The 114,192-nt window shown below is 48.1% G+C and overlaps 1 protein-coding gene across 1 annotated transcript; it reads right to left on the bottom strand.

The window, feature by feature from the left end:
• Positions 1–8,350: 8,350 nt before the first annotated feature.
• Positions 8,351–93,692, bottom strand: Galnt16 (polypeptide N-acetylgalactosaminyltransferase 16). The gene is made up of 15 exons (XM_052185557.1): positions 93,384–93,692; positions 40,500–40,657; positions 34,969–35,067; positions 34,341–34,408; positions 33,555–33,620; positions 30,404–30,525; positions 28,322–28,409; positions 26,037–26,121; positions 25,606–25,709; positions 22,265–22,391; positions 21,056–21,148; positions 19,750–19,833; positions 14,716–14,857; positions 13,981–14,106; positions 8,351–10,486 (listed from the first exon to the last, which is right to left on the bottom strand). Exons 1-15 carry the CDS (start codon positions 93,558–93,560, stop codon positions 10,349–10,351), a joined length of 1,677 nt encoding a protein of 558 aa, XP_052041517.1. The 5' UTR covers positions 93,561–93,692; the 3' UTR covers positions 8,351–10,348.
• Positions 93,693–114,192: the final 20,500 nt, after the last annotated feature.

The raw sequence follows: 114,192 nt of genomic DNA on the forward strand, positions 1-114,192 counted from the left end.
TAGGATATCTTGGATTCCAGGCCCAGTCCTTTCCTAGCTGTGTGACCTTGAGTGTCGCAAACACTGTCTCTGAGTCTGGATTTCATTACAAATGGAGATGAGCTCCGGGTCCAGCCCATTGAGTAGCTGTAGAACTGGATAAACTAACACTAAGAGCAACCAGAGAGGGTCCTGGGCATCCAAACGCAGGCTCTTTCTACCACCCGCCCATCCCTTTCTTTGCCTCTTCTCTCTCCTGTGCACTCCTGGGAGGGAAAATCTGGGTCAATGTGAGGAGCTGCTTAAGTGAGAGGAATATTGACGAGAAAAACTTAGGAATTATAGCCTTCGGGGAAGCAGTAACACTTCACTTAAAAATTGCTTGAGCGAATTTGACTATGGACATTTGCAATTTGTATGCAAATAAATGAGACTCCTCTGTCCTGAGCTGAGACATAGCCCTGGGCAAAAGCTTGCAGAAGGCCCCTGCTTGGGTAGAAACCTCTATGAGCTTCCCTCCAAGGCCAGTTTAAAGGAAAGTCTTCCCTACCGCCTCAGCAGCCTTAGCCCTTTGCGGAGTTCATTAGTATGTCAGACAGCTAACTAGCTAGGCCGTTCTCACGAGGGCTTTCCACCTCTTCTCTGTCCTGTGATTCACACACTCACACTCATTGTCTGTTTAATCAGGTACTGATTGAGCATTAACCTGCAAGAGCTGAGCCTCCTGCTCTTGAGGAAAAAGAATTTGCACCGGGTCAAACCTCACCTGATTTCATGAAAGGCCAAGTCAATAGACAAATTAGAAGAGGAAGCAGAGAACAAACCCGCATGTGTCCCCAAACCCTGGCCCACAGACTCAGAGGAGAAATGGAGTTTTATTGTCTGCATACCCATTCATTCATTCATTCATTCATTCATCCAGCAAATATTTATTGGGTACTTACTGTGTGCCCGGCACCATACTAGGTGCTGTGGATACATCTGTCTTCACGGAGTTTGTAATTCAATGGAAATAAAAAACAAACACACAAAACACCTGCAGGCAGCTCTAATAAAACCTTGATCCAAGATGAAAGGGTAGACATCCAGGGAGCTCCCTCTCCCCCACAGGCCCCTCAGCTCCATGACTAGGAACAGAGAATATGAACCCCATGAAGAACCTTCTACACATTTATTTTTGAGGAAAGGCCTCACTATGTAACCCTGGTTAGCCTGGAACGCATTAGGTAGACCAGGTTGGCTTCAAACTTGTGGACAATCTATCCTGTCTCTGCCTCCTAAGTGCTAGGATTACAGAGGATTACAGATATATTCCACCACGCCCAACCAATACACAACATCTTTCTAGAAGGATCCATTCTGTCTTACATAGGACCTCATTCATTCATTCATTCATTCATCCATTCATTCATAAATATTTATTTTTGATAGGTTTCATGTCAAATTCTGGTGGTCCAGGTATGAATGAGACAAACTTCCACTTCTAAGAACCATGTTTACCTTTGGGTACCAGGCCCCCCTTTTCTGCATTTACTTCGTCACTTTTTTTTAACATACTTACTGTGCAATGTGATGGACGTCATGGTGACTTTGTGAACCTGCATATTTTTTCCCTCTTCCTTTTTCCCACTTGCTCTGGCCCAACTCGCTCCAGCCCAAATGTTTTCTATTTGTTTCTCATTATGGGTGGTTGTGAGCCACCATGTGGTTGCTGGGGATTTGAAGTCATGACCTCCGGAAGAGCAGTTGGTGCTCTTAACTGCTGAGCTATCTTACCATCCCTTAATTCACTTTTAAATGTCACCTAATCTCATAATATCTCCAAGAATCTCTGGCAGAGGCCCTGGCTGGGATCACAGCCTCTCTTCTTTGACCAGGTTCCTGGGGACACAAGCATATGAGGCAGGGGGTGTAGAGAGCTCTGCTCTGAAGACCCCTAAATGAAAACACCCTTCCTGTCTTTTCCTCTTCCTCCTGGCCTCCATATTTTGAGGATATTCAAGACCTGGTTAGAATAGAAGTCCACTGACCAACTTATTTCTCTTGCTTCCCAAAGAGAAAAGCAATAGTCTAAAAAAGCTTTCTTAGATTAGCCATGGTCAGCTCGGGCTGAAGTGGATACCAAGTCCCACATCTTCTTTCTATTCCTGGTGAACCTCCCTCCTCTTGAGCTACTGTGCCTGGGTTTCAAGGCCTTACCCTAATGTATGGGGAAGGTCCTAGGCAGCTAGAAAGTCCACACTTTGTGGGTAAGCAGCTCTGCCACACCCCAGGCACTGTCTTTCTGGTGTAGCAGGCCTACAAGGCATTGCCCCACTTTATCTGCCCCAATGCCACGCTCATTTTGGAGCATGTGTGAAAATACTGAGATTAAAAACCACCAAATAGGGGGCTGGAGAGATGGCTCAGTGGTTAAGAGCACTGACTGCTCTTGCAGAGATCCTGAGTTCAATTCCCAGCAACTACATGGTGGCTCACAACCATCTGTAATGGGAGCTGATGCCCTCTTCTGGTGTGTCTGAAGGACAGCAATAGTGTACTCATAGACATAAAACCAAATGGCTAGGCCAGAGCTGGAGTAATTGTTCACTTCTACTTGGCTGGACTTCCCCAAGATCCAATCTGGTGGTCCCACATTAAAGCAGCCAGGAAATACCTAGGATGGACACATTCGGGTGTAATCAAGTGAAAGTACGTGTAGTTACCTGATGGGAATGCGGAGCCCAGTTGCCTGATGGGAATGCAGAGCCCAGTAGATGGTGGGATGAGGGACACCAGGCCAGCCTGAGTGTACACAAGTTTTGTGTGGGTTTCAGTGTCCCCAACATGTGGGCAACAGCACAAAAGTTCCAGAGTTGATGTGAACTCAGAACCAAGGCATGAAAAGCAATCAATCAGGGCAGTGAAAAGTGAGTTTTAGGATGAGGTTTGTAGCCCAGGCTAGCCTTGAACTTAAAAGGCACCTCCTGCCTTAACCTCCTATCATAATTTTAAACATCTTAAAATTTTAATTTATTTTTGTTTATATGCATAGGTATGAGGTCAGAGGACAATTTGGAGAAATTGGTTCTTTCCTTCCCATCGTTCAGGTCAGCAGGTTTGAAGGCAAGTACCTTTATATTAATCTATCTTGACATCCCAGATTTCATGATTTGAGCACTGAATCTACCTTCTGTGAACTGGGTAACCATTAACAAATTTAACGATTTTATTTATTTTTATTTTTATGTGTTTATTAGTGTTTTGCCTGCATCTATAACTGTTCACCACATATATGTTGTATCTGTGGAGGCCAGAAGAGGGCATCAGATCCTCTGGAACTGGAGTCACAGATGGCTGTGAGCTAGCACATGGGAACTGAGACCCAAACCCAGGTCCTCTACAACAGTAGCCAATGCTCTTAATCACAGAGCCATGCCTCCAGCCCACACTGGGTAATCTTGAGCAAGTGTTGTTAACATCTCTTGAAGCCCTTTCCTACTTTGGATGGTGTGACCTCAAAGAGTTGTAGAAAGGACCGAGAAAGTTAAAATGTGTGTCTCTCAGTGTACGTCCAGAAAACGGCAGGACGGCTCTGCAGGCAGGGGTGGGGGAGCCACAGAAAGGATCCGCCTTGTAACCTACAGATGTTGGTTCTGTGGCTCTGATTCCTTGATTAATGGATCTTTGGGATGGAGGCTTCTCTAGAAGGAAGGCAGCCATTTGTGGCTGATGCTGGTTAAGAGACTCATAAATTACAGAATGAAATGCTGGCATGAGGTAGCTCAATGGCAGTCCTCAGCTGGACCTCACACCCACCCTGCTTCAGAGGGATTCATCACTGCCTAAGCCCTGTGGCAGGCACCCTGCTTAGCCTATGTAAGGCCATACCACAAGGCTCTGAGCCTTCTGCCCCAGGATGTGGCCCATAACTTCTAGTCAGGATATCGGAACACATCTGGGTCATCAAACCAGCTGTCTCAAAAGTGAGTAGGCAAGCTGGGTACTGAGGCTCCAGCCTGTAATGCCAGCACTTGGAAAGTGGCGCTAGTGGGAGCAGTTCAAGGTCATCCTTGACTACATGCAAGTTGAAGTCTAGTTATAGCCACCTAGGCTACATGACATCTTACCAAAACAAACAAATCAAAATCAAAACATATACGCATGCCTTAAGTTCTTGATGGGGCAGCCAGCATGGTGGCAACATGCCTTTAATCCCGGTACTGGAGGCAGAGAAGCAGAGAGGCAGCGGAGAGGCAGGTGAGGAAACAGAAGCTGATGCAGAGGTCATGGAGGGATGTTACTTACTGACCTGTTTGAGTTCAAGTCCTGACTCCCTTTGATGATGAACAGCAATGTGGAAGTGTAAGCTGAATAAGTCCTTTCCTCCCTAATTTGCTTCTTGGTCATGATGTTTGTACAGGAAATAGAAACCCTGACTAAGGCAAGTTTGTACCAGGGACTGGGGCATTGCTGTGATAGACCTGACCATGCTTTTGATTGGAAGAATGTGGATTTAGGGACTTTAGATTTGGAAAGCAATAGAATGCTTTAAGTGGGGCTTAATAGGCTGTTCTAGTAGGAATGTGGAAGACTTTGTTACTGAGTATGATTTGAACTGTGCAGACCTGGCCCAAAAGGTTTCAGGGGAGAATTTCAGAATGTAGCCTAGAGGCTGTTTGGGGGGTATTTTAGTGAAGAATGTGGCTGCTTGTTGCCCTTGTCTGAAGAGTCAACCTGAGTTGAAGGTAAAGAGATTTATATTAATTGCATTGACAAATGAAGTCTCAAAAAAGCCCAGCAAAGACTTTATTCTCTGATTAAGTCTCATGAAGAGCCTTTTGAACAAGCATAGCAAACTTAGAAAGGAAAAATATAAAATATATGGTTCAAGAATTAAAGGGGCACCAGGAAGTGAAATGGAACTGAATCCTATGTTCTAGAAGATAACAGATTAAGGGATTTGGGGGAAAGATCCTACTCAGCTAAATTTAGATCCAGGCAGGGTGGTACACACTTTTAATCCCAAAAGATAAAGCCAAACAGATCTCTTGAGTTCATGACCAACCTGGAACAAAGCAGGTTCTAGGTAAAGAAAAGCTTAAATCCAGGCATGATGGTACATGCCTTTAATCCCAGCATGACAGGAGACAGAGCCATGCAGCTCTCTGAGTTCAAGGTCAATCTACAGAGCAAATACCAGGAAAGCCAAGCTTAGGCGGAGAGGGAGTTGGAAAATAGGAAAGTGGTGATAATGTAATAGAACAAGGGGGCTATGTTCCAGCCCCAGCAAGAAGCAGAACTTGGCATCTTTGGCCACGTGGCTCTGGCTTTAGAGTGAAAAATAGAAGCGACTACTGGGGCAATTGATGCTGGTTAGCTGGAGCTAAGAAAGTAGCGGTGATTAAGAAGGGACCAGCATCATTGAGGTGAAATCTGGAAAGCATTTTTCGAGAGCACAAAGAAGCTGTATTCCAGAGATAGCCATGTACCTCATGCTGGAGCTGTACATGGTAATGTGCAAGAGTCACCCAGGTGGTACTGGTGTTAAAAGGCCTGAAGGTGTCATGAACTGCAGCAGAGGCTTGGCATTGTGAGAGATCGTGGAAAGCCATTGGTGAAGGTGCAGCCTCAATTGTAGTTGTCAGCCCAGGACTGAAGGGATCATGCAAAGGATTTGAAGCTTGGCACCATGAAGAGAGCCTAAGAGAGGCTATTGCAGAACCCTAGTTGAAGCAGAAGACTCCAGTGCATTGGAGATGCCAGTACCATGGGATGATCACCAAGAATAGCAGTAGCAGTGGAGTGGATCAACCTGAGCTTAGAGTGCTACCTGGAGAAGTGATGCCAGCCCTTTGGAAGGGTCCAGAAGATCATGTGTAGATCCCAGACATTGAAACAAGAAGCTGTAACATTGAAGTTGCCTTGGGGACCCCAAGATTTTTGAGATGCCAGAGCCATAGGATATATCCTGAGGAATGCTGCTAATGGAGTGGAAACAGTCCAGGAAAAGAAGTTTATTGTAGTCAACAAAGATGAAAAAGGAGTTGGAGATCTGAAAAGTGCTTTGACATCAGACATGGAGATGCAGAGTTTGGAATTTGCCCAGCTGGCTTCCTGTTTTGATTTGGGGATTTCAGTTAAGAGATTGGATGGATCTCCGAAGAGACCTTTAACTTTGGACTTTTGACATTATTGATACTGCTATAGATTGTATGGACTTTGGAAGTTGGAATAAATGTACTTTTTAAATTATGCTATGGCTAGGTGTGGCCCCCATAGACCCATGTGAACAACCGTATGGGGGCCAAAGAGTGGAATGTGATGGTTTGAATATGCTTGTAGGGAGTGGCACTATTAGAAGGTGTGGCCCTGTTGGAGCTGGTGTTTCACTTTGGATATGGGCTTTAAGACCCTCATCCTAGTTGCCTGGAAGTCAGTATTCTGCTAGCAACCTTCAGATGAAGATATAGAACTCTCAGCTCTGCCTGTACCATACCTGCCTGGATGCTGCCATGTCCCTGCCTTGATGATACTGAACTTAACCTCTGAACCTGTAAGCCTGTCCCAATTACATGTTGTCCTTTATAAGACTTGCCTTGGTCATGGTGTTTGTTCACAGCAGTAAAACCCAAACTAAGACAGTCTTTATTGAAAGATAAGGCAGGCTTGGTTTTAGGATGGCTTGAGGGAATAGGAGAGACCCAGAGAGCAAGGAGAAATCAAGTGTTTCTTGGGCTCCTAGATGACTCAGTTCCATTCTCTCCTCCAGGAGTCATGGAGTCTCTCAGGCCTCCTTAAAGAAAAAGAGAAAGCAAAACAAAAGCCAGCCCTGATCACTATGTCAGGTCCGACTTCTGTAGCTTTCTTTTAGATCCTTCTGTGGGAATCGCCTGGTCTGAGTCACCCCCATGCTGTGCATATAGCAGAAGATGTCCAGGCTACCCACAAGGTGACCACTGAACCCAACCTGGCTTCCTCTAGATCTACCCAGCCCAAGGTAGGCATCACCTAAGATGGTACCTGAAGTTGTCAGGAATCATAGTTTTCAGAAGGATTGCGCATCTCATTGGTTCATACCACTCAACAAAAAGACTTGGTATAGAGCAGGGATGTGTGTGTGTGTGTATGTGTGTGTGTGTGTGTGTGTACTTTTTACTGACTACTCCAGCAGTAGCCACTGGCCAGGAGAACACATCCCCTGCCTGATGACCAGGCCTTAACTGAGCTGTTGACAGGGAGGTCCTCTTTCTGTGAGAGAAGCTGCCTGGGGCCCCTCCTTCCTGAAAGAGTGGTGACTCAGACCAGCCCAGGGAACAAACACCAGACAAGAGTTAGGTGTGGTCATAGGGACATTGTGAACCCTAGCCTTTCCAGGTTTCCTTTCCTGGTCCCTGGTGGGGGAGAACCACACCCCAGCCCGAGCTTTGGAAGAGTCCTGAGGCTTCCTGAAGGGCAGTGGAGCTGTCTGGATTTCTCACAAGTATAAATGGGGAGCAGAAGGAAGAGCCTTGGTGTAAATCACAAGTAAGGGGAGGGTGGGAAGGAGGGGGAGGTTTACAGGTCTGGAGGGAGTATTTGCATTCCATTAACAAACCAGCCAGTAAAAACAGCCAGACAAAATGAAGAAAACTGAAGCCACACTCCAGGACCCAGGTACTGCTTTCTGTTGGACAAGCAAGAGGCTGACCCTAGCAAACATTGCTCCTGTGTCCCCAGCCCTTGACTGTCCTGCAGACGCATGTGTACAATGGGGGAGTGCCTTGCTAGCAATGCTCTAGCCTGCCTACAGCAGTTTGTATGCACACCAAGTCAGGACTTATTTTTATCTGGGTAGGTTCAACTTCTGATCAGAGAAGTGGTGGAGTTTGTCTATTGGTTTCCATGGAAACTGTTAGGTAGAGCATCTGCTGCCCGATCAAGCAAGCCTAGGCGGGACTCTTCTAAAATGATCTTGCTGTTTTTACCCAGGAACCATCATGCCTGAATGAATGCTTTCTTGTGTACAGAGCAAGGGGAAAGGCAGGACTGAGGGACTAGAATGGCTCCCAGGGAAGAAGAAAGAATTGTTTAAAGGCAAGCACGGTGGGATGGCCATATCTATTCTGAGCAGCCCTTGAATTTCTGTTTCTAAGCAGCAACAGGGCCTGTGTGATTAAGCAAGGAACTTGGGCTCAGTCTGACACTGCTTCCTGAGGCCCAGCATGCTCTAGTAGCAAGGCCACTTGTTGGCTCTCTACAGAACAGCTGTCCTCCAAGATACAGGAGAGGATTCACCCTTGAGCATGCCCAGTTTCATTCACTTGTACAGGATGGAGACCTGACTCTCAGGCAGTGGAAGCTAGTTGAATGCTTGCAAGGTCCGAAATAAAGGCACCAGCATATGTGGACATGTAAGAAGTGGTTTTATTCCAGGTGTGTTTCATAAAGACAGTGTCCTCCAGGACAGCTTAGTGGCACATGCTTTGGTCAAGAAGAAAAGCAAAAACAGAGTTGGACTGAGTCCCCGTGCGGGACAGCTGCCAAGTGCTGAGGCGGGTCTGACCACAGAAATTGGGGAGAGGCCCCCCATCAAGGCTCTCTGAGTAGCTGTCCTTACATTCACAGAGAGAAACCTAGGTTCCTAGCCCCAAAGCCCACGTTGGAACAGGTCCCAAGCCTCTAGAAAAAAGCCTCCACCTTAGCCCCAATTCTGTCCTGGACTGTGGCAGGACTCTTCCCAGAGGATCACAGGATCGGAGGCCAGGTCTATAAATAGCAGTGTATATATAAGACATTGTAACTGGATGGGCGAAGCGTAGTCACCAAGGTGAGGGGCCCCTGTGCTGAACCCAGGGGTACAGACATATTTGGCACAGAACAGCTGAGAGGATGCTGGTGAGAGCCAGAGATGCAAGGAAACTGCTGGAGGACCTTCCAGAGTAGGTACTACAAACCCGGTACTTGGTTTCTAACACCTGATGATGTACAGGCTGGGACCAGCAGAGAGCGAAATGGGGTGGGGGGGGCAGAGACCCAGATAGCTGGTAGTGCTAATCCAGAGCAAAGGATCAGATGCTTTGGAAACCACGAAGCAGGGAAAATCCAGGCTCCATCCCTGCCTATGTGATTGCATATGTATATACACATGCAATATACTAGAGATTTCTCGACCTTCTGGAGTGTGTTGATTCCCTGTGAATATCTGGCTCACTGGTTTTATGAAAGGCTGGGTACTCCTGGAATAAGACTGGCTTCATAGGTGGGCTTGCTTTGGGATGGAGGCCCCAAGAATTCTGGGGTCTTTTACCCAAGATTATACTGTGTAAGCCAATGATGAGAAGGTCAGGATTCCAGGATGGTACCAACCTATAGTCTCCATGTTCTCAGTGTCAGGAGAGGAGAGCGCAGGCTATTCTGTACACAGATAGGAGCCACTAGCCAGCTTCGCAGTCCCACTACAACCACTGGCCCTTGGCAAAGAGCCTTAGCATGACATTTTGACATGGGTGGCTTGGTCTCTACTGTGTAGAAATGGTTACACTCCAGAAAGTGGGTCCAGTTCTGACTGCTACCTTACCCCATGATGCTATGCTTACAGAGGCAAAGACCTCTGAAAAAGTAGGAGTCCAAAACAGTTAGCGAAGATGAGGGTATTTTAGGGTGAAGATGAGGTCTTGGCCTGACATATGGTTAAGCGGAAGTAGAGTCTACTTAATAAATTATACCCCAGATCCCTCTCCAGCTTCTTAATAAGAATGTGGTCACCTAGAGGGGCTGCAGGCATATGTCGGGCTTGGGGCCTAGGGCTGGCAAAGCAGGAACAGGGTGATGTCATGGAAAGAGACTTTGGTTTTCTGGAACCTCACAGTTGGCTGCTGTTCACGTTCTTCTGTGACTCCATCCTCTGCTCCCAGGATGCATCCCTCCCTCACCCACCCACTGGACTGAGCCTCTCAACCCTTCCTCTTCTCTAGCTGCCATGTGATTTTCTTCGGCCTTTTCACACATGATGCCACCTGTCCTCTTGTGTTGACTTCAGGCTAGCCCTGTGACCCAGCTTGGCCCTTCTGTAGGTTTCTGTCCTTGTCCCCCTTAGGCAACAAGGGCAAGGCCCACACACCGCTGTCTGGAGCTCCAGAAGGGCCAAGGGAGAAGATAAAGGGCCAGGAGCAGCTGCCACGACCAACCATCTCCTCTCCCAGGGCAAGACTGGGGTGGCACAGAGGGCATGTAGCCTGCCCCCGCACCCTGCCTGAACTAGCTTTGGAGAAATGCGTGGTAGGGGTGTGTACTGATGATCCAGTCGAAATGTGAGGAGATGGGAAATAGCCCGCCTGACACTCCCCCACCCTAACCCCCTCCAGCCCCCGAGTCTCATGCAGAAGGTCCAGGAGGCTGGGGGCTACCATCATGTGTGTGGCAGCAGCTGCCACTGCTGGGCCTGGGCATCTGTCTGACATTTGCTTGTCACCAGCTGGGCAGGCTTTGTCTCCAGGCAGAGGCCGCTGACCGAATGCTGGATGAAAGATCCTTTCCTTCTCCATTTCTGGGTGGAAGGGAGAGGGGTAAGGAAGAAGAAAATGATTAAAAGTTAACAATATATGAGCTGGGGGGTGGAGCTCTGTGGTACAGTGCTGACTCAACAGGCGTGAGGCTGCACTCCACGCCCAGCACAGGGCTGAAAGTAGTTTGTACCTTCATTTCATGAGTGTGCACACAAAACCACATATGCCTATAACACACAGCATTTATTTATTTGTGTGTGTGTGTATGTGTGCATTTCCTACACATGTGTGTGAGCATGTGCCTTCATGGAGACCAAGAGGTTGATGTCACTGACTTCCTGTATCACTCTATACTATTTTTTGATACAGGGTCTCACTGAACATGGAGTTCATCAATTCAGCAAGCCCGGCTGGCCAGCGTGCTGTGGGGATCCTGCTATGTCCTGCTCCCCGGTGCTGAGATCACAGGCTGTGCCTGGCCTCTTAAGTGGGTTCTGGGAGGACCTTGTGATTATACAGCAGGCGCTTTAATAGCGGTGTGGTTGTCTCCCCAGCCCTCACTGCCCTTCATTGAAAACAGACTGTGTCCCCTCTCTGGGTGTTCACTTGTGTGGTATGGGACAAAGTTACTGTGTAGATCAAAGGAAGTAACACTCCCATGGGCTGTGTCCAACCTGGAGGTGTGTTTTATTTGACCCAAGAGGCACTATTTTAAAACCCATCTTAGCTGTCACCTAAAACACCTGCATCTCCAGTTTTTCTTTGGACACTAGGTTCAGTTTCTATCAGATGGCTGGGCTGAGGCTCCCCCTGCTCCCTGCTTTAGGCAGGACCCCATCCTCCGGCTCCTGGACTTTTCTCCCTTAGCAGATCCCCAACCCTGCAGGCACCGAGTTAGTGACCCGTGGCCTACGGGACTCTTTTCTTTATAAGAACAAAGCTTTCTTCTTCCTGCAACCCTACATGCCTGGCCTGGCCTGCAATCATGAGTCCCAGTACCTACACCCTCAAGTGGGAAGTGGCCACCACCTTTACAGTCGTGCAGTGGGGTGGGGGTGGGAGACTGGGGTCTTCTTATGTTGGAGTCACAAAGGGGATCCTAGAATTTTCTTCTCCCAAGCTTGACAAGGTAAGGGGAAGTCTGTTTCCTTAGAACATTTCAGAAAGGCCTGGATAGAGGATGGTGTGTTCTGTGGGATATGGAGAAGAGATGTAAGGCAGAGGCCAGGGTTTGGAGAAGACTGAACAGTCGCAGACATCAATGTTCTGGTCCTTGCCTACGTCTCTTCCCTGCAGCCATAGCCCTTTTCTTATCATCCTATGAGGTGACCGAGCTCACGACCATGAGACTGGAGCCCGCAGAGCTCTGAGGGAGACTGTGTTCTCACTGTGCAGCTAAGGGACAGAGATGAGCTGCACTCAACTGTAAAGCTAGTGTTATTTAGAATTTGGCTTAGTTTCCACAGGCACACCTGCATCTCCAGTTTCTATCTGGACACCAGACTGCTCTTTCAGCCTCTCACATTTGACTCCATTGGCTAAACTTCCAACAAAACATTAAGCTGGAAATGCTATAGCGCCTTCTCTTGCAGGAGAAGGAGAAGGGCTTTCCCTGGCCTGTGTGGCTCAGGCTTGGCGCTTCCTTGGCATGGAGAAGCAATGAGCAAACAAAAGCCCACTGGTGGAACTCTTACTTCCACCAGAACTTCTAGGCAGTCTTTCTCACCAGCTCTTCCAGCCACTCAACCCTGATGCCGTGCAGACATCACGGTCCACCCTGAGGCCGTGCAGACATCACACATGTCCAGGTGCTCTCCTATTCCCAGGCTCAGCATCTGCATCCTCTGGCAGTGCAGCAGCCCATTATTGTATGAGTGAGAAACCTGGGGAATGGCTGGACTAGAACACGCTGACTCCATTGTACCCTGTCTAAGTCTCAGGAGCCTCAAAGACACGTGGTCTGGGCTGGAATCAAGGCCAATTAGAGTCCAGGAGGGAAAGCTCAGAATCTGGAACGGACTGACAGTGGGAGCTGCCATCTGTCCTCCATGGTGGTGAGAGGTGTGGCACCCAGAGTGCTGGGGTAAGTAGGGGGGGGGAGATGATTAGCTGGGCTTGTAGGAACATAACACTTGTAGCCTGTGAATACGTGGATCCTGGGGAATCAGGTTGGCAGGGTTGGTAGCAAGGGTCTCTCGGGTCCACAGGTGCTTTTATATAAATAGTTGCTATTTATTTGGATGGGTTGTCTGGGAAGATGGCAGGAAGCTCTGACTTCAACATAGAGGTGTTTGTGGGCACAAGGCTTTCCTCTCAGGAAGGGGTTGAGGCTCCAGTTGAAGGGCAGACTGTGCCAGCCCTGCTGCAGGACAGAGCAGAGGTCAAGCTACATCTCCTAGGCTGAAAGCTAGCAGGAGTGGCCAGTAGGCCCAGCAAGCAGGTTATAGTATGCTTCACACACACACACACACACACACACACACACACACACACACACACACACACACGTTCTCATATACAAAGGCTGGAAGGAGAGAACCTGATTGTTCTTCCAGAACAGAATAACAAACTGCCACTCATCCCTAAAGAAAGAATTGACCCAAACAAACAGCAGAGGTGTGCGTGGAAGCCTGTAGGCCCAGGCTGAGCCAGGCCCCTCCTCGCCCTTTGCAGGACTGTGAGCAGGCTGTGTTACCAGCAGGGTGGAGAAGGGCTGCAGTGGCTTGGACCTTGGATCCCATGCTCTCGAGAGCAAGGAGCCCCTTTAATCAGGAAGAGCACAGCAGCAAAGAGAGGGGCCCCACGACTCTGGCAATCTAGTACTTAGTGCTCTGTCACTGGTTGCTGTGTGCTATGGGCGAGTGACAACATTTCTCAGAGCATTAATTTTTCCTTCCACAAGTAACCCTGAACTGTTTCCTAGGACACATCTGAGGGTAGTCATGTGAGCTTGCAAATCACTGTCTCTGGACCTCAGATTCCCAGTGAGACAGCAGTCAAGAAATCCTTACTAAGTTCTGGCTTAAGTCTGTGGGCTCAGGAGTCACACTGAGCCTGGGTTTAAATCCTAGCTGCTTCTACTTTTTCCAGCAGTGGGAGCTGATAGCCCGTGTCAAGGAAGCCTTGGTTCACTCACTGCACAACAGAGCTAGTTGAGAACTATCTTGCCAGGTGGCTGGAGGAGGAGGCTAAAGGATGATTGTGGATGTGAGTGGGCTAGCACAGTCTGGGCATCAGAGCTAGCTCTTACTTAAGCTTTGTAGTTGTCACCAAAGGCTGGACACGCAGCATTAGCAAGACAAATGGCTCCTGCCCCCAGACTGGCAGCACTAATGTTAAACAAACACTTAGCTGCAGCCTCTGCTCATGAGTGAAATGATAGGCTGGGCCTAGATGACGCCAGAGGGGCCTCAGATTCTCATTCGAGAGGCTTATCTGCAAGCCCATGCCTCAAGCTGGGACTCCCCTGTCAGGGCAAAACTGCTCACTGTCCCTTGGGGCTGCTGGCCATCTGTGCCTGGCGGTGGAGACTTACCTGCTTGCCTTCTTTAGGGTTACACGCTTGCAGTATTACTGGGGACCCAGGGGAAGACATTAAGGTGGAGGTGGCAGCCAGACATTTCCCCTGCTGCTGGATAAGGTGATCACTAAATAGCCATGCCTGAAAGACAGGGAGAGGACAGCTCTGGGTGGACAGATATGGGTACACAGGTGATCAGGCAAAGAGACCGACCCAGGACTTTTTATTTTTCAAACTTTTTTACAAATAATGGTAGAAGCTAAAGGAGAGAATTCATTGTACAGTTTCTATATTGCTTTATGTTAGAAAAGATTCACAGTCAAATATTAAGATGAGGAAACTCAGCTGGAGCTTACCAGAGGGGAGTTAAAGAGGCCCCAAGGGATGCTGGGGAGGTAAAAGAAGGAAGTAGTATAGGGCCTGGCTGGGTCCATGATGGGGTCTCCACAACCTGCTCTAGAGTTACTGCAGGTGTGGCACTCACGCATTAGCTATATATGCAGAGTCCTTGAGACCTGAAGCCCATCACACACATCCAAACTGTACCCCAGCATAAGACTGGGCAGCATTTCTTCCTTTAGAAGAGGAAGTGAGGGACCCAGGGCTGAAAAGGAATGGGCAATCATCAGGAGCAAAATGTGGGGAGCCCTGGGAAGGATATTTATGGACAGTGCAGAAAGAAGGGACAAAAATGAAGAGAGAGAAGCCCTATCCCCACTCCCGGCCCTTCGAGAGCCCTATGCAGCTTACCTGGGCTGGGGGAGGGCTCTTGGCGGACCCTCTGCATATCCCCATTCCAAGAAGGAGATCACCAGCTGTGTTCTGGCCTTGGGATTCTAAGCAGTTGACTCCTTGCTTAATGACACCCGGGAGCACTTCCTTCACGGGGACACTGAGGAGAAAGGTAATGTCAGGCTGCTTCTCTCTCTCCTCTTGCTTACCCACCCCTTCCTCCAGAGGGCAGCCACAGTCACTGAGGTCTCTAGGACTGGCGGTCTGAGGAGATGGTGGGGAGTAGGGTAGGGGGAGCAGGGTTGTAAGAGGCAGGAACAGCCTTAGTTCCAGCTCCTGTTCTTATGGAAGACCTGAGACACAGGACACCCTGGAGAGACACTCAGGCCTAATTCATAGAAGTGGACACCTGGGAGTTTAAAGGTGTTTCAACAGCTGATCTCAAAATACCAGCAAAGGGATGATTTTGGAGCAGCTAACTGAAAAATGTATAACCATGCAAATATGTTCATTCTCACTGTGATTAAAGAACATGTTAGAGAATAATCATTATTTGTTTCCCTTATCTCTCTCTCTCTCTCTCTCTCTCTCTCTCTCTCTCTCTCTCTCTCTCTCTCTCTTTCTCTCTCTCTCTGTGTGTGTGTGTGTGTATGTGTTTTAAATAATACCCAGTGTTGGCAACACCTATGAGATTTACTCTACCAGTGAGCTCAACTTTGGGAGAGAACAGTATGGAATTAAGTACCAGAGCCCTTAAAGTATGCATGTCTTTGATGGGGAAAAAAATGCCAGTTTAAGGAATTTAATGACAATAAGCTGGCTGTGTTAAAAGATATTCATATCAGGATGACTGATATGGAAAGCACTGGGAATTTCTGCTTACTCAGCAGCTGGCATGGGTGACATACATGCACAGGCTAGAAACCCTACACCCATTACAAATGACTGTTAGACAAAACCTGGAAACACTCAGCCTGCTGCTGAGGGAGGCTTCAAGGTACCACATTATTAAGATATCTCATGTGCCAGTAGAATGCTTAAGCACATGCTCACATGAGCACACACACAGTGATAACCTCTTGGCAGTAAACCTAGGCAGGCTACCATCTGCAGCTGACACAGGCTCGCATGCCTGGTTTGGGGAGGCCTGTGAATTATGCATCCATCACAAACTATGAGGGAACCAGGAGTACTCAATACCTAACCCTGGGCCTGATGCTCCCTGTCCCCCAATGCCTCCGTTCGAGAGAACCTGGGCTGTGGAAGGAGACATGTCTGCCATTCCTTGATGTGGACAGCCTTGCAGGATCTCAGTCAAAGCAGGTCTTCCCCAGGCTGTTCAAGAGAGCGTGGGACCCCAATTCTGATTTGCTCCGAGGGAGGCTCAGAGAGCTCCCTTCACTCCCCCTCACACACCCTGGTGGTGGCACCCACCACCTAGATGTCCCTTCAGAACCAGACTTATTGTAGAGGTCCGAACAGAGATTGCAACTACAGGTCCTGTGCTGAATGTGGCCATCAGACACATTCCATCTGATCTGCAGAGAGGTTACTGCTGCTTTTAATCAGTTGGCATTTTAAAAATGAGGGGCTGGCAGGATGGCTCAGTAGGTAATGGCACTTGCTGTTAAGCCTGACAACTTGAGTTCAATCCCGGGGACTCATGTGATATAAGGAGAGAACTGACTTCTATGATTTGTCCACATGAGCATCCGAGTCCCTGCCAACATTAAATAAATACATTAATTAAAATAGTTTTTAAAGGCCTAAGATGGCTCTGTTGATAAAGTGTCTACCATGCAAGCAATAAAAGACCTGAGTTCAGGTCCCAGCACCCATGTAGAACCAGGTATGGTCACTTGTATGTGTAATTTGGAGAGTGGGCAGAGACAGGCAGCTTCTCACTCTGCTAGCCAGCCAGTCTAGTCAACTGGTGAACCCCAAGTTCAGTTAGAGACCCTGTCTCAAGAGAGATGGTGGATCATAACAGTAGAAAACATGCAGCTCTGGCTTTTTGCTTCCATCCAAATGAGTACACGCTTCTGAATGTACACACACACATGCACGCACATACATGTGCTCACATAAACACTTAAAGTAAAACCTTTAAGGTCATAGGGCAAAGCCTGAGTCCAGCATCTCTGGGATCAGGCCCTCTGAGGCAGGGGATCCAGGAACACTCACCCTCTGTCCTGAGGGGCAGCTGCACGCCTTACCATTCGCCCCATTGCTTGTTTTGCTTTCTTTGCCTCTATGACCCCTGGAAGGAGGTGAGTGTGCAGCTCCTGTAGGAAAAGCTTCACAGTCCCTGAGGGCTGGTTTCCCTCTCTGCACGAACCCAAGCTGCCTTCTGAGACTTTGAGAATTGTGCTCCAGGGGAATGCTTCAAGCGGCACAGGGTTATTCTGACTCCCCCCTATGCTCTCCCTGCCAGCTCATCAGCTGCCAGAGGTCAGGGGGCCACTGGCCCTGTGGAGGATCTGCCCAGTGATGCTCGTGGAAGGAACTGTGTTGGGCATCAATGTCAAGAGCAGAGGCAGCTCCGATGTGTCCCTGTGACAGCAGTTCTGGACGGCCCAGATGGCAATCCCCAGCATGTTCCTCGGTTGCCTGGCAGAGTAAACCAAGCTGTCCTGTTTGTGTGTGCTCCTGTGTGTATGCCCCTGCTTCCCCATGACTCTCCTCTAAGCAGGGCTATTGTTAGACCTCATGATGCCTTCATAGAAATAGAGGTAGCATCCATTGCTCTAGTTGCCCTACCCCACCCACTAGAAAGTTGTTACTGCATACTAATTTGGTTAGAATGCTTCCTGCCATCTGCTTGAAGTTATTGTAATGAGTCTACCATGGCCACTATGTGACTTGCACCCTATAATGGCGCGATGCAGTCTGCATTGCTGTTTGGGACAGTCCTAATAAAAATGATGAATTACCAGGCTAGCTGAAGCTAGGCCCGGTCTCAGAGCAGCGCTGTGGCAGGATTGCAGGCTGGCCTAGCAAAGTGGAAGCTCTTTTAGCCTTCTTAGACTTTGCGGTGACCACCCGAGTCCTGTGGGCAGTTGACAGATCCTCCATGTGGAGGGGCATTGACATGAATCTGACCTCCCCCCGCCCCTCCCCCTTTGACCTGGAGCTGAGCCAGTTAGATAGGAAGAAGCCACAGTACCAACAGCAGGAGCCACATTCTCCTGATTTGACAAGGCACACTTACCATGCTGCCCTATCTTGGGTTAGAACACTTCTTTGTAAGGAAGGGGTGGAGGTCTGAGGTGTGAAGAGGAGGGACCTAGTTCCATCTCCTAAGAATCCCACAGGCTCCTCAGCTCCTCTAGCTGGCCCAGTGTCCAAAATGCCATCCAAATGTAGAAAACTTGACAGTGGCTAAGACACGGCTACTCTCAATTCCTTGGCATCTCAGATGTGCCACATGAGCAAGTATGGGCTCCTTGCCCTTGGGGAAGTGACACACCCACTGCATTCTCGTGAATCAATGCCCTGCACCTCAGTTAGGGGCCAGAGGGACTGAAGCTACTTGTTGCCAGCTTGCTCCCAAGGAGGGTGGTGAAGTTTGGTTGTTGTTCAGGAATTTCTTAGAAATCCCCCCAGCAGTCTGTTTGGGTTTGCTGCTTTTCAGGCAGGCTGTGTTTGGAACTTTGAGTTATATTATCTGGGTTCAGCATCTAGCTGTTTTCCAGGACTTGGCTGCAACCTAACAATGGGAACTTTCCAGGCATTGGATATGCCCTGGGAGAACAGAGGTTCCCCCTCCTTGCAGAACTTGTAGGCAGTGAGGGTGGAGCATCTCAGAGAGCCACACCCTTGGAAAGCAACAGTGGGAGGAGTGGCTCCCCTGCTGCCTGATCTCCGGGAAGGAGGCTAACCCCACACACTCCCAAGTCTTGCTCACTAGAGTTTTATTAGTTCAAAACTGTTCATTTTAAAAGAAGTTTACACCGGACAGTGGTGGTGCACGCCTTTAATCCCAGCACTTGGGAGGCAGAGATAGGTATATTTCTGAGTTCGAGGCCAGCCTGGTCTACAGATTGAGTTCTAGGACAACCAGGGCACATAGAGAAACCCTGTCTCGAAAAAAAAAAAACATAAATAAATAAATAAATAAATAAATACTGTTTACTCGGTGTCTATTTTGTGACAGGCACTGTTACAGGGAGCAGAGGAGAGCCTTGGACATAATGGGCAATGGTTTCTTGACTTCTGCCTCAGGGAGCTTCTCGGCAAGTGCAGGAGATGACATCAAATTAACTAAGCTAGTGTGTGTGTGTGTGTGTGTGTGTGTGTGTGTGTGTGTGTGTGATGCTGATGTGAGTTTCAGAGGAAATGCCAGGGAAGAATGCCACTGTCAATTTAGTGTTTAGACAAAGTGTCCCCTAGGAGGGGACAAATGAGTCAAAATCTAAAGAAGGTGAGGAAATGAGCCATGTGACCAAGATACCACCTACACCAAAAAGATTTAGAATCAGGAAGAAGGGACCTGGATGCCCCTCCCGCATCACAGTCATGGTCCCGTTTTTTCCTCTCTCAGTCCCCTTCAGAGCACATGGCCCACACAGCCACAAGCCTATTTGCATTTTTACTTCCTCTTCGATAGAACAAACATTTCCCTGCGCATTTTTGGTCTCTGCGATTACATACTAATGGATGCATAATATTTGTTTAAATGGATGTATCCACTGGGCCGGCCTAAGCGGAAGCTGCATTTCATTTTCCGCTGCAGGGTCTGCGGTCAATAGCTCTGTGCTCGGATGACTTTATCTCCTCAGGATGAGTTTCCAGCAAAGAGAGAACAGGGTCAGAGGTGAGGAAACAGAGCAGAGTGGCCTCAGCTGCATAATGCAGTATTGTCTTCCTTTGGAGACAATATCCATTTCTAGTCGGGGAGGCCGTCTGGTAAAAATGCAGCCACATCACGCCTGACTGATAACTCTCAGTAATGCCTCCTCTCAGAGGGAAGATGAACACTGGCAGCTGGGGGATCCAGACTCAGGGCATGGCAGGTCACTGGTCCCCACCCTGGAAGGGGGCTGCACTCACGTGAGCTCAGGATAGACGTTCTCCAGGTACCAGCGGAAGGACTTACAGTCCATCTTCTTCCTCTGCTCGATCCGTGTGGCCACACTGAAGGGAAAGACAAAGCCAGGACAAGGCCATGGTGTGGGGAGGTGGGCCCCAGGGGACTACAGAGGGAGACTGAGTCCACATCTGACCTCAACACTCAGTTCTCCTGTATCTCCTCTGTCTTCTTCTCGGTTCCTCCCTGAGCTCACAGGACCACACTTCACCTTTAGACTCTTACTCCTGGAGACTCCGTTAGCCTGGACAAACTGTCCTCATCTTTTGCAGAGGACTTCATCAACTTCCAGTTTAGGAGACAGGGTCTAATGGGAAGGGCAAGCTGTGGACATCTCTCAGGCTGATGTGCTGTTGGGACAGGCGCTTAAATCTCACCCTCCTCAGCTGTCATCTGGGGACCTCCATAGCCTATCTGAATAAACCAGGCCTCAGCTGCTCACCTTGGGTTTTTGTGGAGATCAGAAGGGGACATGGGGACACGGAGGGCTTAGATGAGAGCAGGGCCTCAGGAAATATTAAGTACTTAGTGACTCATCTTTTTCATTTTAAGGATTGAAATAAATAAATAAGTGGGATGATTCATTTGTAACTGATCACTAACAATGCTTTCAAACTACAAACGTAACAGAGATCAGCACACCTTCCATCCCACAGACACACAGGTGGGTGCGCATTTACACACACACACACACACACACACACACACACACACAGGAATAATCCTCATAAAACAATACTTTCCACAGATTGCAGTTAACCCTGATTCTCTAGTCTGCCTGGCACAAAATTCATCTGTTGTTTCCATCTTATTTTCTTCTTTAATGCTGACGATGATTCACTAAATTGATTTCATAATCCATCTGCATTTTCAAAAACACTTAACTAGACAGTGATCATCTCAGGCCATGACTGGAAAATAGGCTGACTGATGACAGGTTTGGATGGGTATGGAGGCAAACCTGCATTGTCCCCTGCAGACAACTCTGTCATAACTACCACCTCAGACGAAGTTCTTCCTGAGGCTGCAGCTTTGAATGGGCTACACTGAACTTTCACTGGGAAACTTCTCTTATCTGTCTCCACAAAGTATGTAGGACCAGGGTCTTCTCCATGAGTCACTCTCCCTCCCAGAGCCCAGAGGAGCCAGAAGAGCCAGGACTCGGTTACTAGGAGACTGAGAGGCTGTCCAGTGTGCGTCTACCTTGTACTTGCCCAGCTGTGCAAACATGGGTGTAGGGAGACAGACAGGGGAGTCGGAGAGACTCACCTGCCAAAGGCCTTGCCGATGGCTGAGGGCCGGGCCTCATAATAGTATTGTTTGTACTCATCCATCCATACCTCCGCTGTCCGCTTTGTATTCCTAAGAGCAGAGAAAGGACAAAACCAAGTCATCAGACAGGGGACAGTCAAGGTCGGTCGGTGTGAGTTCTTACAGCTTTTAAATGTGTTTGCCACTGAGCTCAAACCGCAGACCTCTTTTCCTTTTATTGAGATTTGGACTCCATAAGCTCCCCGGGCTGGTCTTGAACTCACTCTGCAGACCTCGAAGGCCTTGAAACTTCAATCCTCCTGCTTTAGCCTTTGAAGTAGCTGGGACTACAGACCTGTACTATCAGGCCTGGCTGTTGGCCGATTAACAATAAGACAAAGAAGATGAGCTGCATCCATGCAGTAGAGAACAAGAGTTCCAGCTTCACATGCAAAAATAATACTGGCTCGGGGTAAACTGAATCGGTATGGTCTGTCCAGAGGGTGATCTGTCAGGACCCATGACAGGCTCTCCACTCAAAGGAATCTGTTCTATTGAAAAACCTGTTATGTGGACAAAAGGGCCACATGCAAGAATAGTTGCTTAACAAAACACTGGCAGCGGAATAAATGGCCTTCGGTGGGAAAATATTTCTATGCAACAGAGAGTGAGACAGCCTTGGTAAAAAAAACCATGGCTAGTGATGCTGATGGGGACAGGCGGCTGTGATACAGGGCCAGAGAACCACACTGCTGGAAGAGCACATGACAAAGACACCTGCCGAGGCAAACATATGGGTCTCTACACACAAACTACACAGGAGAATTTATCCAAAGTCTAACACGATAGACCATCAACCTACTAAGAGCAGATAGTTCTATGTAAATGCTTTAATGCGGTAGCTGCTTCTGAAAAGACGAGTAGGCAAATGGGAAAGAATGAAGACGGCTTTGCCTTTCTTCTTGAATACCATGAAGAGTTATGATCATAAATATGTTATGTACATATCACCTGGGGCAATGCTCCAAGTTCATCCTCCACCCTCAGAAATACCCAGAGTGTCAGACCTGGCACGGCAAATGGAGAAACTGAGCCTGAGATACAGGTTTGCAACCCAAAGACACAGCCATGGTGAGTAATTAGCAGGGGTGGAGGGTGGGGGGTGGGGGATGTCTAGAGTGAGGGGAATCCCATGCTTCCTCCATGGTGTCTCCCAGCAGGGCCTACCTGATATAGGTGAGGGCATTGCCCTCTGGAAAGTTGTAGGGATGCCGCTTCCTGAAAACATGGCCCACTCGGCTGCAGGGCACAATCTCCAAGCTGCCACCACACATCCATACCCTGAAGGAGAGTTCTGCAGGAAATGACAGTGTCAGAAGAAGAGGGATCCCTCCAGGTGAGGGTGGGAAGGAGGGAAAGGGGATAGCTTTCTTTCTCTTTGGTGTCTCCTTGAAAGTACATGCTGGGGTGTGAGCTCTTGTGATAGATAAAATGGGGTGTTTCCTTGCATAAGCTCACCCCAAGCACACATACATACATGTGCATATACATCACACACACACACACCTCGTACCTATATACCACTGCTATGTTTTGTATGTTAGTGAGGTCACCTTATCTCACTTAGCCCATATGGTCTTGTTTTGTCTGGTCTGGTACTTGCTATGCAGCCTATAGTGCAAGCTGGCTTTAAAGTCTCAGTAATCCTTCTGCTTCAGCACAGGTGCTTGGATTACCACATGTGTCACTTTCTTTTGTTTTATTTGAGATGGGGGTCTATGTTGCTCAAGCTGGTTTTGAACTCCTGAACTCAAGTAATCTTCCTGCCTCAGCCTTCCCAGTACTGAAATAAAAGGTACACGCCATTGATCCCAGTTCTGAGTTTTGTTTGTTTTGTTTTAAGCTTTCCAAGATCACTGAGCTACAAAGTTGCAACATTGCAATACAAAATTCATACTTTGTCTAGCTAGCTGCACGCGCATGCCAGAGGTTAGAGTCAGGAGTCTTCCCCCCATTTGTTTTCCAACTTACTGAGGCAGGGGTTCTAGCTGACATAGCTACTCTGGCTAGCCAGCTGATCCTGGGGATCCCATCTGCATGCTTCAAAGACTGAAATGACATGTGGGTCACCACAACCACTTGGTTTTGGTGATTTGCACTCTGTGTGGCACAGATGTGTGGCAAGACCTTTGAGCACTCCCTAGCCCGAGCTACACCTGAGTGCCATTCTTTAGTTCATTTGGCAAATGTTAACTGAGCATCTCTTATGTGTTGTGCACTGTTCTAGATTCTTGTTGGGGAGGACAAAATTCATAAAAGTGGGAAACAAAACCTACAAGTCAGCGAGGTTATGTGAAGAACATGTAGCGTATGGCAGAGTGATAAACACAAGGGAGAGATGCAGAGGCTGAGAGGAACCGTGGGACTGGGGGTGTGGGCTAAATTTTTAATTAGGATCACTAAAGAGGTTTTCTTTTATTATTTTATTTTGTATGTGTATGGGTGTTTTGTCTGCATGTATGTCTGTGTGCCAGCCTGACGCTAGAAGAGGCTAGAAGATAGTGTCAGATCCCCTGGAGCTGGAGTTACTGACAGTTGTGAGCTGCCATGGGGGTGCTGGGAATCAAACCCTAGTCCTCTGGAAGAGTAGTCAGTGAGTGCTCTTAACCACTGAGCCATCTCTCTAGGCCTTGACTTGAAAATTTTTTCAACTGAAAAGGTGACACTAGAGCAAAGAGCTGAAACTAGCAAAGTTCTGAACCAGGTCATGAAACTCTAAAGGGAAGGATTTTTCCAGAGGGGCACAAGCCCAGAGGATCAGGCATAGCCTGTGAGTTCTGGACAACCAAGGCCTCCTGAGTGAGGCAGGGCCTGGGAAATGGGAGAAGAGTGGAATGCATACAGAAGGGAGGAACCCAGGAGCCAGCTATAGAGCTCTGGTTGTCGCCGTGAAGGACATGACAGTCCTCGCAGAGTTTGAGCAGAGGAAGAAACTCTAAGGTGACCTTCAAGGTTTGGGCATCTACCAGCCCCACTCCTGGTGGTCTCCTGTTTGTGGACATCTCAGGGGACACAGGAGCGTGGTTCAGTTTGGGTGGCTCCTGTCTTTCAACAAAGGAATAAAATAAAAAGCTCAAAGCCATCAGAGACAGGAGTCTCAGGGCTCAAAATTGGCCCAGCATCTGACCCTCTGAGGGCTGCAGCCAGCTGAGACACTTCTTTGAATTTCCTCTGAGGATCGGAAGCCTGGCCAGAACCTCTTTCAGCTCTGCCTTTCAAGTTCCCTAGCCCAGGAGCCCTTGCCTCAGGCAGAGTTTGAAGTGAACTATTTGATCATTCACTGGATTCTCTGTCAGTTCCAAGCCTGTTTAAAAAAAGAGAGAGAAAGAGAGAAATGTCTGCATGCAGGAAGGTTAGGCCCTTTTCAGCCTGCTGGGCCTGCCTCAGCTTCACAGTAAAACTATTTTGCCAAAGCTGCCTTCAGGCTGAGACCAGGACACAAACCAGGTCACTGGGATTCCAGACACAAGACATAGGGTGTTGCTTCAAGGGTCACAGTGCCTCAGCTCCCAGCATTTACTCCTGTGAGCGCTGCCTATACACTCTGAGAGTGATTTGAGGGGAGAAAATCCTGTGCCTGTTTCTGCCAGGCTAGTTAGCCCCTTTGTGCGTCTGTTTTCCCAGTGCAGCAGGAGAGGACAAGGTCATGCCTTAACACCTCGCACAGGCCTTGCGAATACCTCACGGCCCCTCAGGGGCTCTGCTGCGAACAACTGTCACACATGGCCCTTTCTTACTGAACTCAGGAAGACTGCACCATTACCTGTGACCTAAAGTCACTTGGGTAGGAAACCACCAGCCCTACCCACTACTCCAGAAACCTGGTCAGGAGGAAAAGGAGACTGTGAAGGGAGCTTTGAGAGAAAGACCAGACAACTCCCCTTGCTCCCAAGTACTCTGCGATAGCTCTCTGCCCCACACCCCCTGGTTTCTCTGGGAGGCTCCTGTTTAGACTGCTGGAGCCCTAATGCTTCCCTCTGTTGGCATCCAGGTGCAGCCAGCAGGAGGCAGCAGCAGATAGAGATTGGTGAGGGGCAACACCTCCACACCCCATGAGAACACAGTGCCTGCCAAGGGGTGCTTGTTTGCCATCTTTCAGACCTGCGAATGGCTGGCTACAGTTCCCTGTGGCCACAACGCCACCCAGGACTGTGCTGGTTAGTCTTCATATCTGGTCCACATTGTATATGAATCCTTAGTGAACACCCAGGCAGAGAGTTGCATGTGTGTGTGTGTGTGTGTGTGTGTGTGTGTGTGTGTGTATCTGACCTGCTATACACAGTCTCATGCCTATTTTACCAGAACCCCGGGAAGCAGGGTTCTTTCCTTGTTTTGCTGTTTCTTTTGTTTTTTCCAAGGGAACAAACTGCGGTTACCCGAGTTCACTGCTTCTCCCAGTGACCCGGACCAGATACGCAGAAGCCTGGGTTCCACATGAAGTGGCTCCACTGCTTCGTCTGCACTTCAGTATTGTTTTTGTGTTTTCACTATTACATTGACTGACTCACCAAAATTCTCTCCTCCCCAAATGTCCATCTGGGCATCATACTTTCCCAAGTGGTTAAACCAGGACTTGTCAATCACGAAGATTCCTCCAGCTATCACAGGTGTCCTGGGGATACAGAGAAGGAAGGTGAAACTGTGAAATGGGGAAACAGGAGCCTCTCTTCAGGCTCCAAGTCCCTTCCTGCAGAGTCGCTGAGGCAGGAGGCCTGGCCAGCTGTCAGGACCTCACAACGGTTCCTATGGTCACAGTCTTCTCTATTCTTATAGGCATGTCTGAGGGCTCAGACAGAGTCAGCACCCAAATGGATGCCCTTGAGGGCCCTAATGATGATACACCCTCTAAAGAGCCTCCCAGGTTCCTGACCCAGGAAGGAAGGTTACCCCGAGAGGACACACGCACGCACGCACGCACGCACGCACGCCGCAGGCTGACCTGATGGGTTTCGTGGGATCTGTCCGGGTCATCTTCTGCTCCAGCGGGATCTGCTCCCACTTGAAATGCAGACTCCAGTCGAATCCTACAGGCAAAGCAGAGTGAGAGTCGGCTCAGGGACAGCCCCCTGAGGGCTTCGGACTTTCTTCCCCACCCTTTAGTTTCTTCTGACCAGAGTGGGGTCGCAGAAGTCATTGTTCCATTACCCACGCGGAACCATGTGCCTACCTCACATGCTGCCAGCCTACCGAGAAGATAAATGCTACAAGGAATATTTTGTAAAGTGCTAAAAAGCAAAAAACCAAGGAGAGGTATCTATATTATAGGGAGGTTAGTGGGCAAGGCTGGCACGCAGGTTGCTTTTCGAACAGGGATCCGAATGAAGACTACGATCCATATGAACATGTGGGAAAGGGGATTCCAGACATGGGCAGCAGCAAGTGGGTGCTGGTTTGAACGAGAATGGCTTCCATAGGCTTATCCTATCTGAACACTTGGTCCCCAGATGAAACTGTTCTGGGAGGATTAGGAGCTGTGGCCTTGTTGGAGGAAGTGTACTCCTAGGGGTGGGCTTCAAGGTTTTAAAAGCCCATGGCAGGCCCAGATTGCCCTCTCTGCCTCTTGCTTTTTGGAACATCTGTAATCTCTCAGCTACTGCTCCAGCACCACGTGTGCCTGTCTGCCGCCACGCTTCCCACTGTGAAGGCTATGGACCCATCCTCTGGAACCAGGAGCCCCCCAGTTAAATGCTTCCATTCATACGTTGCCTTGGTCATGGTGCTTTGTCACAGCAATAGGAACGTAACTAAGACAAAGTACAAAGGCCCTGAGGTGACTTCTCAGAGGGGAAATGGCTGGCTTCTCTTAGGATCTTACCCAGATTCAAGGTCTAACTCCTGGTTAGGTCCACTTAGTGTGTAACCAAACCCTAGAGAAAACCCATCCCCCATGCCCACTCGCTCCCAGTAACAGACTCTCTAGAGCAGCAATATCCAACAGAAATTTCTGTATGACAGATAAGTTTTATATCTATACGGCTCAGTGGGGTCACCAAAACCTTGTGTGGCTGCCAAAACCTAATATGGGTTAAGCACTTGAAATGTAGCCAGGACAACTAAGGAATTTAATTGTAAATCTTATTTAATATTCATTAATTTAAAGAGCCACACGTGGCTACTGTCATCTGAATTAGGCAGCTCAATGCCAGGACCCTCGGTTGTCAAAAAGGACAATAAAAGCAAGCCACCAACTCAAGCCACGTATGCTATCTAAAAGAGTCCCAAAGAGACTAGGGCAGTGGTACTCAACCTTCCTCATGCTGTGACCCTTTAATACAGTTCCTCATATTGTGGTGACCCTTCCCTGATCATAATATTATTTTGTTGCCACTTCATAACTGTAACTTTGCTGTTGTTACAAATTATAAGGTAAACATCTGATATTCAGGATTCTGATATGCTCAACCCACAGGTTGAGATGCGCTGGGACAGAGCAGTAGCTCAGCAGTTATGAGCATCTGAGGCTCGTCAGAGGAGCCGGGTTCCATTTCCAGCATGCTTGTGGTGGTTCATGACCATCTGTAACTCCAGTTTCAAGGGATCGGATGCCCTCTTCTGACCTCTGTGGACATTGCATGCACATGGTATATATACATACATGTAAAATATAAATAAATGAATTAATATTTAAAAAAAACAGCCCAGGAGTTACATGAAAACAACAACATGAAGTTATTTGAATAAAGCAGTCTTAATATAGTCTATCCAAGACATTTCCACATGCAATCAATACAAGCCACCAATGAGATGGTTTATATTTGTCCACACTAGAATCCTAACCACTGCTGTGGGTTTTATATACTTAACTCCCATAGCAAACCTGACTAGATGCTTTTCAAGGCTCAGTAGCAAATGTGGTGAGTGGCTGCTGTTAACGGCCTCTGGCGTGTGTAATAAGAACTCAGGAGAGGCCACAGGCTCCTGTTCTTCCTGTCCAGGCAACTTCTTCTCTCCAGAAGACTTCCCCTAGGCCTTTGGCCAAGTTCCCTGGACCAGCAGCACGGGGAGGAGTGTGCCCATGAGGAGGGGCAGGGATGACTGATGAGCTGGCCCCACCTCTGACTGTGCGTGAAGCACTTACAACCCAAGGCTCTCCTTCTGCCTCCCCATCTTCTCCTAGGAAGGATTGGCAGAGTGAATCTGGGAGAGCACTTGAACCAGGGCTTTCTCCTGCTTTTGCCTGCCTCTCTTCAAGCCTAGAGGCCCTTCCCGAGGAGCAGGACCCACCTCCTCGAAGATCTGCAGATGCCGCAAGGTAGGCAAAATTGTCCAGGCTGATGACGTCGATGATGGGGCTCACCACACGGGTGTGGTCCTAGAAGGGTAGGATGGGAAGCTGTGAGGTCAGGGGCTTCTATACAAAGAGACCCAGCTGCCTGCTCTGCAGAGGGACCTCTGGAACACGCGCACAGGACCCCAGGTTCCTGGAAGACTCTAGGCTGGACTAGATCACCACACATACCCATCTCCAGACACGGCACTACTCTTCCCTCTCTTCCTCTGATGTCATGTTGAGCTTCCTGGGAGCTCTCCTGCTCTGTGGTACCCTCCCTCTCTGACTGCTGCAGGAAGCCCTCCTCTCACCATCATGGTCTAGAGCATTCTGGGACAGCGACTCAGCCACTGCGCAGGCTGGCTCTCCTGCTGCAGCTCTGAGCTGTTCTGCGCTCTGCTAGCCATCTCTCTATCTTCTAGAGTTGAGTCTCCTCAGAAGGGCATCAACAGGGCAGGGCCGGGGACTCCAGGCTTTAAAATCAGTCACTTTCCAGAACACAAATCCAATTTCAAAACATCGGGGTATAATACAAACCTTCTTGATTTCTAGCGTGGGTGTAAGTTATGTTATACACCCCAGGAAAGCCTAACCACAGTTAGGTAGGCCCTTTTCACACTCCATCAAGGGGTGTAGCCTCTTTCCCTCACCTTCAACTGGGAAGCAACTGTACCTTTCCTGTGCTCCCTAGGGAACCAGCCTCTCCCTGTTCACAGACTCTTTCATTGAGATGGAATTCATATGCTACAAAATTGATAATTTGTATTTAAAATACAGAGAACCTCTGTGTTCACACAGTAGACTAACCACTATCATCTAATTTCTGAACACTTTATTACCCCTTCCTCAAAAAACCAAAAACCAAAAATAAACCCTAACCTACTTTTTATTTTTATGGATTTTTCTAGCTTTGGCCCTACCCTACAGATGGGATCACATAATGTACAGCCTTCTTGACTTTCTTTCTTTCATCTCACAGGTTTTCAAAGGCGATATACATTGTAACTAATATCAATACTTTGTTTTCCTGGCTGGATAATAATTTACTATATGGATCTACCACAGCCTTTTGGCTACTTTAGCAATGGCCCTGAACACATGTGTAGCTTTTGGGTGGAAATATTTCTTACTGTTATTTCCAGAGGGTTTATATCTAGCAGGGGAACTGCTGGGTCACATGGGTAGTTTTATTCCAACTTTTGGGAACTTTCCAGACTGTCCTCCAAAGTCTCTGCTTCGTCTCCCACTACACCAGCAATATGTGAGGGTTCCCACCTGCGTGCGTCCCTGACAACACTTGTCATTGTCCGTTTGATTTTGGCCATCCTCCTAGGTATGAGGTGCGATCACATATCCCAAATGATGAATCCATGAACTACTTTTATTTGTGTGTGACCATTTGTAAGTCTTCTTTAAACAAATGCTCATTCAAATCCATTGTCTGTTTTAAAACTTGGGGACTGGTTTTCTTCTCTTTCTGTGTCTTCCCTTCCTCCTCTTCCTTTTCCCTCTTCTTCCTGTCGTCCTTTCACTATGTAATCCAGGCTAGTCTGAACTCAGGCATTATCCTGCTGATGAATGCTGGGGTTATAGGCAGACACACCACACCCAGGCGGGGCCACTGGGTTCGGTTGTAATGACCTCATCCTTTTCTGTCAGTCATCCTGATGACTGACACATGGCAGGAGCCTCCTGCTGCCTCCTCCCCTTTCTTGGAGAATTCCAGTCTGCCCTGCTTCCATCAAGTTTTCCAGCCTGACCGCAAACTCCCCCAGCCCAGGATCCTGTGCACCCATCACAGTGTGAGCTTCCTGGCTCATCAAACTCCTGTACAATGTGATTCTCATGCCCCAGTGGGAACAAACGTGACAATCACACTCATGTCTCAGGAGAGACAGCTGGATGGGTGGGGTCTCTTAGGGGAAACAGACCCCGAGGCCTCCTGCAATGCCAGCGCAGCTCTGCAGATAGCGAAGGCTGCAAGCGAGCACTGAGGGCATCTCCTGAAGGGGTCCGGCTCCCACAGACGGGCTCACCTCCATCACCCGCTGCAGCATTGGCTGCAGCCACTCCACGTTCACCTCACAGTGACTATCCAGAAAAGTGAGAACTGTGGCTCCGGCCACATCTGCCCCACGGACCCGGGACCGGATCAATCCTGCAAAGGGAAAAGAAGGGGCTGAGCCACCACCCTATCAGTGTCCCCCCCCCCCAAAGTCCCAGGGTCCTCACAGCTTCAGGAGATGAAGATGCTCACAGACTTGGTGGTTTTACATCTGTGAGCTACTGTGGCTAGCCTCCTCTTTGCACCTCCGCGTCTTTCCTCCTCCCTGTCTCCCTCACCTTCACGGTCACCCAGGGCCATTCAATGCTCTAGATGCAGATGGCCTGTCAAGCTGACTGAGTGACAGACCAGATGACAGACCTAACCCTTTGTGAACCTTCATGGTTCTCTCCAGCTGTGTAGCTAGATGTAACATGGAGAGAATCGTCGTGACTGAGCAGGGCTGCAGTTCGTAGGCCAGCCACTCACTCGCCTTGAGCGCATTGTTTAATCTCTCTGAGCTTCACTCGGTTTCCTCCCTTCCTTCCTCCCTTCCTTCCTTCCTCCCTCCCTCCCTTCCTTTCTTCTTTTTCCCCTCTTTCTCCCTCCCTCTTTTCCTTCCTTCTTTCTACAGTCCTGGGGATCAGACACAGGGTCTTCTTTTTTTTTTTTTTTTTTTGCATTTGGTTTTTTGAGACAGGGTTTCTCTGTGTAGCCCTGGCTGTCCTGGAACTCACTCTGTAGACCAGGCTGACCTTGAACTCAGAAATCTGCCTGCTTCTGCCTCCCAGAGTGCTGGGACTACAGGTGTGAGCCACCACCACCTGGCTAGACACAGGGTCTTATACATGCTAGATAAACACTCTTCCACTGACCTATATTCTCATCCCTAAGCCTCAGTTTCTTTCATACTTATAAGATTAGAAGCCACCATAACCCAATCTGTCACATCAAACAGTAGAGCAAGGAGGGAGGGAGCCTGGTACCAGAAGGTGCACATGCCCTATGTCCCCTATCTTCATTTCCGAGTGGTTTCATTAACTGCTCACTAACTGGCTTTGCTGTTGGCCATTCTGCTGAGGGCTGGTGGCAGGGAGCTGTCTGTCAGGATAGCAGAGGCCAGAGCAACCACACACATCCTGTGAGCTGTGGGAAGGGAAGGGCCCCATGCTGAGACCTCTGGATATAGGTCACTTTCTGGAGACACGTTCCTGGCCACACCCCTGCTCATCCCTCTGCCTCTAACTGTTCAGCAGTCCAAAAGTCCTAAGTCTTACCTTTCTTCTTAAAGGAATAGAGAACACATGTGACCATAAATTTTTATCCACTGTTGGCAAACCCTAGGACAACATAATCCCAAGCCTGAGAGCCTCTACTGTATAGTGGCTGGACAGACATTTCTCTTCAGCCTCTTCCATGACAGTCTGAAGATTTCACTCACTGATATCCTTATGGCTTAAATGGCCTTTCTTATATAATATCCATCACATGTTTCTCTCTAAAAGCTTCGTGGCTCCCTGGTATCTGCCTTATCAAGTCTAAGAATGTTCTGTCTTTTAAGGTCTGCTTTCACCTCAGGCCACCCAGTGTACTGCCCCTGCTGGCTGGGCCTGGATTCTCATAGGAAGGAGAACACACACACACACACACACACACACACACACACATACACACACACACACAGAGACAGAGACAGAGACAGAGACAGAGAGACAGAGATAGAGAGACAGAGACAGAGAGAGACAGAGAGAAAGAGAGAGAAAGACACTGAGACAGAGACAGACAGAGACTGAGACAGAGACAGGCAGAGAGACACACACACACAGAGAGACAGAGACAAAGACAGAGACTGAAACAGAGACAGACACACACACATACACAGAGAGAGAGACAGACAGACAGACAGACAGACAGAGAGAAAGAGAAAGACAGAGACTGAGACAGAGACAGATCGAGAGAGATAGACAGAGACTGAGACAGAGACAGAGACAGAGACAGGCAGAGAGACACACAGAGAGAGACAGACAGAGAGAAAGAGAAAGACAGAGACTGAGACAGAGACAGATAGAGAGACAGACAGAGACTGAGACAGAGACAGAGACAGGCAGAGAGACACAGAGAGAGAGACAGACAGAGAGAAAGAGAAAGACAGAGACTGAGACAGAGACAGACAGACAGACACACACACACATACAGAGAGAGACAGAGACAGAGAGAAAGAGAAAGACAGAGACTGAGACAGAGACAGAGAGAGACACACAGAGAGAGACAGAGAGAAAGAGAAAGACAGAGACTGAGACTGAAACAGACAGACAGACAGACACACACATACACACACACACACACACACACAGAGAGAGAGAGAGAGAGAGAGAGAGAGACTGGTCTTTGAGTGTGTCTCCCAGGCTGGAATCCTGGCTCCTCCATTCACTACTCTGGAAAATTGCAGAACCCTTTGACACCTCGGCTCTCTCTGTGCAGGATGGGAACAATGGCTGTCATGCCTAAGGATGCGGATGTCAGCAGAGCCAATGTCTGCCACAGCCCTCCAGGGAGAGGAGCTGCTAGCACCACTGTCGACCTGCCAACTCCCACCTTTGACTGCAGTGTGCATGGCCTGTCACACCCTCCCTTGCTCTCCATCACCTGCATCTTGAGATGCCTGCTACTCCTCTCTATGCTGAGGCCTATTTCTCCCCCCATTGAAGCCCACTCTGCCACAGAAGTCCCTTCTGCTCACCCTACTCCCTGTCCTCCATCACCACACTATTCACAGAAGCATGACTGCAGTGAGGGTCATTCTGACCCCCTGGGAACATATTAAGCATTCCTAGGACAGGAACTGTGCTTGGGACTTCACTTGTGTCCTGCAGGCTGGACACCACCCTGTGCTATCACTGATGCGCCAACACACTTCTTGATTAGTCATACCTTTCTCCCTCCCTCCCATTTCCTCGGTGCTTTCCGTCACAAGACTCTTGGTTTGCCCTTATAGCAACCCTATAAGGCAGAAGGGTGCCAGCACAGTCCCATGTCTCAGAAGAGAGAAGCAAGGCAGACCAAACAGAGGTCTTAGGATAATACAGTGCCCATCATAGGAGTCGGGAGGGAGAAGACCGCCATGGCACAGACACAGTGCTCACCTTCCCGTTTGTCATTGCGAAGGCACTTGACCTTGGGGATCCTGGTCAGAAGCAAACAGTCTTCAGCTGAGGGCAGAGGGGAGGAAGGTAAGCTCATTTAGATATGGGCATTGGATCACACTAGCTGTCATGGCTGAAGGATAGCCCTGTCCCCACTCCTGGGCCAGGTGAGGCCCATTAGTGTCTATGAACCCAGGGGCACCAGAGAGCACCTGGTGTATTGAAAGGGGCTCTTTTATGTCAGTTGTGTGTGTGTGTGTGTGTGTGTGTCTGTCTGTCTGTCTGAGTACACTTGCTCATGTGTGTAGGCATGCAGGCCAGAGGTCAACTTCAGGTGTCTTTCTGTTTATTCTTTACCTCTTTGCCTTATTTTCCGAGACAGGCTCTCTATCTCTCTGACCTTGGAGTTCATAGTTTTGGTTAGACTGTGAGGCACCCACCCCCTCCCCTCCCCTCCCTGAGCGCTGGCTGACCAGCGCACACTCTGGCACTTGGTTTCTTACACGCGTGCTGCACATCTAAGCTCAGTGCTCCATGCTTGCACAGCAAGCACCTTCTCTACCTCCCTTGCTTCAGTTTGTCTGTTCGTTTGCTTTCATTTTTGTTTTTTAATGTCATCTCTTGCCCTTTGTTGGGCTCTAGGATGGGGAATCACCCTAGAAAAGACCAATGATTCCCTGTTTGACAGAGGTCCGTGTGTGAGAACCAGGGTGGCAGCAGAGAGCTCATCTCAGCAGCTGGGGAAGCAGCCAGGATGGGGCACAGGAAGGGAAGATGGATACTTACGATCTGAACTGAAGTCATCCACTAAGATGATCTCCTGGATCAAGCTGGCAGGAGTTCGGTTCAGAACACTGGAGCAGCAGTGGGCACAGAAAATGGGCTGCAGTCAGCCTTTCTGACACATCCTTGTAAAAGCCTCTCTCACCACAGAGGCTCCCGCCCATCCCACGACTGGGAGAGGGCCTGTCTTTCTCTGGGATCTGATCACTCCAAACACTGTCACTGGGCACTCCTTCCTGAGTCCCACTTGCATCTAAGTGTACTGAGGATGTAAGATGTGTGCAGGAGGGGACTGTCTCTCTGATGGTTAGCAGGCACCTGCTGTGTTGATACCCACCTCTTTAAGGCCTCGTGTCTATCCCTGCCTCCCTCCACTCAGAGCCTGCTGTATGTCTGCCTTCTTGGATTTGACCTTGGGTTTGACTTCTTGGGTCTCCCAAAAGATTTACCAGGTCTAGCTTCTTGGAAGGACAAGACTTAGCCTCCCAGTACTTGCTGGTTCCCAGTACTTGATAGTGTCTGCACACTATCCCTGGCAACAAGGTCCTGTCTAGTCAGAAACTCCACAGGCCACCAGAGACCTCATGGGACAGAACCACTGAGATGCCAGCCCCTAAGGGTGAGGGCTTACCTTTTCACTGTGCGCAGGAGTGTGGAGCGAGCCTCGTTGTGGAAGGTGATGATGACGCTGGTGGCTGGCAGGTCCGAGGAATAGGACAAGGATGGGCAACTGAGGGGCAGACAGGGGGTCAGAGGTGAGAGGAGTCAAAGGCGAACAGCGTTGGCATGCCTAGGCTGCTCAGTGCTTTTCTATGCCCACTTTGCTGTGCCCTGGGACAGCTCTGTAAGGCAGAAGATGTTCTCGAAGCTAGGACAGAGCCTGCTTCCCACAACATGATGTTCTATCCCACAAGGGCCCAGCACCCACTTGCTGCCTGGCCTGGGGTCCAGGAAGGAAACTGCAGATTGAGAAGTCGTCCTAAGCCTGGGGTTCTTTGCCAAAGACCTAAAGTACCACCGTATACATGCAGTAACTTTTGGGAAGGTTTGGGGTCTATGTCTAGGCTCCAGGATCCGGCCAGGAGACAAACTGAAAGGCTGCTGCTGATGGGGCAGACCATGGTGGGGGAGAAAGAAATCCACCTCCCTTTTGCCTTCTCACATCCTGATGCTTTTTCCTCCCTGTCTCCCAGCTCTGGTAGGATCTGGCCAGAAATTCCTCCCACTCTGCCTGCAGGGTGGGGGTGGAGGGACTCCCTCCCACTCTATAGCACTAACAGCCCTGTAAGAGCTATCAGGCAGGGGCAAGCCTGCAGGACAACAGCTTCCTAGAAGACACAGAAGGCAGTGAGTGCCATTCTGCTCCCTCCTCTGCAGCCCCGGGCTCCCCCACCATGGCTTTGGACCCTGACTCCCTCTCCTCTCAGCAAGAGGAATTAAAACCTTCATTCCCACAGGCCTTCCTGCCTGTCTATGGCTTCTGTGAATGCATTCATTCCTGACTCCAAACCCCTGCAAGGCAGCCGCCTCCGCCGGTTTTCCTTAGCGATGTTCTTTATTACAATCACTCCACACTACTCCAGCAATGACTATTTTTTTCATTACAGCGTTCACCCCACTGACAGCAGCTCACAGTGTGAATTCCCAGGCCCACATCTTGCCCCGCAGAGAGGCCAGGTCAGCCAGGCAGGGAGTCCCACTGCTCCTGTGAGACCCTAGAGAGAAATCTTAAGAAGCTTTAAAATACAATCTCTTTCTTGAGAGGGCTGTGGGGGAGGGGTTCTCTTCTGCTCCCACAAGCCAGGCTGTCCAAGTGCCTGCTCCCAAGGGGGACACAGATCTACAGAGCCCCAGTTCTTTGTCCTTGTCCCCAGATGTCATGTCTAAGGAGAGAAGCTAGGTAATAATGCTTTTCTCCCCTTGCAGGAGGCAAAGCTCCTACACTTGTCTGGCGGGTGGACTGGAACTCCCGCCATGCCTACATTCTTCTGGGATTTAGATGGGGGGGGGGGCTACCCAATTCCTAGGAGTTGTTCAAGAGGCTGTCCCATCTTTATAGTTGTAGAGGTTTGCTCATGTTCCCAACAAGTATGCCTCACATAGTTTCCCACTCAGCATCCCAGATGGGGGGGGGGGAGTTAGGAGCTCCAGACCAGGAGCTAGCCTGCAGCACGGAGCCCAGCAGCAGCTGTATCCTGGGAAGACAAGGTTTGCTGCAGCACACTGGCTTCCCCAGGCCGGCACCACATATGCTCCTTCTGCACAAGTGTGCACGTGCACACATGCTGACCTACCTCAGCCCTCCGAGAGGACCTAGCAGAAGCACATGGCACCTCATCACCTCACCACAGCCCTGGCTTTGCAGAGCCCCCGGCAGCGCAGAGCCCCGGCAGTGCTCCCCTTTTTAGTTTCACAGTGAATACTTGAGGAGGGCCAAGGTAGGGTGAAGTAGGAAGGCGGACACAGATGATATAGGCCAAGCCCTCAGTTTACATGTGGAGTCAGGACATAGATTCCCCGAAGTCTTGAGGACTCAGCCATGATTAGGGCTGTCCACGGAAGGCCTTGAACCTAACATTGCTTGCAGTGGAGAGAGAGGAAGTTACCCTCAGGCTGACTGACAAAGGACTTAAATGTCTGTTTGCTAGCACCTGCCATCTCAGCACTTGAGAGCTGAGACTGGGAGAGAGTCAAAGTTTAGGGCTAGCCTGGGTACAATACAGTGAGTTCCAGGCCAGCCTGTGCTACACTGTAAAACCTGGTCTTGCAATACCCCCCTCCTCCACACACACACATAGACACAAAGAAAAAGAAAAGAAGGAAAGGAGAACACAGGAACATCACATGCTGACTGAAGGGCAGATGAGGCCAGGCATGGGGGGTGGAGAGGGCGGGGGTTCTGCAGAAGGAGTAGAATGTTTCTGAAGGTGATGGCAGGAAGAGAGAAGAGGTGATGGCACATATTCTAGATAGGACAAACCCAGGAAGAGAGTTGCTGACTTGCGCGAGTCCAGTCACACTGTACTGGCTGGTTTTGTGTGTCAACTTGACAAAGGCTGGAGTTATCACAGAGAAAGGAGCTTCAGTTGGGGAAGTACCTCCATGAGATCCAGGTGTGGGGCATTTTCTCAATTAGTGATCAAGGCGGGGAGGGCCCCTTGTGGGTGGTGCCATCACTGGGCTGGTATTCTTGGGTTCAATAAGAGAGCAGACTGAGCAAGCCAGGGGAAGCAAGCCAGTAAGAAACATCCCTCCATGGCCTCTGCATCAGCTCCTGCTTCCTGACCTGCTTGAGTTCCAGTCCTGACTTCCTTTTGTGATGAACAGCAATGCAGAAGTGTAAGCTGAATAAACCCTTTCCTCCCCAACTTGCTTCTTGGTCATGATGTTTGTGCAGGAATAGAAACCCTGACTAAGACAAATTGGTACCAGTGTAGTGGGGTATTCCTGTGACAACCTGACCATGTTTTGGGGAGGACTTTGGAAGGACTTTGGAACTTTGGGCTAGATGATCCATTCGGTGTTAAGAGCTCAGTGGAAAGTTCTGTAGGAGCTTGGAAGACAATGTTAAGAACAGTGCAGAAGATGGAGGCCTGGCTTGTGAAATTTCAGAGGGAAGATTAAAGACTCTTACAGTGGCCATGTTTTGATTGTGAAGATTCTGTGGTTTTGGTTAGCTGGGGGTGAAAAATCAGCTGTGATTAACAAGACACCAGAACCACTAAAGCAACCCTTTGTGTTACTGGGACTATTGATGCTGGTTAGCTGGAGCTAAGAAATTAGCGGTGATTAAGAAGAGACCAGCAGCCGGGCGGTGGTGGCTCAGGCCTGTAATCCCAGCACTCTGGGAGGCAGAGGCAGGCGGATCTCTGAGTTCAAGGCCAGCCTGGTCTACAGAGTGAGTTCCAGGACAGCCAGGGCTACACAGAGAAACCCTGTCTCGAAAAAAAACCAAATCCAAAAAGCAAAAAAAAAAAAAAAAAAAAAAAAAAAAAAAAAGAAGAAGAAGAAGAGGAGACCAGAATCACTGAGGTGAAATCTTCTGGGAAGTGTTTTCTGAGAGCACAGAGGCTGTGTTCCAGAGTTAGCCACAGTTGTATTTTGTGCTGTGGCTAGACTTGGTACTGTGCAAGAATCACCCAGATGGTACTGGTTTTGAAGGCATGACTGGGTTATGAAGAGCAGCTGAGGCTCTTGGCACAGTGAGAAGGCCATTGGTGAAGGTGCAGCCTCAGTTGCAATTGACGGCCCAGGACTTGAAGGGGTCATGCATAGGAGCAGAGGCTTGTCACCATGAAGAGAGGCTATGAGAGGCTATTGGTGAAGCCTAATTACAGTGGAAGATAGCAGTGCTTTGGAGATGCCAGTACCATGTGATGACCACCAAGAACAGCAGCAACAGTGGAGTACAGTGGAGTACAGGCAGCTAGAGCCTAGAAGACAAGCTGTGTGCTACAAAGGGCAGGGCTGGAGAAGTGATCCAAGCCCTTGGAGGAGCCCAGAAGATTGTGAGTTGGATCCCAGACATTGAACCATTGGAGTTTGAGTTTTGCTTTGGTTGTGACTGTGCCCTGATATGTTTCCTTCTTGAAGGAAGAAAGTATTTTAGTGGAGCCCACAGTTAAGAGACTTTGAATTTTTAAAAGACTTTGAATTTTAAAGATATTGGACATCTTAAAGTGATTTAACTTTTAATATGTAAAGACTGTGAGCCGGGGGCGGTGGTGGTGCACGCCTGTAATCCCAGCACTCTGGGAGGCAGAGGCAGGCGGATTTCTGAGTTTGAGGCCAACCTGATCTACAGAGTGTGTCCCAGGACAGCCAGGGCTACCCAGAGAAACCCTGTCTCAGGAAAACAAACAAACAAACAAAAACAAACAAACAAACAAAACAAATCCAAAAGACTGTGGGACTTTTAAAGTAATTTAGATCTTGGGGATGAATAAGAAAGTAAGTGTTGAGGCTTAATAGTGATGTGTTTGTGTGTCAAGTTGACAAGGGGTCAATTGTACTGGCTGGTTTTGTGTGTCAACTTGACACAGGCTGGAGTTATCACAGAGAAAGGAGTTTCAGTTGGGGAAGTGCCTCCCTGAGATCCATCTGTGAGGCATTTTCTCAATTAGCAATCAAGGGGGAGGGTCCCTTGTGGGTGGTGCCATCCCTGGGCTGGTGCTCTTGGGTTCTATAAGAGAGCAGGCTGAGCAAGCCAGGGGAAGCAAGCCAGTAAGAAACATCCCTCCATGGCCTCTGCATCAGCTCCCGCTTCCTGACCTGCTTGAGTTCCAGTCCTGACTTCCTTTTGTGATGAACAGCAATGCAGAACTGTAAGCTGAAAAAAACCCTTTCCTCCCCAACTTGCTTCTTGGTCATGATGTTTGTGCAGGAATAGAAACCCTGACTAAGACACACACCAAGCAGGGACTGACTGGTGGAAGGCCTCACTGGCCGGGGTTGAGAACTTGCCCGGCTCCCACAGGAGAGGAACAAGGAATAAGACCGGGATGTCTTTGCAGATGGTGGGGCCAGGGGAGGAGGCAAGAAGGGATGTCAAGGGGCAGCCACAGCCTTTCACTGCTCAAAGAGGGAAGGGCTAGAGCCCTTGCTTCAGTGTGTGGCTCACCGTCCTGGGTTTTCTTGACGTCCCTTGGCAGGCTACTGTTGCTGGGATGTCTGATTGAGGGACAGAGGGGTCCTTCTGCCTCCAGCTGGGGATTTCCTTGACTTTCCATAGAAACACAGCAGGGCAGTGGCCTTTAATTCCAGGGCAGGAGGTAGGGGATGGGGGGGGGGGGGCAGGGCAGGCAGGTATCTGAGTTCCAGGACAGCCAGGGCTCCACAAAGAAACCCTGTCTCAAAAAACCTAATAGAAAAGAAAAAGAAAGAAGGGAGGGAAGGAAGGAGGGATGGAGGAAGGAAGACAGAGGGCAGGATAATGCTGAGTGTGGAGACAATTAAATGTCTAAAATCACTAGATGAAGACTGTGTATATTTGTAAAATATATACCATTTACATGTGTGCACGATCACACACACACACACACACATGAATAAAATAAACAAATGTAATAAAACAATAGAACACACATGAGTCAAAGAAGCCAAGCCAACCACCACTGGTCTCGTCCCAGCTCTCCCTTCCTGTCCCCCCAGCAGATGCCATACCTGTAATGGCGGGTGTCCCGGATGGGTCGGTCTGAGCTCAGTTTGTCACTCTCCAGTTGGTTGAAGGCATGCTGTCTGTATGGGTCCTCTCCAGGCTTCAGCTGCTTGGCTGACAGGTACGCCTTCTCATCAAAGCCCTTTGAGGGTGTTCCTGTCACCTGAGACAAAGGTCAGCATCAGAGCGGGCCCAGGCAGGAGCTTCCATAGGAGAAGGTTTCATGGTAGGAGATGGGGAAGGATACAATGAGTACATCCTAGGAGTAGCAGCTGGCTCCTCTCACTATACCTCCCCTAAATCTTGATACAAACTAGCCATTATTTTGGGGGCAGTATATATGTGCTACTGTGTATACTCATGGATACAGAGCACATGAATGTCAGGGCAGAAGTCAACATTGTGGGTTTTTTGTTTGTTTTGGGGTTTTGTTTTTTGTTTTTAGATGCTGAAGCTCACTGATTGGTTGGTCAATGAGCTTCTGCATGTCTCTGCATCCACTGTGCTAGGGTCACAGGCATGAACCACTAGACCCAGCTTTTGGGTTTCTGTTTGTTTGGTTGGTTGGTTTTGTTGTTTTAAGCACAGGTTCTGGGAACCTAATCTAAGGTCCTCCAACTTTGTGTGGTAGGCATGTTTTGACTGAACTCTCTCTCTAGCACCCAAACCAGCCATAATTCTAAAGCCAATGCTCTCTGCTTGATACAGAGAAGGTATTTCCCAGAGAAAATCAGTTGCCTAGTACCTTAAGGAAACTAGAAACCAGAGAGGGTAGTCTGTGGATGGAGAGTCTACTAGGACTGCACTTGAGCCTGGCTCTGGGTCAGGCACACACAGGCTGCGGGTGGATAAGAGCCAGGGCTTGGACAAGCTGCTGCAGAGAGTTTCCACTGAGGAGACGCAAGCCATCACAGGCTAATGCACCAAGCCCTCAGGACCAAATGTATTACTACAGTGTTGGAGCTTCTCTGGGACTTCTGGCTGCTGCTCCAGTGGCCCCATGTCTGATACACTAGGCCCACTGGTGCTAAGTGCTGGAGAGAGAGGGATAATTGATGGACCAACCTCACACTCCTTAGCCACAGACAACTCTCTGCAACCAAAGTCCCTAGAGAGATTCAGGGGAAGATACATAAGAGATGAATGGATGGATACATGTACCCTGACGTCTCATTATTTGAACCAAACTGTGGGCCAGATGTTTCCAGAAGGGCTATGACAAACTACCAGCTGTGACTGCATCCCAACTTCAAATCTTCTGCCCAATCAGCAGCTCTGGGCTGATGGAGGGAGCAGAAAAGAAGACAACAACTGTCCACGCATAGAGCCAAAGAATGAGGTTGCTATCACACGCCTCATCCTAAGGGGATGGTCCCAGCAGCGCAACAGTCCCTGTAGACACAACGATTTTTTTTTGTGGAGTGACACTGAGGTGTTTCATTAACAGATCAAGATATCCATGTTCTCCTGGAGGATGCTAAAAGATCTAGAAGCTCTTAGCTCCTGACTGCTGCCTTGTTACCACCTTTTCTGGTGGCAGCTGGACCTGGGGGCCTGCTGGGAGCCAAGGGGGTCTGAGGGCAGATCCAGAGAGGGAAATCTTGTTTCTCCCAGGAAATGTATGCTTGTCCCAAGCTAGGTTCAGCTGCTAAGGGTGTATGCTCAGAGGTGACACAGCAGCAGCCATGATGTTCTAATATTCTGAGTGAGTGCCATGCCAGGAAATGAACAGAAGTGTGACTGGCCCCCATGGGCTCAACATCCACTCCAGCCAAGAGAGGAGGGAGAGAGAAGGGGGGAAGGGCTGATCCAGCCTGAACCCAGAGTTGCTAGAAAAATATCCAACGGACCAGCTCTGGGAGTGAAGATGGAAAGGCAGTGGGGTTGTGCCCTTCCAACCTGAGACAATGCCGATGCTGATGCTGGCCCCTCCTATCCCCCAGCTCCACGCCAGCAGAACGGAAAGAAGCTGCTAGCTCCTGGCTGAGGAGCTAAAATTAAAGAAAAACCTGTAGAGGGAAGAGTTTTTCAAACTCCCAAGGGGAGTATATTTTACATCATTATCCTGAAAGTTGACTGGGGGAAACAACCATGTTAATTGATTCAGGGCTTTTGGCCACTCTGTGGGCTCAGGAAACCTCTGAGGCTGACCCCACACTCATGTCTGCTCGGTCAACAGCGACTGAGAAACATACACCTGCCCGTTACCCCTCCTAAGGGTGTGAGGCTGGAGGATCACCTAGGCTTGTGTTTACGAATGTTTGAACCCTGCCATCCATTCACTCACTCAGTTATTTCTCTCCCCGACCCCCAGCACCACCATGTACCCGTGAGTAGGAAGGACACTTCTGAGCTTGCACTTTGTCAGCTGCCTTCCCATGTCTCACCCAAAGCCTCCTTCAGGACTCAGAGAATGTTCTGGACTCTGCCAAGTCCTCAAAACCAAGTTAAGTCTCACTGTGTTCTTGAGAAAAGCCTGAAGTTCCCTTACACAACCCAGAGCCCCACATGTGTGCTGTGGTATGCACACACACACACACCCAGAATAATAATTAATTGATTTTTGAAAAAATTAATGAAAGGAAAGAAACAGACAGCATGGCGGCCCTCGGAGAAGTACTGAGTAGGCATCTGGTTCTTTTCTGGCTAGGCTCATGTCAGGCATGGCTAAGAAGGGTCATGAAGAAGAAACTCCTACTCCAAAATGAGTGTTTATAGCAGAGCAGCTGGCGACATGGTCACAAAGCCTCACCCTACCTCAAGCCAGCTGGGCAGTAACCACGGGTGCTGTTCCCCTTCTCCTCCCTCCTACAGGGGAACACAGTGACTATCAGATCTCCAACCACCAGGCTTCTTAAGCACAGCAGGGGTGATGGTGGGGGAAATGTATCACTTGGTCCTTGGCTGCAGGACCATCAGAAGCTAGCATGGTACATGCAGATCCTGGGCATGGAGCCCACTCCAGAGCAGGTGATGGAACTGTGCTGTGTGTGGAATTCTTAGGCCAGGCTGGCACCTGTCACATGACACTTACATTTGTGTCTACTAAGGCGATGGGGAGGGGCTCATGTGGCCCCACCCACAGCTAAGGAGCTATGGGCAGGAGACAGCTACGGAGGAATCCTCCGTGTGGCCATGGGCTGCCCATGTTCCAGTGAACAGCCTCCCCACATTTGCAAATGGGCAGCACTAACTGGCTTCAGGGGATTATTTTTTAAAAAGAGAACATAAAGATGGGGGTGGGGTGTGTGTTAGAGAGCCAGGAGTAGGTGACAGAGGGGATAAGATCAAAATACATTGTATGAAAATTTTTTTCAAAACATAAATAAACAATACTATATATATTTAAGTGCTGCTCATTGCTGGGCAGTGGTGGCACACACCTTTCTTTAGTCCAGCCCTCAGGAGGCAGAGGGAGGTGGATCTCAGTTATGGGCCAGCCTGGTCTACATAGCGAGTTCTAGGATAGCCAAAGCCACACAGAAAAACCCTGACTTGAAAAACAAAGGTGCTGCTCATCTGGCACACAGTAGGTACTCAGCAGGGCTTCCCTGAATAAAGGAATGGATGAATAACTGAATGAGCAAATAAATCTAAATACTGTCCCTGCTATCAAACTTAGTATGATCTTCCCAGGCCCCTATGGCAACTCATGACCCTGTGTGACTCAAGTTCTAGCCTCCAGAGGCGCCAGGCACCTATGTGGTTCAAAGGCAAACATGCAGGCAAAACACTCATACACACAGAACAAAAACTTCTTTTTAAACTAGTATAACCATGCCAGGCAGTAGTGGTGCACACCTTTGATCCCAGCACTTGGGAAGCAGAGGCAGGCAGATTTCTGAGTTCGAGGCCAGCCTGGTCTACAGAGTAAGTTCCAGGAGAGCCAGAGCTACACAGAGAAACCCTGTCTCAAAAAAAAAAAAAAGTAAATAATTAAATAAAATTAGTATAACCAAGTGGGACTCTTCCACTCTGCAGAGCGCCAGGAACCCTGTCCCTCACTGGACCCAGCCTCTCCTGCTGTGCCCACAGGGTCTGCTTCAGAGGCAAGGCTCCTCTTCTCCCAGTCTGCAAGCCTTGCTCCTTGGCCTCCTGCAGAACTGTCCTTCCCGAGGCTCCCACTACCCTACATAAAACCATGAGGCTACCCCCCCCCCACACCTTCTATCTCCTAAGGCACTCACTGCCACCTGGAAATCTGTGTGTATTTTATATCTTAGTCTTCTTGGCTACTTTCTGTTTTAAGAACACATGTTTCATCAAAGCATGGATTGCCTGTTTTGTTGACTGCTGGAACCTAAAGTCCACAGTGGCGCCTGAGTGACACAGGCTCTTTAAAGAACAAATGATTGGGCTGCAGAAGTGGCTTAGTGGTTAAGAGCACTGACTGCTCATCCGGAGGGTCCGAGTTCAGTCCTCAGCTCCCACACGGCAGCTCATATGTAACTCCCATTTCAGGAGATCTAAATGCCCTCTTCTGGCTTCTGTGGGTATCAATCACATACACGGGCTCGCGCGCGCGCACGCGCACACACACACATACACGAGCGCGCACTCAAAGCATCCCTTGGTATAAAACAATAAAACAACTGTTTTAAAAAAGAGCAAATGTGTGAGAAACGATAAGGACCTCATCTTTGCAGCCTCTCACCCGCGTCTGGGCAAATGCAACACTTGAAATTGCAGAGGACAGGCAGGTAACAGGAATGCTCTGGCTGCCTTAGGGTTTTCTTGCCCATTTTCCTGTGGAGGTTCTCTTCATTGTTGCTGTCCTGACACCCCGTGAATGAGCACAGCACTTTGGGTCCTTATTACATTAGTCCTAGGTATAGCAGTACATTAATTGGTTCAAGAATGGTTAGTTGATTCAATCTAGACCAATCAGAACCCTGAGATTGGTCTAGATTGAGGTTTTTATCTGATGGACTCTCTAGCATCTCTATCATCTCTCCCTCCTACCTCCTCTCTCAGGCTAGTTTGTGTTGGGTCTCCTGTCCTAACAACCAAATGTTCATAGATATCAGCTCTTCAGTCCTCTCGATGCACAGAAAAACAATCTCTAAAAGGAAAAGAAAAATAAAAGCAAAAGCCAAAACCCAGCAAATGAGCCACTGCTGGCAACGACGCTGCCAGGCAGCTGTCCACCCTGAGATAGCAGGCTGGCCTCTGGTATTTGGGCCAGTGGCTGCAGTCCAGGGCCAGGCTGGCCATTCCCAGCATTCCCTAGCAGGCAGGACAGTGTTCAGCTTTCAAGATGGAGCTTCCGAGTGGACCACCCCAGAAGCCCTTTTGTGTTGCTATGGTGAGGAAGGGAGGCGGAGGCCCGCTGAGTGACGGGCTGACGAGCTTCGTTGCCCTCCAGGCCCTGGCAGAGGGTTCTTGGCTGAAGTGTAAGCAACCTCCCTTTTCTTCAGTATTTGTCCTTTTATGGAATGCCAAACCCGGCGCTTTCTTGCTCAGTAAGGTCAATCACATGAAACTGCTGGAGCTGGAACAGAAGCTGGGCGGGGGCTGAGAGGAGCCCCTCATCTGGGGGCTTTCACCTCCGTCCATCCGTCACTTTGATTAAACTTTGAGACGTGCCTGACTTGCTTCAGCCTTTTCCCATCAATATTTGCTTATTGCTTCCTGCTGCTAAAATTAGGAAGCAAACAGCAAAGGGGAGGTTTAAAATAAGAAGGAAAATTTTTCCATGTTGCTTTCATGGAGAACAGCTCAGCCCCACCCCCTAGGCCTGGTAAACTTTCCCTTCAAACCTACACAGACCTCTGCATCTTAAATGTAAACAACTCCAACCCCTTTTAAACAATTGCTGCCCAATTTCCTTTTACTACCAGTAAAACAGGCACCTGCTGGGTTTGCCTTTCACTAAATTTCAATGAAACTACTTATTAAAAGGCTGTGGCCCTGTTTTATGGATGGCTCCTGAAATTTTTTTTTTTGCCCCCTCCTGAGTTTGCTATAAACCAAAAACACCTGGTGAACAGAATGTGATTCCCACTCTCTCTCCATGACGCGGAGAAGAAATTCCCAGCTGACTCAAAAAGAAAGACTGCTATTCATTACCAGAACTGGAAGCATATCACTCAACATCTCTTCACTCAGGGTCTGGGATGGGGGTCCCCCAGGGCTTCCCTGACCTCTGTCACTGCTGTCATCCAATCAGATGAGACGCTGCTGTGGCACGGAACCAGGAGCCTCAGGCTGGATACAGGATGCCTGGCGCAGCTGTGATCCCGCCTTCTGTGCTGCCTCAGAAGCTATAATTACAGCGTGGCCAACCTGGCCTCTAGAGTCTGATGATCCTGGCATAGCGTGCCAGCTCCTGCTGCTCTCTGACCTTGGTGATAACTTACCCCACCCCAGAGTGCTTCTTCATCTGGAAAATGGGAATTCTGGGGATTACAGGAAATGAATGTATAATGCGTTCAGCACAGGGCCTGGCTTGTAAATTGTAATAACAATTATGGCTGTTATTAATTACCTCGCCTGCCATTTTTACCAGTGGTTCTGAACCTTAGCTTCACCACAGAAGCCCCAGGAAGATTTTAAAAGCCAGATGCTCAGGCTGTTCTGAAGACCACTTTAGCCAGTCTTTGGGGCTCAGACATAAACATCAGGACTCTGAAGTTGTCTGCATTGTTCTAATGTTCTCCACAGCTCCAGAGCTATGGCTCTCCATGGGTAGCTCATGATAAGGGGACTGTCATAAACCAGTGCAGTCCTAGGATATTAGCACTGTGGAGGACTTAGGGGCAATCTCCTAAGGGCTCCCCTCACCGCCTTCTCAGCAAAGACTCACTCTGAGTTTCTAGAACTTCCCCACCTGCAGAGCCAAAGGAAGGAAGCTTGAGCCTAGTTACCATGGAGACCTACCTACCTCTTTATAACACTTCCCTCCCTTGAGAGTAGATTCAAGATCACTTACCTGTCAAGGCTCACTGGTAGGGACACCTACCCAGGGTCCCTGCTTCTCCCCCTCCCTATCACTCCCAGGGTGCTGCTCAGTACTGAGCTTTATGGGACTAAGTTCTAGTGCATTCCACTGCTCCCGATTTTACTAAGAAAACCAAGAGGAGCCTACTGCACATTCCCTCAGGCACCTGAGTCAAACAGGTTCCAGAAAGGCTGGAACATGGAGTCGGCCATGACACTAGACAGTTCCTGATTAGATCCAACAGGCTCCCCAGGTCGCCCTGTGGCAAGTCCTGTGAGAGAGTGTGAGGGTGGTCTCTGTAGAGACTGGTGGTGTGACCTGTTGGTCCTTTGTTCAGCTTGGCTAAATGGTTCCTGCACCTGAAAAAGGGTGTCAAACCCTGCCTTACCCTCGCAGCCACAGCTTCTGTAACCCAGGGGAGCAGGGCCACAGGATCTCTGCTACAGCAAGGGATACACACTGGGAACCAGCTGTGCACCTAAAGCTCTGTTAGGTGATTATTTCTATTTCCATATTTGCCTGTAAAATACATTCTCTTCTCATCCATACTTTGCACAGTGGGAAAAGAAGCCCCAGAGGTGCAGACAGCAGCACAGCCAGGGCACATAGCAACTCAAAGGCAGGAATGGGGCCAGAGTGATGATCATCTGTCCACAGCGCCCAGCATAAGATTCATGGTGCCCTTGGACCATTCCTGGACTTAGAGGCGCCTGGGAACCTCCTTCCAATGTTGAGGCTCTCAGCTCCAAGGCAGGCCCCTGGCTACCTCCTTCCTTGGCTCTCGGCCAGGGAATCAGGCTACAGCTCACACAGGGACATGCCCAGCGCTGTCATTCTTGGCCTGTATATGAGCTTGGAAGCATTTCTTTGCTTATGGTTAAAAAAAAAAAAAAAAAAAGGAAGGAAGGAAGGAAAAAAGGGCAAGAGTTTGTGTTACTTAGACCAAAATAGCACATAGCCAGACTTTTCTAGACCATTCTGGGCCCTCCTGACTCTTTCCAGCCAGGGACAGACACCCTTAGGGTCCTGATAACCCTCAGCTGCTGATTAAGAGGGGACAAATTTTCCTTTTCTTTGGGGTCTTACCTGTCCCACCATGTCATCCTTCCTCCCAAACAAGTTGTCAGCGCTCTGCTGCTAAGCAGGGAGAGATGACAAGAGGAGCTGCTGAGCAAAACCAAGCTCAAGGCTCTCCAGTCTGCAAATAACCTCCTCTGGCGGCTGATTGGTGCGGACCCCGCCGCCTCTCTTCAGTTTTAGTGTCAATGTCTACATAGTGTCCTTGCCTTCCAGGTGCTTCATAGTCTGAAGCGATTGAACTTGGACCTGCTAGATAGTAACTAAGAAAATTTAAAAAATCAGTAACAGACCACAAAACAGACACAGCGTGAGCCTTGCAATGTGACAGCCTTGCAATGTGACAGCGATTTTCCGATTTCCCGATTAAGTGCAGTGCAGCAGAGGGAGGAAAGGACTCTGAGGCAGGCTCCCCGCTCCTACGGTTCCTATGTTCCGCTGTCTTGAGACAGAATCTTGCTTTGTGTTGCAGGCAGCTGACCTTGAACTGGAGCCTTGTCTTCACCTCCTGAGTGTTGGGGTTGCAACATTGTAATAAATGGCCATGCCTGGCTCGAGGGATGGTTCGTATTTTTTTAACCACAATTCAAAATTAGATACAAGAGTCTTATTTATAGAAATAAAAGTAGAAAACAATCTAAATAACAACAGCAGGAGAAAGTAAGTTGTGTTCTGCCAACAAAGCCAGCTGAGACAGGATCAAATTTAACCAAGTAGACCTCAGCAATAGTCCTGATCAGTAGTCGACTGTCTCAGCTTATAACACTTCTCACAATAAAGCCGACTCAGGGCTGGGGAGATGGCTCGGAGGGTAAAGTGCTTGCCATGGTAACTGGAGGACCAGAGTTCAGATGCGCAGAACCAGCAACACCTATAATCCAAGCACTGGGGACCCCGAGCAGACTGATTGGTTAGACTAGCCAGAGTCGTACACGCAGGTTCAGCAAGAGACATCACCTGAATAAATAAAATGGACGGCGGATGGAGGTAGACATCTAGCATCAATTTCTGGTCTCTACAAGCACATATGTATGTCTGCACACAGGAGAGCGCACATACACACGAGAGCATACCACATGTGCATACACATGCTAAGAGAAAGAAAGGAGAGAAGATAAAATAGAGAGACACATCAGACTAATGGCTGACTGGTATCTCAGTGGTGGCGTGAGTCAAGCAAGAAGCACACTGATGTGGTCCATGACTAACAAACTATTAGAGGGGGCTGGAGAGATGGCTCAGCGGTTGAGAGCACTGACTGCTCTTCCGGAGGTCCTGAGTTCAATTCCCAGCAACCACATGGTGGCTCACAACCATCTGTAATGGAATCTGATGCCCTCTTCTGGTGAGTCTGAAGACAGCTACAATGTACTCACATAAATTAAATAAATAAAATTTTAAAAAAGAATATTTTAAAAACTATTAGGATATATATATATACATATGTGTGTATGAGTGTGTTGAATATAATGAATGTATATATGTATGTATATATATATATGTGTATATATGTAAATATATAAAATTAATATATGGCAAAATGCCCACAAATAGGATGGAATATAGACAGACTGTTTGAATCAGATGTAACACTAAGAAAAGGAGATGGGAAGAACTTGGACACAGCCAGCCTCTGGCAGGTCTGCAGAGTTGATTTGAATGTTGAGCCTGCATCCTCACTGTGCTGGTATCAAGAGTGCAGTCTACCAGGAAGAGATTGAACCCTCATGAATGTACTGAAATCCCAGTGACAGAGACTCCAGAGAGAACTCACCCCTCCCCTGAGGTCCTTCCACCTTCGCCTGTGAGGACAGAGTTTTACTCACGGCAAACAGTGAACTGTCTTGAGAGTGAGAGAGGGCAGCCCCAGTGAGACGCCAAACCTTATCTTTACCAGAAATGAATTTCAGCTGTTTCCATGACACGTGGTCTGTGATGTTCTTCTGTAGTGGCACGGGAGGACTTAAGCCAGGGCCACTGCTAGACTTGTCTCCCAAGAGGGCCATCAACTGGCACATCGCAACCCCCTGTCTGGCCTGCAGCCCAGCATTTTATCTAAGAACAAATGGGAAAGTGAACTCAGGAAACAGGAATGAAATGATATTTGTTCTTTACAGACAGAAGAACCTTTTTATTTCTTTTGGGACACACCACAGAGTGGTTTTATTCAACAAGAAGTAAAAAAAAATCTCAAATGTTGTGGTCACAGTATGTCACAGGGACACACAAAGTACAGATGGGTACACAGCGTTCAGTACAGCGATGTGCACAGACATCTACCCTGTATTTACACCGACCCAAAGGGACAGACACAGTTTGCTCTTGAAAGACTCGGGGATGCAAAGATATGCGTCCTCCTGGACATCCTATACAAATCCCGTGCAATCCTGAGCAAACCGTGGCTGTGTTGAGGGAGGGGTGCATCAGCTGGAAGAGTTGAACATGAGAAAAGAATTTTGAATTTCCTGAAATTTGACAAGAGTTAAGATGGGCAAATAAACCTGTCAAATATTCCAAACATTGAGACTACAGGCTTTACACAGGAGTTTCCTGCTATGAACCAAGCAGACCGACTGAGCACAGACAAGAGACCCTAAGACTGTGCTGTGAGGAACCTAGCAAAAGCTGGAGGAGAGCCTAGGGTGGACTTGATCAAGATACATTGTATCATGTATGAAATTTTCAAAGAATACATTAAAAATACATTTAACATTAAAAAATGTTTTTCCTTCACTTACCCCTCCCCACACACATGGAAGAAAGGAAGGAAGAAAGGAAAGAAGAAGGGGGAGGGAGGGACGGAGGAAGGAGAGGAAAGAGGGAGGGAGGGAGGGAGGAAGGGAGGAAGGAAGGGTAGGGAGGGCACGGAGAGTTGACAGGAGCTAGAGTGACACCTTCACCCCCACTGGAGCTGTTGTTAGTGTTGGAAAACTGACTAGACAATGCAGAAAGCCATAAAGCTGACCTCACTTCTTAAACGACTGCCAGGAGGCTCATAAATTTATATTTAAAAAAAGAAATACAAAATATAAAGAAAAAAAAAACAAACTTTGAGTCTTTTCTTCCTCTCCAATCTTGGCCATAAAAAGCAAATACTGTAAAAGATGATACTACATAAAAGACTTAAGGCTTTAATAAAACAAAATGTCTCAAAGTCAAATACAAACCACACTGTGAAAAAAATATCGGCCAAAGAAAAAGAACTAAGTTCCTTTCCTAAAGACTTATTTTTAATTGGGGGGTGGGTGGGTGGAAGGGGGAGGGGAAGGATGGGACCAAGGCCATCCTGTAGGTGGAGCTACAGCTGGATGTGGGGCGTGGAAACCCAGCTGAGGGCCTGCAAGAGCAGGTCCTGCTCTTAACCTCTGAGCCATCTCCCCAGCCCAGAACTAATTTCCTTAATATATAAAGAGTTCTTATGTATTAACAAGGACCAAAGAGTTCAAAAGATGGGATATGGAGGCAGGAAGGCAGGAGCTCAAGACCATTCTCAGCTACTTGGTAGGTTTGAGGCCAGCCTGGGCTACATGAGACCTTGTCTCAAAAGCAAAACAAAACATATCATTCAAAAGAAACAGACGTAAAAGATATGAGCTAGAAAAATGAGTTTCAATAGCTAATAATACATGAAAAGATGTTCAAACTCATTGATTATTAAAGAAGTACAAGTAAAATCAGATACAATTTCTTGCTAATTCAGCTGATGAAGTTCACGGATAATTACCCTTCAGCATTTTGACAGCCTGGAGAAACAGGAGCATTCTTACGTTGGTGGATTATTAATTGGTACAACTGTGATTTAAAAGCTGTTTGGCAACCTTAGTGTTTTAAATTTTTGACTTAGCAAAAATTCCATTTTTAGGTAAAAACACACCTGCTTTCCCATGAGGCAGTCCTAGGTGCCAGCTGTGCTCTCAGAGGCCCCTCTAAATTTGCATTTGCTTTGCTTTAGGGGATCAATTATCTGATCACACCTTACTTCTCCAGGTATTAAGTCTGCAATTAAACTATCCAATATATGAAATGTACTAGTTCAGCAACTGCAGAGTTGCTGGAAACAGAAAATGCTAAGAATGCTAAATGAGCGATAGGAGGCATGGGTAAGAGTGCAGCATGACTCATTTCATAGAAATGGTTCACAAGGACAAGCCTGGGTCTGCCTGGAAAGCACAGGGCAAATATTATGATCACCACCTCTGGAAGACAGCACGGGATTGTGCGCACACTCAAGATCTGTACCTGTTCCTTTATAGGATGGTTTCATGTAAATACATTTCTTCTTCTTCTTTTTCTTTTTCTTCTTTTCTTCTTCTTCTTCTTCTTCTTCTTCTTCTTCTTCTTCTTCTTCTTCTTCTTCTTCTTCTTCTTCTTCTTCTTCTGCTGCTGCTGCTGCTTCTGCTTCTCCTCCTCCTCCTCCTTCTCCTTCTTCTTCTCCTTCTTCTTTTTTCTTCTTCTCCTTCTTCTCCTCCTCCTCCTCCTCCTCCTCCTTCTTCTTCTTCTTCTTCTTCTTCTGCTGCTGCTGCTGCTTCTGCTTCTTCTCCTCCTCCTCCTCCTTCTTCTTCTCCTTCTTTCTTCTTCTTCTTCTTCTTCTTCTTCTTCTTCTTCTTCTTCTTCTTCTGCTTCTGCTTCTGCTTCTTCTCCTCCTCCTCCTCCTTCTTCTTCTCCTTCTTTCTTCTTCTTCTTCTTCTTCTTCTTCTTCTTCTTCTTCTTCTTCTTCTTCTTCTTCTTCTGCTGCTGCTGCTGCTTCTCCTCCTCCTCCTTCTCCTTCTTCTCCTTTCTTCTTCCTCTATCTCCTCCTCCTCCATCTCCTCCTCCTCCTCTTCTTTCTCTTTCTTCTCTTCCTCCTTCTCTTCCTCTTCCTCCATCTCCTTCTCTTCCTCCATCTCCTTCTCTTCCTTCTCTTTGTCCTCCTTCTCTTCCTCCTCTTCCGCCTTCTCCTCCTCTTCCTTCTCTTCCTCCTCTCTTCTTTCTCTTATCTTCTTTCTCTTTCTTCTCCTCTTCTTCATCTTCTTTTTCTTCTTCTGGTTCTTGAGACAACGTTCCCCTAGATAGCTCTGGCTATTCTTGGAACTCCCTCTATAGACCAGGCTGGCCTCGAACTCAAGAGGTCTTTTTGCCTCTGCCTCCTGAGGCTGGTATTAAAGGTGTGTACCACCATGTCTGGCGACCTTATTCTTTTACAAAAATTTTTTAATGACTCTTGAGCTGAGGAAGGTGAGCCATGACTTAATTCTACTACTTAAAGATGTAAGAGGATAGAGAATTTAAAGCCAGGCTCGGCAACACAACCCATCTCTAAACAAAACCCTTAACTCCCCTCTCTCTTGTTTGTTTCTGTATGAACTCAAGCATGACACGTGCAGGGGTAGAGGTAAAAGGCGACTTCTCAGGAGTCTGGTCTCTTCTCAAACCACAGTGGTACTGGAGATCCAACTCAGGTGATCCAACCAGATAGCAGGTCCCTTTACCCACTGATCCGATCTCACTTTAGCTCTTCTCTTCCTAAGATAAAACCAGAACTAAGCATTGCACCATCAATATCTCTATTCTGAGAGTGAGTCTTGGAGATGAATAAAATGACGAGGTGTGAGCCACCCATCCTCAGCTGCTACACCATGGACAAGGGTGCTTGTCAGAGTGGCTGCTCCTGAGGTCCTAGAGCAGAGGAGAAGGAGAGGAGGGAGGTGAGGGGAAGAGAAGCAGCAGTGACCGAACCTTAGTGGTGCTGGGGTTGTGGGTGGACTCCCTGGTCAGCAACTTCTGAGGCTTAACTGAAAATGGGATGGAGGTCTGTGCCAAACCTGTCTGGTTGCCATGGTCACTGTGGCCCTGTCTATCCACACTACCAAAGTTGCCCACCCAAGGATGGGCGGATAGATAAAAAGTGGCACACATACACCATGCGATGCCATTCAGTCTTTGTGAAGGAGGAAATTCTGTCACTTGCAACAACCTGGATAGAGGAGGGGGACAGTCTACTGGGAGTGGAGTATCTAGGAGGTGATACTCAAAGGGTTCAAAGCCTCAAGGGAAATAAAGAAATCTGAAATCTGATCTGTATGTTTTTTTTAGAGCTGTTCTACATCAAGGTGGATAAAGCTAAGCGCTGAGTACTATGTGTCTCAGCATCACTGGCAGGGGCCTCTCCAGTATTCCCAGCACATCAGATGTTGGGGATGATACGTGAGTTAACAGTTTGGTTTAATCATTGTATTAAAAAATCAATAGTGACACAGGTAAGCGTGGGGGAATGGTTAACTTACCTGGGACTCCACTTGGCTTGGAGTATGCCCAGATCCCTCTCCAAACAACAAAGCTAGCAATATGGTGGCAACCTAGGACCAGTATATGCTGTTCATATACTTATTTTAAATAATGAAAGTAAGTTACTCCCTTTGATAATGTCCTGTATCTGTTTAAATGGCATTAGGGAACTATGGGCAATGGACTCATCTGGCCTGGTCTGGTTTTGGGTTCCTATGCAATAAGGTAAACTGTCTTCTGAATGAGTCCCTCATTTGCCATCTTATGCCTATGAATGGGCATTGGTATGATTAAAATAGGATGCATCGTGGAAGGGAAATGCACAGTGAGTAAAGGCTGTCTATAATCCAAGTCTGTTAATCACAGCAGAGATGCCCAGCCTGCTAGGCAGCCAAGCTCCTCCCCCACTCAAATCTCATAAAAGGAAGCCTCAAACAATAACCAGGTTCTTAAATAGCATCTCTCATGTGCTCTTCTGGCGCTCCTAATGGCGTATTTTCTGACCTTTACTATCGCTTTACTTGAATAAAGTTGCCCTGCTACTTGAACAGTCTGTGTGTGCTTTTATTTCAATTCCTTGAATAAGAGGCCAAGAAGCACTCAGCCCAGACTCCTACCACTGGTAACAATAGCATCACTTTCTAAATAGGTTCAGCTGAAATGTGTTAATTTGTTAATAAATAGTAACAATATCATCCTCTTCATCATCGCATTCCTCCTCCTCCTTGTTGTCGTCATCATTATCATCATCATCGCTGATGTCGTGGTAAGGGGAATCAAGAAGGAATTCTAGTCATGAGCCTCACCTGTACCGAATTAAGACCCTGGTCACCTGGCCTGATGAAGTTGGTACTTAGGCAAATAGGTGATCGGTGCCACTTTCTGTCCATATTAAATGCTTTAAAAAGAAATAAATCGCCTTTTCTAATGTCTCTGCTATTAAATGCTTAACTTAGTAACCTAGCCAAAGGTTACTAAGGAGGGCTGGAAAGGGCTGCCAGTCAAGGCCCTCAGGCTGGCCCACAAGCCATTCTACAGGGTTGTGCTGCAGAAGGTGGTGATGATACTGCCCGGAGGATAGGGGGATGCTGCCCTTAAATGAAGTCTAGGTCTGTTGTCCACAGAGCTGCGTGTTCGCAGGAGGGCATTGAGCAAAGGGGTTTGGAAGGCTCCGCCTCTTAGATCATTAAGTGATCAGTGACAGCTATCACTCATCTTTCAAGCATATTTATTGCAGAGCAGACGCAAACGCAGCAGGCCAGGTCTATGGGGAAGGCCGCTGAAGAGCCCAGAGTTTCTCTGCATGTGACCTACTATTTTTGTGCTCGACAATGCACAGGTCCTCAAGCATGTTCCACATGGAATGTGTACATTGTGTCTTGGTGACCTGGGAGGAGTCTCTAGCAGCTCTGATGAAGCGTCACCTCAAGGGGTCTTGAGCTTCAGTGAATAAGAAAACGAATGACGGATGGGTAGTGGAGGCACCGGGAACAGGAGCCCCTCTCTATGAGACCTCTGCCGGGTGCATGAGCTAGCCAGAGGGGATTGTGGGTATAAGCTCTGGGAGGGACAGAAACAAGTCTTACCACGTTGACAGTTCCCCTGTAGGGAATGACACTGGGTTAATGGTGGGAAGTGTTTTTCTTCTTCATCTATTATCTTCGGTTATTAGGTTAAACTGTCTTAAAGCCATTTAAAACAGATGCTAAACTGACGCCCTTGGGAAAGTCTGGCAGTGCTAAGTCCTCTGCACGTGCCTTCTCCGTTCCATCCTGTCGCTACCTTCTCCTGTCATAGCAGAGTGTCCCAGACCATACCCCAGACACGCAGAAGTTAAGTCCAACCTTGGAGAGAGGACCAATATGCACAAACATGTCCTCTGAGCTGGATGAGGTGTTTTGGTTGGGTGCCTAGGATTAAGCTCAGTGCAGCAGAGGGAGAGAGGCAAGGACTCTGAGGCAGGCTCCCCGCTCCTACGGTTCCTATGTTCCACTGTCTTGAGATAGAATCTTGCTTTGTGTTATAGACAGCTGACCTTGGACTTGAGGCTAGTCTTCACCTCCTGAGTGTTGGGATTACAGAAGTAATAAATGGTCATCCCTGGCTTGAGGAATGGTTCATATTTTTTTAACCACAATTCAAAATTAGGTACAAAAGTTTTATTTATAGAAATAAAAATAGAAAACAATCTAAATAACAACAGCAGGAGAAAGTAAGTTGTCTTCTGCCAATGAAGCTGGATGCCTGGCACCCATTCGCAGTTTCTGTTGTGGAGAAGGGTATTTAGCAAAGAAAGACATCCGAATCGGATCTTAAGCAAGAGCAGCACTCTATGGTTCTGTGCAGCATGGTGTACAGCAGCCTGGACACCCACAGAGGGACAGGTGAAAACAGGGACCACACACTCACACCTGAGCATCGTCCAGGATGGACCCTGAAGACATCAGCTCAGGGAAATAGGCCAACCACATGACTCCACTTACAGAAGATATCTCAGGTAATGTCAGATAGCACTGAAATGTCAAAGGCATGGTTCTGGGGCCATGAGTAGGGAGAAGGGAGGAGTGAACACAGGCGTCAAGCTTCAGTGAATGGAGCAGAGCAAGCTCTAGAGAGCCGCCTCCTAACACTGACCCTGCAGTTAGCCGTGAGGCCCTGTGCCCTTCAAATTCTAGTTAAAGGGCAAAGTCCACATTAACCTTTAAAAGTCGTTTTTAATTATATGTAATATGCATATATGTATATTTGTATGCATGCATGCATGTATGTGTGCATGCATGTATGTGTATGCATGCATGCATGTATGCACATATGTATGTGTACACCTGAGTACAGCAGATCCCTTTGGAGTTTCTGGCAGTTGTGAACAAGGTGCTGGGACCCTCCTCTGCAAGAACAGAACCCACCCTTAATCCCTGAGCCGACTTTCAGGTCCTGCCCGCATGTTTTCTTGTTTTACTTTTACTACAATAAAAATGCTTTTAGGGGAGAACACAGGAGAGGCGAGATGGTTCGGTAAGTAAGTCTTGTTACTTACTCAAGCATGAAAACCTGAGTTCAAATTTCCAGCACCCATGTAAAAACAAACAAACAAATCAGGTGCGGTCATAAAGGAGCTGGCTACCAGTAAGAGAGCCTGTCTCAAAGGAATAACAGGAGTGACAGAGCAGGACATCTGGTGTCTTCCTTAGGCCTGGTGTGCACACCTGCCCATAACACACACACACACACATACACACACACACAGTGGGGAGTAGTGTGGCTGGCAGTGGGTTGGCTCCCTCAATCTCAAGCAACTGGAGACTTGGTCCCTAGTTGGTGGTACAGTCTGGGGAAGCTGAGGAGCAGTGGCCTTGCTGGAGGAAGTATGTCACTACAGGTGACTCTGAGGCTTCAAAGGCTCCACACCATCTCCTTTGTGTTCTCTCTGTCTCCTGCTTTGAGGTTTGAGATGTAAGCTTGGCTTTTCCTGCCTCGATGTCTGTCACCAGCTGCCACCATTCCCTGCCGTGACGGACTCATCTCTCTGCAACTGTAAGCCCAAATAAAACCTAGGAACTCAATCAAATAAAACTAGGAACTCAACACAGGCACTCTGCAGTAGCACCCAGTGCTTTTAACCACTGAGCCATCTCTCCAGTTTCAAAGGGCTTTTTTCCCCTGACTTAAAAAAATAAAAATTATACAGATAACAGAAAAGGACATAAAAACGCCCATAATTTTTTCATCCTAACCAGTCACAGATTTTATCTGTCATTAGGCTTTTCTTGTCAAGGTCCATAATTTTTATGTAACTACAACCACAGGAGCTGTGCAGTCTGGGGAAGATAAGGAGGCATGGCCTTGCTGGAGGGAGCTTCTTTCTATAAGCTGCCTTTGTCATGGTGCCTTATTACAGCTATAGAATTGCAGTGAGCACATACACACACACACACACACACACACACACACACACACAAATAAAAGAAATTTGAAAAAGGAAAACACAATCTCAGAAATGAAAAGGTTTGTGTCTTCTTACTCATTGGCATGGGATATGCTGATAGCTCCTTCAATTCTCTGGATCCTTCTCTATTTATAAAGTTAAATCAGCACAGGATCTAGAAAGAAGGGTTGGGGCACCCTTTAAATGGAAGGCACTGCAGTTATAACAAATAGCATGGAGTCCTGGGACTGTGACTCAGTGGCAGAATACGTGCTCAGCATGCTCAAGGCCCTGGGTGCAATCCCTAGCACCACAAATCTCATCAATAAATAATGCAGAAATGAAAATTTTAACACGGAAGGATGTTTGCCATGCACAGTTAAACAGGGGAGAGAAAACAACCCACAAATTAATATGTGTGCTATGATTCTGTTTGCTTCTCTGGATGTTCTCATTTGTCCTAATGAATAATTATTACCTATGTCAGGGAAAAACATTATAAACAATATTAACTCTGAAAACTCTATGGAAGCCCAGAAAACTACTAACACAGTAGAGGCCAGGGCAGGGCACAGCTCCTGTGGTTGTAGTTACGTAAAAATTATGGACCTTGACAAGAAAGGTCTAATAAAAATTATGGACCTTGACAAGAAAGGTCTAATGACAGATAAAATCTGTGACTGGTTAGGATGAAAAAATTATGGGCAATTTTATGTCCTTTTATGTTATCTGTATAGTTTTTATTTTTTAAGTCAGGGAAGAAAAACCCTTTGAAACTGGAAAGATGGCTCAGTGGTTAAAAGCACTGGGTGCTACTGCAGAGTGCCTGTGCTGAGTTCCTAGTACCAACACGGGTAACTCACAACCACCCGTAACTGCAATTACAGCGATTCTGACACCCTCTTCTAACTTTCAAGGGCACCAGGCACATACATGGTATACATACACACATGCAGGCAAAACTTCCACACACAGCAAAAAAAAGTAAATATATTGTTTAAAAAAAAAAAAAAACCAAAACTTTAATACTTGTGCTTCTACTGCAGTGGTTCTCAACCTGTGAGTCATGGCCGCTTTGGGGTGTAATGACTCTTTCACTGGGGTCACATATCAGCTATCCTGCATATCGCATATTTGCCTTATGTGTCATAACAGTAGCAAAATTATAGCTATAAAGTAGCAACAAAATAATTTCATGGTTGGGGGTCACCACAACATGAGGAACTGTATTAAAGAGTCACAGCATTAGGAAGGTTGAGAATCACCCGTCTACAGCTTCTGCCATTCTTGGAATGATTGTAATCAAGGCTGCTTACTACAAAGAAGGCTTGCATGGCTCACAGCTCCCTGCTGTGTGACACAGAAGGGATGGCTTCTCCAGCTGTGGCTGGTTCTAGCCCACATGCTCTCTCATCTCCATTTCTTATCTCTCTGGCCTCTGACCCCTGACCCCACACATCCAGATACTGTATGCAGACCAGACCTCCCTTTGGGTTCTCCGGAACACACAGGCCCCACTCTTTTGGCTTTCTTTGACCATGTAGATCAAATTTGTCAGCATTGAAGTTTCGTGTCTCGGGGCCTTGCTGGAACAGAATGATAAGTTATTGCCGTCCACTAGTAATGGATCCTTGTGTATCCCCTTCCAAGGATCTGGCTCTCAGAAACAGCTTCAAGAGCACACTTTTTGATGGAAGGCAGCTTTGAAAAACATCCAAAGGCTTTCAGGTGTTCAGGACCTCTGATCCAGCAACTCTGATTCTAGGGTGTTATGAAACAATACAGCTATGATGTGGATGCGAAGAATAGCCATCTGTGTCTCAAAATCGTACATATTTATTTTAATGTGTATGGGAATTCACCTGCATGTATGTCTGTGCACCATATGAAAGTCTGTTGCCCTTGGAGGCTAGAAGGGGGTGTCTGGTTCCCTGGGATTGGAGTTACAGCCATGTGGGTGCTTGCTGGGAATTGAATGTGGGGTTCAGGAAGAACAGCAAGTGCATCAGGCCCTGGATTTGACCCCCAACAATGGAGGGGAAACTGATTATTTGAGTATTTGGATTAGGAGTGGTTTTTAGACACTTCTGAAAAACTTTCACAATGAACTAATATAGTTATATTTTGGAAATCTATCATCTCAGATGGCATTAATACCTTGACATCATTATATTTCCGTATTTGTAATTCTTAAATCTGGGATTTATACATTTTCTGGGGGACCTAATGACATCTATACTCAAAGAGTACATTCAAACGAAATTATGTATATAGCCTCCCCTTCTTGTCAAGAAGCCCCTCCCAAAGCATAGATTCTAGAACATACTTCCATTAGTTAACCTTATTTATAAGGGTATTTACTTCATTTCTGACTTGTCCCTTATGTTTGTTGGTAGGGAGGTGGAGAGATTCCCACCTGGCCTTTTTTTTTTTTTTTTTTTTTTTTTTTACATTTATTTGTTTGCGTGGTGGAGGAAGGCTACATGTGGAGGTCAGAGGACAACTGGAAAAGTCAGTTCTCTCTTTTTTCCCATGTGGGTCTCGGGGACAGAACTTAGATCATCCAACTTGGTATCAAGAGCCTTTGCCTACCGAGACATTTCACTGGCTCCCCTGAACCAGTGACAAGCTCTCCCTCAGGACAAAAAGCACCCACATAGTCCTTACACCCACAGATGAGTGGAGTCCTCACCCCTCATGAAGGAAACTTCTCTTTGCAACAAAGACTATTATAGAAAACCAAACCAATCAAAATGCAGAGTTGTGGAGCCCAGTTCCAACAGATATATCTTCAGTACGAGTCCTGCACCTAGGGATCAAGGATCATTGCAGAAGCGGAGGTAGCAAGACTAAGAAGCCAGAGTCTGAGCAGGGAGTCTGCTGTGAGACTGTTTCCTAGAAATGTCAGAAGCTACATTCATAAAGTCTCACCACCATGGCCGCCTAAATGTGAGCTGAACACGAGTGACAGTGATGGGCATGCCACAGTGGACAGGGGAAAGACTGTGAGTCCTTAGCCCTAGACGAAGAACTACAGACAACCCCGGAATGCTGAGAGCAGGAGAAATTGCCTTCTTCAGGGAAGAGCACACTAATTAGTTATTCAATGCCAAATGGTTAGCCCTGAAAACATACAAGTAACATTATATGGACTGAGCAGGTTATACTTATGTATGAGTATGCATACATATACACATACACATATGGCAATAATTAATGAAAAAAGAACAAGGAAAGACTCATGGGAGGATTTGGAGAGAGGAGAGGGAAGATGAAATGATATAATTATATTATAATCTAAAAAAGTAAAAAATATTTTAAAAATAATTTCTATAATAAATAGAAAAAAAAGCAATCATATATTCTGCATCACTGAAGGGTTCTCTGGAAACAAGGTTTGGAATTCTTGGGCAAGTCTCACAGCTTTGACTCTCACTGGAGCCCTGACCCAGCTAAGGGCCCTCAGGGCTGTACTGGGTAAACATGAGCTTTACGAAAAGGGACAAAGCCAGAGCTGGACTTTAAGTCATCTCCCATGGCCCTGGCGTGCAGCAGGCACGTGAAGGGGTGGTGGGAGGAGAGGAACAGGACACCCCACCTGGCCTCCCAAAAGCACTGCTTGGGTGGGCTCTACAGACTGGAGTCAGAATCAGTATGGAACCCGGGAGCCGGTGCCTTTTGTTCCCCTGGACCTGGGCCTTTGGGTGGCTGAAGCGACAGGGAGGGCAATGGAGGAAGACATAAGAACACTGCTTCAACACTGGCTGTCAGCCCACTTTGAAGATCTCTCAATCAGCTGTACTGGACACCAGCCTTGTTCGTGGCCAATGGCCCTGAGTCCCCTGCCAGTTGACAAGCCAAAAGAAACTCTGGGGACTTGGGGAGGAGATCCGGTGGGGGTAGGAGAGGCAGCTTGGCAGTGGCTGACAGATGTTCAATACAGACCCCCAACTAACTGTGTGGATTCCTTGGATAACTCTGGTTGTCCCTCAAGGTGGCAAGGAAAACACCTTGGGACACAGGCGTCCCTGAGTAGGCAATGCAGATGTGTTTTTCCTGAAGGGTGAGGAGGTCACGTGGGCTCTGTCGAGGGATGCGGCACCCAGAGCCATGGCTTCACCCAGACTCTGGTTGTACAGAGCCATATTGGGGCAGTCTTGCACTCGGTCAGAGTTTGACTTTGGTCAAGGTTAACTTCTCCCAGAAAGCCAGGATCCTTCTCCACCTAGGGTGGAGTGCTCGAGGTAAAGGTTAAGTTCATTGTTCCTCCAGGTCTAGGAATTCCTGAATTAAACAGGTGACCCACCCAGCTGCCGGAGCAGTCAAGACGAGGACCTCCAAGAGAAGCTAGACAACTTCCACCGGAACTCAGCCTAGAGTCTGGGGGGAAGGGTTTGCCCAAACTGTTAAAAGGTCTGGCGCCATTAAAGTTTCCGGCTTTGATCAGTGAATATTGTCTTAGCCGCACTTCTTTTCGCCCCTCTTCCCTATTTATTCCTCAGCTTCTGTTCCAGAAACCCACTTCGTAATAGCTGCAGGCAGCTATGGAACCCTACATCTGGTCAGCAGTTCTGCTGCTGGTCAGCATGTCTGTGCCAGTACAGGTGTGACTCTGAGTGTGCAGCAGTGTGAGTAGGTAGTGCACATGTGCCTAGGTGTTCATTTAGTGGCATAGACCCGGGGTTAGTAGTGTGTCAGGGCATATACGCATATGCACAGGTGTGCTTGTGGATGCATACTTATGTACACACATGTGCACATATTTTAAATATAAAAGCTCTTGCTGGGCCTGGTGGTACAGTCCTGTAATCCCAGCTACTCAGGAGACTTAGGCAGGAGGATAACAAGTTTAATGTCTGCCTGAGCTACAAAGTGAGTCCAAGGGCAGCCTGGGAAATTTAAGAGAATCCTCTCACCATGATCCAAAGGAATTGAGAATATAGCTCAGAGGTAGAATAATTGTCTACCAAGCGTAAGGCCCTGAGTTCAAGTGCTAACATTGAAAAAATACTAAAACTCATTAAATTAGAGTCCAGGAAGATCCGTGGGCTCACCTTACTAGCTGATGATTTTTTAACTTAAATTTTTTGTTACATTTATTTGTGTGTGTGTGTGTGGGGGGGGGTAAGTGTGCGACTATGATGTAAATGTATAGGTCAAGAGATTGCCTGAGGGGGACAGTTCTCTTTTCAGTCATGAACTAACTCAGGTGGCCAGGCTTGGCAGCAATTTTTTTTTAAGATTTATTTATTTATTATGTATAAGTACACTGTAACTGTCTTCGACACCCCGGAAGAGGGCATCAGATCCCATTACAGATGGTTGTGAGCCACCATGTGGTTGCTGGGATTGAACTCAGGACCTTTAGACAAGCAGTCAGTGCTCTTACCTGCTAAGGCATCTCACCAGCCCAAGATCAGCTTGCTTTCTAATGGACATTTTCCATAGAATGTCTGAACTATAGGAGGAACAGCAGGCAGCTGTGTATGCAACCCCTCTTCCTAAAGTTTGCTCAACTTCTCAGTGTAAACACATGGAGGCCAGAGGGGCAACACCTGTCTTTCTGGGGCCCCTGGCTTCACTTCCTCTGGGGCCACTTAAATTAGTGCACTGTCTCAGGGCAGTCCTGGCAGACGTGGATGCCTGTGGTCCTAGGAGAACTTCTAGACACCGCCTGCAACCCACCTAGAGTCTGACAGCTCCATAGTGAAGGGGGGCTTCAGTCAGTTCAGGGGAGGGTGAGTGGCAGGGTCAGGCAAGAGTTAGAAGAAGAGAGTGGGTGGCCTCCCATAGTGGGGACCCCGTGGTGGGAAGGAGGCATGTGTTTGCCTGGCTTCATCCTGTCCCTGGGTCAGTTTGGTGAAGAATTTGGGTTTGTGTGTATCAATCCCAGCCCAAAGCCTCAAGGATAGGAGGTCATCCATCCATCAAGGGCGTGTAGAGAGACAAGTGAACACACACACACACACACACACACACACACACACACACACACACGTATCATCCCATTCTCCAAAGAGTTGCTTTTCTAATAAACAGAAGTAGGTGTGACCCTAATGTGGACCTTTCAAGAATCAAGATTCCTGAGGCTTGGTAAGAGGCGAGCGGGGCATGTGTGGAAGCCAGAGACTAATGTCACAGTGTCTTCCTCAGTCGCTTCTCCTTCTTATCCTTCTGGGACAGGACTTTTCACTAAACCTGGAGGACTGCATCAAGACTGGACTGCTGCACAACAAACTCCACCCTTTCCCCAGAATCAGTCTGTCTGCTCCCCAGAGACATGCCATTGCCATGCCCAGTTACAGGTGGTGATGGGGATATGAACTCAGGCCCTCACTGTTTGTACTACATATACTAACCCACAAAGTCATTTCCACATTGTAGTTTTCTTTCTGTGGTTGTTTTTTCCTTTGCTTGTTTTTTTGGATATTGGTTTCTGGCATCGGTAGCATAGGCTAGCACTGAACTCACATGTAGCTCAGCTTGGCTGTGAACTCCTGATCCTCCTACCTTTATGCCCACCTTAGCCTGGTGCTAAGATGGTAGACATGCATCATCATGCCCAGCTCTCAGAATATTTCCATTTTATTTTCTCAAATAGACTTTCAGGGTTAATGAGATGGCTCAGTGGATAAAGGCGCTTGCTGCCAAGCGGGATGACCTGAGTCTGATCCTTAGGGATCACAGGGTGGCAGGCAAAAACCAACTTCTATGGATTGTGCTCTGATCTATAGGGAGGCACTCTGTCGCATGGGAACACATGTACACACATAAATCAATATGGAAAATGTTAAATAAAATAAGCATTTATTATTACTGTGTACATGTACATGTATGGGATTCGAGGACGACTTTTGGGAATTGGCTCTCAGTTTCCACTGTGGGTTCTGGGACTCTAACTAGGTCCTCAGGCTGGCACAGCAAGCACTCTGACCTGCTGAGCCATCTACCAGCCCTATCAGAATCTTTCTGGAGGTTGCTGACTGCAGAGGTGACTGCAGAGGTGACGCTGGGGTTCCAGCCAGGGTAACAGTGGACCTGAATCTCAGCTCTTCACCATGAGCAGGATGTAGAATACCACCTGACCCTTACCACATCAGACAAGGACAGGCGGGCCCTCTCCGTAGAGGGTATCAAGAAGATTTCATGGCATAATGGCCACCAAGCACGTTAGGCCCCATGCTGTCACCCAGAGCCTTTCCTGTAATCTGCTCAGAAGTCTGCTTTCCTGACCACCCCAGGTTCTCTCCTCCTGCCGGGGACTCATCCCAAGGCCCTGCTCAAACAGTGTGTTGCTGGAAAACCTCTCCGCCAGGCTGATTCCTGGGTAAAACAGAGTTAGAACAGTCAAGGGCAATAAGCCCCAGCCCCGGGGACTCTTCTAAGACCAAGTATCTGTGCAGAAGAAAGTTGTGAAGGGGAGAGATGAGCCAGGTCAGCAGTGTGGTCTCTAAAAGCTAAGAGTGACATTAGAGAGTGACCAGTAGCATCAAAAGTGGCCGTAGACACTGAGGCTGTGGGCTGAGAACTACCTGTGAGGTCTGGTTCCACATGGCGGTCACTGGTTTCCTAGACTCGAGCTGGTTGGAGGAAGAGTGAGGACAGAATGCTGGTTGGAGGATCGAGATACAGCTCAGTTCACACAGTGCTTGCCTGAAGCGTACGCACGAAGCTTTATGTTTGCTCCCTGGTCCCATAAAAAATGTGGTGGGGTAATGCGCAACGTGAGGCAGAGGAAGGAAGATGACGAGTTCAAACCAGCTTAGCACACAGACAGCCTTTTCTCCTTCCCCCTGCCTTCTCTCCTTTCTCACCCTCCTCTTCTTTTCCTTCTCTTTTTGTTGTTGCTTTTTTTTTTTGTTTGCTTATTCTATGCAATTTTATTTTGACACAGGATCACACTATAAAGCCCTGGATGGCTTCAAACTTGCTAGATAAACGATCAAACTGGGCTCAAATTCAGTGATCTGCCTGCTTCTGCCTCCCAAGGGTTCTGATTAAAGCTGTGCACTACCATGCCTGATCTGTTTGTTTTTTTCTTGTTTGTTTGTTTGTTTCTGAAACAGTCTTGCTATGTAGTCCCAGCTGGCACTGAACATCTGATGGTCTTACTTCTATCTCCCTAGTACTAGAATTACTGGTGCGTGCCACCCTAACTCACTACACAGAACTCTCTCCCAAGAGTTTTGCTGTTTCTATCCAAGGCACCTTGTCAGGAAAACAGGTCTCTGTTCCTCGGGGCTTTGCTCCCTCGTGGCTCACCAGGTGCAGAGTCCCCAGGAGATTAGCTGTCCTTTACCCTCAGCTCAATTTCACTGACATCTGCCATGCTTTGCCATGCTTCGCCCAAACTTCCCCTTTGTTCTCAATGGGAAGGCTGCTCTCAAAGACACAAATTAGTTCATTCTAATGACAAACAGAACAGAACGGCAAGGCAATGTTCCTCCAACTCTCAGACTCGGAATCTCTGAGAACCTAAGACCTGGTTTCATCAGCTGGACAAAAGTCCCAGCCTGGGGTGTCACAGACACTCCCCCCCCCCCCACATACACACACACATTCTGGCTCTGCTGTCATCCCGACCTGCTGCAGTGTCTCACCAAGAAAGATGCCCGATAAAGCCTCTTCCGCATCTTCACACTGGCTCCAGGATTTGGTTTATTAAATTGTTTTCTGCCACAAGGACCACTGAGTTACAACAGCTGTTGCCACAGCAACCAAGCAGCCAGCCTGCTGTTCTAGCTAACAGCCATGAACCCCCTGCTGGCAATTTGGCTTAGGGACAGCAGGGGAAGACACCCTGAAGTGTGTGAGAGGCTGGGATGACAAAGAGAGAAACTTGAGAGATGACAGAGAGGGAAGGGCAAGGAATTCACCAAGCATTGGCTGGCTCAGTACTTGTGGAACTGCTCTGTGGTTCAGGGTGGAGAAAGCTGGGAATGGTTAGCACCAGGGAAGTCCCTACATCTTCTTCTAGTGATGCAGGCTGCCCCTCCTCAGATACCTGTTTTGTGAAGAAGAGGGCGACCCCCTGGGGGGGGAGGGGGGAAGGGCCACACAGCGAGGAATGAGTCCTGCCAGCACAGGGCACTCAACAAATCCAGGGGCAGTGCCTCAAGGTGGATCTAGAGTAGCATGGTCCCTGTGCCCACTATCCGTGTCCTAGAGAAAGGCTCTTTGTATAAACATCTGTCATCTAAAGTATAGTTGGTGACTTGGTGTTGTGAAGTCCCACAGTTATGAATTCAAGTCCTGTCTTCTCCATTTGCAAACTCTTTACTGAGTCATCCTACCAGCTCCAGCTATTTGATTTGTAGCCCAGGCTGGCCTTGAACTCACTTGGGTCCTCCTGCCTCTGCTTCCCAAAGGGATTATAAGATAGTGTGCCAGGCCAACTCAAGGGAGCACTTTGAATGGGTGAGCTATACAGCGTGTGGGTTAAATCTCATTGAGGATGCTTTTTTTTAAAGCCTTGAACTATGAATCAAGGGTTATAAGAACCATCCATACCAGACCTGGGCTCCTGTAGACCCTGCCCTCAGGAGACTGAGGCAGGAGGATCACAGGAGTTTCTAAGTTTTAGACCAACCTAGGCAGAACAATGAGACCCTCCCATCTCAAACAATGTATCACCATGTAACAGTTTATACAAACTAGCACCAAAAAAGTGTGTGTGTGTGCTTGTGTGTGTGTGTGTATGTGAGTGAATGTGTGTGTGAGTATGTGTGCGTATGTGCATGAATGAATGTGAATGTGTGTGTGAGTGTGTGTGTGGTGTGTGAGTATGTGTGTGAGTGTGTGTATGTAAGTGTGTGTGTGAGTGTGTGTGTGTGAGTGTGTGTATGTGAGTGTGTGTGTGAGTGTGAGTGTGTGTATGTGAGTGTGTATGTATGTAAGTGTGTGTGAGTGAATGTGTGTATGAGTGTGTGTGTGAGTGTATGTGTGTGGTGTGTGAGTGTATATGTGAGTGAGTGTGTGTGTGAGTGTGTATATGTGAGTGTATGTGTATGTGTGTGGTGTGTGAGAGTGTATGTGAGTGAGTGTGTGTGTGTGAGTGTGTGTATATGTGAGTGAGTGTGTGTGTGTGTGTATGGAGTGTGTGTGTATGTAAGTGTGTGTGAGTGAATGTGTGTGTGAGTGTGTGTGTGAGTGTATGTGTGTGGTGTGTGAGTGTATATGTGAGTGAGTGAGTGTGTGTGTGAGTGTGTATATGTGAGTGTATGTGTATGTGTGTGGTGTGTGAGAGTGTGTGTGAGTGAGTGTGTGGTGTGTGTGTGTGTATACCCATTCTGCTGCAGCAGCCCTGTCTTCGGATTCGTATGTCAGATGAGAAAGACTTTAGATACAGGATGAATTGCCCGTGTGAATGAGAGGCTGGAGACAGCCAAATGTCTATCAGCAGCTGACTGACTGACTGAATAACTTACAGTCTGGCCATACAATGAAGAACTATGCAACTATAAAGACAAATGAAGAGCTGGGCGGTGGTGGTGTACGCCTTTAATCCCAGTACTTGGGAGGCAGGGGCAGGCAGATTTCTGAGTTCAAGGGCAGCCTGGTCTACAGAGTGAGTTCCAGGACAGCCAGGGCTATACAGAGAAATCCTGTCTCGAAAAAAACCAAACAACCAAAAATCAAATCAAAACAAAACAAAACAAAACAAACAAACAAACAAACACAAAAAAAAAGAGTTCACCATCATGGCGGCTCCCAGATCGATAGTTTCATAAGTTTCCCTGAGTATAAAGTGAGACACGGTGGCAGTTTTCCCCCCAGAGGAAGGGAGAAAGAGTTCATTTTGGCCCACAGTTCAGGACATAGCCTGCTGTGGCGAACACATGAACGTCTGTCTGCTCACTCTCTCCATTTCACACAGCCCCGGATCCTCTCTGGCTTCACATCGTTATAATCAAAACAATCCCCACAGGCATGCCCCTCGACATCTCCAGGTGTTCTAGATTTGTCAAGTTGAAAAGAACACCACCCACCATCACAGGCAATATGTTCATACTTTTTATTATTTATCTGTTCTTTGGTTTTTTGAGACCAGGGTTTCTCTGTGCAGCCCTGGCTGTCCTGGGACTCACTCTGTAGAGCAGGCTGGCCATGAACTTGGAAATCCGCCTGCCTCTGCCTCCTAAGTGCTGGGACTAAAGGTGTGTGCCACCGCCACACAGCATGTTCATCTTGTCTTATTTGTGGGTAAAGGGATTCTGGAAGACAACTCGGAACAGCGGTAGGATAACAGCTGAGCAGTTGGAGGATGAACTTTCTGCCGTGAAACCTTGTACCTTTCTGTGCTCTCTGGTCTTAGAACCTTGTTAGCACATCGAGTACTCAACGCTAAATAGAAACTCATATACTTAACAAAGAAGCTAAGAGCTCAATGCAATAGCTGAGGTTTGTTATAAAATACTTCCGGAAAAAAAGGTGTAAGCTTTCATGAAGTGACAGTGGTAGAATGCTCATGGTATACACTGGTTTAAATATTTCATAACCTATTACAATTTCACAAGATCTTCAAAAGGGTCAAGCGAGGTACAGAAACAATGCAAATATCCGTTATCCGTCCAATGACAATGTGCTGGGGTGAGAGATCAGTGTTGTGCTTGCTCTGTAAGCCTGACGACTGCATTCAGTTCTCCAGAGCCCATGTAAAATCCTGGTGGGCCCAGAGCACCCAGAGGACCCAAAGGACTGTATGTAATCACATGCAGGACGGAGACAGAGCGCAGAGCAAGCCATCTAGGCAAGCAGCTCAAGCGGTGAGACTTTGGTTCAGCCAAAGGCCCTGCTTCAACATACAAGTGGACATGATTGGGAAGGGCACCTGGTATCAACTCCAGACATCCACACACATGCACACACACATACATGCACCCACACACACACGTACCCACACATACACACACCAATACATAAAGGCAAGAAAGTAATATGTGGTATAACCACACAATAGAATTCATCAGTAGAAAGGACTAATCCAGCACTGAGGATGATGCTGAGGCAGGAGGATGGGGAGTTTGAGGCCAGCTTGAGTACTGAGTCCCTGGTGTTTGTTTTAAAGTGGCTTGGGGAGACGGCTCAGCAGTTAAGAGCAATGGCTGCTCTTTCACAGGGCCCACACTTGATTTCCAGCACCCACACCTATAAAATAGTTTCAGGGGACCCAGTACCTTCTTCTGACCTCAGTGGGCACCAGACACACGGACACAGGGTGCACAGACATATATGCAGGCAAAGCACCCATGCATATAAAATAGATATAAATCTTTTTGAAGTGCAGAAATGGTGGTGCACACCTTCATTCCAGCATGGGAATCAGGATTTCAAGGCCAGCTTCAGCTACTAGGCCAGTTAAGGCTATCCTGGACTGCATGATACCCTGTGTCAAATAACAACAAAGGATCAAACTAATAGCATAAAACTACAGGATGGGTGAATTGTATGGCATTCCGAGATCTGGAAGAAGCTAATCAGAAAAGACCACAGTGTAGGTGTCCATTAATAGGAAGCTCTCCAGAAGCCATCCAGAGATAGTGAATGAACACAGTGCATGAGCCTGGGGCTGAGTGGGGCTGGGAACCAGCAGTGAGTGGCAGGAGAAGTCCTCATGCTAGACAAGTCCAATTACAGTGATGGTTGGGTATCTGTGAATTTAATGAAAGCCACCAAACTGTACCAAAGCATGATGGTATACCCCTGTGATCCCAGTTGGAAAACTGAGGCAGGAAGATCACAAGTTTGACTTCAGGGTGAGATACAAGGGAGACAGTGTCTCAAAAACACAAAGGTTGACCAGATGGCTCATGGGTTGAAGATACTGTCCATGCAAGCCTGACACTCCTGGAACCCACATGGTGGAAGGAAAAGAAATTACTTCCATGAGAGCCCTGCACCCCAATAAACAAACAAATAGGGGGAAGGGAAGAAAACCAAGATCCCTGGAGTGTTGGTATGAGAGAGGCTGGGAACTTCATAATGTAAATTACACCTCAATATAACAGTCATTCTGTTTTCTTGTGTGTATGGTGTGTTTGAATGCATATGTTTTGGGGGTGAATATGTAAGGAGTGCCCATGTGTGGGGTGCATGTATGTGCCCAAGGCTGATGCCAGGTGTCTTCTTTGATTACTCTCCACCTTATTCACCAAGGCAAAGCCACCGATATGGCAGGCTGGCTCCTTGTGCTCATGTGGCAAGTGCTTTAACCACAGAGACATTCCCACAACCCTTGGTGGGGGGTTCTCTCTCTCTCTCTCTCTCTCTCTCTCTCTCTCTCTCTCTCTCTCTGTGTGTGTGTGTGTGTGTGTGTGTGTGTATGAGAGAGAGAGAGAGAGAGAGAGGCATCACTTTGATGCCTAGGATGGTCTTGAACTCATGATAATCCTCCTGCTTCAGCCTTTGGAGTGCTGGCATTACAGGCATAAGCTAAGCAGTTTAGGGGGCCGTTTTGTTTTGTTTTTTTCTATGTTAAGGAACAAGGCTTCTAAGACTTGATAATAGTTAAGAACACAAACTGTGGCCTTGGACTCAGTGAGTTAAAATTCCATCTCTCCTTGTGTAGCTAGCTGGGCAAGCTACAGAATGCCCCTACCCTGGAGTATCCTGATGATAATTATTAATGTTTATCCTAATGCAGGCACTGTTCTAGGCCTTACAAATCTTTGGTTACAGAGGGGTTAGAAGACTAGCTAACCCCTGGTCGTACAAGTCACCAGCTAGCCAGCAGTAGGGTAAGTGGCCACCAGATTTTAGAAAGCTAAGTGCTTCTGCACAGGACAGCACTTATCTCCTAGTGACATCTGGCATCACCTAACACAGGTTATTGAAAAGAAATTCTCACAACGTGCTGACACACTAAGTATTGCTGAGGTGTGCTGATACAGTGCTGACACACAATCAATGTGCACCCCTGCCCCCCAAATGAGGGTCAGGGAGAAGCCACTCTTAATGGATTCCCATGGCTTTGGTTTCTGATTGTATTTGAAGTGTTCAGGGAGAAAAAAGCCAAGGCTGGTTTGGAAATAGCGTGGAAGAAAAGGGCTCAATTCCACTGAGCGGCTGTAACAAATTCCCTTCTTCTAAGGGATGGACATTGAAGGATGGGATTGTACACTGACGTCAACACAATTCTCAGGCGACATGCCTCTCTGGCAGCCAGGAAGGCAGGGACTGAAGACTTGGCTTCTGAGCTGCTCTTGCTGCTTGACCACGTCAGTGAACAGGCGCCTGCCTTCTGCTGAGACTAGACTTCCATGTTTGTAAAATATGTATCTATGTTTGACAAAGCAAACAAATGGAGAACAAACAAGCAGTTCCGTCTCTGGTGGCTTGAGGATTTCCTGTGGCAGCAGGAGCAGACGCACCATAGGTTTATGGGATACACTTAGTACCCGGTGAGTGGGCAGTATTACCTTCCGGCTCATTCCCCTCTCACTCGTTGAGGAAACAGAGCACTTTGCAGAGGGAGATGACCCCACTCTCCGCAGGAGAATAAGCTGCCCATCTCCCTTGACCAAGAGGAGGATGCAGCATTCAGGCACACAAGTATAAGAAGGGTTATTAAAGCTGGGAATGGTGGCACATGCCTGTAATACCAGCACTTGAGAGGCAGAGGCAGGTGGATTTCTGAGTTCGAGGCCAGCCTGGTCTACAGAGTGAGTTCCAGGACAGCCAGGGCTAAACAGAGAAACCCTGTCTCGAAAAAAACCAAAAAATAAGAAAAAGGAAAAGGAAGGTTATTAGGTATAAAACCCATCATTCTCCATCTCCACAGAGAACGGAGAAGACACAGGGACTAAGTCTGGGAGGGAGGCTATCTGGATTAGCCTGCCAAGGGCCACAGCTGAAGGCATGGAGGGAGCCTGTCCTTGTGTCTTCAGGAATGAATGAATGAATGAATGAGGTGAATCCAGAAGCAGTCAGGGGTTGTTGCCCTCAAGGGTCTCTGGGATGGCACTCCCACCCGCTGCTCTCCCTTCACTGGTCTTAGTTTCTTCTCCCAGAAGGCACAGAGCCTAGTGGAGCAGCACCTAAGACAGGAGACCTGCTTTTAGCTTGACTCAGGACGAGTGTCATTGGGACTAAAACTCAGAAACAAGACATTTGAGTGGGGTGCCCCAGCTCTGCCTCATAGACGCTGTGTGAGCCAGGGCAGATTATTTAACCTCCCTGTGCTCCAGAACCTACCCCACAGAGGTGAGGGAGAAGAAAATGAGACCCTGTGTATAAAAATACTTACCATGCCTGGGTACACAGTGAACCTTCCATAACTCAACCACTACTCAGCTAGTGTTTCTGAGGCAGAGACAAAGCCACCCACAGGTTGCCTTTCCCATGTGCAGTTCTTGTCTTGAGTGAGGACAGATCCAGGAGTGTGCCCAGCAGGGAGATCTGACTCCCTCCCAAGTCAGCAGAGAGATCACACCCACCACAGAAACTCAGGGTGCCTTCAACAGGAAGTGCATGGCTTCTTTGCTTTTGCAGCACCCAGTTAGCTTGGAAAGCAACTTCATGCACACATGTCAACATGAGCTCTTGATAGACAAGCCTCCATGCGCAACCACAATACCTATTCTACAGGTAAAGAAAGGGGTGTGGGAGGGGGAGCTAGTGAAAGAGGAAGGTTGTCTAATCCATATCCCACATGACCTTGAGCCTTCCTGGCAAGGATGAGGCTGGTCCTGTCTAGCACTTACTCTCCTAAACTTCTGGCTCCACAGTTGGCAGGCACAGGAGAGAGGCCTGAAGTTTGAGGTGTGTCTGACCCAGATCAGAACAGCTGGGGTTGTGTCTACACAGCTGGTTTTCTTGGGTCGCCCAGCATAGATACACAAAAAGGTCAGAGCTGAGATGTCACATCAGGCTTGGAGGCCAACTTCAAATGTTCCTGTATAGGGCACATAAGTGGATCAATTGGTAGAGTATTTACCTACTATGCACCAAGCCCTGGGTCCACTCTCAGTACCAGATAAGCTATACCTAGTGGCACAGAGCTATAGTCATGGAGGCAGGAAGATCAGAAGTTCCAGATTATCCTTGGCTACATAGAGAGTTCAAGGCCAGCCTGTGCTACATGAGACCCTGAAAAAAAGAAAGAAGAAAGAAAGAAAGAAAGCTCCTACATAAAATGTGAAAGACTAGTAAAAAGGACTCAGACTCATCTCCCCCAAACCATATTCCTCCTGTGCTAGCCCTCTGTTGAAGACTACCTTTGTTGTGGGTTTAGGTGTGAAGATGATCCCTGTACCAGCAGATCCAAAAGCCTCCTGCCCACGAGGCTCTAATGCTTCCCTGGCCCTGGGGTCACAATGTCCCTGGCACTGTGGGCATGTACAAGGCGTGTTTTGGTCCCAAATGCTATGGGGATTTTCTCCAGTGATGTTAACTTCCTCTAACACAATTGAATTGTCACCTGTCAAAGGACCCAAGTTGGGGGGGAAGCTGGCGTTTAACTCTCTCCAGTGAGGGCTGATATTGTATTTTCAGACTCCAGCCTCACTACCAAAGCCTGGGATTTTCTGAGACCATTTCCATTCAGGTGGAGACTTTGCTGTGAGCCCAGAGCTGCAGCATTAGGGAATTTTCTTGAGCCAGATTGAGTGGTTGAAGTTGCCTTTTCTTTTTCTTTCTTTCTTTTTTTTTAAGGTATTTTACGTGTCTGGATGTTTTGCCTGCATGTATATCTGTGAACCATGAGTGTGGAGTGCCTGTGGAAACCAGAAGAGGGTGTCAGATCCTTGGGATCTAGAGTTACAGACAGTTGTGAGCCATTATATGGATGCTGAGAGCTGAACCTGGATCCTCTGGCAGAGCCTCAAGTGCTCTTGACCAGAGCCATCTCTCCCGCTCCTAGACGTTCCTTTTAAGAGTTATGTTCTTAATTAAGCCTGTCGCTCTGCAGCAAGCATCCTGGATCAGGGAGAGTCTTACAATTTCTGCAACCTTTGAATTTGCCTTTCAGCAACCCCCACCAACAGATGGTTCTAGACCCTGACCTTCAGAGCTGGTCCAGTGGAGGGCAGCCTGGATTCAGGTATCACAGATCCAGAGGCCTTAATCTTCCTGCCCTTCCTATTTCCTGTAGAACCTACTAGGATGGTGGGAAGCAAAAGGTCCCTCTCCTGAGAGTGCAGAATTTAGAGATCAGCTGCCTCCCAGGGGCCCACCTGAAAAGCTGCAGGTCAGAGTGCAAGCTCCAGGTGTCTCCAAACAGCAGATGAAGGTGCCCACGTGGGAGTCACTCCTTTTACCATATGGATCTTGGGGATCAAGCTCAGGCAGTCAGGCTTGGCAGCAGGGGCCTTTACTGCTTCAACCTCCTAGCAGGCTGAAAACGGGATCTCACATAGCCAGGGTGGCCTCAAGCACACGAGGCAGGTGAGGATGATCTTGGACTCACAGTCCTGTCTGCCCCCATCTCTTGAGTGCCGGAATTACAGATGTGTGCCACCACATCTGCCTTCACTCTTCATGCCATTATACATTAGGTTCCTGATTGATCAAGAAAACGTGTTCACATTCAGTCAGTTATCAAAAATAACTGAGAACCCTGAGGGTGGGCAAGCCTTAGAGCCATCCCCTATGCTGCCGGCACTAGCTTTCTTACAGGTATCCCTGAGGACTTCACCACCAGGAAATTAAGAACAGGAGTCGGCCACCACTGTGGAAGCCTCTGGCAACTACAGGACAGCATGCTCCTTTTCTAGGTATCAACTAGGACTGGGTATCTAGTCCTTTTCTAGGTATCAACTCCCCACACCCAAACCTGTTGAGAGGTTTTAAAAAACTGATGCCAGAGAAACCAAGTGTTGGCCCCTCTGTGGTATTCTGGTTGGCCAAACTCTACTAGCACCTCGGGTCCACGGAGACGTGAAAGTGGAGGGCTCTCGCATCTACTTCTATCAGAGTAATAGCAGACGCTAAGTAGCAATGTCTGGGCTCTGCTCCCAGACATGTAGGTATTCATGCCATGCAAAAGCAATGAAGGCCACGCCAGCAGCCAGCCCAGGGACACACTGCACTGGGGATCCTGGCAGGAAGGCTCCTCATGGGACACAGCATATGCAGGGGTATGACGGTGGGTGGTGTCCCTGCTAAAATGTACCTACCACCAGTTTCGTCAGAGGCTTCTCTGTAGCTGGGGCTGAGTCTGCTCCAAATGCTTCTGCTTCGCCTTAATGTGGAGCAAATGTACTGTGGCTTTTTAGAGAGGTAGCAGTGTACAGGGAAGGGGGGAGTGTGAAGCAGGGGTCAGGGGCTGGATTCAGAACTCTTCTGCTCAAGGGAACAATGTTCTTTCAAACAAGGGCTACTTGTACTGGCTGGTTTTATGTGTCAACTTGACACAGGCTGGAGTTATCACAGAGAAAGGAGCTTCCCTTGAGGAAATGCCTCCATGAGATCCAGCTGTGGGGCATTTTCTCAATTAGTGATCAAGGGGGAAGGGCCCCTTGTGGGTGGTGCCATCCCTGGGCTGGTATTCTTGGGTTCTATAAGAAAGCAAGCTGAGCAAGCCAGGGGAAGCAAGCCAGTAAGTAACATCCCTCCATGGCCTCTGCATCAGCTCCTGCTTCCTGACCTGACCTGCTTGAGTTCCAGTCCTGACTTCCTTTAGTGATGAACAGCAATGTGGAAGTGTAAGCTGAATAAATCTTTTCCTCCCCAACTTGCTTCTTGGTCATGATGTTTGTTCAGGAATAGAAACCCTGACTAAGACAAAGTCCCTGCCCCATCCATCTGGTCACCAGACAGATGTTTAGACCATTCTCCTGCTAGATCCTGTTGGATAGCAATAGATAGGACTCTCCCAGAGCTAGAGGCAGCCCCACACTTAATGCACCCCTGACCAGGCAGTTCACCAATCCTAGGGAATATTTTAGCTTCCTAGAACCAGACTTGGAGAATTCAGGAAGAATTCAGAACCCCTGGTGCTAAGTGGGGCTTTCTCTGAGTCCTCAGAATATCATTGAACACTCAAATCTGACAACATGGAGAAACTCCCTACAGGGCGGTGGGCCTGTGCTGAGGGTCTCTGGTTAGCATTTCTCACTCAGAAGCAGCTTTGTCATTTTCGAGCTGTAGTTTCACCTCAGATTGGAACACAAGCTCAATGTGACCTGAGAGAAAGACATATGGGAACAGGAAGGCAGGCTCAGGGTTGGCTGGCTGCCTGGCACACTGCTATTTGCCCTTGGGCGAGTCACTTCACCTCTCTGAGCCACCTCTCCTGCCAACAAAATGAGAGGTTGAAAATAATTCCTGCTTGTGCACTTGTGTGATTCTTATGTATTCTTAGTATTATTAGATACAAGAAAGCCAAAAAAACAAACAAACAAACAGAAAAAAAAAACCAAAACTCTGAGCTCATGAGAAGTAAGGAGTAGGTGCCCTTCCCCCTCCAGAGGAGCCCAGCATCCCTGAGCAGTTGTGATGGCTATGTTAGACTTCCAGCTACACCACTGGGGAGCACCCTGCCCTCCTGCAGCAGAAAGGCAGCAATGCCAGTGCGACTGGACAAAGGGACCCATAAGAACAGAGGAGGCACAGGGACAATCCCAGATCCCTTCTAGAAGACCCAGTGGGATGTGAGGACTTAGGGAAGCCAAGAGCTATGAGTGACACTTAACGTCCTAGAGACTCAGTTATTCCTAGAGTCTTCTTGGCTTTTGACAGGAGTTAGACCTGAGCCAGATGCCTGGGATTCTGCAGAGGTCTGGGCACTCAGATCTGGGAAAATGGCTAACTGTGGTGAGATGCTGGCCAACCCTGCGTATTCACTTCTTTATTTACAAACTATTATAAGTGTGTGTGTTGGGGGGGGGGCACAGGAAAGTGAAAAGCCCTGCCTACCCTTTTCAATAGTCAGAACTATCATAACCCATCTTGCAGTAAAAAGAAGGAGGTTCTGCTATGTTCTCGACCTCTGGTGGAGGGGATACTTCACGAGGTCCTGGAAGAGTCTGGTTCTCTCAGGTTGCTTGTACTGCTGGTGAAGGGACTTTGATCCTGAGGTTGGTTACTGCATTCAAATCTTGATCTGCACATACCAACTGTAGGATCTTGGGAAAGTGACTTAGTGACCTGGACTAGCAGGTTGTTCTTCAGTGCAGGGCCAGGAGATACTAAAGAGATAGGGAGGCTGGGATCAGGTGATCTTGCGTATGTCCTTCTCCGTACATCGGAGCCCAGGGAAAGTCTTGTATCAGCCTGACTCTCAACAACTGAGCAGCCAGCCTGCTGAAGCTGATTGTACACCTGCTAAGAACAGGCACAAACAGGATGCCCTGGCCCCTCATCTGGTAAAAACAATAAAAAGAGTATGGCTGGGCAGTGGTGGTACACGCCTTTAATCCCAGTACTTGGGAGGCAGAGGCAGGTGGATTTCTGAGTTCGAGGCCAGCCTGGTCTACAGAGTGAGTTCCAGGACAGCCAGGGCTACACAGAGAAACCCTGTCTCAAAAAACCAAAAAACAAAAACAAAAAACAAAACAAAAACAAAACAAAAAAAGAATACAATGATCCTCAAAGAAAACTAAAAAGAAGGCTGGGGAGATGGCTCAGGGTTTTTGCACAGACCCCACAACCTAAGTTCTAAGCTCATATTACAGTGGCAAGATTGATTCCACTGAGTTGTCTCTGACCCCACACATGCCCCCCCCACCATAGTTATATATGAAATTTGTTTTAAGTATTTTAACTTATAGTAATGTGTAACACTAGATCATCTTGTTCTATAGTTGAGGTGTGCCTCCCTGGTCCCTGTGGGGAGAAGTTTATTTATTTATATCTATTTATCTATTTATCTATTTATCTATCTATTTATTTGAGACAGGGTCTCACAGAGCCCAGGCTGGCCTTGAACTCCCTAGAGCGCTGAGAATGACCTTGAACTTCTGACCCTCATGCTTCTTCTATGCCCCAAGCTAGGACTGCTGGCACGTACCACTATGAAACAGTGTGGTTTAGAGCTCATCTGTATTACTGTGTTGAACTACGTCCATTGCTTTGCTTCTGCATGGTATCCCATCCCAGATGGAAGCCTGCTCCTTCTGTGCAGAACTTTCTGAGGTTTAGGGGATAGAGAGAGTTTTCTGCCATTATCATGGGCTGGATGTTTGGAGAAGCAGCGCAGCAACAGAGCTCTGGCCATCTCACATCCTTGCAGTCCGTAAGTCCTGCCAACCTTGCCAGTCCTGCCGCCCCACAGCCTGAACACCTGCCAAGTTCACTCCATCACCTTATTCCTTCATTCGTGCCACAAAGCACTTCCCTGCACCCATCCTGACTGCAACAGACGGGGTTCATTCTCCCCTGTGAGTTATGACATCACAGGGCAGCCATCTTGACATGTAGGTGTCTTCACAGGCTTGAAGCAGGGGACTTCAATTGAGTCCAGATTCTGTTGGCAGATAACCAGCCATCTCTGACTCAGGCTCTTTATCTGAGAAATGGGGAACAAGCAGCTCACAGGCCTGCTGTGAGAGTTGAAAGCGATGTACCAGGTGCACACTGGGAAGTCAAAAGTCCTCTGGCCCTGCCCTTCCTCAGTTATTCTTAAAGTGGCAGCTCCCAGTGACTCCCTAGCATCCCAGTACCAACATATAAGCCAAGCAAGAGAGACACGAACAACTGATGATTGTATGAAGCCTCTGAGTCTGGGAGAGATTTGTAAGGTGACATTAGATAATGAATACACAAGTTAACAAATTACAACTTATGATCACCAATAGCTTGTACAGGAGTGCTCTTATAGAGCCCAGTGTTTACAGTCTGGACTCTTTACATAAATTAACCCACTTGATCACACGGCTGCACACTGAAGCAGGGCCTGCTAGCATCCCTACTCTGCAGGCGAGAAAACTGAGGCACAGAATGCTTAAACAGCTGTCTAATCTACACAGCTGGAGCACACGCTAGCCCCTGCCTCCAGGGTCTGTGCTCAGAGGTACTCTGCTGGGCTGCATCTTCCTCAGAGTTCTAAGAAAGCCCCAAATGTTCTCCCGGCCACAGCACCTGTTTCCATGGAAGGAAGAGAGAAGAAGGCAAGGAGAAATAGGAGCTTTCTTTTCTTCCCGCACTTTGCAGATTTCTGCCCTCCTTGGAATCCATGTCCTGATGACATGGGTTCAATTCCCAGGATCCATGGTGGTAGGAGAAGACTCTCAAAAGTTGTCTTTCGGTTGCCACATGTGTGCTGTGGCAATCACCCCACTTGCGCATACATACGTCTCTCTCTCTCTCTCTCTCTCTCTCTCACACACACACACACACACACACACACACACACACAGATAATCATAAATAAAATACATTGGCCAGTGTATAAAAGCATATTCAGTCTGTAACGTGGAGATGACTCACTCAATAAAGGCCACCTCACATAACACTAGACTGGATCACGCAAAGCCCATGTTCAACAGCCCCTTTCCAAGTCCTTTCAGACACAGCCAAGCAACCCTTTTCCCATTTGGCTTGACTTCAGCTTCAGAGTCCTCAGCGCAGCTCCAGAGTTGGAGCCAGAATTACAGCTGAAGCCTCTCTGTCATTCCGACTCTAACAGGACAAAGACAGAACACCAAAGGCAGCAGACCAGGGAGGGCGGAGGGGGGGAGTAAAAGGCTTCCCGCCTCCACTGCTCCCCCCTCTGCAAAACCCATTTTCATCACAGTGAGAACTGAGAAGGCACTGAGAGGAACCGCTGGTTTTAATGATGGTGTGAGGGCTGGGGCCATGCTGAGAGGAGCCCTGTAGCCTCCGCTGAGGGCAGCAAATAGGGAGCAAGAGCTCAGCGGCAGCTGGGCAGAAAGGATTCACCCTGTGGTGACCGAAAGCAATGACACAGGCCACGCCCTTCCCTCCATGCACCTCCTTCCTTAGACAACCTGCCACCAAGAGTGTAAAGAGCCAACGCAAGCCCCAGGACTTTCCAGTGGGAACAGGACAGGACAATTTGAACTTCTCTGGTAGCCATTTTTTTAACCTCCAAAAGGAGGCTAAAAAAGGAACAAGTGAAATTAATTTTAATAGCAGACGGGGTTTGGGGACACCATTTATGATAGGCCATGCTTGGCATGCATAAGGCCTTGGGTTCAGTCCCAGGAATTTAGTACCGGGAAGCCAAATTCCTAAGATAGATGTGTGTGTGTGTGTGTGTGTGTGTGTGTCTGTATATGTTTTATCTTAACCCAATAGCTCCAAACAGAATCATTTCAATACCGAAAAAAAAAAAAGATTAGTGAGGTTATTTGAGTTTCTTTTTTTTAATGTTATCTTTGAAATCCAATATATATTTTTATAGTATGTTTCAATTTAGATACAAAGATTTCATTAAAAATAGCCTGTCTTGAGAAGTCATAAAAATTATAGTTAAAAATGTAGATTCCGCATATAGATATGCTTTTAAGATTTTCCAAAAGTTTTCCAACAACCAAAATCAGTGTCTGTTTTAAAGTTTAAATCAATAAAAATGAACTAAAACAAAAGATTCAGTTCCTCCATTGCAGTAGCTACATTTTAAGTGCCCAAGCAACACAGGTACCTGGTGGTGACTTTGAGGTCTGGTGTAGGTCTGCTGAAGGCAGCTCTGCCTGCCTGCACAGAAGTCTTAGCCTCCATCCTGGCCCTGTAAACATTCTCAGAACCTTGGGGTTGGCTCCTCCTTGTATTCTTGTCCAGGCCTGTTGACGCTGTCTAGGCCATTTCTTGTCCCCCTCCTCCTTGCCCAATGTTGGCTTCCATTTCCCTTGGACTCTGTATATACTCTGAGACTTCAAACAGGCCCACTCCCAACTTCACTCTGAACCTCAGCCCAGGTGTGGTCCCCCGTCCAGGTGTGGTTCCCTGTCCAGGTGTGGTCCCCCGTCCAGGTGTGGTTCCCTGTCCAGGTGTGGTTCCCCCGCCCAGGTGTGGTTCCCCTGCCCAAGTGTGGTTCAGGGACTCTACTTATTTGGAAGGGTTATTCAAGAGATGTTGTGTTCTCAGCTAAATGAAAAAGACTTCCAGGCAGTGATGGTGCACGTCTTTAATCCCAGCACTTGGGAGGCAGAGGCAGGTGGATTTCTGAGTTCGAGGCCAGCCTGGTCTACAGAGTGAGTTCCAGGACAGCCAGCGCTACACAGAGAAACCCTGTTTCGAAAAACCAAAAGAAAAAAAAAAGAAAAAAAAGAGAAGTCTGTCAATCTTGGGGTGCACCCAGGATGAGCCATCATCTCCTTCTCTTGTTCTGAGGGAAAGCCCCGGCAATTTCTATATTCTTATGAGGTGGTACCAAGACACCATTTTCATTCTCTGAAATCCCTTACAGCTCACTGCCTCACAGTGCCGTCCAGGAGCAGAAGGGCGTGGCCCCCTTGCTTGGTTCCTTCTTTATCTGCAATCTTAGTTTGGTGAATTATTTGGGTTCTGTGCTTAGTCCTAACCACTCACTCCTCCAAGCCACCAAAACCACAACAGACATCACTGATTGATCACGTGGTCTTTCTCCATGAACCTCAGACTGAGCTCTGCCCCTCAACCCCTGGGACACTGCCCCATAACCCAATCCCAGAAAGAGAAAGGAAGTAAGGTGACTTCACACAAAGAAGCAGGTGCCTGGATTTCATAGATAGAAACAAATAAACCAACAAACAAAACCTATCAACACACAGACACCAGCTCCCATCCATCCCCTGGGCCCAGAGCTGGCTGACGTGGCTTTGTTGGAGAGTAATCCAGGCTGCTCATGGCTGCAGTGGCCCCGCAGGCCAGAGCTTCAGAAGTCCTTGCAGCAGAAGGCCCCAGACATCATCAGCCCGCCCCAGCTGCACTGAAGAAGTAGGGAGCCAGAACGGGTCGGGTGGAAGCTTCGTAAAAGGCACCTCTGACTGTCCCCGGTCTGCAACTGACCCGTGCGAGCAGACCCACAAAGAGAGGCCTTGCAGGCAGCCAGCAACACATGAAGCCCATCGCCCATCACCCATCACTTTGGTGCTGAGGAAGCCACTTGGACTTCAAGGGATGCAGCAGCCCCTGACAACAGCTGAGTGGGTGCCCCTGAACAGGTGCCACCTCTACAACTTGGGGCAGCCTCAGGCCTCGGAGTCTCCAGCAAAAGAAAGGGGAAAGAATCCCAAGGTCCTGCATTGCCAGGAAATGGGATTCCAGAGTCTGGCTGTACCTGAGGAGAATACAACCAACCAAACAAGGAAACAAAGGAGGGCTTGATCAGATACCCAGTCACAGCACTCTCCCGCCCACACAAAGCACTCTCTAGAGACAGGCCTCCCATCTCCCCCCACTCCAGTACTTCAACAAGGGCTCCATTCTCCTGTGCCATTTACGGGTACCCGCACCCTTCCTTCCTCCTCACCAGGCCCACGCCACACGCAGCGAATACACAAGACATAACATACAACATATGACACCCTCCCACACAGGACATAGGCACAGGTCACATCACATACAAGCACACGTATATTGCGCTTGAAACATATGCCACCCACACGCCCACACACTGTACGCAAGTATTTCACTGATCCCACATTCTAAGGACAAAGTGTTCCGAGCCACAGAACATTAAGAAACAACACTTACAAATAGATTTGATCATCTTGCTGGAAAATGAAATGAACGACACAGTTTCCTGACTTACCAAGCCTGCGTGCTGAATATAATTTATCACTTCTTAGAGAATCAGTAATGTATCTCTGAGCCTGTCTTTACCAGGGCCCTCAGAGCCTAATGGCCTGGCCTCCCTGTGTCTGCTTTCTCCCGGCCACAGGCTGCCCTGGCCACAGGCTGCCAGGGACACCGGGCATTACAACACTTGGCTGTCTGGAGCACGCTCTCCCTACATGTCTGCATGGCTCAGTCTCTTTCCATTCGGGCCTCTGCTCCAATGCCAGCTTAACCAGAGAGACCCTTCCTAGCCCTGTTCACCCACTAGTCTGACCTCTTATACTGCTTTACTTCATTTTCACGTATTTACTGCTGTCTAATAAATTATGTTCATATGTTTACTGTCTGTGCTACCCCCAGGACCCAAGTTCCTCGAAAGCAGAGACTATGCCTGTTTTCTTAATACTTGTAAAAGTCTTGGAGCACGGTAAGTGCTCAGTGAACAACTGTCCAGACAGTGACTGGGTGAAGCATCTGGCTTTCTGACCAGTGAGTGCATTGAACAGTCACAACTCCTATTTCTGGTTGATCTTTTGTCTGTCACTTTCCAGGATGTCTGCAGCTCTGGGGGATTCCAATCCTGTTCTTCCTCTGATCTGCTGTATTTGTAACCAAGGAATAGCTAAAGGTTGCCAAGAGATGAACAACCTGCTGACTTCCTTAACTGATTTTTCTAAACAATGTTTCTTCCCAGGCTGTGGCCTCAGGGCAATTGAAAGCCTGCCTTCCGCTATCAGTGGTCTGAGGACAGGTCTTTGTAGCTTCCTTCCGGTTGTGAACTGTTACAAGATCTAAGTCTACCTAGAGACACTTCTATAAGCACATCCCAGGCCCACTCAGACACCTTCAACAGGAGTGGCTGTGTAAGCCCTGGCAGTCAGTGGGAAGAGTGTCCTCCTGTGGAGAAATAAACGTGCCCAGCACTTGAGTAGTTGTCTTTCCATATACCTTGTGCCTTATTCTCCCGTCAGTAAAGCACTGTGAGGCCTTGAACCCTGACGGGGGGGATTCCAATCTTGTTCCTCCTCTGATCTGCTGTATTTGTAACCAAGGAATACCTAAAGGTTGTTTGTGCAGTCTGAGCTGGGAGGGATGGCCTAGACCCTGCCCGGAGAGTAGAAGTGACTCACCCGAGGCTGTAAACCCCTTGGCTACAGGGCTGGCCCCTGAACATTCATTCATTCAGATCCTCTCTACACCCCCACACTATACACTACCTTCTCAAAAGCCAGGCTCTGTTTCTGTCCTGGACCAATCCCACTGAAGAGCCTTCAAGGAGCCAGGGAAAGCCCAGGGTGGCGGGTCCCACAACTGTGAGCACACTAAGAGTTGTCACCCGTCTCTAAGCTCTCTGTGATAACGTTTATTTTTGATTTTTGGGCAGCTACACAGCACTCTGTGAAACAGAAAGAGGTAGCTTTTCCTGGAGCTGACTTTCTACCATGCCAACCGCATGTCCTCCCCCAAAAGAGCATTACATACATCATTTTATACACACACACACACACACACACACAGAGACACACAAGGTTCGTCCACTTATCCAAAGTACCCCCAATCTCCTAACCATCCCTCGTTCAAGATGTTCTGCAAGTCCTTTGGATGGCCCTGCATATCTGGCCAGACTGCTCATGGGTGTGGCGGAACTGTAAGGTAAGGACACAGGCAGGCCTCGGCTGCAGCCTCTTCCATAAGCCAAGGTTCAGAGGGCGTTACCAACCCACAATGCCCTGAAAGGTAAAGGCCAAGACCTTGGGAAAAAGAACAGGCAATTTGCCAGTGGTACCCTGGTTGGATCAGGAAACACAAGTGGATGTATGAAACTCGGCCCTTCGAAAACACCAAAGGAGGCACTAACGGCTGGGGGCGGGACATTTGCTGAAGCCCCGCCCCCTGGCTATTCAGCGTCTCCGGGACTAACAGACCTCCCCTCTCCCTCCCTGCAGGGCTGCTCTGAAGGAACAGAGGGGAGGAGCACACAGCAGCTGGAGGTTCCTTTATTCACCATCCTCCCCCCCCCCCCCCCCAGCCTCGAAAGCTGGGCCAGCCCTGCCTCTCAGGAAGCCAGGTCTCCCGCTGTGCAATAATTGGACCCTATTTCGTGAAAGTGAGTCTTTTTTTCCTCTCCTATCTGCTGCTTTTGGAAGCATTTATCTGCTGACTTGAGCCCCTGGAGAGACACCCTGGTGAGCCTCAACTATTCCAGCGCAGGCTGGTCCTGCATGGAGACCTTTCCTGCTGCTTCAAAGAAACCTCTCTCCCTGCAACTGCACCCATTGGCTCGCTCCAGTCCCTGGACCCCAGTCCCAATGGGAGTTGGTTCTAGAACCACCTCTAGGTGGCAAGGAGACAAAACTCCAAAGCAGAACTGGGCCTCAAAGTAACCACTGGACATCCACTTGCATCTTGCATGTGAGCAAGCATGTGCGCACACACACACACACACATAGAAAAACACATGCACCCTCCACACCTACATTTTCAATAACTAGCCTCTATTTCCATCCAGGGTTGGTCTTCTCTCCAGCTTATCAAAGAGCCCAAATTTGAGCCATCAGAGATGCTCAAATTTCTTATATAAAGTAGGAAACTACACTGTGTATGCAATCCCAGCCCTCAGGGAGGCTGAATCAGGAGGACATCGGTGAGTTCCAGGTCAGCTTGGACTACAAAAGAAGAACCTGTCTCAAAAATAAAACAAAATGGCCAAGTGCATAACCTTCTGAATACTTTATATTATGTCTAGTTTCTTTTTCATATTTTATTCTTGATTATACGCATGTGTGTGTGTCTCAGAATGTGGGTTTGTGCAATTTGGGTGTAGTACCCACAGAAGCCAGAAGAGGTCGCTGGATCTGGAGTCACAAGCAGGTGTGAGATGACAAATACAGGTGCTAGAAATCAGTCTTGGTTCCTCTGGAAGAGTGGCGCAAGCTCCTAAGCGCTGAGCCATCCCCCACCCCACCCCCAAGTTCCATGTCTGGATTCTTACACAGTGGCTACAATGTAAATGTGAGTAGTCCTTCTAGAGTATCATTTACAAACTAAAGGTTTGAGGTGGAGGCACAAAGGTAAGCCTGCACATGCGCAGCACTGATGCATTTCCCACCCCCAGCCCCCAGTATTTTGACTTGTGATAGTGAATACAAGAGTGTGGAAGAGAAGGGAGGCGGAGAAGCCAATCAGGATCTTGCTAGGGAAAAAAAAAAACAGCTCAGCAGATCTAGAGTCTTTGTTTTTTCAGTTAGTTAGGTTCTAATTTTTTTTAATTTATTTTTTTTTACACTCCATATGTTATTTCCCCCCTCCCCCCTCCCCGTCCACCCTCTGACTGTTCCACACCCCATAATCTGCTCTTAACCCCCCTGTCTCCACATGGATGTCCCCACCCCCCACCCCATCTGACCTCTAAACTCCCGGAGGCCTCAGGTCTCTTGAGGGTTAGGTGTAGCACCTCTGAATGAACACAGACCCGTCAGTCTGCTACTGTATATGTGTTGGGGGGCCTCATGTCAGCTGGTGTATGCTGCCTGTTTGCTGGTCCAGTGTTTGAGGGATCTCATGGGTCCAGATTAATTGAGACTGCTGGTCCTCCTACAGGGTCGCCCTTCTCAGCTTCTTTCAGCCTTCTCTAGTTCTACAACAGGGGTCAGCTGCTTCTGTCCATTGACTGGGTGCAACTATCTGAGTGCACTCTTTCAGCTGCTTGTTGGGTAGATCTAGTCTTAAACGCCTCATACTGAACGCACACACTCACCGGTCAGGTCATGGATAAGCTTCTGTTTACTCCTGTGTTAACTTGCAAATAATGCACACAAGGCTGTTTGAGGGACGGAACGCTGATCTAAAGCTTGGGAAATACTTGCCCTGTGTCAAAAGTATCAAATGAATGTGGCCACCATCAATGTAACACAAAACAGGCAGCCACTACAGAGGCCGGACAAAGTGGTGTGAACCAGTCCTCAGAATAGGCAGGGCACAGTCTGAGACTGTCCAGAGCAAGCCCGATGTCCAAGTGAATCAAATTTAGTGCCCCAGAGGTCATTAATTGACCCCACCTGAAAGCTTGTCACCCCTGTTCATTTCTGGAAGGCTTGAGTCTGTCTGTTCTCCCGTGACTCTGCTCTGCTGCTGATGGGGAGGTGTCTGGGTTCCCTGAAGAATCAGGCTAGGCACAAATCTCCAATCTTCTAACTCTAATGAACTCCTCAGTTGAAGCCTCCTCTCTGACCTCAAGGTGGTTTCTTCCATTACAACATGACAGTCCCCTGGGCAGCTTAGCCAGCCTTGCCCCATGCGCCCTCCATGTCCACCCTAAATGGCTTTTTTTTCCCACCTCAGAGTTTCCTCTGCTTGCTAAACTAAGAACAACCACCACAGAAGAAAGCCAAGTCCCTCAGGCCCCCAGCACGGAGCAGGGTATCACTGGCTGGTGGGAGGCTGCTGCTACAACACAGAAATAAAGGGGTTTCTGGGGAAATGAGCAACACCCTAAGATGTCTTGTGCCTCCGGGCCTCCCTGGCATCCCTGTGAGAACTCCCTCCAGCTTGGGTGCCTCTGAGCCCAGGAATAGACCCCCCCCCATGCATACTTTACATCTGAACATGTTAGGAAAGGGAAGTGTGGGTATTTGTGCTTTTCTCTCCCTAACCTCTTTCTCACATACAACAAATTAAATACAAAATCATTTTCTATCATTTAGGCAAATCTTATTCCCACAGCTCCGAAATGCACACATTATAAATAAAATACAAATCCATTCAACTGTGATTGAACCTTAGTCCTCAGAGAACAGCCCTAGAAAAGCTGACATCAGTGTCCCCTTCTATAGTGAAGTTCCCTGAAAGACCTAAAGGGCTACTACGAGACCTGACAGATCATAGCTCTGTAGGTCAGGTATGTCTATACTGTGTCCTCACAGCACCTGAAAGAACTTCCAAAGCTATTTTTTGCCTTCTAGAAATCTACAATCTGTTTATCAAGGCACTAACAAACCTGGCCAATTATTTAACCCAAACTGAACAAAGCCGAAGGAAGGGCCCCAGGTGGTAGGAGTCGCGTCAACGGTCATTCAGCTCTGTCTCAATTTCAGGACCAAAAACTCCAGTTGAGGCCAGGTATGGAAATGCTCATCTGCAATCCTAATACTCAGGGTGCTGAGGCAGGAAAATGTTAAGTTTAGGGCCAACCTGGGCTTTTCTGTCTCAAAGAACAACAAATGAACAAAAAGAGAGGGAGATGGGAGGGAGGGAGGGCAAGAGGAAGGGAGGGGAGGAGGGAGTAAGGGAGAGAAGGAAGCAGAGATGGAGAGAGGGAGGAAGGGAAGGAAGGAGGGAGAGAGAAGGAGGGAGAGGAGGGAAGGAGAGAGGGAGAAGGGAGGGAAGAAGGGAGAGAAGGGGAGAGAGAGGAAGGGAGGGAGGGAAGAAAAGAGGGAGAGAGGGAGGAAAGGAGGGAGGGAGAGAGAAGGGAGGAAAAGAGAGGGAGCCATTCCAGTTCAGAAGATCCATGCCTAAACCTTTCATGTGTTTAGACAGGAAATGGCTATCTTAATTGAGTATGTCTCTACTGAAAACACCAAAAATAGTTTTGTTTTGTTTTCAAATAATGTAAAGTGAAATTCCATGTAAGACTCTGGCCTCTTACTCAAGGCCTGTTTAGGGAATTAGCATAGAAAACCTGAAACCAGAACCAACCGACCACATACTCCAGCCCTGGTCACTCTGCACCCTGCCTCCTCTGGAATCCTCTGCGAGTGAGCGAGCGAGCGAGCAAGGGTGGATTCAAAGGGATTCCAAATCAGCTCGCGGCTGCCTTGCCCAGCACACTGAAGTAAGGAGTGTCAACCCTCGCCATGCGGTAAAGCTGCCAGAGGAACGGCGTCAGCTTCTCCCTTGAATCCAGATTCCACCACCAAATCGTCACGTCAGAATGGGTGACACACAGCCCCCCCCCCCCGAGAAATTTGGCCATAGGGTTGCCATGCCGACATCCCACAATGCCAAGCAAGCTCCCCAAGGTCCAGAAGCAACTTGGCTTTGAGCAGGCCAGACAACAGGGGGAGGGCAGAGCTGCCTCCAGGACCCGCCGCTCACAGGGACCCTCCCTTTCTGGTTTCAGCTCTCTGGTTCCCAGGAGTAAATGATGATGTCTGTCTGAATTTGCTCAGCCTCTGACAACAGCGCTGGCCACCTCATTCTCTAAGAATCTGAAGTGATGGCCCAACTCAACAGAGATTTTTGGAGATGGCCGGCAGTGAGGAGTTATCAAAACTTTTAGAGAGAAATCAGCAGCGGCACCTGCCCCCTTTTACACTGAACAAAGGGTCTACCTCCTGCAGGTGCCAAAGCATGTGTCTGTTGCCTTACCTTTATCCTGAAGTAAGGTTAGAGCTGTGGCTAAGGAAGAAGGGGATCTGAAGCTGGAGCTGTTTACTGCTCCAAGTGAGCAAAACCCCTTTGCACTCCTTTATCAAAGAGGTACTTATTAAGTCTTGCCGTGTGTATCAGTGTGGGAATGCAGAATGCACCCACGGTCCCTGCACGCACAGTTTATATGCAACGGAGAGCAACATGGAAGTGAATTACTCAAGACAGGAACACAATGCAAAACAACATCAAGTGCAGCCCGCAGCCAGGCAGTCAGCAGAGCCATCCTGGGCTAAAGCCTAAGAATAGAGAGGGATCTGGCTGTGTACCCAAGTGCTAGGGGAAGGCTCTGCCACTCAGCTCCCTGAGACTTCCATCCTTGCCTTTCTTCCTGGTTCCCAGGTAGCTCCTTAATCCCCCTGCACACTCTACAACCAAGTTTCCAGTCTCAGCAGCATACCAGCAACAAATCAACATCTGAAGGAAATGGGGGTGGGGGGTGGACAGGGAAGTATTCACCAGGGTGGCACCCCGCCATAAGTTCTAAATCTCATCCCTCAAAATTTATACCGTATCCCACCAACAGTGTCTCCAGTATACGCACACACCCCATTCTGAGACTCTCATCTGGGAGACAAAGAAGATAGGTGTCCCAACCAAAGTCAGGGTTCAGGCTGCTGGATCAGAGGCAGCAGAAGCCTGTCTATGGCCTCTGCTCTCTTTTCTCACGGACCAATCCCTAGCATCCTCCCCTTAAGACGAAGACCACCAACCAACAGGCCACCAGAGAGAGGGATGGGGGCCCGATCAGCTGGCCTCACCTCTACCGTGATCCCTGAGACCCAGGCTGAACTGATCCAGGACAAGGGTAGCTGGTACAGGGGGTGGGGGGGAGTCCCTGGAGTCTAGAACCACCAGTGTTTGTGCTGTTCTTCCTCTGACCTGTCTGTCCACACAGATCTCAGTGCCCTAGAATGGTCAGGTTTGTTTGGTTTTTTTCCCTCCACATGTTCAGGCACTGACAAGTTTTTTGAACACCATGTCCTAGGTACAGGGCAGTGGCTCTCCTAAGCACATTTGCAGCAATGCATCACAACTTGGAACCTCGGTTAAAACACAAACCTTGCCGGGCGGTGGTAATCCCAGTACTCTGGGAGGCAGAGGCAGGCGGATTTCTGAGTTCGAGGCCAGCCTGATCTACAGAGTGAGTTCCAGGACAGCCACGGCTATACCAAGAAACCCTGTCTTGAGAAAAAAACAAATCCAAAAAACCAAAAAAAAAAAAAAACAAAAAAAAAACAAAAAAAACCCCACAAACCTTAGAGCCTAAGGTGTCCTCTCACCAGGCCCAGAAACTAATAACCATTGGTGAGTTTTTACTTCTTTACAAACAGGTGATGTGAGGGAATCTGGGCAGGATGGAGCTGTGAGAGGGCAGCTATAGAACCATCCTCATATTCTTGGACTTCACTACAAATACCCTACAGGTGTCAGCACTCCTCCTGACCTTGCACCTATGGGGGAGCTCTGGTCACACACACACACACACACACACACACACACACACACACACACACACATGCCTCCCTGATTCTTTGCTCTTTTTTCTGATCCTGTTGGCTATCCCAAGCTGTCTCTGATCAGCAGTGTGTCCCAAGAGGTTACCTCTCCCCTCTCCTCCGTCGGAAGAATGCGCCCATCCTAGCGTTCTCTCAAAGGGTCTCCTAGTCTCCTTCCTCAACAGGTGCTGCTGGGCCACACGAAGCCATCACCAGCTGACCAGGCAAAAGCGTAGGATGCCCCCTACAGGCTCAGCTTGCCCCCACCAGGGTCTACTGGTGCAGCTTAATCCGCCCCCCAACCCCTCGCCCCAGCTCTGCTGGAGCTCTTGGAGTGCTAACACCGCTTTTGTTTCTCCGACTCGCTCAGATGTCTGGAGGGTGATCTCATGAGAGGGAATTGTCCAGCCCAGACGGAGACCCAGTCCCCTTCAACTGCAGACCCTAGTGTTGGAGGCAAAGAGCGCTTATGAGGCAAGCCTTCTCCCCGCCCCTGGGGAGCCAGAATATACTTCTTCTGGGAAGAGAAGGGAGGGGTCAGAGCCTAAAAAACTGGTTCAAGTTGATTTGGGATGGAGGCGCTAAGCCAAGGGCAGCGCTCAGCGACCCGTCCCTACCCACGCCGTCGCCCGGCGTCCTTTACCCCAGAGGCTGGAGACCCGGTGCGCACCACCACCTACGCGCTCTTACTGAGCTCTGCTCCCACCACCCGCTCGCTGCACTCCAGGGCCAGCCGCCTTCTGGGGATGGCGAGACGCCCGCAGCCCCCTAGTCCCCAGCCCCGGTGGCGCGGGGCCGCGAGAGCCGCCACGTTCCCAGTCGCGCGCGCACGCCGGGCCCACCAAACTTGCAGCACTTTCTCCCTGCCCCCACATGCTGTCACCCTCCTTTGCATCCAAGCACCCTGGCCCCTCCGGGCCCCGCATAGGTTGCCATAACAACGAGCAGGAATTCTCCAACATATACAAAGCCTGACCGGCTCTCGGGGCACGCAGCCCCCGGGCGGGCCCCCCGAACCTCGGCTAACAGCGGGGGTTGGGGGGCAGGACGCGCGCTGAGCTCCCCGGCCCGCCGCTCACGGTGCGCAGAGCGTACTCACAATGAGCGGAATGGTGCGGTCCTCGCGGAGCTGCTCCGGTCTCCCGCCGGCCCTCTGCGCGCCGCGGCCGCCGGAGGATGCTGCATGGGCTCGGTTGTCCTGCCATAAGTAGTAGAAAGTGCCCAGGATCCAGGCTACGGTCAGGATGGCGATGGCATTGGCGCGGATCTTCCTCATGGTGGGCAGACAGGCGCCCCGCGTGGGGCCCGGGGCCGGCGTGCTCTCAGAGCTGGGGCAAGGGAGCTTGCTACCCTAGCCGTTTGTTATCGCTTGCGCCGTGCTGCTCAGTCCTGCAGAGCAGAAAAAGGAGAGAGGTGGTGGTGGTGGTGGTGGTGGTTGGGGGGGGGGGGTGATAGGAAGAGACAGGAGCGCAGAGCGATCCTCACGGTCCTAATGCCCTTCAGCCCCGAGCGCGCGCGGCCCCGGGCGCTCATTCATTCGCGCGCCTAGCTGGCTCGGTGCTCCAGACGCCGCGGGCAGCCCGGGCCGCTGTGCACAGGCTAAAGAGCGCGCCCGCTGGGAAGTGGGCCTTCCCAGCATCCCAGGTCTCATCGAGACCGGCGCCGGACGGAATGGCGATGGACTAGAGCTGGTCTCTGCTCCCAACGCTCAGCTACCTCTTTCCCGTCCGCTGCCCCCGCGCGGCCCTGGTCTGTCTCTCCACCCACACCTACCCCACCGCCGAGTGGCCCTGAGTCACCAGCGAAGACCCTGGCCTTGGCCCGAGTCGCGTAGATGCAGTTCCGGGCAGCGCTGAGCACTGAGCTCTGGCGCGGGTTTCAAGGTGTGTTCAGAGAGTCCTTCGGCGGGGGCAAGGCTAGGGAGGAGGCAGTCTTGACTTTGCACCAGAATCTTTCTCGGAGACCCAGGCTTCCATCCGCCCCGGTGGCCCGAGGGGGTGGGGAGTTGGAAGCTGATGCACTTGACACTCTGGAGAGCGAGGTGAAGCTGCGCTGCCATAAACCAGTAGTGCAAGCACAGGGATGCAGGCGCTGGGCGTCTTTCATTACCCTGGGGCTCCTAGCTTTCGTAGCTCCCATCTATCCCGGCTTCGCGGTTCCCTTGAACTGTCCCGAGGCGTCATCCCCGTTCCATGAGAATGAAGGGAAGCCACAGAGGCCAGGCCAAAGGGTTCGATTAGTGGGCAGAACCCTGTCTAAAAGCCTTCTGACACGTTTCCGACAAAGTGCAAAATAAGGTGGTGAGAGACAGACATCATTGAGATTCTGATTCTGCGGAGGCCCTGGAGTCCGAGAGAGGTGAGAAGCAGGTGTGAATAATTCAGGCTCCAGGCAGAAGGCAGGGCGGGCTAGGGCCTGTCAGGCAAAAAAGAAGACACTCTGAGCTGTGAAATACCAAAGTAGGTGCTGCGGAGGAAGAAATAATCTATTGCAAACCGGTCTTCAGTAACAAACTACAGAAATGATTCTTGGAAGTATAGTTTTGCAAAGTGGTCTTTAGGAAGGCTTCCCAGAGAAGGTAGATAGATCTGGAGGATAGGAGGGAAATCCTAAGAAGGCAAAGAATAGGGGAAAGGCAGGGACAGCAAGGTCATCAGGATAATACCTCATGAGAGTGTGCTGGATTCTGGCAAAGACCTCGTGTGAGCTGAGACTGGCCAGGCTGGGCAGGTCCGGATTCTGGAGGATCTTGAACGCCAGGAACAGAGTGGATAGGATGGTGCTTTTTGGATGATGTCAGATAGGTTGGCTCTTTGGAAAATCCAAGACAGGTCAGGCTTGCGATTGAAGCCATCTGGGGAATGAGGCAAATAATATCATAGCAGCATGTTCTGCCTCCCACATCAGCATCAGCATCACCCAGAGACACACATGTGAAATGAGAGGATGTTTTTCTGTGTTTCCAGAACCCTAATACAAGCTTGATATATTTCTACTGAAATGAAAAAACAAAAAACAAACAAACAAACAGACAAACTCCAGTGTTTTGTTTAGGAAAACAGAAAGAGGAAGAGGAGAAGCTGGAATTTTGCAGTTTCTACTAGTGTTACCACTTACTCCTCAGGATTCACAAGACAAAGGGACAGAGAAGGCTGTCCCTACACCAGTACCACCACAGAGAAGCAGTGGTGGGTAGTCTGTCTAGAACGAGCCATCCTCCCTTAGGCGGGCACTTCCCTGGACTTGGAGGTAATGATTTCACTTGACAGGAAGTTGACATAAAGGTTGAGTGTGTCCCCCTCACTCACCATGCACACTCTAGACAAGGAGGGGACCCAAGCTGCCTCCTCAGCTACAGCTTCTAATCTTCAAGGATCAAGTCCAGAATGGACCGGAAGTGAGCCCAGCCTTCCCTGGAGTAGATCTGAGCAGCACAGAGTTAAAGTCACCGTGGGAGACTTGCAGGTTCCTAATAGTCCCTGAACTCTGAAAACACCGAGAATAACCATGCCACTGGCCACAGGTTATTCGAGGCTTCCAAGTGGTGCCCTGTGCTAACCCTCCATCTATGCACTGCAGAGCTCCCACACTGAGATGAGCTATGCTAATCCTCACACTGGCAGATGAAGGCACTCAGTCCTCAGGAGGCCTGCAGGTGCCAGTATCCAGCAACCAGTACAGGGCTGTTTGTGCAGGGACCTCATTTCCACCCCCAGTCTGTTCTTTCCTGGGTAAGGGGGGGGGGGATATGGAGGGGTGGGTCTACTCCTGCAGAGCCATTCCCAGCTTCTGGTACGTTAGACATCTTGCACCATTTGGCCCTCCTCTCAGACATGGTTCACCTCTTCTACAGATGTCAAAGCTGGTACTCAGAGTAAGCTGAGCAAAATGTCACTTCCGAGGGTTCACAGGGACCTCAGAGCTCTCTCCAGCTGTGCATCTGGGTGGGGACTGGGATGAGTGGGCAACAGAGGGGGTCTGGATCAGCACAAGCCCTTGCTTGCTGGGGCAGGACAGGTAAATTCAGCGATAACTGTTACCTATGCGGTGGCTGCAGTCAGTTCTCAGCCTCGGTTTTCTCAGCTGTGCAGGGAGGGTGCCGACCGACCGCTTGCAGCATTGCTGGGAAAGGTGGGAGGAAATACCAGGAGATAGAGAGCCACGCCCAGGGCGCTGCAGGTCCACTCCCACAGGCACATGCTCTTCCTACCTCAGAGGACTGGGGCTGAAAAGGGACTCCCTAAAGCCTGCCCAAAGCACATGCCAAAGGGGTTTCCCACTGCTGCCAAGAACAGACCCCGTAATGACTTCTCCGCCACATCAAACATTGCGAGGAGGACAGAGTGCCTCACCCCACAGCTGAATGGCTGCCCCTTCCAGAGCTTCTGCTAAGCTGGCCACTCTAGGCCCGTTACCTTTAAGAGGCAGGCTCTCTCAGAAGCCTCTTCTCCAGTCTGCTTTAGCGTGAGAAGTCCAGAAGCTATGTGAGAGAACTGGGTTCAAACCCTCCCTTCCCATCATACCTGTCTGCTCTGAGCGGGGAAAGAAAGCCGGGAGCACAGACGGTCTGTATGTGAGCACACAACACACAGTGACACGGAATCTCGGAATCCCCATGCCTTGAGAAGGCTACGTCATCGCCCTTCCACAGTGATGAGGCCCATGCAAAGGTCAGCAGCAGCCACCCACTGTCAGAAGGCCACCCTCAACACACCAATTGTCTCCAAGGCAAAGGCGGGTACTGAGCGTCTGGAAACCACTGCAGATGGGAAGGCCTGGCTCTGTGAAAGGGTTCCAGTCAATCTCTGTCTGTCTCTGTCTCTCTCTCTCTCTTTGTGTATGTGTGTGTGTGTGTGTGTGTGTGTGTGAGAGAGAGAGAGAGAAAGAGAGAGAGAGAGAGAGAGACGAGTACACACACACACACACACACACCATGCATGCAACACCATGGTGCATATGTGGGGACCAGAGGACAACTTTTTGTGAGTCAGTTCGCACATCCCACTTTTTGACTGAGACTCCAGGTTACTGGACTTGTTCAAGTAAGTCCTGTGACCAACTGAGTCATCTCCTATGTCCCTCACTGATTCTTGTGTTTATTATTTTCTTTGTCACACGTATTAATTTGGCAGGGGGTGGGGCCCCGTGCATGCCGTGGTGCACACGTGGAAGTCAGAAGACAACATGTAGGAGTTGGTCCCCTCCCCACCATGTGAGTTCTGAGAATGGAACTCCGGTTGTCCGTTGTGGTGGCAAGTGCCCGTGCTCACTAAGCCATCTTGCCTCATAGATTCTTATGTGTTCACCATTGCTTGCCCAGTGCTTAGAACAGTGCATATAGGAATAGCTCACAAAACATGATTATCAAGTAGTTGTCAGTGGAAAAAAATGGAGCGGGGGGAGGGGGGAGCATGAACCGCTGGTCTGTCTACCTCCCTATGTCAAACACTCCTTGTAGAGACAGGGGCAAGTCAAGGTATTGGGGTCCCCTAACTGCTTCTCTTGGAGCAGCTGGCTCTGTCCTCTAATGGAGAGTTAGAGGTTAAACTCTTGCTGTCCCAGGATGAGGGAATAAGAAAACTTTCAGGGTCTTGGAAATTGCTACCAGGAGAGTAGGATATCGCTGTAACAGACCTGACGGTGTTGGGGAGGATTGTGAAGAATTTTGGAACTTTGGAATAGAAAGCCATTGAGAGTTGACTTGTCTGTAGGGCTTAGAGGGTGAGACTGTTGAGAGCGGTGTAGACGATGGAGGCCTGGCTCGTGAGGTGTCAGAGGGAAGCAAAGACTCTGTGGGTCCATTTGCACGACGAATCTATGGTTCCGGTCAGCTGCAGCTAAAGAACCGGCTATGGTGAACAAGGGACCTGAGTGGTGGTAAAGTAAAACCTTTGTTTTCCTGGGCCAGTGGATGCTGCCCAGCTAGGGCTGAAGAATCAGCTGTGATTAACAAGAGACCAGCATCACTGGGGTGAGGTCTTTCTGGGAAGTGTTACCTCAGGGTCAGCACACAGAAGCTGTGTTCCAGAAGAGGCCAAAGTTGGACTTCCTACTGGCACCCAAACTTGGTAGTGTTAAGAGTCTCCCAGGCAGTACTGGTTCTGAAGGCATGAAGGAGTCATGGAGATGAGTTGAGGCTTGGCACTATGAGGCCAGAGAAACTACTGGTGAAGGTGTAGCCTCAATGGCAGTGGAAACCCAGGACTGAAGGGGTCACGAAGAGAAGAGGAAGTTTGACACAATGAAGGGAGACCAAGAGAGGTTATTGGTCAAAGTGCAACCCAGTTGCAGCAGAAGACCACAGCATTTCGGAGGTGCCAGTACCATGAGATGACCACCAAGAATAGCAACAGCTATGGCAGGGAGAGCCCTGGAGCCTTGAGGAGACACGCTGTGTGTGCTGCAGAAGGGGGAGCTGGGGGAGTGGCCACGCCCCTTGGAGAAGCCCGAAGATCAGGAATGACTGACATTGGACATTGAATTATTTTCATTGTTGGAGTGTGGCTTTTCTTGTTCAGATTCTGACTGGGCCCTGGTTCTTCCCTCTTGAAGTAAGAATGCATTTAGCTTATTTTCTTATTTTCTATGAGCCCACAGTTGAGAAACTTTGAGTTTTTAAAGGAGATTTTAGATTTTTAAAAGAGACTTTGGATTTTTACAGAGACTGGACTTTTAAAGTGTTTGAATTAGTAAAGACTGTAGGACATTTAAGTTTGTAATATGTTTTTACATTTGTGATATTTACTAATCTGAGGTCTTGGGGATGAACCAAGAATAGGAAAGGTTAGGTCTTAAAAAGTATTTCATGTCGAGTTGACAAGGAATAATTGCGTTAATTTGATGTCAACTTGACACAGGCTAGTCATCTGAGAGCAGGGAACCCTAACTGGAAAAAAAAATGCTTCTGTAAGATTAGGGCTGTAGGCAAGCCGGTAGAGGTAGAGCATTTTCTTAATTATGATTGATGGGGGAGAGGCCAGCCCACTGTAGGTGAGACCATCCCTGGGCTGGTGTTTCGGGGCCCTTTCTCTAAGAAAGCAGATTGAGCAAGCCATGAGGAAGAAGCCTCTGCATCAACTCCCGCCTCCAGGTTCCCGCCCTGTGTGAGTCCCTGTCCTGACTGCCTTCAGTGACATGGAAGTGGAAGCCAAATAAACCCTCTCCTCCCCAGGTTGCTTTGGTCCTGTTGTTTGGTCATAGCAATAGTGACGCAAACGCAGACATGTCCTAATCAAAGTTAGAGAAAAAATGACCTCCACTCTGGTGGGCAACTCATGGAACAATGAAATGTGAAATGAGCCAGTTGTTACATTGGGGTTAATTTGGCTGTAGAGGCTTTGAGCTAATTAGAAATGTGTCAAATGTTCTTTAGTAACAGCAAAGAATGCATTTTTAAAAGAAATGCATTAATAAAGCCAGTAGTCAGTAGAACTGGTCCTCGAGACAAAGTCCTTCTCAAAGTCCCCCAACACACATAACTCTATCACCTCTCCTTTGCCTCTTTTCCACAGCCTGTAGAGGACTAAGTGGCCAAGATTCTCACAGGAGACCACATGACCCATCAGGATGCCCAGCCAGGAGCTTTCTGTAACATATTACGAGTTTCTAGTACAGTGCTGACCCTCTCAACATATGTACTAAACATCTAGGTTTGGTAATTGAGCGAATAAAAGAATAGGGACAGTCTGGCTAGTCACACGCCATTATTTTCTGTCTCATAACAATGCAGCCTTTTGAGACAGTGTATCCTCCGGTGTCTCCTTGCCTGTTGGGGTGGCCTTTTAGGCTCTTCCTTTCTTTTTTGAGTACTTACCACGCCAGTCCTATCTAGGTACTAGAGAATCCAAGAGTGAATAAAATTTGTTTCTAGCTTCTGAGAGGTCCTGGAATGAACAGCAGGAGAAGGCATATCATCATAGGATGATATGGATCAATAAAAGCACAGAGGAGCACTGTCACCATCCTGAAGTCATTTGGGAGCTGAGCCTTGGATGACAGACTCACTGTGTCTAGGAGCACAAGAAATGACATGATTTTACCTTACAGTAAAGGACAGTAGTGGTGATGCTGTGGGTGTCAGACAATCCTTTGTGCCCTAATAAATCTGTACTTGTTCAGGAAAGACAAACAGACACACCAGTGTGGCATTCTCAGCTATGAGGTGTAGCGAGCAGGCTGAAGTCTACTGTCTACTGATGGAGGATATCACAGTAACACTGTAGCCTTCCCAGCAATGTATCCAGCCTGGATTAGGGAAGTGACCATGGCTAGAGCAGGAGAGAAAGAAGGGAGATGCAAAAGATTTGCCCATGGGTTGTGGGTAAGAGAGAGGATTTCAGAATAATACAAATTTCCTGCCTAGTAGAGACATTCTTTAGCTTAAGGGGATTGTGAACTGAAATGAGTCCAGGAGGGAGGGAGGTCTGAGAAGTATGTTCAATTGAACCTGAGCTCTCTGGGGCTATCTAACCTCTGGAAGGATTTGTGACTCAGTCAGGTAGAGATGAAAAATCAGAAGCACAATAGGCAAACTCAGCTCTGAGTGGCTATCATGTCCCCAGCGCCCAGGCATGAGCAGAGGCCACACACATCACATACTTTTCATATACCCAGGCATGAGGAAAAGCCATGCACTTCACAAATGACGGCTTCTGGAGTGAGGATGAAGGACTGTCATTTGTTTCCCGTGTCTGCCATGGCTCTGGGCGCAGGTTCTTGGAAACACTTTCTTTCTCAGGGCTCTTATCAGCTGGAACATAGGAATGAGCCTTAGACCTTACAAACTTTGGCTCAGGGTCCAAGGGATCAGGCCCAAGACCAACGTGAATGCAAGGTGAAGAGGCCCACACTCCTGGCCTGCATTCATTTAGTCCAATGGCACCTGTGATCAATGTCTCACTTGTCTTCGGAAAGCTTCAAAGTGGAAATTAAGGGGATACTCCGGGGTTGGGATGTACCCTGGAGCTCTCATCCAGCCAGGGTATTCTGAAGTATAAATTCTATTCCCTTACAGGAAGATGATGTTAATGCGGGAGGCGTGTAACATCAGACCCACACTGCCTGGGAAGTCACCATTCAGAGAAACTGAGGATTTTACAAGCCAGTGTTTACAGTGGTACATTTCCTCTCTCACTGAAGCCGCCTCCAAAACCATCAAAAGGCTCATCAATCTGGTTTGAACGCTGAAATTGCTCACAGTGTCTGGAGCTGATGCCAGAGCGAAAAGACTTTGTAAAAGCATCATGCCATTTTATCAGCATATAAATAGTTATAAATCATGGGGCGTTTCCTCTGGGGTCAGTGGTGGTAAACAGCTGGCTGGGCTGGCTTCGGGGCTCGGGGCGTGGAGCTCAGAAGCAGCATGGGCAGGTATTTCTACTCATGTCCTCTCACCCCTCTTGGCATCACTGTCCTGGGTCCATTCTCAGGCTGTCCTCTTAGTCCAGATGGACATTTCTCCCTCATCCCCAACAAGAAAATGCCTGCCTCTGCTTCCCACACCCACAGGCTGTAGTCCTTAGTGGAGGCGGAGGTGCTGCGCTGGGCCCCAGATCTCAGCCTGCAGTCCAGCAGGAGAGGCAGACAACAGTCTGCGGTTGTTGTAGCTGTCGTCTCTGTCCCCTCCAAGTGCCTGTGTATATGGACAGTGTGCAGGAATATATGCGGTCTGTTTACTAAAATTGGACTTCATGCTTTTCCTTAAATAACTGATTTCTTTCCTGTAATTATTAGTTATTAGTGACACACGATTGGTCACTAGAGAAAAAAATAAAATTTGTGTCTAATTCTTTCCTTTCAGCTCTGAATCATTTATTTTACAAAGACTGCTACCCCAAAATGGAGGGAGGTGAGGCGATTGGAAGTGGGATACCCGCCTTCACCAACCTGATGATCCTGGACAAGTAACACACTTGGGCCTCTAGCATTTAAAATGGGACTTCATTGGTGAGTATTAATGCACACTGGTGATCTTGAGAGGCTGAAACAGGAGGACAGCTGTGACTATAAAACTAGCCCCCACTCCAACCCCTACCCCCCCAAAAGGGAAGGTTTGGGAAGATGGCTCACCAATTAATAGTAGTATTGTTCTTGCAAAGGACCCAGGTTCAAATCCCAGCACCCACAACCATCTGTGGTATGCATTCATATATAAAGTAAATCTTTAAAAGAAGAGTAGCTGGGCGGTGGTGGCACACACCTTTAATCCCAGCACTCTGGGAGGCAGAGGCAGGCAGATTTCTGAGTTCGAGGCCAGCCTGGTCTACAGAGTGAGTTCCAGGACAGCCAGGGCTATACAGAGAAACCCTGTCTCGGAAAAAAAAAAAAAACAAACAAACAAAAAAAGGAGGAGGAGGAAGAGGAGGAGGAGAAGAAAGAGGAGGAAGAGGAAGAAGAGGAGGAAGAGAAGAAGGAGGAGGAGGAGGAGGAGGAGGACTTTGTCTCAAATGCACTTAGAATGGCCTTTCTAGGACTGGCATTCTAAGATTTCACTTGCCTAATATTTAAACTATTTCCTGTCCTGGAAAGAATTACTAGCACTAAACTAGAATGTAATTTTCTTTGTCCTTTGATTTCCCCCAACATCTTACACACACACACACACACACACACCTGAATGATTTCTAATATTGAACTTGATCAAGAATCTGGAACCTGAGGTGGGAAGATGGCTCAGTGGTTAAACTGCTTGCCATGTAACCGAGAGGACTGGATTTCAGAGCTCAAATCCAGATCCCACATAAATGCCTGATGCGGCAGGCGGCTTGCCTGTAAGTCTAGCCTTGGAAGAAAGAGATGGGATCCCTGGAGCAAGCCCTGGAGGTCTGGGCTTGAGAGACTCTGCCTCAAAGAACAAGGTGGAGCAATTGAGGAAGATCCCCGATATCAACCTCGGAGCGCCACATCCGTGTGCAGAGATATCCATGTGAACCTACACATATGTGAACCTGTGTATTTGCCCCCACACAAATACTCACGTGAAAAAGAAGAAAAATAAGATCCTGAAATCTTTCAGGTTTAACGAGACCTAGAAAGGAGATACTGGGAAAAAAAGTCTTTCAAGAAATTAGACTGTTCAGGGATGGCTCTGAGGTGGGCACCTGGGAACAGGAATGGGAGCAAGTCTTTCACTGCACATCCTTTTGTGCCTTGTGCATTTTTTTTTTCCCTTTCAGTTCCTGGCGAACAGGAGAACAGTGATGGGACTGGACCCCCGCTGGACCAGCCCCACTCTCCAGCCTGGAGTTGGCCTGGAGCTGGATGGATTTGATGGTTGCACACCGCTACTGGCTACGTGGCTGCAGGCACACTGCTGGGCCTCATGGGAACTCTACTGAGGTGCTCCAGCAAAGGGCTGCTTCTCCCTATCATGCCTCATGGGAACTCTACTGAGGTGCTCCAGCAAAGGGCTGCTTCTCCATAGCTTCTGGACAAGCAGAGTCAGCAAAGGAGAAGTAGACCCAACCTTAAATTCTATGGCACCCACTCGAAGGCCGATTGCCTCTTTTTTGGCTTTGTTTTCTAATGATGTGACATGAAGACATCATGTATAAAAGAAAGACATAAGTATAAGTATAAAAGTATACTTATTAAAAAAAAAAGGTACTGGAGCACAAGGTACTGGTTCATCCTGTAGTGTGTGCCTCCAGTGGCAGAGCCAGGTTGCTGCATCTCAGGCCATCTTCTGTGCCCGTCTCCCCACCCCTTGCTAGCTCCCCATTAGTTTTCCTAATTACCTTGAGCCCTTACCCAGCCTCCTCTTTCTCCTTTCCTGACCCAGCCTCCTCCTTCTGTCTCCTTTCCTGACCCAGCCTCCTCCTTCTGTCTCCTTTCCTGACTATAGCCTTGGATGGCACTGGCCATCACTTTTCTGTCCTTGTCTTCCTTTGTCCTACTTTGATTTCTTTGATGCCTCCTATTGCCCTGGCACATGGTCAAGAAACAGCTGCCATCACCGAGGTCCACTTCCCAGTTTGGAGCTGTCACTGGTCCACGGCTGAGACTGTTCAAGGTAGGTAATTCCATTTTAACTGTATCCCCACAGCCAGTCACCTGCGCTGTAAGTTAAAGATGTCAGCTTCCCTATAAATTAGTTCTTCCTAGGAATCCAGAGACCAAAGTTTAAACACCCCGAATTACTTCTTTGTCTTGTAGATGGCCTTCTAAACACGGCCCAGCATCCATACTCAATCTGAAGTGTTCCTGAAGTGATAGGCCCACTGGTCCTCAAGCCTGTCACTGCAGTGAGTGGACTCCCGACTGTCTCGCCAGCTGCACACAAGCCAGAGAGTGGCTAGGCTGACCCCCAGGAGGCTGTGGGAAGTGAGGGCAGGAGGACAAAAGCTATGACAATCAGACAAGCGGCAGCAGATGGAGACAAGTATGTGGCAGCTCAGGCACAGATGCAGACCACACGAGATGGCAAGATAGAGAACCCAGGGAAAACAGCTCCAGGGAAAGACAAAGCAGAGAGCAAAACCTGATAAAAGTGTAACGAACACCAAAGCCAGACAAGCCTGGGGAGAGACCGTCCAGAGAGGCCGTTAACATCAGTGGAGCCGGGTCAGCGAGGAGGGCAGGAGGCTTTGGAGTGGCGCTGGAGGCAAGAGCACTGGAGCGACATGAATCTCTTGGGAAGGGTCACTCACCTTCCAAGCTGTTGGGCTTATTGGCTACAGCAAGCGGAATCGATTTAAAACAGACCAGGCGCTTTGCCTCATTCTGTTTCTCTGCACAGAAGAGGCTGGAGCCAAAGGCTGAGGGAAGCAGTCCATCAGCCATCACAGGCTGAGTGGGAAGAGCCCACCTGATCTCCACTGAGCCCCCCTTTCACCTCACTGCCACTTCTAAGCCACCAGGGCACTCAGCTGTTAGCTTACTGAACACAGCCTCCAGGCCTCCAAAACTTCCTTCAAGCTTGTCAGAGGCTCCAGAGTCTGAGGGCTCTTGTAAGGGCACAGTCAGCAGAGCTGCCCCACAGCAGGCACGGTTTAGAGGTTGGGAGTGGGGAGCGGGGGGGGGGGGGGGGATTGGGGTAGTCACACAGAGGAAAGGATATCAGAGAAAGTGGGAAGACACCAGCGGTGCCACGCCCTCCCCTGGACTGGGTGTGTCTTTGGAAGTGTCAAGTTGGAGCTGAGCCCTAACTACCTACCACAGAGGAAGTGTCAAAGGCTAGGAGGTAGAAAAGGCCACAGAAAGCTGTACCTGCTTCCTTCCCTCCTGGGGGAGGTGGGAAGAGACCCCCCCTTCCTGGGTTCTGTGACCTGAGTTCTGGGAATACTGCTCAATAGGGCTGTATGGGATTTATGTACGTAAACCTTACTGTACAAATCAGTTTGCCAGAGAAATTGGCTTTTCAGAATAAATTTGAGGTCAACCCTATGTTCAAAGAGAAGGATGGCTTAGGAAAGTGGAGTTATCCCAACTTGTGTTTGTAATTTTTTTTTCTTTTTTTTTTCTTTTGTTGTTGTTGTTGTTGTTGTTGTTGGGGGTTTTTTTGTTTGTTTTGTTTTTCAAGACAGGATTTCTCTGTGTGGTCTGGCTATCCTGAAACTCACTCTGTAGACCAGGCTGGTCTCAAACTCAGAGATCTGCCTACCTCTCTGCCTTCCAGGGCTGGGATTAAAGTTGTGCACTACCACCATTTAGCATGTTCATAAGTTTTGAATCAGAGTATCTAGTTTTGAAGGTAAGGAAAGGACCCTGTGGAGACTCTCCTGTACCTTGCTTTGAGGTTGCAGGGCTAAGCATCCTTAGCAGGAATACAGTGGATGTGCTGCAGGAGCCACTACTGAAGAATTTGGAAATTGAGTGGGAAATTCCAAACATATACAGAATAAGAAGGAGCTGGAGAGATGTGTCAGTGGTTAGGAGTGGTTAGGAGCATCGACTGTTCCAGAGGACCTGGGTTCCATTGTCAGCACTCATATGGTGGCTCACGACTTTGTAACTCCAGTTCCTAGGGACCCGAAGCCCTCTTCTCTCCTCTGCAGGTACTAGGCATATATACGGCACACATACATATATGTAGGAAAACACCCATATGCATTATCAAGAAATGATTCTATGTGCCTATTTATACTTAACCTTTTTTGTTTGTTTATTGGTTTTTTTCGAGACAGGGTTTCTCTGTATAGCCCTGGCTGTCCTAGAACTCACTCTGTAGACCAGGCTGGTCTTGCACTCAGAAATCCACCTGCCTCTGCTTCGTAAGTGCTGTGATTACAGGCGTACACCACCACTGCCCAGCTGTAGTTAACTTACTAAAAATCAAACCTCATGAAATGTTCTGTAATCCCTAAGTATGGAGAAATTCTTAGATCCCAATTACCAAATCTTCAGCAATTCTGACGTGCATTTACTACTTGTTTCCTCGGCTTGGTGAATATATGACCTTCAAGTCTCTAGAAGTTTATAACCCAAGGATGGCTAAAACTTCAGCCTTCTTGTCCCCTTTAAAAAACCATATTAGGAATTGAACCCAGGGCCTCTAGTACGTGTGCTAGGCGAGTACTCTGTCCCTGAGCTATGTTGCCAGTCTCTATTATTATTTTTTCGATTCTTTTAAGAGAGGGTCTTGGTATGTGGCCCTGGCTGGCTTGGGACTTGCGTATTAGCAGACAAGGGGATGGCCCTGATTTGCATGAATCGTCCTGCCTCAGCATCCCAAATGCTGGGATTACAGACATACACCAGGCCAGGCTTAAATTCTAGCCCTTGACAGGTATATGGGCATACACACCTGTCAAAATTCATCAAGCTATATCCTTCAAATGTGTGTATTCTTCAAATGTATATAAGGCAACTACACTGCACTTCAATAGGGCATCAACAACAACCCCAGTTCTGTGTACAAACAAGCCAAAGCATCATCAGTTTGAGGTCGGCTGGGCATTTCAGAGAAAGCTGCTGTTTTGAGAGAACAATGCTCTTTGGGCTTTTGCAAAACTTGTTCTTTGGAACCTGCCACCACAGCATGTGCTTTTGGTTAAGCATTCCACAGCTGAAACGCAATTGTAAGCTTAAATGCTGAGAGGATGAGGCAAAATCTTGGCCAAGGTCAAGCTCTACTGATGGCTGGAGAGGGGGGTGGCAGCCAAGTGCTCTGCACTTGTGTAACATTTTAAGAAGAAAAGCCAACCCCAAGTCATCATCTGCTCATTTTCTGAGCCAACTCTGGTCCTGCTCATTTTATCCAAGAGCTTAGAGGAAGCCATATGTGCTGTGGCGTGGGCTTACAGACCTCGGGGCCAAACACTGCTGTCTTGGTTTGAAAGACATGGAGCCAGACCAAGGCTTTCAGTGAGATCTAGCAGAAGATACCAGAATTTTAGATGCAGTAAGAGACCCTCTTTAAGAGTGGGCAGAACAATGTACTTGATGCTTTTTTGGTAGAAACTTGAGGCTTCTTTTTCCAGGTAACTGTGAAAAAGTTTCAAGTTAAGCATATTAGTACAAATCTGTGTTTTGCAAAGAAAAACCAGTATACTCTTTGGGACTGGAATGAAGCACAGGGACGGATTAGGAAATACATTTTCTACACAGTCAGAAGGAATGGCATTCACAGAGGAGTCTACACAACTAAGAATGCAAACATTACCTTATCCATGTCTGTCCAGCTGGTGCCCAAGTAAGTGCAAAGGTGAGCGGGACGAGTCACCAGCATGGCCAGAGACTCTTGCCAGGACTAGGTCACCGGGCATGACCAGAGACTAGTTTTACCTATTTGGTTTAATTTCCTCCCTTTAAAGTATTCAATTTACTTTGAGTGGTGGCATACACCTTTAATCCCAGCATTTGGGAGGGAGGATCTCTGTTGAGTTTGAGGCCAGCCTGGTCTACAGACCTTGTTCCAAGACAGCTGGGGGTATACAAAGGCAACCGCTCTCAAAACTAACTAACTAATTAACTGTCTTAGTTAGGGTTTTTCTGCTGTGAACAGACACCATGACCAAGTTATCTCTTACAAAGACAACATTTAATTGGGGCTGGCTTACAGGATCAGAGATTCAGTCCATTCTCAACAAGGTGGGAATGTGGCTGTGTCCAGGCAGGCCTGGTACAGGAGGAGCTGATAGTTCTACATCTTCACCTGAAGGCTGCTAGGAGAAGACTGGTTCTCACATGGTTAGGATGAGGGTCTCATTGCCCACGCCCACAGTGACAGATTTCCTCCAAGGCCACACCTACTCCAACAAGGCCACACCTACTCCAACAAGGCCACACCTCCTTGTGGCATCACTTCTTGAACCAAGCATATTCAAACCATATAAATAAATAAGAAAATAAGTAAGTAAATAAATAAGCAAATAAATAAACAAATAAATGTGCCCAATGCCTTTAATCATACACTTAGGGGATAGAAGCAGCTAGACCTGTGAGCCCAAGGTTAGCCTAGTCTACACAGAGTTCCAGGCCAACCAGAGCTACATAGTAAAACCTTGCTTTAATTAAAATGGTGGATGTAGTACTGAATGCTTGGAACAAGGGGCTTCTCCCTTCGCACATTAATCTAAATCTTGTCAGTACAAAAAGTTAAGTGATTAGTACAAAGACCTACAGCAGGCAAATGGGACAAGAATAAGGCCATCAGCTCACTCCTCCCTGAGCCTCTAAATATATGCTAAACCGAGTATATAGAAAAAAGCAAACTTCAAAGTTAAGTCTGTAAGTGAACCTTTCATGCCCACCACTTTTAAGACCACATACTGTAAATCTCCAACTCTCTCAGCCCCATTGTCTTACTACTAAATTCAAATCTCTTATTGTTTTCTGGTTTTTGTTTTAAACTTTTTTTTAAAAAAAATTATGTATATCAGGGTTTTACCTACATGTATGTCTGTGTATCACATGTGTGCTGGGTGCACAGAGAACAGAATAACACACTGAAGTTCCTGTGTGAACTCCCACACAGATGATAGGAATAGAACCCAGGTCTTCTGGAAGAGCAGACAGTACTCTTAACTGCTGAGTCACCTCTCTAGACCCCTTCTTTTGTTTTTCTGAGAGAGGGTCTCATTCTGGAGCCCAAGCTGACCTCAAATTTGTAGTGATTCTCCTGCCTCAGCCTCCCAAGTTCCAAAATACAGGCATGGACCACCTACCATTTCTGACTTATTTTAATTACTAATATTTTCAATGGTGAGGTTCTGTGCTGGAGAACGAACCAGGACCTTATTGTATGCTAATAAACACTCTTCTACTGAGCTGTATCTTTTGTTTTGTTTTATTTTGGTTTGTTTTTTCCAAGACAGGGTTTCTCTGTGTAGCACTGGCTGTCCTGGAACTCACTCTGTAGACCAGGCTGGCCTCAAACTTAGAGATCCACCTGCCTCTGCCTCCCAAGTGCTGTACTGAGCTGTATCTTTAGATCTGGTTTTGATTCTTTTTTTTTTTTTTTTAAACATGAGGTTTGCTTTTTATTTCAGAAGCGTGTACTTCTTTTTTTTTTTTCCCAAGACAGGGTTTCTCTGTGTAGCCCTGGCTGTCCTGGAACTCACTCTGTAGACCAGGCTGGCCTTGAACTCAGAAATCCACCTGCCTCTGCCTCCCAGAGTGCTGGGATTCTGGTTTTGATTCTTATCCAGGACTTAATACCCTGGTGACCTGAGGAGTCAGAATCGCTGTTCCCCCAACATGTTGCAGCCTGACAAGGGAGACCTTTGAGAAGCAAAATATAGGAAATCAGTCCAACTCAAAATTATTCTCAGTAACCCATTGTGCTTGTAATAATGTTGACTATAAACTCAGCAGATTCTTATTTTTAAAGGGAGATAGGGTTTATTTGGCTTATAATTCCAGGACATGGTCCATTATTATAGGGATGTTAAATGAGGAACTGAAAGCAACTACTTGTATCTAAAGTCCAAGCAGAGAGAGTATGTGCAAGAAGCTACTTTGTGTTTGTCTTACTTTCCTTCATTTTTTTTTTTAAAGATTTATTTTATTCACATGAGTACACTGTAGCTGTCTTCAGACACCAGAAGAGGGCATCAGATTCTCCTGTAGATGGTTGTGAGCCACCATGTGGTTGCTGGGAATTGAACTCATGACCTCTGGAAGAGCAGTTAGTGCTCTTAACCGCTGAGCCATCTCTCCAGCCCCCTTTCCTTCATTTTTAAGCAGTCCAGGATCGCAAAACCAGGGAGTGGAGCTGCCCTTAGTATGCACTGTTTGTTCTTCTACATCGAGTGTCATCATCAAAATTATCCCCACCACCCAAACCACAGGCCAACCTGATCTAGACAAACTCTCACTGAGATGCTTCCCAGGCTGTGTCTAATTGACAATGACAACTGTCATGCTCACCATGTCACTTTTTCTTTGAATTTTGACTAATTGGTATCAAACTGATGCTACACCTGTCCCTGACCGCTTCCCACCTGTCTCTGGTTCTCAGCCACCATGAGGAAAACAGATTTTACATACATTCTCTGCTATGGTGTTCTGCCTCACGGTAGGCCCAAAGCAATGGTGATAGATATTGAGATGAGAGGTGGCAAGCCACCTTTTCATCAAGGGAGAGAAATTTTAAGATTAATCACAAGGAAATGAAATGTTTAGGTTCAGTCTGGAGGATATAAGACTAACTACACTACTACCTATCAAAATAAAAAGAGGCCTTGAAAGCAACATATACATCAGCTAAGCCAAAGCCTATGTCGCAAAAACTAAGTTATATAAGCATTCCTTAGTCCCACATAAAGGAAGTCAGATCTTGATTACCTCTAAAACAATGAGCCATTTGTTGCAGTTACCCATAGCATTGGGGCCACCAATCAGAATCAGCCATGAAGTAACAAGGAAATGTGATCAGTGCCTTTCCCACCATGTCTAGTGACATGCAGCCTCAGCGGGTCACTAGTGCGTCTCCTCGCAGGAGGCAGGAGAGGGAGCTGACTCTGGGTCACGGGTTGTGCTCCAGGACTAGGATGGGAAGAAAATCCAACACAGGGGAACTTATGTGTTTTTATATTATTCATGTTGTGTTGTCTTAGCAAGATTCACCCTCTTTCTCCCCTCTTTTTGCTCATTTCTCTCTAGAGGGGAGGAGGGGAGACTTATTTCTCTTTCTCTCTCTCTCTCTCTCTCTCTCTCTCTCTCTCTCTCTCTCTCTCTCTCTCTTTCTCTTCTGATGCAAAAGCAAGAGAGGTTTATTTTCCAGCGCACTGGGGTTGACCTTCAATTAGCCCCTCAAGGAGAGTGACTAGAAGGGGACCCCAGGGATTCATTTCAATACCTAATAATTAGTAAACTAACCAATCTTTGGGAGAAAATGCCCTCCAGCTCCACTTGCTCATTCTCATTCTTGGGGAGCTTCCCTTAATAAACCTGAGAAGGCTCAGTGGATAAAGGAAACTTAGCACCATGCCAGCTGATCCCAGGACCTCTCGTGGCAGGAGAAGACCTACCCTGAGCTTGTCTTTTCCTCACAGCATCCACCCTATCACACATGAACCCATACACACACAAACAGCCCATATACAAAAATGTACATTTTCAATGATATCTAAAAAAAAAAAAAAGAGAGAGAGAGAGAGAGACCTAATGAAGAAAACTAAAAGATAAACAAATGAATGAAAATCCTGGAAGCAAGGTAAGTCAAAATTCAATAATTAAAGAGGCCAACTAAGAAGCTAAACTGAAGTAGTCTCTGCCTGCTGGGTTCCTAAGAGCTAAGAACGGGATTAAGCCGGCTTTATTTCAACAGAACGCATTTTGTCCTCTGATCTGTCCATGACGCGGGTAAGAATAAGTAACTTATGGCTGTGTTCTTAAATGGCGGCCCATCCCTGGATGCGTGCTTTATTCACTTCACAATGGCAAGTTACTGAACACAGATCTATTTTCAATAAAAAATCCATCTATAACTTTATTTTAAAATAAAAATGTTTTTAATCAAAAAATACATTTAAAACATGTTTTTAAAGATTTATTTATTATTATATGCAAGTACACTGTATCTGTCTTCAGACAGCCCAGAAGAGGGCGTCAGATCTCATTACGGATGGTTGTGAGCCGCCATGTTGTTGCTGGGATTTGAACTCAGGATCTTCAGAAGAGCAGTCAGGGCTCTTAACCACTGAGCCATCTCTCCAGCCCTACATTTAAAACATTTTAAATAAAGTTCTCCCCCACCCCACCCCCCAAAAATCACTAACTGCAGAGACAGAGAAGGAACATAGTAAGGAAGAACTGTAGACAAGAGGAAGCAAGAAGAGGTCCAAAGCCACTAACAGGAGAGCCAGGGCATGCAGGGTCCGTTCCCATTCACAGACTGCTCAATCCATGTCCGGGACACTTGGAACTAAAGGATTAAAAGGATGAATTCCCTAATGTGCACTCTACTCCCAAGCTGACATTAATCGGTACCCACTGCAACAGTGACACCCCCAATCCAGTTTCTAGGGTTCTATCCTAAAGAAATTACCAAGAAGAGAGTCAGAAATATACAAGAAAGTTTATCTCCATAACTGGCAATGAAGGATGAAATAACCATGCTTTTGTGTGCATGTGAGGCTACATAACCAAAGGAGAGCTAATGGAAACATTCTAACATTAATTTTCATTGTTTCATTAGTTTTTCTGTTGTTTTGTTTTGTTCTGAGACAAACATTCTAACATTCTAACATTAATCTTCATTGTTTCATTGGTTTTGTTCATGTAGCTCAAATAGTCTTTAAACTCACTATGTAGCTAGAAACAACCTTAAACTTCTGATCTTCCTGCCTCCACTTCCCAAGGGCTAAGATTATAGCCATGAGCCAGCACATTTTAGAACTTTATTTGAGACTTAAAGATAAGAGTAAATTCCTTGGTGATGTCATATTAGTTAATAGGGAAAAAATCAGGATGCATACAAACATCACACACACACACACACACACACACACACATGCATGCACACACACATTTGACAATTTTAACTTTAACTTTAAATATTATACATATATATATTTTAAAATACTGATTTTTTTCTTTTGAGACAGGGTCTCTTTATATACCTCTGGCTGTCCTAGAACTCATTATGCCTTGAATTCAGAGATTTACCTGCCTCTGCTTCCTAGTACTAGGCTGTTGAGATACTGGGATGGTGGATCAAAGGTGTGTGTGCCACCACACCTGGCTGAATGAAGATTCTTAGGGACATCATCAAAGCCTAGATCAGCTTCAAACAGAAGGAAGGTGGACCACTGGTATTTTTCTTTAGGTTTTTCTCTAATGAGCATGTACTCATTGTGTAATCCAGGCTAGCATCAAGTCTGACAGCCTCACTTTTCCTCCTGCATAGAGACTACAGAAAAGTACTATTCACACCTTGCTTTGTGTATTTTTATATCAGAAAAATAGGTTTACTCTAAAATTTCTCATTGAAGATGGCAATTTTCACTCTTAGGGAAAAGCTCAAAATCTCAAGATAGACTCAGACTATAGATTCCAACCTATACTGCAACGCTCTTCTGAAAAATATAAAAGGACCTGTGTTGGACAGACTGGCTTTCTCCTCTATTTGCTGATGGCGCTCTTGCACTGGACCTTGTGGGGGCCCCACTGGAAAGCTTACTCTTTGCATAGAACCTTAATTGACCTTCACAGTATTTCTCACTTCTTCCTATGCAAATTAGGAAGACTGGGAAAATCCATCTCTCTTGTCCCAGAATAAGTTTTCGTATAAAGCTATGGAAGTGACTCAAAATTAGCTACAAATATTTTGAAACATAGGTCACAAGTTATATTCAATGACTGTGTATACAAGGTTGCTTATTTCTCAAGAACGGATATAAAAACAAATCTAGGAGTGCCATCTTGTGGGAAGCCTGGCAACTACCATGACCAAGAGCCAAGCTGGCCTCTCATTCCTCTCTGGGCTTTTTCACTGAGCTCCCATAGCCAGGAGGCACAGGCTT

Source organism: Apodemus sylvaticus, chromosome 6 (assembly GCF_947179515.1).
Source record: "Apodemus sylvaticus chromosome 6, mApoSyl1.1, whole genome shotgun sequence".
NCBI classification, from domain to species: Eukaryota; Metazoa; Chordata; class Mammalia; order Rodentia; family Muridae; genus Apodemus; species Apodemus sylvaticus.

What these genes read in the sequence shown, in the direction of transcription:
- Galnt16 (XM_052185557.1), bottom strand. Translation starts at nt 93,560, where the DNA reads ATGAGGAAGATCCGCGCCAATGCCATCGCCATCCTGACCGTAGCCTGG. An exon ending in TCGCAATGACAAACGGGAAG is followed by an intron (nt 30,526 to 33,554) that starts GTGAGCACTGTG and finishes TTCCCTTTGCAG; the next exon opens with GATTGATCCGGTCCCGGGTC. An exon ending in ACCCTAAAGAAGGCAAGCAG is followed by an intron (nt 10,487 to 13,980) that starts GTAAGTCTCCAC and finishes CCTTCCACCCAG; the next exon opens with AAATGGAGAAGGAAAGGATC.